This window comes from Dermochelys coriacea, chromosome 14 (genome assembly GCF_009764565.3).
Source record: "Dermochelys coriacea isolate rDerCor1 chromosome 14, rDerCor1.pri.v4, whole genome shotgun sequence".
In the NCBI taxonomy this organism is placed as follows: domain Eukaryota; kingdom Metazoa; phylum Chordata; order Testudines; family Dermochelyidae; genus Dermochelys; species Dermochelys coriacea.
The window spans coordinates 28,582,554-28,725,278 of record NC_050081.1 but is presented as its reverse complement, the minus strand read 5'-3'; the positions used below and the strand labels follow the sequence as shown (position 1 = coordinate 28,725,278).

At 47.3% G+C, this 142,725-nt stretch overlaps 4 protein-coding genes and 2 long non-coding RNA genes across 25 annotated transcripts in view; 2 read left to right on the top strand and 4 right to left on the bottom strand.

Moving 5' to 3' along the window:
• LOC119842767 (zinc finger protein 436-like) overlaps positions 1 to 6,303 on the bottom strand; it is a 14,257-nt gene extending 7,954 nt beyond the window's left edge. The window contains exons 1-3 of the mRNA XM_038371312.2: positions 6,170 to 6,303; positions 5,458 to 6,050; positions 4,700 to 4,773 (exon numbers count right to left, since the gene is read on the bottom strand). Coding sequence (XP_038227240.1) covers positions 4,700 to 4,773 — 74 coding nt within the window. The 5' untranslated portion in view covers positions 5,458 to 6,050; positions 6,170 to 6,303. The remainder of the gene's footprint in view (positions 1 to 4,699; positions 4,774 to 5,457; positions 6,051 to 6,169) is intronic.
• Positions 6,304 to 35,247: 28,944 nt separating this feature from the next.
• Positions 35,248 to 45,122, bottom strand: LOC119843017 (zinc finger protein 3-like). 6 transcript variants are annotated; one of them, XM_043496972.1, is made up of 4 exons: positions 44,882 to 45,095; positions 43,528 to 43,724; positions 38,620 to 38,733; positions 35,609 to 38,306 (listed from the first exon to the last, which is right to left on the bottom strand). In XM_043496972.1, the coding sequence occupies exons 2-4, from the start codon at positions 43,664 to 43,666 to the stop codon at positions 37,360 to 37,362; spliced, it is 1,200 nt and encodes a 399-aa protein (XP_043352907.1). In that variant the 5' UTR covers positions 43,667 to 43,724; positions 44,882 to 45,095; the 3' UTR covers positions 35,609 to 37,359. The 6 variants fall into 6 exon arrangements, with proteins under 6 accessions (XP_043352911.1, XP_043352912.1, XP_043352907.1 ...); XM_043496974.1 differs by having other exon boundaries at positions 35,609 to 38,303; positions 44,882 to 45,093; XM_043496973.1 differs by lacking the exon at positions 44,882 to 45,095 and adding an exon at positions 44,521 to 44,616.
• Positions 45,123 to 57,919: 12,797 nt separating this feature from the next.
• LOC122455416 (zinc finger protein 471-like) lies at positions 57,920 to 75,449 on the bottom strand. 2 transcript variants are annotated; one of them, XM_043497094.1, is made up of 3 exons: positions 75,313 to 75,449; positions 59,310 to 59,423; positions 57,920 to 59,000 (listed from the first exon to the last, which is right to left on the bottom strand). In XM_043497094.1, the coding sequence occupies exon 3, from the start codon at positions 58,987 to 58,989 to the stop codon at positions 58,255 to 58,257; it is 735 nt and encodes a 244-aa protein (XP_043353029.1). In that variant the 5' UTR covers positions 58,990 to 59,000; positions 59,310 to 59,423; positions 75,313 to 75,449; the 3' UTR covers positions 57,920 to 58,254. The 2 variants fall into 2 exon arrangements, with proteins under 2 accessions (XP_043353029.1, XP_043353028.1); XM_043497093.1 differs by having other exon boundaries at positions 57,920 to 58,997.
• Positions 66,443 to 104,077, bottom strand: LOC122455419 (zinc finger protein 436-like). Of its 13 annotated transcripts, XM_043496929.1 has the most exons (5): positions 96,433 to 96,701; positions 90,188 to 90,276; positions 88,752 to 88,865; positions 87,358 to 88,572; positions 66,443 to 70,251 (listed from the first exon to the last, which is right to left on the bottom strand). In XM_043496929.1, exons 3-5 carry the CDS (start codon positions 88,828 to 88,830, stop codon positions 69,302 to 69,304), a joined length of 2,244 nt encoding a protein of 747 aa, XP_043352864.1. In that variant the 5' UTR covers positions 88,831 to 88,865; positions 90,188 to 90,276; positions 96,433 to 96,701; the 3' UTR covers positions 66,443 to 69,301. The 13 variants fall into 13 exon arrangements, with proteins under 13 accessions (XP_043352864.1, XP_043352862.1, XP_043352861.1 ...); XM_043496927.1 differs by lacking the exons at positions 66,443 to 70,251; positions 90,188 to 90,276; positions 96,433 to 96,701 and adding exons at positions 103,092 to 103,299; positions 103,887 to 104,077 and having other exon boundaries at positions 85,609 to 88,569; XM_043496926.1 differs by lacking the exons at positions 66,443 to 70,251; positions 96,433 to 96,701 and adding an exon at positions 103,887 to 104,075 and having other exon boundaries at positions 85,609 to 88,569.
• LOC122456659 lies at positions 77,281 to 79,429 on the top strand. Its single transcript, XR_006275648.1, has 2 exons — positions 77,281 to 77,481; positions 78,752 to 79,429. It is a non-coding gene; the product is annotated as an uncharacterized LOC122456659 (long non-coding RNA).
• LOC122456653 lies at positions 98,178 to 107,568 on the top strand. Of its 2 annotated transcripts, none has more exons than XR_006275641.1 (4): positions 98,178 to 98,295; positions 105,055 to 105,179; positions 105,526 to 105,548; positions 107,263 to 107,568. It is a non-coding gene; the product is annotated as an uncharacterized LOC122456653 (long non-coding RNA). The 2 variants fall into 2 exon arrangements; XR_006275640.1 differs by having other exon boundaries at positions 98,184 to 98,361.
• The last annotated feature ends 35,157 nt before the right edge of the window (positions 107,569 to 142,725 follow it).

Here is a 142,725-nt window from a genome sequence, read left to right as displayed (position 1 = left end):
CAATTGAGGAGGTTTCAGAAGGGGCTTCAGTCCCTTTTACAGCGAGATTCATCCCAGGTTCTTTCCCAGACAGTTCTAGATTCTGCCATTCTGGGGGGATGTTTATGCTAAAATATTAAAAACAAGACCCTAAAGTTAGGCTCTGAAATTCATAGTCAGTTTTCTCCATCAGTGGCCTGAGTTTAAAATTGCTGAGCCTGCAACATGGGTGTTCAGTTCTGAGTGTTGATAATGAAGCTACTTATTCAGGTGCCTAAGTATGGCTATAACTATCTAATTATGCTCCTGTATTTAAAGACCCTGGCCTTCATCATTTTATTATAGCGCAGAACAGGGCTGGCCCACATTTTGACACCCGAAGTCTCAATTCTGCCTTCTTCCTGTTCTACTCCTCTCATGGTACTGCTCTGCTATCTACCCCAATAAAGGAGAACTAACAACTTAAAATGCCTTGTTCAAAAATTTTAAGTAACACTTAACTTTCAAACGCCTGAACAGCAGATGTAACATTTCTTGCCTGCCTAGTAAACACTGGCATTTTTATCTGTTTGAATAATCAAAGTGGTGCTTTCCATGCCTTCTTGGTTGCAAAGATTTGAATTACTTCCTGCTGAAGGTCCACAGTCTGGGCCAGCTCATGCTCTATTGAGATGGTTGCAAGGCCAACCAGCCTCTCCTATGTCATTCTGGAGCGTAGATGTGTTTTTATTAACTTCGGCTTGGAGAAGCTGCATTCTCCACTGGCAACTGTTACAAGAAATATTAGAAGTATGTGCAGAGCCACAAAAGCATTTGGAAAGAGGGTGGTCATCTTTTTGTGCACATATATTCCAGAACAGCCTTTGGAGTTGATCCTGCTGAAATGTATCTTGAAAGGGCTTTCAGTTCATCACCTAAATCACTTGCATCAATATCGTGCACGTCATCATGTGTCAACACTGTCTCTAGTGCCCTGCATTGCTGGTATTGGTCTTCTTATAGAATCATAGAATCATAGAATATCAGGGTTGGAAGGGACCCCAGAAGGTCATCTAGTCCAACCCCCTGCTCAAAGCAGGACCAAGTCCCAGTTAAATCATCCTAGCCAGGGCTTTGTCAAGCCTGACCTTAAAAACCTCTAAGGAAGGAGATTCTACCACCTCCCTAGGTAACGCATTCCAGTGTTTCACCACCCTCTTAGTGAAAAAGTTTTTCCTAATATCCAATCTAAACCTCCCCCATTGCAACTTGAGACCATTACTCCTCGTTCTGTCATCTGCTACCATTGAGAACAGTCTAGAGCCATCCTCTTTGAAACCCCCTTTCAGGTAGTTGAAAGCAGCTATCAAATCCCCCCTCATTCTTCTCTTCTGCAGACTAAACAATCCCAGCTCCCTCAGCCTCTCCTCATAAGTCATGTGCTCTAGACCCCTAATCATTTTTGTTGCCCTTCGCTGTACTCTTTCCAATTTATCCACATCCTTCTTGTAGTGTGGGGCCCAAAACTGGACACAGTACTCCAGATGAGGCCTCACCAGTGTCGAATAGAGGGGAACGATCACGTCCCTCGATCTGCTCGCTATGCCCCTACTTATACATCCCAAAATGCCATTGGCCTTCTTGGCAACAAGGGCACACTGCTGACTCATATCCAGCTTCTCGTCCACTGTCACCCCTAGGTCCTTTTCCGCAGAACTGCTGCCGAGCCATTCGGTCCCTAGTCTGTAGCGGTGCATTGGATTCTTCCATCCTAAGTGCAGGACCCTGCACTTATCCTTATTGAACCTCATTAGATTTCTTTTGGCCCAATCTTCCAATTTGTCTAGGTCCTTCTGTATCCTATCCCTCCCCTCCAGCGTATCTACCACTCCTCCCAGTTTAGTATCATCCGGAAATTTGCTGAGAGTGCAATCCACACCATCCTCCAGATCATTTATGAAGATATTGAACAAAACGGGCCCCAGGACCGACCCCTGGGGCACTCCACTTGACACCGGCTGCCAACTAGACATGGAGCCATTGATCACCACCCGTTGAGCCCGACAATCTAGCCAGCTTTCTACCCACCTTATAGTGCATTCATCCAGCCCATACTTCCTTAACTTGCTGACAAGAATGCTGTGGGAGACCGTGTCAAAAGCTTTGCTAAAGTCAAGAAACAATACATCCACTGCTTTCCCTTCATCCACAGAACCAGTAATCTCATCATAAAAGGCGATTAGATTAGTCAGGTTTCATTGATTAGTCAGGATTCTTCAGGTATAGTGAGGAGTTTTGGAATATCGTACAACATCCCAAATATACTGCTGTGTTCCTTGAGCTGCATGAAACATTCTTCAACTGACTGTATTGCACAATCTAGCACCTGGTTAAAGAACTCAACTTTGAATTGTTGTTTGGGGTCTCATGGGATTATCCTGTGCCTTGTAATCAAAATGTCTTCTTCGGTGACTCTTGTATTCTTGAATGGGTGGGAAAATAGCTTCAGTGTGAAGTTCCACTGCCAACTTCTGTGCACTCTTCAGAACATTTTGAAATCCCTCATCTGTCTGGTAAGACTGTAGGTATGACTTTGCTTTGTCCAGTTATTCCATTGCTCCAGATATATCAAGGTCAAAACCTTGGAGTCTCTTGCTAACAATATTTATTTCAAACAGTATGTCATGCCACAACATTAAGCCACACAGAAATTGGAAGTTATGTATGTTTCTGGTGATTCCATTTCCCTCTGCCACTGTTCTCCCACAAACAGTTCCTGTCATAGCATTATCCTTCATAAATGGCAACTATGGCATCACCTATCTTCCCAATTTGGTGTTTGATAGGCTTTATCGCCTCTACTCGACTTTCCCATCATGTGGCACTCAGTGGTTTCAGTGTCAGAGAGGATGTTCCCAGATGTTGCTTCAAAATTTGCCATCAATGAGTTTATGCAGAGAAAAATACATAGATGCTTTCAATTACGTTAAAAAATTCAGCAGCTTCACTAGAAGCTGATGCTGCATCACTGACCACCAAGTTCAATGAATGAAAACTACATAGAACAAAAAAAGCTTGAGGGTTTAACTCTCGGATCTGTGTCTGCACTCCTCTGTTCTTTCCTCTCATGTTGGCACCATTATCGTAGTAGCTCTGACCTCTCATGTCAGCTATCGCAATTGCCATATCTTCCAGTTTTTTAAGAAGCACATTTGTCATACCAGCTCCTGTAGCATCATTAATCACAATACATTCTAGAAAATGCTCTCTGACAGTCACCATTGCAGGGACATTTTCACTAGGTTCTGTTGTTGTTACAAAACGCACCATTAAAGTCATTTGTTCCATATGGCTGATGTCCGGTGTGCAGCCCAGAATAACAGAGTAATATCTTGCTGACTTCAGATCTGCCACAATCTTCTGTTTGGCTTTTGTTGCCAGTAACTGTATGATCTCATTTTGAATTGTTTTTCCACGGTAGTGGTATATGTATATTTCTGGGGTGGTGACTCTTCTTAGATGCTCCTGGAGTACAGCATCAAACTCAGCCGTCAGCTCCACAATTTTAAGGAAGTTTCCATTGTTTGCACATACAGCTGATCTGAACTGCCAGCAGTGCTAGGTTTTGGGTAGCAAGCATTCTCACAATGGCAATGAGCCTTTTCAGAACATTTTGCCAGAAAAGAGATTCTGATGCAATCTTCTCTTGATGCTGACAATCTATGGTGGCCTTTAACCTTAGTCTCATCTCAAGCTCTTTGCAGCTATGGAATGCTCTCTGGTGATTTGCTGCCTTCTCATGGCATGCCAGATCTCCAGCCAGATTTTTCCAGTCCTTTGTTCCTGTAGAACCCAATGTGGCTGGAACATTAAACTGGCAGAGTTTGCAACAAAAACAGTGTGCAGCATTCTGGAATTTTGAGTACATAAGCCACGGCCTCTCCACTTTGTCACCATTGGGGATTTCACACCAGTAATGTGTTGGATGGAAACTTCTATTTTCATTGTCTTTGGGGAACATGAAGTTTTTCACTTGCTGTGACCCATGCAGTACAAGGAAGTCCCTCAGGCTACTGCTCAAGTGGGTCCACAGTCCTGGATCATCTAGACTTAAGGAACTAAACTCAGCAGCAGCTGTTTCTTGCGCCTCCACCACATTCTTCTCTGATCTACACTTTTCTTCAGGAATGTGCATGGTTACATCCATATGAGATGGAGATATGGCTGCTGCAGTAACTGCCAGGTCACCTGTACTCTGACTAACTGGAAGATCAGGCATCTCCTCACCACTCACGTCCTCACTGGGGCCAGGAAGCTCACCGTGAACATTTGTGGCTGTGTATCTCAGGAGGCCTCCTTCCTGCTTAGATAGAAAAGCTTCCTTTGCTTGCTTTCTTTTTCTGAATGCTGCCCCAGCGGGGCGTTTTCTTCTTTCACTCATAACTGCTGTTCTGTGCCAGTTATAGTGGCTCTCAACCCTCAATTGAAGGGGAAAAATAAGCAGGCTGGTAGCAAGGCCTGAGTAAAGGAACATAGCATCTTAAGGGCCTAACTGGCTCCCACTGCTTCAGTTGACTGCCTGTTCTCCTAAAGTGGGTTCAGGGAAGCAGCAGGAAACAGGAAGCTCCCTGAGAAGCTGGTGTTAATCAGTCCAGGCTCCTGGGGATGCTAGAGATGTACATAAGAGGCTTCTCCTCCTCTCTCTCCCTGCAGCTCCTGCTACTTTCTGTTATTCCCTCACCTTTTCTCCTGCCTGCTTGTGAGGTCTCTTGTGTCCTCCTTCCTCCAGCACAGCACTCCGCCATCTTTGTGCATCTAGGGCAGAGAGAATACATATGCACCAGCAGCAGATGCAATTTTCTACACTCTGGGTCCTAGTGGAGCCCCCTCCAGTCTGGTACCTGAGGCGCCGCCTCAGTCCACCTCATGGTAAAGCCAGACCTGGTGCAGATCCAGCCCCTCCCACCAGAACTAAATCCAGGGAGACTTTTTTAAGCCTTCATAAGGAGATTAAGCAAAATCAATGGGCGCACTCAGACGCTTAATTAAACGCATGGAATGAGTGTTTGCTGGATGAGGTCCGAAAATTCATCGATTCACGGAGTTTAAGCCTGAATTACACTCCAATTAAAGGTTTCAGAGTAGCAGCCGTGTTAGTCTGTATTCGCAAAAAGAAAAGGAGGACTTGTGGCACTTTAGAGACTAACAAATTTATTAGAGCATAAGCTTTCGTGAGCTTTCGTGATGCATCCGATGAAGTGAGCTGTAGCTCACGAAAGCTTATGCTCTAATAAATTTGTTAGTCTCTAAGGTGCCACAAGTCCTCCTTTTCTTTTTACTCCAATTAAACAGCCCCTTTGCCCCAGGCTAGGGCCAGCCATGGCGTTTAAACCACAGGGAACACACACAGGGGGAGCAGGGCCGGGGCGAGGAGGGGCCGCTGGTGCAGAGTCACTTTCCTGCCCGGCCCCAGCCCTTCCCCGGGTCTCCCCCCCTCACCTGCAGCCTCCGGCTCAGGGGCTGCCTCCAGCCCCCGGAGCAAGTCCCCCCGGCTGGGCCCCGAGCGGCGCTAGGGAAGGGCTCTCCCCGCACGGACCCCGCTGGGCAGCGGCAGCGGCTCAGCCCCGGCTCCCGGCTCCCGATGGAGGCAGCGGCGGCAGCGCCGGACCCGGGAAGTTCAGCCCCGGATCTGCGGAGCAGCAAGAGCCAGGAGCAACTTCCCCGCCCTTAGCAGCGAGCCACAGGGGTAACCCCTCCGCTGCCAGAGACCAGCCGCAAGCCTCGCCCTGCTCCCCGTCCGGAGCCCAGCGACACCCCGGCGTGGCCGAACCCGAGAGAGTCCGCGAGAAACGGGCCCCTGGCACTGCTGGGAGGCTCGTTATTGTAACATAAGAAAAGATACAGGAGACGTTTGAAGTAACAGAAAACACTTCACTTAACCTGTTGCTGGCTTGTCGTTCTGGGTCCCCTTGGCACCAACTGTTGAGCAGCTAAGCATGCCTGGGACATTGCTTCTTCTAAGGCTCACCACATAAGCATTCCTTCCAAAGAAGCCTGTGGGGAACTTTGGTTCCTACGATCATTACATCTCCCTTAAACAAACAAACAAAACAAAACAATTGGAAAGATACATACAAGTTAGCTAAATTTCAATTTTTTTTTACTTAACTTGTATCATCTTAATTTAGCAGTTTCTAATCTGAAACCTTACAGAGTCTAGAACAATGTGTCTCTTTATGTATCAGGTTTTCTTCGGGCTCTTCCTTTAGATGTAGTAGCAAGTGTATGAACGTCCCATGTTTGTTTGGGCTTTTTCTGTACTGGAACTGACTGCTTGAGACTCATAGATTAAGTAGAATTGTCTGGTATTGCTTGAATTTCTGAGATAGATGTTGACATTGTTTCTGTTTCTTCCATATTTTCTTTCTTCTCCTGCTTAAGTCTTTTAGTGCTCATTTAATCCTCTCTGTTTGTTCTAAAGATATCTCCTTCCTCTGTCTCAACAAGATAAGATCTTGGAGCAGGATACTGGTCAATCAGCTGTGTGGGTTTCCATGTTCCTTTTTAATTAATACAACAGTTTCTCCATTTTTCAGTGGTGGTAACGGCTTTGCATCTTTGTCAAAAAAATAATTCTGCTTTGCTTGTCTCAATTGTAGGCTAGTTTGTATGTCTCCTTTTATCAATTTGGGTTTCAACAGTTGTGATGAAGTTGGCAATCTGGTCCTTAGATATCTTCCCACAAGAAGTTGAGCAGGTGATCCTAAATCTCCCATAGCTATATTTTGATGGCTCAATAGACTAAGAGAGGGATCTGTGTGATCTAAGATAGATTTTTTATGAATCCTTTTTACAAATTGAACTGTTCTCTCAGCCATTCCATTGGACCGTGGGAACAACAGGCTTGATGTTTGGTGAATAAAGTCCCATTTCTTTGCAAAAGTTTTAAAATCTCTGAAGCTAAATTGTTGTCCATTGTCACTAATGAAATCTTCTGGTATGCCAGATCTTGTAAATACAGACATGCAGTGTCTAATGATAGATGTACTTGTGGTTTCCTGAAGCAAGCAACTTCTAAGCATTTTGAAAAATAATCAACCTGAATAAGATCATCTGCCCCTTGAAATGCAAACAGTTCCATGTCAAATTTCTGCGAAGGTCTCTTTGGGACCTCGTGGTAACACTGGTTCCTTTTGAGTTTTGTTTGTGAAGGTTTGACATGTGTTCCCAGGCTGTACCATGTCCTCAATTTGACTGTGCATGCCTGGCCAAGAGACAGCATCTCAAGCTCTCCTTTTATGTAGCTCTGCTCCTAGATGACTCTCAATAGCAATAGCCTAGATCTCTTTTCGGAGACTTTCTGGTATGATGATTCTGTCACTTTTAAAGTCAAATCCATCTTGCACATGTAGTTCATCTCTATATGATCAATATGCATGGGTATCATCTGGTATTTCAGGTCCCTTGTCTGACCATCCTTGCAAAATAGTTTGTCTTAAGGTTGCAGGACAACATCATTTGCAATAGTGGCTTGAAATTCCTTCAATTTCTGTACTGAAATAGAATCACAGAATCATAGGACTAGAAAGGATCTCAAGAGGTCATCTAGTCCAGTCCCCTGCACTCATGGCAGGTCTAGGTATTATACTAGGTAAATAAGACATCATGAGGAGTATTGTGACATCAGCTTCCACTGAACTTACTCTTCACCATGACACATGTATGTGCTGGATAAAGCATCAGTAATGGCTAACTCTTTCCCTAGTCTGTATTTAACCTCCCTTTGACATTCTGCAGTGTTAGCAGTCATCCCTGAATCTTTGGTGGAGCATTGTACATATTTTTTTTTCTGAAAATGGCCTCAAGGGGCTTGTTGTTTGTTTCCCCAGCAACCCCCCCCCCCCGATAAATGGATGAAATCAAGTACATCCAGATAATATTGTCAACATTTTTTCTCTCTTTGAGCGTAGTTCAGTTGTGTAGTTGTCAGAGCATTAGAGGCATAAGCCACAGGAAAACAGTTTTGCAGCAATTCAGCCCTGAATCTGATAGAATTTGCATCCACTGACACAGTAACAGTTTCTTTGACATTAAAGTTGTTTAGCACGAGTGCCCTGGTAAGCAATTCTTTCTAGTGTTCATGTACCACCTTATGCATTGACATCCAGGGGAAGTCTACATCTCTTCCCAACAGCTGACTTAAAGGAGTTGTTACCATTGACAAGCGTGAGGTAAATTTCTCAAGGTGAATAACCATTCCAAGCAATCTTTGCAATTCAACCCTGCAGCTTGGTGGGACTATATCAGTTATTGCAGTCATTTTTATGTTGTCCGTTTTCAGACCTTCTTCTGTCAAGTGATGCCCCACTTGGAAGCTGTTGGAGGGGACTGGCCCCAGAGCTGGGGCTTTAATGGCCACAATCTTTTAAAAATATATTTTCTGCTGCAGAGATGGTTTAAAAACCAAATGGAAAGACACTTCTCTGGAGACCCTACACAGTTGCCACAAACTGGCCTCCACCCCCTGGCTACTGAAGCCAAGTGGGCTGAGAAGCTACTAGGGCTATTGTTCCAGTCAAGGCACTACCAATGGGAACTCTGATTGGAGGATCACTCAGCTCCACTGATTGGTCCAACTACACTATTTAAGCCAGGAGAAGTTTGTCTGAACAATGAGGTTGTTTTCTGTTGGACCCTGTGTGTCGCTGCCTCCTGCACCTAACATGGTTCCTGCTGTGCTCCTGCCTCACCCCTGCCATTACTCCTGTTCCCAATGTGTTCAATCCTTGCCTCTCCTCCTACCCTTATGCCTCATCTGTGATGCTCCGTGACCAGTCCTGGCTCTGACCCTGACTCTGGCTTGATTCTTAGGCCTGGCATTTGGCATCTGACCCCACCACAGACCCTAACCTTCGATTCCTGACTCTGGCTTGACTCCTGGCAACTGGCAGTTGACTCTGGTGCTGACCCTTGTCTTCGTTCCCCAGCTTGGATTCCTGCTCCTCCCAGTAGGCTTGACTGCCTATATCCTGGTCCATAGCACCAATTCAGCAAAGGATGATTTACACCGCTGCAGATGTGACCCATTGGCTCCAGTGGAGCAAAGCTGATTTAGAGCATCTGGGGATCTGGCCTAATTGACGCTATCGGAACAATGTTGATTCTCACCCAGTTGTGGATCCAGTCCATCAACTCCAAAGGAGCAAGGTCACTTCTTGCCAGTTGTGACTCTCATCCACTGACATCAATGGAACTGCAGCTGACTGACACCAGCTGAGGTTCCAGCTCAGTTCATTCAGTTTCAAAGCAGGAAGAGCAAGGGGAAAGTTTGGCTGAATTTAATTAATCATTGCATTTATCTTAAACCACAGTAGAATCCAAATGTTCCCATGAGGATTGGGGCTCCATTGAGCTGGACCCTGGAGATCAATGAGAATTGGGCTAAGCAGTGGTCAACTCCATGACTGCTGAGGATGATTTTTGTTTTGTTTGCAGATAGGGAAACTTCCTGAGTGGGTGAGGTCAGCAGCAGCCAGGGACTGAATCAGGATTCCTGCATTTTTAATCATGAGCTGTTACTGCTTGTGTTAAAGCAGAGCTTCTGAACCAGTGTGTCTTAACGCTCTGGTACTCTAAAAAAGCAATACAGGGTGGAGGGGGGAAAGAGGTGGTCCTTACTACTTTTAAGGACTGCCCCACTTCTGTCCTCTTTCAGAGCGGGGGAATGTTTAGGCCCCTTATTTCTCCCAAAGTCACCAGTAAACATTGTGCATCCAATCAGGGAGTGCCTGCAAACTGTGTGGCCCGCCTGGCCTGGCATGGTGCACAAAAATCCAGCCAGAGCAAGGGAGTGCCAGCACATTGAAATAGCACTAGTAGCCAGCCTAGAAATGTACCAATCATAGACACTAAGGCAGGGAGAGTCTTCAAATTCCTAGTCTAGGCAGGTTTCAGAGTAGCAGCCGTGTTAGTCTGTATTCGCAAAAAGAAAAGGAGTACTTGTGGCACCTTAGAGACTAACAAATGTATTTGAGCATAAGCTTTCGTGAGCTACAGCTCACGTAGCTCATGAAAGCTTATGCTCAAATAAATTTGTTAGTCTCTAAGGTGCCACAAGTACTCCTTTTCTAGTCTAGGCAATGTGTGTGCACAACTGACCAGCACCAGCAGGGAGCATCCACAAATTTCCAATATGGAGAGAGAATACTTGCAAACTACTGGTAATGTCGGGGAGCATGTTCAGCAATCTAACCAAGGAAAAAACATCTGCAACATCCAGCCCCCTCCCTACTGTTTCCCCAGAATCCAATAATTGTCCACTCTACACACTACCTTACCTGTCAAGTCAAAACATCCGTGAGGTAGAGCAGTATTGTTACCTCATTTTACATATGGGAATCTGAGGCACAGAATAGACTGAGGGATGTGCCCAAGTTCACACAGGAAGTCTGTGGCTGAGCCAAAAATTTGGCCCAGGTCATAGAATATCAGGGTTGGAAGGGACCTCAGGAGATCATCTAGTCCAACCCCCTGCTCAAAGCAGGACCAATCCCCAATTTTTGCCCCAGATCCCTAAGTGGCCCCCTCAAGGATTGAACTCATGACCCTGGGTTTAGCATGCCAATGCTCAAGCCACTGAGCTATCCCTCCCCCCCCCTTGAGTCCTAGCCACTACACCACACTTTCCTCCTTTAAAGTACCTTTCTTTGATTGGGAGTGAAATCTAGGTTCTGGCAACATGCCAAATCCTACCCAGTAGCGCACCAGAGAGTAGATGATCAGGGCATGTTCACCATGTGGACACAATGCACATCATCCTCACTTCCTGCAGAAGTTCTGTAAGATGGATCCAGCTTCCATGAAAGTTCTGCCTCCTGCACTTAGAGAGGCTTCATGTTAGTGGACAGGTTCATTGCTCCAGTGAATGCATCTCATGGGAAAGGATCCCACAGCTGGGTATTATTTGTGTTTTGCTGACATTCCAGCCCATGCTGTTGGCCTGCCTGTTTCCCTATGTGCCTTCTACTGCTCTGGGATCATCTGGACCAGTGTCACCTCCCTGTTTAAATGCTGACATGCAGCCAGGGCCATCCCTTTGTGATTGCAGCTCCTGGAAAGTTCTCAAGCCCAGAGTCACATGCTCATTATAACCGCCACATGTAGGTCTTGGACTTCCTTGCCTTCTGGGGAGAGGAGCATGCCCAGTCCATCTGAACAGGAGTCACCAGAATGCCAAAGTCTACAAGTGTCTGGCAGAGCAAATGTGAAGTGTCACTCCCTGGATGCAGAGCAGCACAGCACTGAGCCAAAGCAATGGAGCTTCAGCCGCCATACAAGACCAGGACCTCTGGCAATGCTTCCAGTGCATGCCCTATATGAGAAGCTGGGCAGAACTTTTGCTATGGATGTTACCATTAAAAGTTGGCCTGGGATTCTGGGCAGTTTGGAGTTGACCACAGATGTCACCCAAGTGACCTCCAGAGACTGACAAGTAGCAGGTGCCTCCAAACAGCCAAGATCCTTTTGGCATGATAAGTCCTGAGGGGTTTGGGAGCCCCTGAAACCCAGGCAGAGACTCAGCTTGAGACTGCTGCATAGGGCAGCTCTGCCAGTCGGTGTTCGGTGCAGCATTGCAATGCAACTGTCTCGGGGGATTTAAATGGATTTATTCTAGATACCCACTGGGTTCTGCCCAGGGCTGGTTTAACTTTTTGTGGGCCCAGTGCCAAAGGTATTTGTGGGGCCTCCTGGGGAATGAAGGGGCCAGGGGCAAGAACACAGTGGGCAGGGTGGATTTAATTTAAATCACTAGTCAAGAAGACTCAATTTAATTATGGTTTTCTACATAAAAGTGCATTCTTGTTGGTTGTTATAACCTTAATACATATTCTTCACAACTCAGAGATAGATGTAGGTTTCATTTTTAGAAGGTACACACTATACATTTTTAAACAGTGATTTATTTTGAAAACTTTTCAGATGAGTTTTACAGCTATATCAGAAAATGAATGATTGTTTGATTATTTCATTTACCAAAGATAATTGAAGCAGATAGTTCACGTCCCAATGATTTCATAAATATCTCCAGTTCAACAGGTTAATCATTAATATTTGGAGGATTTTCTTGCCATGCTGTATTAGGAAGAGAACATCACCAGACAGACATTTAAATTGTTTTATTTAATTAAAACAACAACATTAAGTATTCTGGATTTTTTTCTTCAACAGCAAACATAATATTTTAACAAAAAAGCATATGTCCCTCGCTTCTCCCATTTATCTCCAGACTTCTTCTCCTTGTCCAGATCTATTCTGCCTCCAACAATCTTCTATTCATTGAACTTTTTGAAACTTTTCACTTTTAAAGAGAGGTAAGGAATTGACTCTGTGTACACAAATTTGCATAGGGACGATAGAGTTGAGGTTTGTTTTTTCTCACCTCTATATATCATTTATTTAAAAATATTTTTTCTGTTAACAAGCATGTTACCTCTGGAGACACAAATCCACAGTTTGAGAACTGTAAAACTAAGCAACTCTGATGGTATCTTTTAGACTGAGCACTGAGTCACATTGGGTAGATAGAAAGATTAACCTAAATAATCTATACAGAAGCCTGTGGAATCCCATAAGATTAGGTTCCTAATCCATGAACTATTAGCACTCATTTACAAAACTTTTCTTAAACATTACATGACTATATTGTCTCATACTATAGAATTAGAATTTATAATCCTATTCCATGATGAGATATAATGTATCTTAATTAAAACTATTTGTAGATAGGTTTTTCCCTCAAAAATCCAACTTTAAAAAAAACAGATTTTTTTAAAAGTCATTGATTTTTATCCACCCTGACAGTGGGGCAGAAGGACTGGTCCCAGCTGGAGAGAGGCACGAGTCAGGGACAAGATGAACATAGTGGGGCATGGGGGGAGGATTAGTCCCTGCTGACTGGAGCAAGGCAGGGGCTGGGTGCAAAAGCACAGCGGAGCAGGAGCTAGGGTTGGTCCCTGGAGCAAGGGAGGGGCTAGGGGTAAACTGCAAGTGCAGCAGGGCTGTGGAGGGGGTAAATAGGATCCCCCCCACTCCCGCCCACATAGAGTGAGTACCTACCTTCTCCCTGGTTCTAGCCCATTCTCTTAGTCTCTCTCTGCACTGAGCTGAGAGTGGGGGTGCACTGAGCATAGGGCTGGGGGTGCAGGGTCTGGGAGAGTGTTAGGGTGCAGGAGCAGGCTGGGGGTTGGGGTGCAAAGTCTGACCAGAAGCTAGGGTGAAAGAGGGGGCTCAGGGTTGGGGCAGGAGATTGGGATGTGGAGCGCTTACCTGGGGCAGAAGTCAGGGCATGGGGTTTGGGGGAGCTGGGTATGTGTAGGGGGTGCAGGAGTCAGGGCATGGGGTTTGGGAGGGTATGTGTAGGGGTGCAGGAGTCAGGGCTGGGGGTGTGTGAGGGGGGTGCAGGAGTCAGGGCAGAGGGCTGGGGGTGTGGGCTGGAGTCGTGAGGGTGCTTCCAGCCCCCTGTCCTGAATGGCTCACGGCAGGGGGCTGGAGGGGGTATGCCCTGTTTCCACTCCCTTCCCCAAGGCTCCACCCCCGCCTCCTCTCTGCCTCCTCCCCCTCCCTCGCACCAACGAACAGCTGTTTGGCGGCAGGGGAAGCGCTGGGAGGGGAGGGGCAGGAATGTGGCACGTTGTGGGGAAGAGGTGGGGGAGGGGGAGTTTGTCTGCCGGTGGAGCCTGCCCTGCTGCAGCAGGAGCCAGCAGGATCAAGCTTCTGCCCGCTTACCCTGCAGGAGAGAGGGGTGGGTGGAGAAGAGCGGGCTGGGCCAGGGCCCTAGTGGTGCCATGGTAAATGCAGTACTGGCTCTGCCATGTTGGGAACGTGAGCTATGAGCCTCTATACACCTGCTCAGTTTCCCCCACCCCCAATGAGCTCAAAATAGCACCCACACCACAGACTTTAAGGTCTAAAGGATTTCTTTCCATGAAGTATCAAGTCGCACAGCCAACAACTACACATGTCCCTACCCCTCTTCCTGTGTTATGTGATGCTCTTACCTGGCATGAACACTAAAAGACAATGCAGCCTTCTTGGGACCACACATGAAGGCGGTGTTTCCCTTCCACTCCTGCACCAGCTGTGGGAACACCATCCTGGTCAACAGCAGCATTGCATATCTTCCCAGCTTGCCCACTGCCTTTTGGACCAAGAACTTTATCTGTCTTTGGGGGACACATGCACTTACTCCAATGTAAGGACAGCCTGCAAAGATACACATGCCCTTACTAACCTGCTCTCTGCTGCTCACCACCCACCTGGCACAGGGCCAGCCCACAACATTTTGGCACCTGAGGCGGGGAGCTCAAATGATGACCCCTTGCCCCCTTGCTTGGGCCAAAACTTTGAAAGGTCTCAATTCTGCCTTCTTCCTGTTCTACTCCTCTCATGGTACTGCTCTGCTACCTACTCCAATAAAGGAGAACTAACAACTTAAAATGCCTTGTTCAAAAATTTTAAGCAACACTTAACTTTCAAATGCCTGAACAGCAGATGTAACGTTTCTTCCCTGCATAGTAAACACTGGCATTTTTATCTGTTTGAATAATCAAAGTGGTGCTTTCCGTGCCTTCTTGGTTGCAAAGATTTGAACTACTTCCTGCTGAAGGTCCACAGTCTGGGCCAGCTCATGCTCTGTTGAGGTGGTTGCAAGGCCAACCAGCCTCTCCTATGTCATTCTGGAGCGTAGATGTGTTTTTATTAACTTCGGCTTGGAGAAGCTGCATTCTCCACTGGCAACTGTTACAGGAAATGTTAGAAGTATGTGCAGAGCCACAAAAGCATTTGGAAAGAGGGTAGTCATCTTATTTGTGCACATATATTCCAGAACAGCCTTTGGAGTTGATCCTGCTGAAATATATCTTGAAAGGGCTTTCAGTTCATCACCTAAATCACTCACATCAATATCGCGCACGTCATCATGTGTCAACACTGTCTCTAGTGCCCTGCATTGCTGGTGTAGGTCTTCTTCAGGTATAGTGAGGAGTTTTGGAATATCATACAACATCCCAAATATACTGCTGTGTTCCTTGAGCTGCATGAAACGTTCTTCAACTGACTGTATTGCACAATCTAGCACCTGGTTAAAGAATTCAACTTTGAATTGTTGTTTAGGGTCTCTTATGGGATTATCCTGTGCCTTGTAATCAAAATGTCTTCTTTGGTGACTCTTGTATTCTTGAATGGGTGGGAAAATAGCTTCAGTGTGAAGTTCCACTGCCAACTTCTGTGCACCCTTCAGAACATTTTGAAATCCCTCATCTGTCTAGTAAGACTGTAGGTATGACTTTGCTTTGTCCAGTTATTCCATTGCTCCAGATATATCAAGGTCAAAACCTTGGAGTCTCTTACTTACATTATTTATTTCAAATAGTATGTCATGCCACAACACTAAGCCACACAGAAATTGGAAGTTATGTATGTTTCTGGTGATTCCATTTCCCTCTGCCACTGTTCTCCCACAAACAGTTCCTGTCATAGCATTATCCTTCATAAATGGCAACTATGGCATCATCTATCTTCCCAATTTGGTGTTTAATAGGCTTTATCACCTCACTCCACTTTCCCATCATGTGGCACTCAGTGGTTTCAGTGTCAGGGAGGATGTTCCCAGATGTTGCTTCAAAATTTGCCATCGATGAGTTTATGTAGAGAAAAATACATAGATGCTTTCAATTACATTAAAAAATTCAGCAGCCTTACTAGAAGCTGATGCTGCATCACTGATCGCCAAGTTCAATGAGTGAGAACTGCATGGGACAAAAAAGGCTCAAGGGTTTAACTCTCGGATCTGTGTCTGCACTTCTCTGTTCTTTCCTCTCATGTTGGCACCATTATCGTAGCCCTGACCTCTCATGTCAGCAATCGCAATTCCCATATCTTCCAGCTTTTTAAGAAGCACATTTGTCATACCAGCTCCTGTAGTATCATCAATGTCAATACATTCTAGAAAATGCTCTCTGACAGTCACCATTGCAGGGACATTTTCACTAGGTTCTGTTGTTGTTACAAAACGCACCATTAAAGTCATTTGTTCCATATGGCTGATGTCCGGTGTGCAGCCCAGAATAACAGAGTAATATCTTGCTGACTTCAGATCTGCCACAATCTTCTGTTTGACTTTTGTTGCCAGTAACTGTATGATCTCATTTTGAATTGTTTTTCCAAGGTAGTGGTTTGTGTATATTTCTGGGGTGGTGACTCTTCTTAGATGCTCCTGGAGTACAGCATCAAACTCAGCCATCAGCTCCACAATTTTAAGGAAGTTTCCATTGTTTGGCACATACAGCTGATCTGAACTGCCACGCAGTGCTAGGTTTTGGGTAGCAAGCATTCTCACAATGGCATTGAGCCTTTTCAGAGCATTTTGTCAGTAAAGAGACTCTGATGTTATTTTCTCTTGATGCTGAACATCTATGGTGGCCTTTAACCTTAGTCTCATCTCAAGCTCTTTGCACCTATGGAATGCTTTCTGGTGATTTGCTGCTTTCTCATGGCATGCCAGATTTCTAGCCAGATTTTTCCAGTCCTTTGTTCCTGTAGAACCCAATGTGGCTGGAACATTAGACTGGCAGAGTTTGCAACAAAAACAGTGTGCAGCATTCTGGTTTTTGAGTACATAAGCCACGGCCTCTCCACTTTGTCACCATTGGGGATTTCACACCAGAAATGTGTTGGATGGAAACTTCTATTTTCATTGTCTTTGGGGAACATGAAGTTTTTCACTTGCTGTGACCCATGCAGTACAACGAAGTCCCTCAGGCTACTGCTCAAGTGGATCCACAGTCCTGGATCATCTGGACTTAAGGAACTAAACTCAGCAGCAGCTGTTTCTTGCACCTCCACCACATTCTTCTCTGATCTACACTTTTCTTCAGGAATGTGCATGGTTACATCCATATGAGATGGAGATATGGATGCTGCAATAGCTGCCGGGTCACCTGCACTCTGACTAACTGGAAGATCAGGCATCTCCTCACCACTCACGTCCTCACTGGGGCCAGGAAGTCTCACCGTGAACATTTGTGGCTATGTATCTCAGGAGACCTCCTTTCTGCTTAGATAGAAAAGCTTCCTTTGCTTGCTTTCTTTTTCTGAATGCTGCCCCAGAGGGGTGTTTTCTTCTTTCACTCATGACTGCTGTTCTGTGCCAGTTATAGTGGCTCTCAACCCTCAATTGAAGGGGAAAAATAAGCAGGCTGGTAGCAGGGCCTGAGTTAGGGAACATATCAGCATCTTAAGGGCCTAACTGGCTCCTACTACTTCAGTTGACTGCCTGTTCTCCTCAAGTGGTTCAGGGAAGCAGCAGGAAACACGAAGTTCCCTGAGAAGCTGGTGTTAATCAGTCCAGGCTCCTGGGGATGCTAGAGATGTACATAAGAGGTTCCTCCTCCTCTCTCTCCCTGCATCTCCTGCTGCTTTCTGTTATTCCTTCTCACCTTTTCTCCTGCCTGCTTGTGAGGTCTCTTGTGTCCTCCTTCCTCCAGCACAGCACTCCACCATCTCTGTGCATCTAGAGCAGAGAGAATACATATGCACCAGCAGCAGACACAATTTTCTACACTCTGGGTCCTAGTGGCATCCCTCCACAGTCTGGTACCTGAGGCGGCTGCCTTAGTTTGCCTCATGGTAAGGCCAGCCCTGACCTGGCATTTTTACTGGTATCCTATGCCAGGGGAAATAAGGTGGAAAACATATGACCAACTCCAAGTGCAGCTCAGATTGGGAAAAGTGAATGGGAATGGCATTCCAAAATTAAGAAAAGAGTAACATTTTATCATTGTTGGTATGGAGACTAGTTCTGGGACAAGTCTCTTTTCCCATAGTGCCTGCAACACAGCAGCTCTCATGGATCGGCTCCTCATTGGTCACTTACACTTGGCAAACCTTCAAGGTAAGTGAAATAGGACTAGGGAACACATTTGCTGACCTCCTGACTACTTCTGAGCATAAGGCCATGCCAATAAAAGTGGGAGGTGGTTTTCTGCAGCAAGCAGAGGTGCTCTCAAGGGAGTAAATGGACAAACGAAAGGACATGCAGGAGAGAATGCTGGACAGGAGGCAAACAGCTTTTTACGAACAGCAAACAGCTATGAATGACTGTCAAGATCACTCAGCAGTGTTTTCTCCATGCTGTCTGACAGCAGTTTGAAATTGTACTGATGCACAAAAAACAGATCAATTATTGTATGTTGAGAGAGGAATCATGGGAGTTTATTACTTTGACCCCAATTCCCAGAATTCCAGTAGGTTCCAGTACCTCGCTGGAGCATTATGCCTATCGGCCAGGAGGGTATATGACAAGTTTGAGGTGTAGATGGGTGAATTTCGGGGGACAATTGAGCTTTGGAGGGATAAGGGTGATCAGTTAAGACATGTTCCAAATATGTTTTACACTGGTTCAGAGTGGGGTTACTGCTGGTATGTGGGACAGCCTGAGGCCTGCTTCAGCTGTTCATATGAGCACTTCAGTTACAGGTGCTCAAGCCAGTGCTGTCTGCGCTGTGAGTCCCCAGAGCACAGGATGGAGGAGTGCTGGTAACGGATCCATTGTAATTTGTGTGGGAGGCAGGGACACATGTACCGCAATTGTCCAGAGGTGTGGCATATGTGAGAGAAGGCACACTGGTGACAACATAGAGCATGCATGAAGATGGAGAGTGGTCAGGAACCAAGGGAACAGGAATGGTCAAGCAGACACCGGCCTCAGATGTTAAAGGAGTGGAGGGTTTATGCCCCATGAATAGGGAAAGCAGTGGACCCAGCGGTAGGATAGTGAGCCTAGAGGAACTAGTGCAGAATAGTGAGGAAAGCAGTGGGGTAGGTAGAGAAGGACGGTCAGGTGAGGATGGTGGCTATGTGCTGGCTGGGGTAACAGGGCCCAAACAGTCCCCGTGTGACCAGGAACAGGGTGATGGATTCCAACTGCTTTGTGAGATGCCTGACCTCTCCATGAACAGGCAGGAGGAGAGCGGAGCCACTGTGGAGACTTCTGTGAAGGTTTCCCAAAGGAAGAGGCAGGAAAGAAAGTGTTCTGTAGTTGTTAATGTTCCACCGGCTGCACTGGGGTTTTGGGACTGCACATTGCCAGCTGGGACTGAGGAAGGCAGTATGGCACTTCCCCAGGGCAACCCTTTTGCAGTGTTGGGCCAAGAAGAGACAGAAGAGGAAGGGTTGAAAGGGGAATCTGCAGCATAGGAGGTGGTCTGCTCAAAGCAGAATGAGTGTCTATGGAGAAATGCACTTGGGCAGATCAGAGGAGGAGGGAGAGCTCATCACATCCTTGTTTGTCTCCTACAGTTTTGGATGGCAATGAACAGGGTCAGGTGTCACTTTTCCCTTTTGACTCACTACTTGACCCAGGGGGAAGGGAATGAGTGAGACAGAGCAGCACCCTGGGATGGGGCAGTGGGTGCGATAGGCAGTAAAGAGCGAGTTTTGGGGAGGAAAGTATCTCCCCAAAGCTGACTGAGGTCAGTATAAGGGAAGTGGCATCTGTGAAAGTGGCCATGTGGAGGGATTCAGAGGCCCATGAGGAGATGCTTGATGTTTAGTACCTTAAGCAGCTGCACCTGGACATAGTGGGCATACAGGAAATGCCTATTAATGACAATAGGGAAGCTCATTAGGCAGAGTGTGACTGCAGGAAGGGCCCATCCTCCTGTTTCTCTAGGCCAGATGTAGAACTGATCAATGAAATTGTTTTTAATTGTTCACTTTATTAATATAACTTCATAAGCAAGGTTTTATGAATGAAACAACATTCATCCATAAAACCGGCTACCCCAATAATAACTGGCTAATTGAGGTTCACTTTCAATCCAATTGCTGCTTAAATCACTGAAACTTGCAGTTTCAACATTGTAACTTCTGCTCACTGTTTGTCATTCATTATACTTGTCCATGTTGTAACTCAAACTCCACTTTAACTTATCCCAAACTCCATTTTAAAATGCTCACTCCATTTTGTAAAAGCTTGCTGTAACCTTCATTTTTGCAAAACCCTGCTGTAATCTTATTAGTTTAGTTTAGATATGTGAATGAGGTATGTATGGATGATGGAATCAACCTCCAGCCCCAACCTGTCCTGATGAAATAAAGTGTAAACACCAACGGCTGAAGATGCAGGCAACAGCCCTGACAGAGCAAGAATAGTCCATCCAAAAAAGAAAAGAACAAAAGTACAATTGAAGAAACATCAAAGCCAGGTCCTAGGCTGAAAGTCATATCTGCAATTGATGGGTGATCAACCACACCGAACCCAGAGGAAGCATGACACAGCAAGACCTATAGACTCTGGATTCAAACTAAAGCCTACAAAAAGGATGGGTGAGATGGAAGACTTTGGAGGGTAACATTCTGCTGTCAACATGGAAGGGAATTGGTGCATGCCCAACAGAGACCCAGCTCTTCCTTGTGCCTGGCTTTCCTGGCCAATTAGCCACCACAAGCTACGAACCGAAGCCACGAACTCAAGCTACATTCAGGACTGATAACTATCTAGCAGCTGCAGAACATTTGGGGTGTGTGTGAGAGAGCAGTGTGAGGGCCCTACTGTCAATCAAACCCTAACCCTGCCCCTTGACCCCCTTAAACCCTGCCTACTTGTCACTGGAAGTCCCACCCCATGGGGGCATTATTTCCGGGGTCAAGGTGGCCACATGACCACCCTAACCCCACCCCTTGACCCCTTAAAACCCTCCCCTTGACCCCTTAAACCCTGCCCTCCTGTTACCAGAAGTCCCGCCCCATGGGGGTATTACTTCTGGGGTCAAGTCGGTCACATGACCAGAAGCAAGCTGTATCAGGTGACCCGTCTAACAACTCCTCCCACTGCCCACTACCAATCAGGAGGTGTTTTGTCCAGACAGGACCGCCCCGAGAGGAGATTTGACCAATCAGGGTGAGTTCCAGGGTGGTGTGTCTTGACCGGAAGTGGGTCATGTGACTCCTCTAAGAACTCCTCCCATCACCCGCTACCAACCAGAATTGGGTTCGTCCCAATAGGACCACCCCGAGAGGAGATTTGACGAATCAGGTGAGTTCCAGGGCGGAGTGACTTTGTATCTTTAAACCATGAGAAACCGTGACCTATTTTTTGTCATCTAAAAAATGAAAATTGGCTAAAAGAGCCGAATGGCTCAGTGTGTGATCTTTTTCACGTTCTAATTTTTTTTTTAAAACTGGTAGTGTTTTGCTTTAGATAAAACATTTCTATATTTTTTTCTGAATTGGTCATTGTGGGTTTTTTTTGTTTTTGTTTTTGTTTTGTTTTTTTAAAAAAAAAAAACCATCAAACATCAATTGTCTTTAAAACCCTCACCTGGGGTGCTTTATTGGGTAACATGACTATGAAAATCGTTGCAAGATACACATGTCTGGGCTTGTTGAGATATTTTGAGCAAGGCTAGGCATGCCCAAGAATTTAAATTTATTTTTTACAAAATTCATCACCATGCAGTCACTTTGCACTAAGTCGTTAGAATACAATTTTAAAATCTGGTCAAAAGATAAACCCTTGCTATGATGATGTAAGAAAAACAAGCAGTGATAGCCACAGGTGATGGAGTGGGGGTCTTGTAATTGTCTGTTGTGAAACAATGTCTGTGGCATTTTTGTTTAAAAATTTCATAATGCTTTTAGGAAACAACACATGGTTTCTCGATCCACCAGATACAAGGCAAGCCAGTGTTCACCAGGTTGGTTGTGTGGATGCGTGTTGACCACCAAACCTAGAGGTCTCTGAGACAGCTTGCCGCCAGGGAGCCAATCGCAAGGAAACATATCTAAGAAATTCTTTTTTGTGTAAGGGTCCATTGATAAGACATGTGAGAGCTGCATGGTGTCCATGTTCACATGTAGTCAAACAGAACGTTTCTTCTCTGATTTATCTCTATGACCTTGTTAAAAACCCCATACACGATCATATTCATGGTAACAGTTAAAGCCTTCCCAAAACATATTTCTGCTCTCAGGTTCCCGTTTTTAATGAGGGAATAGTGATTGGCACATTCCTGGTTGGGAGACAGGTCAAAAGCAAACAAGGTGTAACGCTGTGCAAACTCCTTACGGTCATAGAATCATAGAATCATAGAATATCAGGGTTGGAAGGGACCCCAGAAGGTCATCTAGTCCAACCCCCTGCTCAAAGCAGGACCAAGTCCCAGTTAAATCATCCCAGCCAGGGCTTTGTCAAGCCTGACCTTAAAAACCTCTAAGGAAGGAGATTCTACCACCTCCCTAGGTAACGCATTCCAGTGTTTCACCACCCTCTTAGTGAAAAAGTTTTTCCTAATATCCAATCTAAACCTCCCCCATTGCAACTTGAGACCATTACTCCTCGTTCTGTCATCTGCTACCATTGAGAACAGTCTAGAGCCATCCTCTTTGAAACCCCCTTTCAGGTAGTTGAAAGCAGCTATCAAATCCCCCCTCATTCTTCTCTTCTGCAGACTAAACAATCCCAGCTCCCTCAGCCTCTCCTCATAAGTCATGTGCTCTAGACCCCTAATCATTTTCGTTGCCCTTCGTTGTACTCTTTCCAATTTATCCACATCCTTCCTGTAGTGTGGGGCCCAAAACTGGACACAGTACTCCAGATGAGGCCTCACCAGTGTCGAATAGAGGGGAACGATCACGTCCCTCGATCTGCTCGCTATGCCCCTACTTATACATCCCAAAATGCCATTGGCCTTCTTGGCAACAAGGGCACACTGCTGACTCATATCCAGCTTCTCGTCCACTGTCACCCCTAGGTCCTTTTCCGCAGAACTGCTGCCGAGCCATTCGGTCCCTAGTCTGTAGCGGTGCATTGGATTCTTCCATCCTAAGTGCGGTCGATTAACAGAGAATGATCTTTCATGTGTTTACCAGCTGTCTGTACCAGATTCATGTTCTCTCATGCAGCATCCTGCCCTGAAGTCTGGTTGCAGAGGCTTGATTGGTATCTGTTCACCATCCACATACAAGGCCACAAAATTAATATTGTAATGCTTAAAATGAAAGGGATTTTTAGCATAACTTCTGCTAAAAACATCATTATCCACAAACCCTAGGACAAGCATTTGGGGTATCTGTCCCAAAAACAGGTTCTCCTGGTTACTGACCCTGCTGCCTGCGGGGATGCTAAACACTTTCATTTCCACATGGTCCACAGGGTATTTAGCATTAGCGGTAAGCAGGGCCTCCGCGTGCCCCAGACGAACGCTTGGGGCCACCCGTACTTTCTTCAAAAAAAGGGATGCTGATAGAATGTGCAGTTTAAAGCCTTCAGCTGCACTGCCCATTAAACAGAAAGAATCTTTACTACGCGTCAGTTTAATTTTCACATCCAATCTGTTCAACAATAGTTTTTCTTGAAAAAACAGGTTGCTGTGTAGGTGACCCAGCAGTTCTACCATCCTGCTTTGGGCCGTCAGCTTTGCACGCCTCACAAACCCTAGATTCCTGCCATCCAACTCCATTTCTTCCTGTTGTCTGGCAGTGTCTTTGTAAAAGAGGCTGGCGGAAAATTGCATGGAAAGGGTGTTGTCGCTGTAATTGAGCACCGATTCTATAAAGGCCCTGTAAGGGTAACAGTTGTTGCTTTGGCTTACAAGGCTATCTCCCAGCGTGACATCCAGCTGACTAAAAATAGAGGCCATGGGGTAATTCACCAGGCCCACCACAGCGTCTGCGGCGAGTTCAGTTCCGTCTCCTTTTACAATCTTGCAACACAGGTACAGCAGTGTGTTGTTTAAATCCATATAATCTATGCCATTCCCTGCTATAAAAAAGTCATGGGGGCAGCCTCTGTAACAGCCAATAGAGGCGGCACCTCCATGTAGATGCTTTTCTTGATGCCGGTCTGTGTAGGGGCTATTTGGAACAAGTCTAGTTGGGATTTGGTGCACTCTTCAGATCTGCAGTGAACAAAAACCATGTTGATTAAAATATATCTTTTACCAGGCAGAGAGCGTCTCCACTTTTGCCCAGGCTTCCTCTTGTACTTTCGCTTATAGCCGGCCCTGCACTTCAAAGCCCTTCTTTTAAAGGGTTTCGGGAGACCTGTGCGTTGCGGGTATGATGCATTTCTCTTTCTCCTCCTCCTTTTAATGTACATCAGCCCCGATCCTTCCTGTGAAGCTGTATTCCCCACCTTCTCCGGAACAGCATGGGAGACATGGCCTACTAGTCTTTAGCTATGTTTTTAGCAGCAGTTTTTACGTGGGGTTTAATAATCTCTAGCCCCCTCCTCAAAAGCAGTATGGCTTTTCGAAAGAGGCTACGGAATATTCCACCCACGCCTGCCCCGTACATCATGGGGGCCCCATGATATCCAGGAAGGGCATATCCTGCCTGGGCTTTGTAATAGTTCCTGTAGATGGTGGGGTCGCCGTAATCTTTTAGGATTGCCATAATAGTGTTTTGCTTTTTAAAAACCTCGCTCTCTCCGGGGACGCAGGTGTAGCTTGATGTTCACCTTGCCAAAGCGAAATGAGATGCTTCTGTTCTGATCTGTCTTTATTTCAATGGTAATGGTGTCAATGTGGTGTTTACTGATAGGGACGTAATGAGGTTTATCAGAGGTGATGGTGACAAACTCGTTCCTTCCTTGGACGGGGACACAATGTAATGGGAACAGAAAAGTCCCCAACAAACTGGTGTTCTACGATATCCATGTACAGATACAAGGAATTAAAACCCCCTGTAATGTCTGCCGAGAAGGGGAATTTTTGGACCCTGTGTTTGGGGCCCAAGGCCAGAATGTTAGCTAGCTCCCAGCTGGTAGAAAACATATAAGTAAAATCAGCGTATTTAAGTCTAATTTTTCTACCCACAGGGTCATAGTTCATGACCATCTCAGGCAGTCCGGGATGACGAACCACAGTACTGTTCATATGATCCAGTAATTCGGGTATGAACGAGTAATAACCTCATCGTAGGATGAAACTCCACGCCATATCTCCAAAGATGATTTCAAAAGGGGTGCCTTTGCTGATAGTGTTCCAGCTGTGCGGATATTGTATTTCCACTAACCCCACCTCCCAGGCACCCAGGAAATCCGAGGGCTTAATTATCCGCATTGTAAAGTTCGAGCTGGTGTTTTGGGAAAAACTGCAGAGCTGGTGTTGCTGGGCAAAGTAATGTAAAACCCGCCGTCGCTCATTATTTCTCTCTCTCTGTCTTTGCAGGAGAAATATCTTTTTTGTTTGTTTGTTTTTTGGTTGTTGTTTTTTTGTTTGTTTGTGTCTAAATGTCACAGAGTTGAGAAGCTTCCACCCAGCTGTTAAACTTATCAGGCCACCCCAACCATTTCATCAACAATTTTTTTTTTTTCTTCCTTTTCCTTTCTCCGCTAGAACTTTTTCAATCCTGTAAATCCTGTCTCGTTTGGGGTTTATTTTTTGTAATTCTTCAGGGTAAAAAGATCCAGTTACTGTCTCATCCTTGTAATCTTTTAATCAGTATACAGGTCTCTGGCCCGTGGTTAAGGCTTCATCCACTATGAATATCTCATCGGTAAATGTCTGTTTGTCTGTTTTTCAAAAGCTCCTTTGGTTTTAGATAGTCTCACGTGGTTGCCTTTTCTAAAAAGGGCAACAACTGGTTTTATTTTAAAACCATCTCCATAAACCATTTTCCATACCTTCAGAGAATTTGAAGGGTTAACATCAGCGGGTCTGGTACGTATAGTTCTGTGAAAGCTCTGGTTGTAACTCTTTATAAAGTCAGGTAACACATCGATGTAGCAAAAGGTGTTATGGACTGTAAAATATCTCCACATCCTAGTTTTTAAAGTTCTGTTAAATCGCTCCACAACTCCTGCTTTGACTTCATTATTAGTAACAAAATGGTGAACACCATGCCGCTTTAACAATCTGCTTAAGGGTTTGTTTAAAAATTCTTTCCCCCGATCGGTTTGTAATTTTTGAGGCACATGCCCTTCGCTAAAAATAGCTTTAAAGGCCTTGGATACCTGACCACTTGTTTTGTCTCTTAGGCCTAAGGCCCAGGCATATTTGGATAGAACGTCTATCACTCTTAAGATGTACTTAAAACTGCTGTTGTGTTTGGAGAACCAGTGCATATCCACCAAATCTGTCTGCTATTGCGCATCCACTTCTGAAACAATGGTCTTGTTTCTTTTAAAACATATTCAAGCTGGTTTGTGTAAAGTGTAAGCATCCTGGTCTGAAAGCCAAGCTGTTACCTGTCTTCTATTTAAAGTTTTACTATGCTTTTTGGCCACTTGAAAAAGAGGGTTCACCCCGCCAAAGCTCCCAACTTCTCCGGGGGTGTAATATATTTTCTTTAACAGAGCTGTCTGTGGAGACATGACTGTTAATGGTACCGTCTTTTACTAACACAAGTATGGAGCGGGACACATTCAGATTAACACATTTAAATAAGTTTTATTAATCACCTGGTTTAACACAACCTTTAACAGCTGCCTGTAAAAATGGATGCCATGACTCCTAACATGAGGGAGTCTGTGCTGGTTCATTCTTCCACTTTGTCCTTTTCCTCTTGAGATCTGTGTCTCAGACATGAGCAAAAACAGCTGATGCATGATAAATTTACTCCCACAGGGCTACCGATGTGTAAGCTCTCAAAGGCCTCTAGAAAGGCATCATCAAGCTGTTGAGAGATTTTCAGAAAAGAAACAGTGTAAGCACCCTACTGCTTTTTTTTTTATTTACACAATCCCGGGTTGGTTCCTAACCCCATTACACCCCCCAATCCCTGACTGTCACTTCTTAATCATTTATTTACCTGAGCCACGTCTTTTACGTTCACGTTTTCTGCTGATAACTCCCCCAAGCCATGATCGCCTTCCACCTCTAGGGGGGTGGACAACAAAAGGCCATCATGCTCATCAGAGTGCCTCATGAGGGTTTGGGTTTCGGGGTCGGTTTCCAACGTATCTATCAATGATTGAGTCAAAGGCTCCTCCTTGGAACTCTTGCTGATGTAGCGCTTTCTCTACACAAGTCCAAAGGTGCTCAGGGCTAAAAAAAAGTCCGAAGTTCTCACAGGAGTGGTGAAGGAGTCCATGTTTCCACAATTTCTAAAACATGCGTTCTTGGTAAAAGACAGCCTCTTCTGCCCAGTGCTGGGACTTATGGGGTGATGGTGCTGCGCTCTGATTGGCAGAGGAGTCACATGACCCTCTTCTGGGAGGTTCACCCTGTCCCAGAACCTGCCCTATTCTGGTCAAATCTTCTGGGGCAGTCCTATGCTGCCAAAAACCCTCCCGATTGGTAGAGAGCTGTGGGAAGAGTTCTTAGAGGGGTCACATGACCCACTTCTGGACAGGTCACCCCACACTGGAACTTGCCCTGATTGGTCAAATCTCCTCTCAGGGCTGTCCTATTGGGACAAAACCCATCCTGGTTGGTAGAGGGTGATGGGAGAAGTTCTTAGAGGGGTCACATTACACACTTCGAGACAGGACACCCCACCCCGGAACTCCCCCCAGTTGGTCAAATCTCCTCTCGGGGTGGTCCTGTCGGGACGAAACCCCTCCTGATTGGTAAAGGGCAGTGAGAAGAGTTGTTAGAGGAGTCACATGACACACCTTGCTTCCGGTCATGTGGCCGCCTTGACCCCAGAAATAATACCCCCATGGGGTGGGACTTCTGGTGACAGGTGGGCAAGATTAAGGGGTCAAGGGGAGGGTTTTAAGGGGCCAAGGGGTGGGGTTACAGCGGTCATGTGGCCACCTTGATCCTGAAAGTAATACCCCATGGGGTGGGACTTCCGGTGACAGGCGGGCAGGGTTTAAGGGGGTCAAGTGCTGGGTTTAAGGGGTCAAGGGGTGCAGTTAGGGTTTGATTGACAGTATGGCCCTTATACTACTTGTGTGTGTGTATATATACATAGGTATTAGATATTAGTTATTGGCTAGAAATCAAATTGTGATATAATAAATGTGACATCTTGTCTTTTCTCTTGAAATGATTCTGTGTAGTTTTGTCTGCATAACACAGAGAAGTATGACAGGGTTTGAGTTTTGTTCCTCATATTCATAGTCCAAGTTCAGAAGCTGGTGGAATTCCGGCTGAGGTGGATTGGAGGATTTTGAATTACATGGCACTGGCTGCAGCTACATTTGCATCGATGGTCTCCAACTGAGATGGAGTCAAATGTTAGTGAGCCAAGTACATGACTGTGATCAGTAAACATAAATTCTAAAATTATTAGAAAAATAAATTCCCTTTCTTAATAAAAGAGAGAGAGAGAAAATGTAACCATGTTTGTTAAAATTAAATAAATATCTTTTTAGTGGGGTGAAAAACAATTGACTAGAGTAGATAATGGCAGTAATACAAAGTATGTCTGTTAGAAAAAGTAAACAGATTTTATTCATTTTTTATTTATCTCTAATAAAGAAAGTATCAAATGTGTGTTTCTAATATCTGTGTTAAGGCTCCAAAACTGATATCTCAAGGCTTGGAATTGGGAATATTTTGCTGCATTATCTCCTGATTATTCTAAATTTACATATAAACTTAAACATGGCTTTAACTGGTGTTCATATAAATATATTTTTTCTTTCTTTATATAGGAATTAGATACAGTGCTCCTGTCAGCTAATTCCTAAGTTATTATCTGCAAAACAACTAGAGTTTTCAGGTGCTTAAGTAGCCTCTGGAATCACAGTTAAAATTGCCCTCCTCCACCAAAATCTGAAATGATGCCCCTGAAGCAGTCCCCTCATGTTTCCTGTGCATCCGACCTTGTGTTTAAATTTACAGTGTGCCTTTTAGAAGCTAAAGAAAAGACAGCATTCTCCACCCCGGATGGGTTATTCCAGTACACCGTCCTCCCTTTTGGGCTACATGGGGCCCCAGCCACATTCCAATGCCTCATGGATAAGCTGCTGCACCCCCATACTAGTTATGCAGCTGTCATCATCCATATGCCAGACTGGGGAATCCACTTGGAGAAAGTTGAGGCAGTACTGCGCACCTTAAGGCAGGCTGGTCTCACTGCTAATCCTGCTAAATGCGCCATAGGGCTAGCAGAGGCTAGGTACCTGGGATATATTGTGGGAAGGGGCATAGTAAAGCTCCAAACGAATAAGCTAGAGGCAATTCAAAACTGGCCCCGGCCGACCCGAAAGAACCAGGTCCGTGCGTTCCTAGGCATAGTAGGCTACTACCGATGGTTTATTCCCCACTTCACTACTAGGGCAAGTCCCCAATGGACCTGGTGAAGGCCCGAGGTCCAGACATGGTAAAGTGAACCAACACAGAAGAGGGGGCATTTACAGATCTTCGGACGGCCCTCTGTAATGACCCCGTACTCATAGCCCCAGACTTTAACAGGGAATTTATTTTACAAACAGACGCTTCCGAGGTGGGGTTGGGAGCAGTTCTGTCGCAAATGGTGGGAGAAGAGGAACACCCGATCCTCTACCTAATGCCTCAACCTGAAGCAAATACTCACCAGCAACCACACAACACACAACAGAACCACTAACCCAGGAACCTAGCCTTGCAACAAAGCCCGTTGCCAACTGTGTCTACATATCTATTCAGGGGACACCATCATAGGGCCTAATCACATCAGCCTATCACACTATCAGAGGCTCATTCACCTGCACATCTACCAATGTAATATATGCCATTATGTGCCAGCAATGCCCCTCTGCCATGTACATTGGTCAAACTGGACAGTCTCTACGTAAAAGAATAAATGGACACAAATCAGACATCAAGAATTATAACATTCAAAAACCATTTGGAGAACACGTCAATCTCTCCGGTCACTCGATTACAGACCTAAGAGTGGCTATTTTTTTAAAAAAAAACCCTTCAAAAACAGACTCCAATGAGAGACTGCTGAATTGGAATTAATTTGCAAACTGAATACAATTAACTTAGGCTTGAATAGAGACTGGAAGTGGATGGGTCATTATACAAAGTAAAACTATTTCCCCATGTTATTCCCCCCCCCCCACTGTTCTTCAACTTGTCAACTGCTGGAAATGGCCCACCTTGATTATTACTACAAAAGGTTTTCTTCCCCCCCTTCCCCCCTCCCGCTCTCCTGCTGGTAATAGCTCATCTTAAGTGATCACTCTCCTTACAGTGTGTACGGTAACACCCATTGTTTCATATTCTCTGTGTATATAAATCTCCCCACTGTATTTTCCACTGAATGTATCCAATGAAGTGAGCTGTAGCTCACAAAAACTTATGCTCAAATAAATTTGTTAGTCTCTAAGGTGCCACAAGTACTCCTTTTCCTTTTGGACTACACATGTATCTTTGTGTGTGATGGTGTTTGTGTGTGAGAAACACCTTAGATCTCTCTCTCCCTCTAATAACAATACATTGTGTGTGAATGATAAGAAAATTTCCTCCCAACTCCTAGCATTACTTCATTCTTCATATGTGTATACTATAATTGCTATAATACTTTTCTACCCTGACTTTGATTGGGTTGAATATATCTAACTACAGAAGTTATTCTATGGGAATACCTCATATTACAAACTGTCTTCATTTGCAATTGCTACTGTTTTGCCTTTGTTTATCTTAAATACTAAGAGCATTGAGCTTTGTATTTTCTTATCTGTATATTAACTTTGCCAGTGTTTATACTTTATGTTGTAGGTGATTTCTCTTTGACAATCTTTATAGAGAGAAACTCTTCCCAACACAGATTAAGTGAATGACATGAGCACCTCATTTCATCTGACTTTGACACCAGTCAGCCTAAGTTCAGCCTACCTGGAAAGATACTGAAACAAATTATTAAACAATCAACTTGTAAGCACCTAACAGATATACGAGTCATAGGGAGTAACCAGCATGGATTTTTCAAGAACAAATCATGCCAAACCAACCTAATTTGACAGGGTTACTGGCCTAATGGATAGGAGTGGAGGAGTGGACGTGATATAGTTTTATTTTAGTAAGGCCTGTGACAGTCCCACATGATAGTCTCATAAATAAACTAGGGAAATATGGTCTAGATGAAATTAATATAATTTGGGTGTACATCTGGTGAAAGACAGTACTAAAAGTATTTATCGATGGTTCACTGTCAAACTGGTAGGGCATATCTAATGGGGTCCCACAGGGGTCAGTCCTGTGTCCAGTATTAGTCAATATTTTCATTAATGACTTGGATAATGGAGTGAAGAGTATTCTTATAAAATCTGCAGATGACACCAAGTTAGGAGGGGTTGCAAGCACTTTGGAGGACAGGATTAGAATTCAAAATGACCATGACAAACTGGAGATCTGGTCTGAATTCAACAAGATGAAATTTAGTAAAGCGAAGGGCAAAATATTTCAGTTAGGAAGGAAAAATCAAATGCACATCTACATAATGTGGAATAATCGGCTAAGCAGTAGTACTGCTAAGAAGGATCTGGGGGTTACAACAGATCACAAATTGAATATGTTTGAACAACTTGATGTAGTTGCAAAAAAGACTAATATCACTCTGGGTGTATTAACAGGAGTGCGGTAGGTAAGACATGGGAGGTAAGTGTCTACTCAACACTAGTGAGGCCTCTATTGGGGTATTTTGTCTAATTCTGGACACCACTCTTAAGGAAAGATGTGGACAAAGTGGAGAGAGCCCAGAGGAGAGCAACAAAAATTATAAAAGGTTTAGAAAACCTGACCTATGCGGAAAGGTTAAAAAAAACTGGGCATTTTTAGACTTGAGAAAAGTGAGGAAGGACCTGATAAGAGTATTCAAATATGTTAAGGGCTGTTATAAAAGAGGACTGCAATCAATTGTTCTCCATGCCCACTGAAGGTAGGACAAGAAGTAATGGGCTTAATCTACAGCAAGGGAGATGTAGGTTAGATGTTAGGGGAAAAAATTCTAACAAGAAGGGTAGTTCTTCACAAGAACAGATTACCAAGGGATGTTGTGACATTCCCAGCACTGGAGGTTTTTAAGAATACATTAGACTAAGGCCTGGTCTACACAGCTAAGTTAGGCTGACCCAAGGCAGCTTATCCCAAACTAGTTGTGCATGTGTACTAGTTGTACATTTAAATTTGGCTCCCACCAATATAATGCCCCATTACGCTGACTTAATAACACCACCTCCCTGATCAAAGGTTGATGTAGTTAGACTGAAGCAGTGTGAGCGTAGAAACTGTGTTATTTACGTTGACCATTAATATCCTCCAGCAGCTGTCCCACAATGCACCACATGGACCACTCTAGTTCCCATTATCAACTCTGCTGGGCAGGGGTCACACAGACCAAAGCCAAATCTCCCATTTAAAGCTCTGCAAATTTTTGAAATTCCTTTTCCTGACTGCCTACCTTGGCAAATACATGAAGCAACTCTTCATGGTTCAGTGCAACTGCCCAGTTGTCCATGCCAGAAGGGGGGTTGGAGCTAGGCTGTTCTCATTAGTGGCAGATGACAGAATAAGAAGCAGTGGTCTCAAGTTGCAGTGGGGGAGGTCTAGGTTGGATATTAGGAAACACTATTTCACTAGGAAGGTGGTGAAGCACCGGAATGGGTTACTTAGGGAGGTGGTGGAATCTCCATCCTTAGAGCTTTTTAAGGCCTGACTTGAAAAAGCCTTGGCTGAGATGATTTAGTTGGTGTTGGCCCTGCTTTGAGCAGGGAATTAGACTGGATGACCTCCTGAGCAGGGGATTGGACTAGATGACCTCCTGAGGTGCTTCCAACCCTAATATTCTATGCCAGCTACACACTTCAGACACACTCCTGCATGGAGAGAGGAGGGATTGGATCCCCTGGACCTGTGGGGAGAAGAGGCTGTGCAGGCAAAACTCCAATCCAGCTATAGAAACATGGATATCTATGAGCAGATTGCTTGGGGGATGCAGGAGAAGGGATAGGACAGAGACCAGCAGCAGTGCAGCATGAAAGCCAAGGAACTGTGGCAGGCAAACCGATCCAGTGCCAAGCCACAGATCTGCTGCTTTTAAAAAGAGCTGCATGCCATACTTGGTGGAGATCCTGCTCTCATCCCCAACAGCGCTGTGAATACTTCCAAGGAGCCTGAGTCACAGGCCCCTGCCATGAACAGTGAGGAAGATCAGGTGGATGATGAAGAGGACAAGTGACAGCAGGAATCCAGCCGTGCAGCAAGCCAGGACCCGTCTTTTACACCACAGCAGTTTGGCAATACTGCCAAATGAGCACGGGGTAAGCCCGATGCTGGGGAAGAACCTTGGGTAAGTGTGTAGTTTAATTTTAAATTACAGGGATGCCTCCCACCCCCTCAAGTAACAGGACACATTTTTGACATAATTAATTTACTGGTGTTAGAAGAGATAGTATTAAACCAAGAGAGGAAGAGTTGCTATCTATTTTTCATTCCTCTCTAGAGTTGGGGGTAGGGTCCACATGGAACAGTTTATGTGCACAGGGATGTTCTGTGAATCCTCCTGAAAGATCTCAATAAAACTTTCATGGAGGTATTCTGCAACCCTGTGCCAAATGTTTCACTGCCGGCACAAGGAGCCAAGACAAACTGCACAAATGATGTATTAACTGCGGTGACTTTATGCCAACATAACTTGCGCTGACTTAAGTTTGTAGTGTAGACATGGCCCAAGTCTGTACCAAGAGTCTATCTCAGCTGGACTTGCTGAGCAGAGTTCATGGTGTGAAGCAGGAAGGTTGGAGCCCCATTGCTTCAGTCTATGGAGGCAGAGAAGCTGCAAGGTTTACTCTGGAGGCAGAGGGAGACCCTTGGGCATCTGGCACACTGAAGGGGTTCCTCCAAGAGACTGTTCCAACCCTGAGGACAGCACCAGTCCCAGTACAGATATCTTTCCACTAGGCCACACAGTTGCTATGTGGATCCATGACAGTAGGTAATCTGCCTTTCTTAGAGGCAGTAGCTAGGTTGAATGCTTCTATCAAGCTAGCTGTGTCGACAGTGGGAGTTAGATTGACATAACTATATTGTACAGAGTGCAATTTTTTTTCTCAGCCCAGAGCAACATAGCTAGGTTGACCTAAGTTTTAAGTGTAGACCATGCCTAGCTGTTTGAGTGCCAGGCAGGTGTAGGTAGCTCCTGTTCACTACAATGCAAAGGCACTGGGTTAATGTGTTATGAGTGTACTATGGCATCACTCATAGTTAAGATTGCATTGGTATGAACCATAACTCTCTAGCTCTTGGTTTTCAGAGATCTGAACTAGAAATATTTTAACTCTTCACTTCCTGGTTTCAAAAGCTTAAGTTTTGCTAAACTCAATATCATGGAAAGGCATGAGATACCACTGGGCAGCTCTAAGTCTGCATTAACACAGAGGTTTTTGTCAGCGAATTCTCTAGTATTTTAACAGACAGAAATCTTCTTTGTATGAATTAGACCATTTAGACAAAAACAAAGAGGAGTCCTTGTGGCACCTTAGAGACAAACAAATTTATTTGGGCACTTAAGGTGCCACAAGGAATCCTCATTGTTTTTGCTGACATAGACTAACATGGCTACCACTCTGAAACCTGTCACCATTTAGACAGTTGTAATTATCATGTAAGTGTGCAGTTCAGGTAATGATAAGAGCTACCCCTCACATAGTGCAGTTCATCAGTAGATCTCAAGGAGGGAAACATCATTATCCCCATTGTACACACGGGGAAACTGAGGCACAGAGTGGCGAGGTGACATAGCCAAAGTCATGCCATAGGCCTGTGGCAGACCTGGGAATAGAGCCAAGGGTTTTTGAGTCCCTCCCTTTCCACTAGGCCACACAGTTCCTATGTGAATCCTAAGTGCCCCAGTCTTCTTTGTACTTTGATATCATGGAATGGGGCTAACAGCTGTGCTTTGAAATGTCTGCCGTGTGCAGTTGCTAGCAGGGCCGATGAGAGAAATCTCAGACATGGTCTGTGTCCCAAGAACTTGACAGTTTTATTACATGGTAATAACAGTAATGTTAAGCCCGTGAGAGAAGATTGGTGTGCCTGTCTCTTCTCCCACCCCTACAATCCCCTGCTACATACAGTCCTCCCTCTTGCACCACCATTTCCATCCCACCCTCCCCTTTCCATCCCTTTCCCCCCTACCCAGTGCTGGAGAGCCTGTGATATGCATTGAACAGGCCCATTCTCAAGTTCAACTCTTCACCCAGTCTCAGTGTGTGCTCTTGTTACATGCCCCCCAGCAGGCCTATCTCAGCTCCTGACCCAAAAGGGCTTTCCCAGATGCCAGCTCACATGGGTAGCTTGGAGACTGGCTCCGACATCCCTAGATGGACAATCTCCCCCCAGATCCTGGCTCATGTATGGATAGAAAATAGGGGCTCCCCCTTGAAAGGCAGCCCCCCAGATCTTGGCACACACATACGGGCAGGAAAAGGGGCTCAGACACCTCAGAGGTATAAGGAGCCCCTGAACCTGATACAAACATGGGAGGGAGAATGTGGGACTGACAGATGCCTCCACCCCTATTCCCTGCCTCCTGTCCTGCCACCCTCCTCCACCTCACCCTTCCCAGGGTTCAACCTCTCCCATTCCAGTCCCCCTAATCCTCATCCCCTCACCCTGACCTGAGCCCCCAAAACACTCTCCCCTACCATCTTCTAATTATCCCTCCTCCCCTTACTGCAGCCCCAAACCCCTTTCTCCCTATTCCCCTCACTCTTCCACCCCCTAATACTTCCTTCCCCTCCCAGCAATGACATGTGTAATTTATTTTCTTCTCAAAAATAGCATAAGTGCCTTCTGAATCTCCTGCTGCACTCAGAGAACAATTCCCCAAAATAAAATAAAAGACCCTCTTTGATAGAGGCCGATTGTCACCAGATGCCTCTGATGTTTCCCTACAGATTTCAACCCACAGCTGGGTTTGAATTTACACTGGAGCACTCGCCAGAACATTTTGCATTGAGCCACATAGCTGCTGAAAGTTGCAGCTGGCTACCAACCGCCGTGGCCTCTCAGACAGTACATGCACAGTGAGATCCGTTTGGTGTGGGAGCGCTACATGCACACCTAACTTGAGAGCTAAACTGCTTTCAGTTTTATTCCCCCAGAGGGGTGGTCCAGTCCATGCATTCTCTGGGAGTAGCCCTAGAGTGACTGAGACTCTTGTGCCAGAATCAGTTCCTCAGTTTCATCCCTAGCTCTGTGCAAAGAAAATTGGTAGAATCCATGAACTTTAAGAAAAACTGCTTTTGGGGAGTGTAACTCAGGAACCGATTGTTCAATGACCCCAACTTTGGATCAGTAACCCCCCCCCCCCCGTCCCGAGAAGGCACATCACATTTCATGGCAATCCAAGTAACTGTGCAGATTTTAGATCACTTACAAGAGTCAAACTATAGACAGAAAGCTGCTTTAATCTTAATTATAATGCAGACCTGGTGGTCTGCTATAAAACTGCATTAATCACTGTAATATCTGATCACTTTCCAGTACCATATTAATCACATAACTTAATATCTTTCATGTGCTGTTTGTTCTCTTATCCTCTCTCCAGGATGAGGTATGTGCTCAGTTTTTTTTTGTCTAGATACACGGCATTCTGCATTTAAGTTAGAGAATGTAGGTCAATGAAATGTGCCTGGCATCTGGCATGGAAGGCAGTAATGTTTGAGACGGTCCTTAGCTGCTTGGAGAGCTCATTCCACAGTCTCAGACCAGACAACAAGAGAGACCTGTGTCATGAACATACGAGCTTTACCTTTATTGTTGAGAGTTCCGTTGTGCCAGAGGGGTGAAGTTTTCGACCCCAGTCTCGATCCCAGAGCTTAAGGCAGTCTTTTAGATCTCTACAAGAAGCTCCATGGATAAGGACCAAGACCTTGGACTTGATTCAATATTCTATGTGAAGCCACTGTTGGGAGCAAGGACAGGTGTGATGGGCTCACTGTAGCTTGTGTAGCTGAGGAGATGCACTGCATTGCTTCTGTACCAGTTGGAGTTTCCTAAGTGCAGTTCTGTAGCATTGCGGTACTCCATGCAAGAAGTGGCAAAGGTGTAAATAACTGAGGCTGGGTCTTTGTCCACTAGGAGGGGCTGGAGTCTGCTTGCCAACCAGGAACTATAGAAAGCATTGCTCATGGATGATGCTACGTGAGAGCTCAGCATCAGTGATGAATCCAAGAGCACTCCTAGACTGTTAAATGAATTGGCCAATTGTGGGAAGGAGCTGATCAGTGGATGTTCAGAGCTTCTCAGGAAGTAATAATCAAATTCCCATCACAATGTGGAAGTCTTATTTCAGCCTTTTCCTCTGCATGCATCAGTCCCAGAAAGGTGATTACATTCTTTGCTTTAACTATTCCATGTCCCCAGTATACGGCCCCTCCGGCCTGGCCTAACTTGCTGACGTTCATGGGAATCAGCAAAGGTGTTAGTCTCTTCACTTATCCCTAGTCAGGACACACTACGGTTTGCATCTTCTGTGGATTCTCTGATGCCTAATAAAGGCTGAGCTGTACCGGAAGTTTTTCCCGCACTCGGGGCATTCATAGGGTTTTTCTCCCGTGTGGATTCTCTGGTGTTCATTACAGGTGACTCTATCCCGGAAGCTTTTCCCACAGGTCAGGCATTTGTAGGGTTTTTCTCCTGTGTTGAGTCTCTGGTGCCTAACAAGTTGCGTGAGCTGACGGAAACTTTTCCCGCACTTGGGGCATTTATGTGGTTTCTCTCCCGTGTGGATTCTCTGGTGTTTATTAAAGGTTGACCGATCCCTGAAACTTTTCCCACAGGTCAGGCATTTATAGGGTCTCTCTCCCGTGTGAATTCTCTGGTGTGTAGTGAAGGTGGATCTATCACTGAAACTTTTTCCACACTCATGGCATTTATAGGGTCTCTCTCCCATGTGGATTACCTGGTGTGCAGTGAGGGTTGAGCTACAACTGAAGCTTTTCCCACACTCGAGACATTTGTAAGGCTTCCCTCCCGTGTGGACTCTCTGATGTTTGGTGAGGTTTGAGCGCTGGCTGAAGCTTTTCTCGCAGTCAGGACACTTATAAGGTTTTTCTCCTGTGTGGATTCTCTGGTGAATAATAAGGAATGATTTCCAAGGGAAACTTTTCCCACAGTTGCCGCACATGTGAGGTCTCTCTCCTGTGGGGACTCTCTGCTGAACAGATTCTTTGATGTTTCCAACTCCTCTAATACTCTGCATGGATTTATCCTGTCTTTCCTTTTGGTGGTTTCCCTGCTGTCTCTCTGACCAGCGCTGACTCTTACAGGCTTCTCCCCACTCAGGTCTCTGGGAAACATCTCCTTCGGCTCTTCCCAATGCCATCCCGTGTGGCTCCAGTTGTTCAGAACCTTCCTGCTGATGGTTCTCCTCCTTGTTCTCGTTCACCATCTCCTCACCTGCTGGGACAGAGAGAGAATCCAGACAGGAGTCAGTCCCTGTGCCGGGGGAAAGGGAACCTCAGAAAACGGAATGAGAAAGGGGGGAACAAACCAGAATAAGTGGTGGGGAGATGGAAATATCAGTATCTGACTCTCCTCCCCAAACCTTTCCTGACTGGAGGCAGAGAGAGGAGATCAATTCTGCCTTCATTCCATTACAATATGGATGTGGAGAGGGACTAAAAGGCTGGATACGATTGGTGAAAACCCACGAGTGATGTCTGTCACAAGAATATAGAAATTGGTTTCTAAGTCAGTTCAGTCAATTCCTTACCCATATGGGCATTTTTCGGGATCTCCCTTTCCTTGTAACCCTGGAGATCAGGGACCCACGGCTCCTCCCCTAGTTCCAGGCGGGAGATCACATCAGGTTTGGAAATTGGACATCCTGTTTGGTGAGCAAGGAAACAAGTGTTGATCTTGTTCATTAAGGTCAGTGCTGTTACTACTTGCAGATCCAGGATATGAGTAGTCTACCCACAGGGGCTCCTTCCTCTCCCCACCCCCACCCTAAAGGGATTGGGCTATAAATTGTAAAGGACACCATGAGACACTGTCTGGAGCAAAGGTTCATCCACTCTGCCTAGGGAAGGGGCCTTACTTATTCCTTTAGGGAGCTAAGAAAATTTGCTGCACTCTCTAGGTATCAGGGCTACAATTAATGCTCTTTCGCTGCCAATTATTCCCTGCAACACATATGCCCATATTCCTCCAGAACACAAGCCAGAACAGGAAGATATTACAGGGGGCTTGTCTATCTGGTCAGTAAGCCAGAGTGTGACTGTAGCACATCAGCTGTCATGCACTAACTGTCTGTGTGGACTCTGCTATCATGCACTGAAAGTTCTGTAATGTGCTTTGAGGTACTGCTCTCAGTCACTTAGTGTGCAGAAGCAGGGTCCGCACACCGATTTAGAGCACAGTAAGGTGCTGTGCTGTAGATTTGCACCTTGACTTCCTGATGTGACCCAGTGACCGCTTGGTGTCAACTGGCAGAGGGCACAGAGTGTACCTAGGGTTTTACAGGGATATTCGGGGTCAGAAATGTGCATAATTGCTCATAAGAGGGCAGCAGGTGAGGTCTCCACTGAAAATCAGTTACCCACTAGTCACTTTAACCCTTGTGAGATGTATGTGCAGATAGTATTTAAGAAGTTGTGAGTCTATACTGGCAACTATGTGTAATTTATGGTCTTGAGTTAGAGCAGGTCACCAGGAGGTGACATGTCTTGGACAGGTTTCTTTCAGGCAGGAGGTTACAGACACTTTTCTCCCTCTGTGGTTATACATGCATTGTCTGCCTTGCAATGGAGGCCTATCTGCAGACTGAGCCAGGTACCAGTCGAAAGGCTGCATAATCTTGGAGAGCAGAGGGGTGGCCTGTTTATGGGCAAAGACACAGAATGGTTAGCATATAACTGGGGGCACAAGGAAACACACAGGATCCTTCACCAAGGAGCCAAACTAACCGCGTGTTTGTCCTAAGGAAGGAGGGTCACAGCCAACGTTCCCTCTAATTTTTTCCATCCATGTGCGGAATACATTTTATTATGTGCACCAAGATATGTGCGGATGTGCGTCACCAATAGAAAAAAACCCTAGATATAATATATATATTTTTAAAGGTTACCATAGGAATAATTACTCCAGCCAGGGCAGGTTAGGCATTTTAGAACTCACTACTCAAATAATTAAATTTAAGTGTAAGAGAGAGAGAAAAATTATGAAATGCATAGACCAGTCAAAACCCTAAAATAACCCACTTTGAAAGAATACAATTACAGAGAATATATGTGCATTGCAGGAAGTACCAAGATGTAACAACAACAATAATACAATATGTGTTGGGAGGTGAGTGTGAAAGACAGAGAGAGAGAGAGAGAGCGTGTGTGTGTGTGTGAGACAGATATTGTGTGTGAGAGAGAGTGTGAGACAGACACACAGAAACTGTCTGAGCTAGCTGCTGGGGAAATCTCAGAAACAGTGCAGGCTGAGCCAGGCTATGTCCCTTCTCCCCTGCTCTGCAGAGATGGGGTACAGGGGAAGGGGAACACCCAAACATAAGCACCCTCCTTCCCTCCCACACAGCTAGCAGGAGGATCCCAGGAGCAGCTGCAGGACAGAGCAACCTGGGGGAGGGGCACCTGAACACATGCTGCTGGCTGTGCTTGCTCTGCAAATCAGCTGGGCAGCGTTTGAATCTCTCCTGGGCGACTGCGCAAGTGTGCAGCTTACAGGGAACACAGGTCACAGCCAGCCGGGCTGTAGGATGCTGAAAGGATTTTGAGTGAGCTTCACTCTACAAGACATGAGAGTACCTAATTCCTAAAGGCTGTGGCTTTCAAAGGGACCCAAGAGAGTTAAACATCCAACCGCACTGACTGCAGTGTCTGGGCCCCTTACAAATTTCCAGTCTTAATCCCTCTGGTCCCCATTCTCCCCCTGTGAAATGGAGATAGCCACCCACTTTCCATCTGTCTTCTCTTTCTAGATGGAAGTCGCTTGGGAGCAGGGGCTCTCTCTTCCTGTGTGAATGTCGGTTCCCAGAGTGACAGGAAGGGGGGTCCAGTAGTTAGGGATTTGGCCTCAAACTCAGGAGATCTGGTTCAGTTCCTTGCTTTGCCGGACTTCCTGGGTGACCCTGTGAGCGTCTAGACTAGACTATCTGTGCCTCAGTCCCTATGGATATAACACGTGTAATAGCAGCTCCCTCTTCCACAGGGGCAAAGGGATAAATATGTTAAATACTGAGAGGTGCTCAGACACGGTGGTAATGGGGACCTATATAAGTACCATTATGGCACAATCGGCCCTGATGTCCATTGGAGAGGGCAGGTGCTGTGGTAATTAAAAATCTGTCTCCTAAACCAGCCATAGTGGCGTAAGGTTTACATGAATTCCTGCTTCCGAAGCGTCTCTCCCTGCTTGTGTGTAATCCATCACCAGCTTTCTCCATCCCTGCGCTAGCTGTTGCAGGGCCCCAGGAACACGGAGGGTGAGACTAAGGGACCTCTCAGTACCAACTGGTGAGGACACACAGGGTGCATAGGATTGTACAAGGATCCCCAGGGGCAGAGATCTGCACAACAGTTCACTGGCAGGTGGGTGTATGAGGTCTCTAGCAAAGGCCAGTAGCCTACTGTTCATCATCAGCGTGAAACGTGTCTACGGATAATAGAGAAATTACATATCTTTATTGAAAAATTATGTTTGTAGAGTCTTGGAGTTAAGGCAGCTCACCAGGGAGGAGACATACCTCAGAAATATTCCTTTCAGATAGAAGCTAACTGTCACCCATTTCCCTGTCTGGCCATTTATGTACCATATGCCTCATCTTGTGTGCCTCACACCGTATGGCTGTTCGCGTACTGAGCCAGGTGAGAAATGGAGAGATTGTGAAGTCTACAAGAGGGGAAATCCACAGGTAGAAAAAACAGCCGGGAATGTCCTGTTTATGACTAAAGACAACAGACTGATATGGCTTATCTTGGAGTGCACAGAGATGCTCTGAATCCTTCAGCTAGGAGGCAAACTGTCACATGCTTGTCTCATGAGAAAAGGGTCACAGCCTGCCTGGCTGTAAAGTGCTGCAAGGAATTTAGGTGAGCTGTACTTTATTGGACAAGAGAGAATCGTGTTAATTAATTAAGTCCCGGCTCTAGAAGGCATGTTTTGATTTGATTTTCTATGGAACCATTTGTTTCCAATATTTTTACTTGATTTGACTTGGAAGCATCACAGCCATGCATTAACTGTCTAGAAAACCACCACCAACTCTTGCCTCCCCACACACTCATGTCCCTCCCCAACAAAGAGCAGAACAGAAAGTCATTACTTAAGACTGTGAGCTCTTTGGATTGAAGATTGTCTCTGTGATGGGTGCACCAGGCCCTTCCAGGCCCCCTGCTAGAGGCCCCATAGTCCTGCCACACCCCACCCCAGGAAAGGACCAGCAAAGGTGGGTCCTGCAGGCCTGCCTACAGAGGCCACAGAGAAGCAGCCAGTCAGAGCCCACCAGGCTCAGATAAAAGGAGCTGCAGGAGCTGAGCAGGGCAGTACTTGGCTGGGACCAGATGGGTGAAGACAGGGGCTCTGCTATGGCCAGAGGACCTTGACAGGCTGCGTTTACTGGAACTAGAGAGAGAGGCTGAAACTGTAACCTTTTTCTACAGTAATTAGGGAGGTAAAGGGCCCAGGTGGGCAGAGGCCCAGGGAAAACAGGGAGCAGTATGTGGCTGCTATTTATAGGGTCCCTGGGTTGCCACCTGGAGTAGTGGGCAGCCTGGGTTCCCCCACCAGCCACTGGCAAAGTCGCCTAATCCAGGAGCAGGGGACAAGACTCTTTGAGAAGCCTCAGAGAAGGGCGGGATTGCAACGGCCCAGATGGGGCTGAAGACATTCCCCCACCATCTAGGAGACCTGCTCTGCCCACACAGCATCCTGAACCAAAACCCAACTTTCCCCTCTCTTCTACTGTAGAGAGCTACCCCACAGAATACATTCAGACCATAAATCACATCCTCCACCCTCATTCTGCCCCAGAACCCAGCCCCTCTCCTTGCAAGGAACCATCATTTCAGAAGGCTCAGTCATGTCCAGGAAAAAACACCAAGAACAGCACCCTCCTTCCACAAATTCAGCATGCTGGCATAGGAGGTGGCCCTGAAGGCATTAACAGCAACTGGACCCAGCCCCGTGACTCTGGTCCATGCCCTTCCTGGCTGGTGGAAGAGAATTGAGAAGATCCAGGGCCTCCCGCTAACACAGCTGGCTGGGGCAGACCACAGGCAAGACAGAGAGGAAGCACATTTGAAAATCTGCTGGGGAGTTAGGCAGGACTGAGGCATGAGACTCGTGTTCATCTGTCAGATGGCAGAGGGGTCAGAGGCACCAAAGGATGGAACATTCCCTAGGAAGGGGGGGAGGGATACAGGGAACCTGTTCCTCTTGAAAACCTCAGTTGTGGGAAGAGTAGCATGATTGTTATGTTCCTGAATTTCCTGTCCTAACAGGGTGTGTGTGGAGGTCACAGTCTTTCACAGACAGGAGCTTGGGACTATTGGGGCAGATCCCCCTGAGATCTGAGGGACCGATGAAGAACCCTTCACAGAATCTGACCCCAATGCTTCTGAGACACACATACACACCAATTTTTAATGCCTGAGGAGACAGGAATCCTTACCCAGTGAGGTCACGGTCTCATAATTCTCCCGCATGACGTCCCTGTAGAGGGCTCTCTGACCCGGGTCCAGCAGAGCCCATTCCCCCTTGGTGAAATACAAAGCCACTTCCTCAAAGGTCACCAGCTCCACTGTAGCCATGTCCCTTCCCTGTTACTCAGGAGTGTGGGATAACCTGGACTGGGACCTATTCCGCAGCCTGTCAGAGCGAGAAGGGAAATTGGGGCCATTTCCAAAGGTGCTTCAATGCATTTCACACCCTGATTCCTACCAGGCTCTTTCCCTGCAGACTGACGCTCCACACTCTGCAGGGCTGGGGAATTGCTTGAGCCTATTGTGTGTGGATTTCAGCAGGTGCCTAAGTGCCTCACAAGAGCCACAATAGCACCTGACCTACCAGCCTCCCGGAGAGGGTATCCCAGCTGTAGTTCCTGAACAGAGATAGGTGCTGCCCTGCAGTCTGAACCCTATCTCTGAAAGAGGGGTGGGCTTTGGATACATCCCTGCCATCAGCATCTCCATGGGCTAGCTCAAGCAGCTGCTCACCTAGCAAAAGGGCCTTTGTGGATCCCACTCCTAGGTCCCTATCTCTACCCAGTCACTGTACAGGGAGCCTGGGCACCTCCTCAGTTGTGTGCATTCCATTGTTACTCCAGTGACTGGTTACATGCCAGGAGGCCTTTGTGATGCTCAGCATCGCAACACCCCCACCCCTTTGTGCATCTGGGCACAGGAAGTTACTGAGAAGATCTCTTGATTGCTCTTGGCCCCCACAATTTCGATGCATCCGATGAAGCGAGCTGAGGCTCACGAAAGCTTATGCTCAAATAATTTTGTTAGTCTCTAAGGTGCCACAAGTCCTCCTTTTCTTTTTGTGAATCAAGAGAGCTACTTTGGGGGATCCCCCTGACACTGTCCCCAGGGCAGCACATTCCCCCAGCAGTGCAGGGACTAGGCAAAGGCAGGAACTTGTTTTTCCTCTTCCTGCTCCTCACCTTGTCCCAGGAAAGTCAGTCTGCCCGGGGTGCTGCGTCTGCAGTGAATGGAGCTGGGCAAGGCTGGGAACCTCCCTCCCCCCTATTACTCCGGCTGCCCCTGCCAGTCTCTGCCGCCATCTCCCTCCCCTCTGCCCGGGAGACTCGGTCCCTGGCCCGGGGCGGTCGCTCTCCGGGCGCTGGCTCGGCTCCTGCAGGCGCTCAGGGGGGCAGAGTCTGGGGGGGGAGCAGGGAGGGCAGCAGCTCCGGGACTCGCAGCCCCCCGCCCCCCCGGGAGCAGAGCTGGGGGGAGGAGGGGCCGTTGGTGCAGAGTCACTTTCCTGCCCGGCCCCAGCCCTTCCCCCGGGTCTCCCCCCCTCACCTGCAGCCTCCGGCTCAGGGGCTGGTGTCGGCAGAGCCCGGGGCTGCTCCCAGCCCCCGGAGCAAGTCCCCCCGGCCGGGCCCCGAGGGGCGCTTGGGAAGGGCTCTCCCCGCACGGACCCCGCTGGGCAGCGGCAGCGGCTCAGCCCCGGCTCCCAATGGAGGCGGCGGCGGCGTCTGAGCCGGGAAGCTCAGCCCCGGAAATGGCGGGCAGAGAAACATAGAAGCCACCAGCCCTCCCTTAGCAAAGGCCGGGGCCCTCTGGTGGCCACAGCTACGAAACCCCTCCCTGGTTCCCCGGTGCAGATCAGGGAAAGATGAATGAAGCCAGATTCCTTCTCTCCTGCCTGGACAGATGGAAACCTCCGGCGCCAGAGGCTAACCGAGCCCCAGAGGAATCACACATTCCTAGACTTTGAGGTCGGAAGGGACCATTATGATCGTCTAGTCCGACCTCCTGCACAACGCAGGCCCCAGAATCTCGCCCGCCCATCCTGTAACAACCCCCTGACCCAGGTCTGAGCTACCGCAGTCCTCAACTCCTGGTTTAAAGACTTCAAGGCGCAGAGAATCCTCCAGCAAGTGACCCGTGCCCCACGCTGCAGAGGAAGGCGAAAAACCCCCAGGGCCTCTGCCCATCTGCCCCTGCTGCAGGACCGGGACCAGGACCCACCAGCCCTGCAGCTATGTATATTGTGGTCCCAGAGGGAACAAGCCACAGCCCTAAAGTTACCCCCTGTGTCTCCTGGAGTCTCCTCATCCCCACCTGCTGTGTCGGGGGAGGGGAGACGCTGCTGCATGTCCAGGCTGCCCCTGAGGAGAACGGGGGTGCCAGGCAGGGCACTGGCATGGGGCGGGGGGTGCTCTCACAGCAGCTGGGGATGGACTCACCCAGGCTGTCATGATGGGTGGATGAGAAGTGATGGGCCAAGGCCGTGAGGGCTGGTAAGGAGGTGGAGACAGCCCTGGGAGCTGCCAGTGTAGTGTGGTAAACTGCTCCTTGTAGGGTAGCAGTTACAGATATGTTAGATTGTAAGAAACTACTATTGCAGTACACTGCTACCTGATGTAGCAGGTAGCAGTTTCTTGCACTGTAGTATATATCAAATTAAACTGGCCCCAGGGCTGCGGTGTAATGGACACAATGGCTTTGTTTTAGATCTCTGCTGCAGGGGCTGATTACAAACCAAATGGTCAGAGATCCATCTGGTGTAAATCTGCCCAGCTTTGCCAAGTCCACTGGAGTGATGGTCTGTTTATACCATCTGGGATCTAGTGCCTCTGACTCGGAGTGACATGGCTTTATATACCCTCAGGATCTGAGCCATTGGCTCCTATTAAGAGTGGCTAATGTATACCAGTTGGGAATCTGACCTCATTGGTTCTAGTGTAGCAACATCAATTTACACCAGGTGGGGATCTGCCCTCATTGATTCACATGGGGAGACACCAGTTTATAGTAGACAGGAATCATAGAAGATTAGGGTTGGAAGAGACCTCGGGAGGTCATCTAGTCCAACCCCCTGCTCAAAGCAGGACCAACACCAACTAAATCATCCCAGCCAGGGCTTTGTCAAGCCGGGCCTTAAAGACCTCTAAGGATGGAGATTCCACCACCTCCCTCGGTAACCCATTCCAGTGCTTCACCACCCTCCTAATGAAATAGTGTTTCCTAATATCCAACCTAGACCTCCCCCACTGCAACTTGAGACCATTGCTTCTTGTTCTGTCTTCTGTCACTACTGAGAATAGCCAAGCTCCATCCACTTTGGAATCCCCCTTTAGGTAGTTGAAGGCTGCTATCAAATTCCCCTCACTCTTCTCTTCTACAGACTAAACAAGCCCAGTTCCCTCAGCCTCTCCTTGTAAATCATGTGCCCCAGCCCCCTGATCATTTTCGTTGCCCTCTGCTGGACTCTCTCCAAATTTGTCCACATTCTTTCTGCAGTGGGGGGCCCAAAACTGGATGCAGTACAACAGATGTGGCCTCACCAGTGCCAAATAGAAGGGAATAATCACTTCCCTTGATTTGCTGACAATGCTTCTACTAATGCAACTCAATATGCTATTAGCCTTCTTGGCAACAAGGGAATACTGTTGACTCATATCCAGCTTCTCGTCCACTTCAATCCCCAGGTCCTTTTCTACAGAACTGCCGCTTAGCCAATCGGTCCCCAGCCTGTAGCAGTGTATGGGATTCTTCCGTCCTAAGTGCAGGACCCTGCACTTCTCCTTGTTGAACCTCATCAGATTTCTTTTGTCTCACTCCTCCAATTTGTCTAGGTCACTCTGGACCCTATCCCTACCCTCCAGTGTATCTACCTCTCCCCGCAGTTTAGTGTAATCTGCGAACTTGCTGAGGGTGCAATCCATCCCATCATCCAGATAATTAATAAAGATGTTGAACAAAACTGGCCCCAGGACCGACCCTTGGGGCACTCCACTTGATACTGGCTGCCAACTAGACTTTGAGCCATTGATCACTACCTGTTGAGCCCGACAAACTAGCCAGCTTTCTATCCACTTTATAGTCCATTCATCCAATCCATACTTTTTTAACTTGCTGGCGAGGATACTGTGGGAGACCGTATCAAAAGCTTTGCTGAAGTCAAGATACATCAAGATCTGCGAGTGATGGCTTTAATGGATCTACACCAATTTACACCAGCTGAGGATCCAGTCCAACAAATTTTGGGGCAAGTCAGGAGGAGTGATGAGAAATTAACAAAGGGGGAAATGAGGCTCATTGTTATTCATTACTGTTATCCTTTATACTGCGGTAGTGTCCAAATAGCCCAGCAGTATCAGGGCCCCATTGTGCTGAGCTTTTGAACTGAATGAGAGTTTGGCTGATTAGGGGTCATCTCGAAAGGATCTTGAGGGTGTTTGTGTTGTTTGTGGGTTGGGTATTTTTCTGGTCAGGTTGTCAGCAGGGATTGAAGCAGGATCCCTGTATTATAAAGCATGAGTGTCTACTGCTTGGGCTATGTATTCTCTATTGACCTCTCGTAACACACACAAATTCTATAGTTTATCATAGTTATCATGGATATGCTTTTGTTCTTGTAGTACGTGTAAGAGGGAGGAGGTTTGTAAACATTTTTGATTTTGAATAAGGGGTCGCCAACCTGAAAAGTTGAGAAACTTTGGCCTATAGGATTCCACAATGCCATCTAGAGCAGTGGTGGGTAAACTACGGCCCGTGGGCCACATCCGGCCCACCAGCTGATATAATCCAGCCCTCGAACTCCCGCTGGGGAGTAGGGTCTGGGGCTTGCCCCGTTCTTGCGCTCCAGCCGGGGAGTGGGGTCAGAAGCCACTCTGCGCACCGCAGCTCCTGGAAGCAGTGGCATGTCTCCCCTCCGGCTCCATACATGCAGCTGGGGTGCTCCGTGTGCTGCCCTGTCCGCAGGTGCCACCCCTGCAGCTCCCATTGGCTGGGAACTGCAGCAAATGGGAGCTGCACGGGCGGCGCCTGTGGATGGGGCCGCGTGCAGAGCCGCCTGGCCATGCCAAAGCCGGAGGGGGGACATTCCGCTGCTTCTGGGAGCTGCTTGAGGTAAGTGCTACCCAGAGCCTGCACCCCTGATCCCCACCATGCCCCTGACCCAGCCCTGATCCCCCTCCTGCCCTCTGAACCCCTCAGTCCCAGCCCGGAGCACCCTCCTCCACCCCAAACCCCTCATCCCCAGCCCCAGCCCAGAACCTGCAGCCCCAGCCGAAGCCCTCACCCCCCCATACCCCAACTCTCTGCCCCAGCCTGGAGCCCCCTCCCGCACCCTGAACTCCTCTTTTCTGGCCCCACCCAAGAGCCCTCAATCTCTCCTGAACCCCAACCCAAATTTTGTGAGCATTCATGGCCCACCATACAATTTCCATACCCACATGTGGCCCTCAGGCCAAAAAGTTTGCCCACCCCAATCTAGAGTCTGTATTTACATCTGCCTTGGTGCATAAACCATTCCTCTGCCAGAAGGAGCAGCACACCCAAAGGAACCATGCACAAAAGTGAGGAGGTAGCAGAGGGGGAAATGCTCCAGCGAAATGTGTTAGTGGGCTAAAATCACTTCCACACAGAGGTCTGGGGAAGGACAGACAAGTTCTCCCATAATGGACCAGAAACCAATTTCTAGAGTGGCTCTAGCTGGTGAGCTTCTACGGACCATGGGATACCCAGAAATCCTCATGTCAGAGCTGTGTAGCTGCTGTGCCTGTGTGGCAATGTGGACTCTCAGACGTGGGCATGGTGGGCATGGCTCAAACATGCTCACGTGGCAAGAGCCAGGCCATGGGCAGATACTACAGTGTAGACATAGCCTCAGTCATCTCGTTAAACCTTCTAGATCTATGAATTCATGGTAACTACAGGGAATACAAAGCGGAACCACAGAATAACTGGGAGGTCACACACTTCGTAGCTTGTGTTGGCCGAATTCATTGCACAAACCAAGGGCTCCTTGCATCACTCTATTCCCCCCCCCCCCACACACACAAGCTCCTGGTGTGCCACCCTCCAGAGTATCTGCAACTCCTCCAATCTCCAGAGGCTATGTCCACCTGCTTCCTTCATACTGGTCTACCCCAGAACCCCCTCACCTGGAGATCTCTGTGTCCCCCTTTCCCCATGGTCCTCAATTCCCATCCCACGTCAGCAGCTCTGTGCATCCGCATTTCCTCTTTCCTCCATTTGCCCCATTCCAGGATCCTCCATTCTCCCCACATGACAGGAGCTCTGTCTTGTCACCCCGTCCCTCCTTCCCCCTCCATACCAAGGACTCTGTGTTCCCCTTCCCCCAATCTTCCCCTGGCAGAGGTTGCATGTGCTCTTCATTCCCCCATCTCTTTATACAAACATCCCCATCTCTTCCCCCCGACCCCACATACCATTATCTCTGTGTGCACCATTCCCCTTCCCAACCTTCCCTACTAGACTAGGGGCTATGTATGCCCTGCTCCCCTTTTCTCCAAAGCCAGGGATCCCAAATCTCCCACCAGGGGTTCTGTGTCTCCCCATACACTGACATCCCCCATATTCCCCTCCCATGTCGAGTTGTGTGCATGCCCCCCTTTGCCCCATGTCCCCCACCCCCTTTATTATTTTTCTTCTTTCTCTCTGGGAGGTGTCACTCAGGGTGTCAACATGTTAAACTCAATTGGGAAGATGAGCATAGGGTACTGTTAAACTGGAAGTGGGGCCATCAACCAGTTCTTTGACCTACAGACAATTACAGAAGTGTTTGAATTAGTGGCTGGGCTAAGCAGATGGCAGGGGCTCTATCCCCCTCCATTTTCCCCTTTTGGTTTTCTGGTTTTTCCCAAAATCAATAGAATTCTATCCACTGATACCTAGAATGTTCCCAGAAATTTTGGAATTGCTCACATGTGGTATTAAAAAGTTATGGTTATCACATTATATACCGACAGACAAACAGAGATGCCAATAAAATCTGCTAGATTATACAGTATAAATAAATCCTTAAAGTGATTTTCTGAAAGCCCCTTTTCACCCCCAGGAAGGCCAATTTTTATACACTTGTCCTCTCCTGATAAAGGTCTCTGAGAAACTCCAGTCCCTTCTATTCTTCCTCATTCAAAGCAATTAGTCACAAATAAACCCTTGGCCCAACTAGGTGTCCAGGTCAGGATGTTGCATTTTGAATCTAACCAAACCCATTACTGCTTCTGAAACTAGTCACTAAACACAATCAAGAATATATCAGAAGTCAGAGCGTACAAGAAAATGACTGTTCCAGGTGAATGGCAGCAAATTTCTATGATGTTCTATTCCATATAGGATTTTATTTACTGACAAAAAACAGAGTCTGCAGAGTTAAGATTGCCCTGAGTTACCTTGCGCCTTTCCACAATGTCCCTTTCAGCAAAACTCAAGTTTGGTGTGTGGTCTGTGAGTTTAATGAAAGTCACTGTTAGGTGGGCACAAGGGAGAAGGGTTGTAAAAAGGGGATGAAGCGTTGTAAAATATAGCAGATGTGTTCTTTCTATGGAGCAGGCTAGTGATTGAGTGTAGGTCAGGTGTAGGTAGCTCCTGTTCAGTACAGTGCGAAGGTGAGTGTGTGTGATGGGTATATTGGGGCATTGCACAAAGAGGGCAGAGTTAAGGTTGCATGGGCATATATGTTAACTGTGTATTTCCTGGTTTGAGTCTGAAATGCCTTAACTCTTCATGTCCTGATTTTCAGAGGTTTGAGTTTTGCTGAACTGGATGTCCTGGAAGGCACGAGATACCACTGGGTATCTTTAACTCTGCATTAACAAAGCTTTTAGTCAGTGGATTGCCTAGGGTGACCAGATGTCCCGATTTTATAGGGACAGTCCTGATATTTGGGGCTTTGTCTTATATAGGTGCCTATTACCCCCGACCCCCATCCCGATTTTTCATACTTGCTATCTGGTCACCCTGTGATTTCCTAAGGTTTTTTTTTTTTTTTTTTGACAAAAAGAGAACTGCTGTTGGCAGGAGTTAGTGGACAGTTAGGCAGGCGTAATTATCATGTAGGTGTGGCACTCAGACACTGTTGTGGATGGGTAATGATGATAATACCTAGCTTTACATCGCCCTTTTCATCAGTGTATCAAACAGCATAATCTCCATTGTGCACACAGGGAAACTGAGACAAAGAGACGTGAATTGATGTGGCCAAAGTCATCCCACTGGCCTGTGGCAGAACTGGGAATAGAGCCCAGGGTTTCTGAGTCCTGGTCCAGTGGTCTCTCCACTAGGCCATGCAGGTGCTACATGAATTCTAAGTGCTCCCATCCGCCATACATTTAAATATTGTGGAATGGGGAGAATGGTCATACTCTGAAATACTTGTAATGTGAAGTTGCTAGCAGAGCTGATACATGCTCCCAGAATGCCTATTCTCAGCTCCCCACCCAGAGGGCAGGGCTTCCCCAGATGCCAGCTCATAGGGGTAGCATTGCAGAGGAGATTGGCTCTGACCTCCCTGCAGAGATAAGACCCCCTCCAGATCCTAGCTTATGTAAGGTAGGCAGATAAAAGGGCTCAGACTCCCCCAGAGGGGACAGGGACCCCAAAATCCTGGCACACACACAGGGGTAGGGAGAGGGGCTCAGACACCCCGGAAGGGTAAGGATCCCTGGAACCTGGTACACACATGGGAATGGAGACAGTGGGACTGACAAGTCAAATGCCGCTACCCCTATTCCATGCATCCTGCTCTGCCACCATCCTTCACCTCACCCTTTCCAGCATTCAGCCTCTCCCTTCCTCTTCCACTCCACCTAATCCCCATCCTGTCACCCTAAGCCTCCCAAGCAAACTCCTCTACTATCCACCCCCAGTTATCTCTCCTCCCCTCACTGCAGCCCCAAACCCCTCTCCCTATTGTTCCCCTCTTCTGCCCCCTAAATCTCCTCCCCTCCCAGCAAGCATTCACATGTGTAATTTATTTTCTTTTCAAAAACAGCATAAGCGCCTTCTAAATTTTATGCTACATTCACATTGCAATTCTCTAAAATACTACTACCACAGTCTCTGAAAGAGGCAGATTGTAGGAAGATGCCTCCCTTGTTTCCATTCAGATTTCTGCCCAGGATGGGGTTGAATTTCAAGTGTCCATGTGTGATTCAGGACCAATAGCCAGAACATTGGCCCTTGAGCTCTGGTGATCTGTAGCTGACTAGCAAACCTCTTGACTTCCCAGGCAGCACATGCACAGTGTGATCGCTGTGGTGTGTGAGAGCAAGTCACACCCTCCTTAAGAGCTAAACTCATGCCATTTTCAATTTTGCTTCTCTCCAGAGGTGGTGTGGTCCATGCACTCTCTGGGGGTAACCCCAGAGTGACGGAGACTCTTGTGCCAGAATTAGAACCCTGGTTTGATCCCTAGCTCTAGCAAAAAAAAAAAAATTGGTAGAATCCATGAATCTTCAGCGAAGTTGATTGGTTGGTTTGTTTGGAGAGGGTGGGGGCAGTATTTTGGAAACCCTTTGGTCAAATGACCCCAAGTTTGGATCAGTAACCCCACCCTGTCTCCTGAGGAGGCATGCCACATTTCAAGGCAATCCAATTAACGCTGCAGATTTTAGAGCACTTAGAAGAGTCAAGGTTTAAACAGAAACTTGGGTTTAACCTTAACTATATAGAAGATGTGGCGGTCTGTTCCAGTACTGCATTCACCACTGTAGTATCTGAGCACCTTCCAGCAGTGCATTAATCACATAACTTAGCATCTGCCATGTGCCATTTGTTTTCCTATCCTCTCTATAGGATGACTAAACAAACCCATTTTTTTTTCAATCTTTCCTCATAGGTCATGTTTTCTAGACCTGTAATCATTTTTGTTCATAGATATAAAGGTCAGAAGAGACCATTATGATCATCTAGTTTGACCTCCTGCACAACGCAGACCACAGAATCTCACCCACCCACTTCTGCAATAAACCTCTCACCAATCTCTGAGCTGCTGAAGTCCTCAAATTATAGTTTAAAGACTTCAAGGAGCAGAGAATTCTCCAGCAAGTGACCCGGGCCCCATGCTACAGAGGAAGGCAAAAAACCTCCAGGACCTCTTCCAATCTGCCCTGGAGGAAAATTCCTTCCCGACCCCAAATATGACTATCAGCTGAACCCTGAGCATATGGGCAAGATTCACCAGCCAGATACCCAGGAAATAATTCTCTGTCGTAACTCAGATCCCACCCCATCTAACATCCCATCACAGGCCATTGGGCCTATTTACTATGAATATTTAAAGATCAATTAATTGCCAAATTGCGTTATCCCATCATACCATCTCCTCCATAAACTTATCGAGCTTAATCTTGAAGCCAGATAGGTCTTTTGCCCCCACTGCTTCCCTTGGAAGGCTATTCCAAAACTTCACTCCTCTGATGGTTAGAAACCTACATCTAATTTCAAGCCTAAACTTCCTGATGACAAGCTTATATCCGTTTGTTCTTGTGTCCACATTGGTACTGAACTTAAATAATTCCTCTCCCTCTCCGGTATTTATCCCTCCGATATATTTATAGAGAGCACTCATATCTCCCCATAACCTTCTTTTGGTTAGGCTAAACAAGCCAAGCTCCTTGAGTCTCCTTTCATAAGACAGGCTTTCCATTCCTCGGATCATCCTAGTAGCCCTTCTCTGTACCTGTTCCAGTTTGAATTCATCCTTCTTAAACATGGGAGGGCAGAACTGCACACGGTATTCCAGATGAGGTCTCACCAGTGCCTTGTATAACGGTACTAACACCTCCTTATGTCTACTGAAAATACCTCACCTAATGCATCCCAAGACCACATTAGCTTTTTTCACAGCCATATCACATGGGCGGCTCATAGTCATTCTGTGATCAACCAATACTCCAAGGTCCTTCTCCTCCTCCGTTACTTCTAATTGATGCGTCCCCAGCTTATAACTAAAATTCTTGTTATTAATTCCTAAATGCATGACCTTACACTTCTCACTATTAAATTTCATCCTATTACTATTACTCCAGTTTACAAGGTCATCCAGATCTTCCTGTATGATATCGCAGTCTCTCTCTAAACTGGCAATACCTCCCAGCTTTGTAACATCCACAAACTTTATTAGCATACTCCCACTTTTTGTGCTGAGGTCAGTAATAAAAAGATTAAATAAGATTGGTCCCAAAACCGAACCCTGAGGAACTCCACTGGTAACCTCCCTCCATCCTGACAGTTCACCTTTCAGTATGACCCACTGTAATCTCTCTGTTAACCAATTCCTTATCCACCTTTCAATTTTCATATTGATCCGCATCTTTTCCAATTTAACTAGTATTCCCCATGTGGCACAGTATCAAACATCTTACTAAAATCTAGGTAAATTAGATCCACTGTGTTTCCTTTATCTAAAAAATCTGTTACTTTCTCAAAGAAGGAGATCAGGTTGGTTTGGCACGATGTACCTTTTGTAAAACCAAGTTGTATTTTGACCTATTTACCATTGACCTCAATGTCTTTAACTACTTTCTCCTTCAAAATTTTTTCCAAGACCTTGCATATTACAGATGTCAAACTAACAGGCCTGTAGTTACCTGGATCACGTTTTTTCCCTTTCTTAAAAATAGGAACTATGTTAGCAATTCTCCAATCATATGGTAGAACCCCTGAGTTTACAGATTCATTAAAAATTCTTGCTAACGGGCTTGCAATTTCATGTGCCAATTCCTTTAATATTCTTGGATGAAGGTTATTTGGGCCCCCCGATTTAGTCCCATTAAGCTGTTCAAGTTTCGCTTCTACCTCAGATATGGTAATATCTACCTCTATATCCTCATTCCCATTTGTCATGCTAACATTATCCCTAAGATCCTCATTAGGCTTATTAAAGACTGAGGCAAAGTATTAGTTTAGATATTGGTCCTTGTCTAGATTATCCTTAACCTCCACTCCATCCTCAGTGTTTAGCAGTCCCACTTCTTCTTTCTTTGTTTTCTTCTTATTTATATGGCTATAGAACCTTTTACTATTGGTTTTAATTCCCTTTGCAAGGTCCAACTCTACTTGACTTTTAGCCTGTCTCACTTTATCCCTACATGTTCTGACCTCAATAAGATAGCTTTCCTTGCTGATCTCTCCCATCTTCCACTCCCTGTATACTTTCTGCTTTTTCTTAATCACCTCTCTGAGATGTTTGCTCATCCAGCTTGGTCTACAATTCCTGCCTATGAATTTTTTCCCCTTTCTTGGGATGCAGGCTTCCGATAGCTTCTGCAGCTTTGATTTAAAGTAATCCCAGGCCTCTTCTGCCTTTAGATCCATAAATTCTTCAGTCCAATCCATGTCCCTAACTAATTTCCTTAATTTTTGAAAGTCAGCCCTTTTGAAATCAAAAACCCTAGTCGCAGATTTATTTTTGTTTATCCTTCCATTCAGTTTGAACTGAATTAGCTCATGATCACTTGAACCAAGATTGTCCCCTTCATTTCTTCTATGAGGTCCTTGCTACTCACCAAAACCAAATCGAAAATGGCATCCCCTCTAGTCGGTTCAGCAACTACGTGAAGAAGGAATCCATCAGCTATCACATCTAGGAAAATCTGAGCCTTATTATTATTACTAGCACTCGTCCTCCAGTCTATATCTGGGAAGTTAAAGTCTCCCATGATCACGCAGTTTCCATTAGTATTTACTTCATTAAAAACATTAAAGAGCGCTCTATCCATATCCAAATTAGATCCCGGCGGTCTATAGCATACCCCAAGCACTATCACTAGTAGTTTTCTTCCCCAACGTGATTTTTGCCTAGACGGACTCTGTCTTATCCATTCCATCGTTTCTTATTTCTTTACATTCTACCTCATCATTGATATACAATGCTACTCCACCACCTGTACCTTTATTTGTCTTTCCTAAACAGCACATACCCTTCAATACTGTAGTCCAGTCATGACTACTATTCCACCATGTTTCTATTATCCCTATAATATCTGGTTTTACTTCCTGTACCAGTAGCTCTAGTTCCCCCATTTTGTTACCTAGGCTCCTCGCATTGGTGTACAAACATCTTAATTTTTGCTGTTTGGCCTCACTAACATTCTGTACCCAATTAAGCACGGTCATTCTACAGCCAGTATGACCTATTAGACTGGTAGCCACACTGCCCTTCCTCCTTATGTCCATTCTCCTACCCACGGTTGTATCCTTTCTTACTTTGTTTTCTTCCCTCTCAATGCTAAAATCCAGCGTGGAGATTACCTGGACATTTCCCAACCATCTCCCCCAATTCCTAGTTTAAAGCTCTCTTTATCAGTTGTGCCAGCCTCCATCCTAGAAGTCTATTTCCTTCCCTACTCAGATGAAGTCCATCCCGAAAGAACTGTCTTCTGTCCATGAATGCCTCCCAGTGGCCATACATCCCAAAGCCCTCCTTTTAGCACACTGCCTAAGCCATCTGTTGATAGTCATAATCTTGTCACACCTTTGTTGCCCTTCTCTAGGAACAGGGAGAATCCCACTAAAGATCACCTGAGCCTCGATTTCCTTAAGCGTCTTCCCCAGCCTAGTATAGTCTCCCTTGATACGTTCCAGTGAGAATCTACCGGTATAATTTGTTCCCACATGAGGAATAATGAGGGGATTCTTTCCCGCTCCTTTTAGGATCCTTTTCAACCTCAGGTCTACATCCCGTATCTTAGCACCTGGAAGACAGCACACTCTTCTATTCTCTGGATCAGCTCTGGTTACAGGCCTGTCTATTCTTCTCAGTAAAGAGTCCCCAATCACATAGACCTGCCTTTTCCTGGTGACTATGCTATTCTCCAGTCTATCTCCTGTTCCCTCTAGCTGCAAGTTCTTTCTATTCTCTGGACTTTATCCAATTTTTCCACATCCTTCTTGAAATGTGGTGCCCAGAACTGGATACAATACTCCAACTGAATCCTAATCAGTGCGGAGTAGAGAGGAAGAATTATTTCTCGTGTCTTGCTTACAACACTCCTGCTAATACATCCCAGAATGATGTTAGCTTTTTTTTTTTTGCAACGGTGAAACACTGTAAACTCATATTTAGCTTGTGATCCACTATGATCCCCAGATCTCTTTCCGCAGTACTCCTTCCTAGGCAGTCATTTCCCATTTTGTATGTGTGCAACTGATTGTTCCTTCCTAAGTGGAGTACTTTGCATTTCTCCTTAATGAATTTCATCCTATTTACTTCAGACCCTTTCTCCAGTTTGTCCAGATCATTTTTAATTTTAATCCTATCCTCCAGAGCACTTGAAGCCCCTCCCAGCTTGGTATCGTCCGCAAACTTTATAAGTACACTCTCTGTGCTATTATCTAAATCATTGATGAAGATATTGAACAGAACTGGATGCAGAAATGATCCCTGCAGGACCCCTCTCATTATGTCCTTCCAGCATGACTGTGAAACACTGATAACTACTCTCTGGGAATGGTTTTCCAACCAGTTATGCTCCCACCTTATAGTAGCTCCATCTAGGTTGTATTTCATCGGATGCATCCGATGAAGTGAGCTGTAGCTCACGAAAGCTTATGCTCTAATAAATTTGTTAGTCTCTAAGGTGCCACAAGTACTCCTTTTCTTTTTGCGAATACAGACTAACACGGCTGCTACTCTGAATCCCAGCATAGGAAACTTGCTCTGCATGACTCTGTTTTGGAAAGATTATTTCATTCATTGCTTTAATAACTAATGCATGTCCCCAGTACATCGCCCCTCTAGCCTGGCTGACCCTCTGGGGTTAATTGGAATCAGCAAAGATATTATTCACTTTGTCCATCCCACTCCTAGGGTTTTGTCTTCTGTGGATTCTCTGATGCCTAATAAAAGTTGAGCTGTGCCAGAAGCTTTTCCCACACTCTGGGCATTCATAAGGTTTTTCTCCTGTGTGGATTCACTGGTGTTCATTAAAGGTGGATCTATCCCGGAAGCTTTTCCCACAGGTCAGGCATTTATGGGGTCTCTCTCCTGTGTCGAGTCTCTTGTGTCTAATGAGTTGTGTGAGCTGATGGAAATTTTTCCCGCACTTGGGGCATTTATGTGGTTTCTCTCCCATGTGAATTCTCTGGTGTTTATTAAAGGTTGACCGATCCCTGAAACTTTCCCCACAGGTCAGGCATTTATAGGGTCTCTCTCCCATGCGGATTCTCTGGTGTGTACTGAAGGTGGATCTATCACCGAAACTTTTTCCACACTTGAGACATTTGTAAGGCTTCCCTCCTGTGTGGACTCTGATGTTTAGTGAGGTCTGAGCCCTGGCTGAACCTTTTCTCACAATCAGGACACTTATAAGGTTTTTCTCCTGTGTGGATTCTCTCATGCATGATAAGGGCAGACCTCCAAAGGAATTTTTCCCACAGTCACTGCACGTGTTGGGTCTCTCTCCAGTGGAAATTCTCTGCTGAGCAGTGTCTTTGATTTTCTCGACTCCTCTGATCAAATGAGTGGATTTATCCTCTCTCTCTTCTTGGTCGTTTCCATGATACCTCTCTGGCCTGCAGTGATTCTCAGGGGCTTTTTTACACTCAGGACTTTGGAAAACATCTCCATCAGTGCTTCCTGATACCATCCGATGTAGTTGCTCGGGACCTTCCTGCTGAGGGTTCGCCTCCTCACTCTCACTCACCATCCCATCACCTGCTGGGACAGAGAGAGAATCCACAGAGGAGTCACTCCCTGTGCCGGGGGGAAGGGAACCTCAGAGAGGGGAACAGAAAAGGGGGAAGAAACCCAAATAACTCCTGACGAGATTGTAGAATCAGTACTGGCTCCCCGTCAAAACTTCCCGAGAGGAGAGAAAGGAGGCAATCATTTCTGTCTCCTCACCCCATTTCAATAGTGATGTGGAGAGGGGCCAACAGGTCAGACAGGACTGGTGAAAACCCTTGAGTGACGTCTGTCATGAGGATACAGAAATTGGTTTGTGAGTCAGTTTAGCTGATTCCTCACCTGTGTGGGCATCTCTCAGGATCTCCCTTTCCTCAGAGCCCTGGGGATCAGGGACACACGGCTCCTCCCATCCTTCCAGTCAGAAGATCATGTCAGGTTGGGAATTCAGGAATTCTGTTTGGGGAGACAAGGAAACAAGTGTTGATCTTGTTCATTGAGGTCAGTGCTGTTACTACTTCCAGAGCCAGCATCTGTGTGACAAAACCCAGAGGGGATCCTTCTCCCATCCCCCACCCTACTGGGCTATAAATCATACAAGATCCCATGATGAACTAGTGTGGCACTCTGCCTAGGGCTTCATCCACTCCTGCTATACTAGGATACAACTCTGTCGCTGCCAATTATTCCCTCCCCTCCTATTCCCACCCTGCCCCCAACACCTATATCCATATCCCTCCAGAACACAAGCCAGAGATATTACAGAGGGCTTGTCTACATGGTCAGTTAATGCCTGGCAAGCCAGAGGGTGAATGCACAATACATTAGCTTTTGGGTATTGACTGGCCGTGTGGACCCTGCTACCATGCATTGAAGGTGCAATGCAGAAAATCACTACACACCTGCCTACAGTGCAGAGCAAAGAGCCTCCACTCATGGGGCAACTAGCAGAAGGGCCACTCATGGGGCCACTAGAAGTAGGGCCCCATCCCCATACTGATCAATGGTCATTCAACCCTTCCCCATCACCCAGGAGACCTGCTCTACTATCGCAGACTCCTGAATCACGGTGCAGTGTGTGGACCAAAGACCATCCCTCCTCTCTTTTCTACGGTAGCAACCTACCCCACAGAGTTCTCCTGGACCATAAAGTACCTCATGAACCCTCTCTCAGCCCCAGCCCCTCACATTGCAAGGAACCAGCACTTCACAGAGATCAGCCACAGCCAGGAAAGGACACTGAAGAGAGTCTAGAACATCTGGAGTGTCCTGCTAACACAGCTGGCCAAGGTGGAACATGGGCAAGATGGAGAGGAAGCACCTTTGGCCACTAGTGATTTAGGCAGAGCCAAGCATGAGACATTTGTTCTGTGATCAGTTTCTCTTTATCAGTTAAGACAAGGTCTGATAAAAAAAATCCCCTATATTGGTTACAACACTATTTTGGTTAGGAAATTGCCATCTATTATGTTTAGAAATTCCCAGGGATTTAGCAGTGCTTAATTTTTGCCAGGGCTGAGCCTTGGCACCTCTGATGGCAGTTCATAGCTCCAGCACCTCTGGGTTTGCTGCATCACTTATTAATGTAAAAATATTGCCTGAGCCCTGGCACCTCTTTCATTACAAATTAAACACTGTGTTTTAGTACTGGCAGCATGGGACCTACAGAATATATCACTCAAACTGAAATTCCTCATGATCACACAGGTTTTTTTCCCCTACACATTGTAGATAGGTGTGTAACCCTTCTGCCAACACACCAGCAGAGGACAGGTATATATTTCAGGGGATTCTCTTCAATTTTGTCTCAAACTCCCACCCAGTAATCTAGGAACCTCTAATTACTCGGGTCCCTTTGCCAGGCAAATCTGTTCCTATTTGCAAGCACGGAGATTTAAACAAATAAAATTCAAAAAAGAACTAGATAAATTCATGGAGGATAGTGTGACATTGCACTTCATATGATTTTATGAAAATATGCTAATAAGTGTGAATATAACTGGAATATGCTTAATGCAAAAGGTCTCTGATAAGGTATCATTACAAAGCTTATAATATACCGAGTGTGGTCATCCTATTTGTATGAATGTATCATTCTTGTATCTGAAACTAGAAATATGAAGGAGTCTAGTCTGTCAAAGAAGCTTACTGGAACATCTCTGAGGGTGAGATTATCTTGATTTATCTTTAGTGATTTATATTTAATGATAAATCTCACTAGAAATATGAAATATAACTCTGGGGTCCTTTCCTATTGTACTTATGCAAAGTGTGGGCCATTAATGGTGGTTTAGAATCTTGATAGCTCCCATCAACTAGGACAATTGACTGTAGATGGCTCTGTTTACTTGCAAGCCTTCCTGTGAGTCAAGCTGGGAAGAATGAAGGTTTGGGGTTTCACAGGACAGGCGACCATGTCACCTGGTACTGAAGTCCATCTTAAATCTGGTACTTTTCCATTTAGAAAGAGGTGTGGGGACCTAGAGAGACAAAAGATTCCAACCTTGTGCCAAAGCTATAAAAGGGGGTGGAACAGAACAAAGTGGGCTGCAGTCATGAGAAATCCCCTAGCTACCACCTGAGCTGGAACAAGGACTGTACTAGGGGAAAGGATTGGGCCCAGACTAGAAAGGAGTCTAGTCTGTGAAAAAAAGCTTACTGGAACATCTCTGAGGGTGAGATTTATCTGTAATCAGTTTCTTACTGTATTAGCCTTAGACTTGCATGTTTTTGTTTTATTTTGCTTGGTAATTTACTTTGTTCTGTCTGTTATTACTTGGGACCACTTAAATCCAACTTTTTATACTTAATAAAATCACTTTTTGCTTATTAATTGACTCAGAGTAAGTAATTAATTCCTGGGGGAGCAAATAGCTGTGCATATCTCTCTGTCAGTGTTATAGAGGGCGGACAATCTATGAGATTACCCTGTATATGCTTTCTACAGAGTAAAACAGATTTATTTAGGGTTTGGATCCCATTGGGAACTGGGTATCTGGGTGCTAGTGATAGGAGCACTTCTTAAGCTGTTTTCAGTTAAGTCTGCAGCTTGTGGGGGACATGGTTCAGACCTGGGTCTGTGTTTGTAGCAGGCAAGCGTGTCTGCCTCAACAAGACAGGGTACTGAAGTCCCAAGCTGCCAGGGAAAACTGGTTCAGAGGTAGTCTCAGCACATCTGGTGGCAGTCCCAGGGGGTTTTCTATGACCCAACCCATCACAGATAGGTCCATCAATGGCTATTAGCCAGGATGGGCAGGGATGGTGTCTCTAACCTCTGTTTGCCAGAAGCTGGAAATGGGAGACAGGGAATGGATCACTTGATGATTACCTGTTCTGTTCATTCCCTCTGGGGTCCCTGGCATTGGCCACTGTTGAAAGAGAGGATACTGGGCTACAAAGACCTTTGGTCTGACCCAGTATGGCCATTCTTATGGTCTTAACTTTATGGGGGGGGGGCAGGGAAGGGCCAGGTTAACACAGTTAAATTCTGGACCAGGATTAAAATTTCTTCTTTCTACACCAGTCTTTAAAAACTGGTAAGACACCCCAATGGACTTACATGCCCAAACTGTATTCCAATTTCCCTTTATTCTATTTACTCAAGATAACACATTTCTTGGTAATCTTTTATATTTATTAGAAATTAGCACCTTTTAGCTTAAGCTTACTAGAAACTCTTAATTTTAATGAAGTCTTGCCCAAATGAATTGCTCAGCATACACAAGTGCAAACAAACAAAAATTGTAAAAAATAGTTCTCACGTACATCATTTGTAAATTATGAAGGAAGTTTAGGTTGCAAGGAATAGCATTATCACACAAACCCCTCATTTCCAGCAGGATTTGACAATGTATGTCCTTCCTCAACACACACATCTGTAGCACCATCATCCCCCCTTGCCCCATCTCTGTTACCATGAAAACAGATTTAGGGTACTCCCAGAATAAGCTCACCTATTGTCCCCTCCCGAGTTCCTCAAGAGTTCCCTAAAAACAATTCAATATTAACCAATCTGTTTTCCTAAGGTATGGGTCTCCAGAGGAGCTAGGACATACATGGAAGACACAGATACAGCTTTCCGATACATGATCGACTCAAGTCGTATTCAGAGTAGTAGCCGTGTTAGTCTGTATTCGCAAAAAGAAAAAGGAGTACTTGCGGCACTTTAGAGACTAAGAAATTTATTTGAGCATAAGCTTTTGTGAGCTACAGCTCACTTCATCGGATGCATCCGATGAAAGGTCACAAAAGCTTATGCTCAAATAAATTTCTTAGTCTCTAAGGTGCCACAAGTACTCCTTTTCTTTTTACAAGTAGTATTCTTTTCCAAAACAAGGCACCTTTTTATTGGTGCAAATAATAAGAATCCCTAATACAATAACAAACTAACAATCCCCTTACTGATGTTATAAACACAAATCCCTAATAACAAGTAAAAGAGCACCCCAAACCATATTGCCTTATTGTTTGAAATTATTCTAAGTGGTTGCACCCTGTTACAGATGGCCAGTCTGTCACAGGTTGCTAACAGCAATTTTTAAATGGTTTAAGTCTCATACATTTCTTTCATTATCAACACACACACACTCATACATCTTTCTTAACCCAGAAATATACATGTACTCACTAACACTATATTATGCTGTACTATATTCTACTATAATTATAATTGACAGGTTTACTCTGTCTGCTGACACAGGACTCCTTCTGGTGCCACTGCTGCTGCTGCCTTCTTGCTTGCTTCTTCAGGACTCCTCTTGTCCACTCTTCTCTCCGCGGCTCTATCTGCACTGGCTGCTACCCACTACATCGACTTTTATATTGTCCTGTCAAAACATTCTAGATGCCTTTTTTCCTCCCAGTATACTACACTCCCATTTGTTTGAATGACCTGGCATTTTTTGTGATCTTTACTGCACATGCTCAATATCAACATTCCAAACATTCCACAAATGCTCACTGCCATTATTTACCTCAGAATTATGGTCTGCTGACCTTTCCCCTACTTTTGGTTGCACATACTCCATAAATATCATGTGACCTGCAGCTTCCAATAGTGGAGTGACCCTTGCTTATTCAAAATGGGGGTCAGGAATACAAAATGAAGTCCGAGTAATTTCTCTGCTATCATCCCCTCCTTCTCAAAACAATTAAGCATATATTCAAGGCAAAGAGCGTACTATTTTATAGATATGCCACATTTAGCATATTGGATTTAACAAATAAAATAAAAACAACAATGAAGCATTAGGGAAACCTATATTTTAAGTCTTTGAGAGGCAGTATCTACAAATAAAATGTCCTTAAGATTCAATGTATTTTATATGCTTTAGCAGTACATATTTTGCATTAACAACTTACTTGACACATTTAGCAAAATACAAAAAATAAATAAAAATAATGAAACAGACACAAACATCCACATTCACACACTCACCTAGCCTTTTGAAGGTAACATGAAAAAACAGGGCATGAGGATAAGAGTTGCCCAGGATTTTAGGAGACATTTTCATGACTGTTTGAAATTTTTATTCAGTGAAAATTTTGTATCCATTCTTTGTTAGTTGTCATGCTTTAACAAGGGTAAATGCATATAATACATAAGCTCTCTGCAACCTCATCAGGCATTACTTTCCGACTCTTATTTTTCTAGTCACTTTTTCATAGAAGGGCAGAAATACTAAATATATACATTGGAGCCCCACAGAATAGCAGTGACTAAACACCTAAAAGCAAGATGGGGAGCAAACACATTGAGAGAATTTTGCTGTGACACTGCTGCAAAATGCCAAAGCCAGACCCTTTGGACTAATAAAAAAAGCCCTGTGATATAATGAAAATGTATCAACATCTTTACATTTGTACCAATATTTTATAGAGCTATCTGCAAAACAATTACTTTCCCGCCCATTTTATTTATCACCACACTGAAGCGGCCTCACAGAATTAATTGCCCTGTGCAGATATAAATCTTTACATTGTATAGAGCCTTTAAAACTGTAACTGTTAGCACCACCCCAATCCCCTCTCATACAACATTATGATTTTGTCTTACCGAAAGAGGAAGAGTCTGATGAAATGAAAATGACAATACAATGTTTAAAGAGAGACTATCCCAACTTGGAAAAAAATAGCATTAGCTTGTTTTTAAAATTTTGCCTAAATGAATTGCCCAGTATGAAGAAACACCAACCAGACAAAAACTTCTCTAAATCTCTTTACAAATACAGGACATAGGACTTTTAATAAGCTCATCATTTTGTGAATTGTGAAGAAAGTTTTAAATTCTGGGATACTGTATTAAAAAACACAACCCACCCACTCCCACATTTACAAGGGGATTTTACAGTCAATACATACAATTTTAAAAGACAAGAACAGAGATAAAATTTCCAGCCTGGCACTGTCATCTAAAGGCATGCCCCTTCATGCCTACCCCACAACCCACCTCTTCTTTACCTGACTTTTCTTTTTTCTTCAACTACCATCTTCTGCTAACCACATGATTTTTAATCACATCAAATAAAATTTTAAAATACAAACTATCCTAACTTTTAAAAGTTTAACATGAAAAAAACAGGGTATAGGGGTAAGAGAGCTGGCCCAGATTTTAGGGGAAATTTGACAATTGTTTGAAATACTTTTTAGTGAAAATATGCATTCTTTGTTAATTGTCAGGCTTTAGCATGGGCATTTGTCACACAGAAGCTCTCCCCAGCTTCATGAAGCTTTATTCCCCCTATTGCTTTGCCAATCTTTCTAATCTCTTTGTCCTGGCCTATCAGAAATAGTAACAATAAATAAATAAAATAACAGTAACAAAATCATTGGGAGGATTACATACTTGGTGTTACTTTATGGTGGTATTTGTGCAGAGCAACAATTCCTTTGTTGTTGTTTTTTTATCATCATCATCACAATGAAGAAGTCCTAAAGAGTCAAGTTTTCCCGTCTTATATAACATTTTACATTTTACTTTTACACAATGTGTCACCTCGGGCTAGTCTATACTAGAAGTGCTGCTGCAACAAAAATGATTAGGGGTCTAGAGCACATGACTTATGAGGAGAGGCTGAGGGAGCTGGGATTGTTTAGTCTGCAGAAGAGAAGAATGAGGGGGGATTTGATAGCTGCTTTCAACTACCTGAAAGGGGGTTTCAAAGAGGATGGCTCTAGACTGTTCTCAATGGTAGCAGATGACAGAACGAGGAGTAATGGTCTCAAGTTGCAATGGGGGAGGTTTAGATTGGATATTAGGAAAAACTTTTTCACTAAGAGGGTGGTGAAACACTGGAATGCGTTACCTAGGGAGGTGGTAGAATCTCCTTCCTTAGAGGTTTTTAAGGTCAGGCTTGACAAAGCCCTGGCTAGGATGATTTAACTGGGACTTGGTCCTGCTTTGAGCAGGGGGTTGGACTAGATGACCTTCTGGGGTCCCTTCCAACCCTGATATTCTATGATTCTATGATTCTATGCACCAATATAGCTGCACTGCTGTAGCGCATCTGGTAAATACATGCTTATGTCGATGGGAGAGAGCTCTTCCATTGGCATAATAAAACCACCTCCACAAGAGGAAGTAGACACCGGCACTTAGGATGGTGTAACTTATGTTGCTCAGAGGGGTGGCTTATTCACACACCTGAGTGACATAAGTTACACTGACAGAACTGGTAGTGTGTACAAGCCCCTAGATATTTTACAATGTCAAATAATACAAGACAGCAGATGACAGAAGTGAGAAATTACAGAAAACTGTGTTATGGTGAGTACAACTGTAATGCAGAGAGACAAAGGGGAAATTAAAAGGCATAGTTGAAGTAGAAGAAGGTGTAATTGAAGAGGAGATTTGAAGCAAATGGGAGCCAGCTGGTTCAGGGTATACCACTTCCCATAAGCCCTCCCCCCCATACAAGCACCTAGGGCCCTTTTCAGTGGAACGGGTATGTATGCCTTTTGTTTTTAAATGAATGGTAACTTTCCAACAAGTATAAAAATACAAAACAAAGCATTCAAACGTCCTCACCCTCACTCATTCTCTTTTTACAACTGTCTCCGTCCCACTATGCACTGATCAGAAGTTTCTCCTTACCTTGGAGGAGACCAGGCCTTTTAAAGCATTGTCCCCAAAACTATTGGCTAAGAAAGTACTGTGCAACCATCATATAAAAGAGGACACACCATTCAAAAAGGGCTGTGAGTTAAAGATGGAGGTTTCTCACAGTCCCTTGAATTAAGCCTCGCCAGCACTGGCACTCAAACAGCTCATGAAGAGACACCAGACAGAGGAAACTGTGGGAACAGAAGGAACCAATATACCCTTGGCACAACCAGTGCGTGCCACTCTGGAAGCACGTCACGGGAGCAGGGCAACAGGGAGAGCAGCTGATGAAGGTTATCAAGACAGTGCAGAGGGGGAGCATGAGGCCAGACCGCTGACCCAGCTTTAGTTTAACACTCCAGATCCCAACCAGGAGACCCCCAATTCAAACAGAGTGGGATGGGTTGGAGAGGGCTGATAATAGGACCTGGCCATGCTAGCTCAGTGGACTCACATGTTCAGCTTCCAGCTGAAAGGTCGATGGAGTGAGACCATCCCAAGGCAATTAAGAAAAAAAAAAAAAAAAAAGCTGTGACCTGAAGAGGTCTCTTGACACACAAAGGAAAGGTTTTTAAAGCACAGTATAAAAACTAATATGATGCCTTATCTGCGTTTCTTATTTAAATCTCTCAGAAGCTGAGTGATGGTTCTTTAGAGGCCTGGGAGAATATGGCCACCGAAAGCCATGAAGGAACAAACAGTTTGGGCCTGGCCTGCTTTTGCTCTAGCCCAAAACCGGATGCTCTGCAGGCAAGGGTGCAGGAACAATTTTTATAGTGAGGGTGTTGAGAGCCATTGAATCAAACTGTAAGCCCTGTATATAATGGAAACCACTTCAAGCCAAGGGGTGAGGCAGCACCCCAGAACCCCTATGTCCATAGGATACCAAAAGAGAAGGGGATGCTGATTCTATAGACATGTACTATCTAACTCTGAGAAAGAAATCTGGCATGGAGGCTGTGCTAACTCATAACCAGTCAAACTTTTACTTTTGATTGTACAAGTTGCCATAAGCAGAATCATCACACATTGTCTGAAAGAGAAGCAGTCTGAGAACTGCTGAGATTGCGTCATAGATGCCCCAGGCCAAAGCAGCCATGACGATGAGCTGGACTGCACATGATGTGAACCAAAAACTCCAAAATATTTGTCCCTGTTTAACCCAGGAATATTGTGCTCAAGTAGTAGAGTAGGTGAGCAACATGACAGATGCTAGAGACCCAGATAAAGTGTTAGATGAAATAATCAGACCCTCAGGTAAATGCTTAATGCAGAATCTTGAACTTCTTCCTTCAGCAAATTACAAAACCCTGTTTAGGAAAAAAAACAAAAACTGTTTGTAAAATACCTAAGTTAGAGGGTACTTTGGGAACAAAACTGCTGATGCAAAAATAAAATAAAAGTGTGGTGGGGACGGGGGTTGTAAATACAATGTCAGTTGCAAATGCCTATGTGAAGCATGTTTTTCATGGGACACTCCATTGGAGTCCCTGTGTCACATGAAGAGATCGGCACTGAGCTACTCGGCTCCTCATGCAAATCCTTCGAAAACACAGCCCCATGCATACAGCATCTGAGGCACTGGTTTGCCCCTAGCAGACCAGGAAGCAACTTGAAGATAAGAACCGAGACCTGAACTTGATTCAATATTCTACGGGAAGCCAGAGTAGAGACTGAGGACAGGCCTGAGTTGTCCACGTGTAACCTTTGTCAAGAGAAGTGCTGCAGTGTTCTGTACTAGCTGGAGTTTCCTAAGTGCTGACGCTTTCGTGCCCAGGTCCATAGCACTGCTGTAGTCCAGCCAACAGATGACAAAGGTATGAACAACTACTGAGGCCAGCTTATTGTCCACCAGGATGGGACAGAGTTTCCTAGCCAACTAGAGATGAGAGAAAGCATTACTCACAGGGGAAGCTATGTGAGAGCTTAGTGCCAACAAGGAATCCAAGAGTCCTCCCACACTATGCGGGGAACTGGTCAATTGTGGGTAAATGATTTAGATGTAGGAGCTGATCACAGGATATTCAGAGCTTTCTGAGATGTAATAATCAAATCCCATCACAACATGGAAATCTTATCTCAGCCTCCTGCTCTGTACAACTCTGTCCCAGGAAGGTGGTTCCATTCTCTGCTTTGATAACCATTACATGTCCTCTTTACACGACCACTCCAGCCTGGCCTGACTCGCTGAGACTGTGGGAACCAGCAGAGGTATCATTCACTTGGCCCATCCCTAGTTAGAACACTTCTGCGGTTTCTCCCCTGTGTGAATTCTCTGATGTGAAAAAAGGTAGGTGCTCCGAGTGAAGGTTTTCCCACACTCGGTGCACTTATAGGGCCGCTCTCCTGTGTGGGTTCTCTGGTGTATAATAAGGTCTGAACGCAGACAAAAGCCTTTCCCACACTCAGGGCATTTGTAGGGCCTCTCTCCCGTGTGGGTTCTCTGGTGTTTTCTAAAATGAGATCGATCACTGAAGGTTTTTGCACAGATCAGGCATACATAAGGTCTCTCTCCCGTGTGGGTTCTGTGGTGTGTAACCAGGTATGAGCGCCTCCTGAAGCTTTTCCCACACTCAGGACACTTGTAGGGCATCTCTCCTGTGTGAATTCGCTGGTGTGTATTAAAATGTGACTTGTCACTGAAGCTTTTCCCACAGTCGGGGCATTTGTAGGGTCGCTCTCCCGTGTGGGTTCTCTGGTGTATAACTAGGTAAGAGTTCCGACTGAAGCTTTTCTCGCACTGTGGGCATTTGTAGGGCTTCTCTCCCGTGTGGATCCTCTGGTGAGTCTTAAATTGCGATCTATCACCAAAGCATCTCTCGCAGGTCAGGCATTTGTAGGGTCTCTCCCCAGTGTGGGTTCTCTGGTGAATGACAAGGTGTGAGCTCTGACTGAAGCTCTTCCCACACTCGGGGCATTTGTAGGGTCTCTCTCCTGTGTGGGTTCTCTGATGGGAAGTAAGGAGGTGATACTGAGGGAAGCTTTTCCCACAGTCAGTGCATATGTAGGATTTCTGCCCCAAGTGGATTCTCTGGTGAAGATTGAGATCTGAGCTCTTGCTGAAGCTCTTCTCACAGTCCGGGCACTTATAGGGGTTTTCTCCCATGTGGATTTTCTGGTGAATAATAAGAACGGATCTCCAACGGAAGCTTTTCCCACACTCACTACAGATGAAAGGTCCCTCTCCAGCAGGGATTTTCGGTTGAACAATATCTCTGATTTCCTCTACCCTTCTGCTCCTCTGAATCGATTTACCCCATCTACCCCCTGGCTGGTTTCTCTGCTGCCTCTCTGGCCTGTGCTGCCTCTCTCGGGCTTCTCCCTGCTCAGGACTCTGGGAAACATGCCCTTCGGCTCTTTCCGATACCATCGTGTATGGTTCCACTGGATCAGGACCTTCCTGCTGAAGATTCTCCTCGTTGTTCCCACTCACCGTCCTGTTACCTGCTGGGACAGAGAGAGAATCCAGACAGGAATCACTCCCTGTGTTGGGGAGACAGAGAACAGCAGAAAGAGGTATGGCACAAGGGGGAATATACCCCAATGATTACTGGGGACCAATAAAATAGGAACTTAATCACCTCACAAACCCTTCCCCAGAGGGGAGAGAGCTGGTGACCAATTCCATCTCCTTGTCCCATCTGAATATCGATAAGGGCAACGGCTATAGGGTTATACAGAACTGGTAAAACTGCCCAAGGATAAAAATATTGGTTTCTGAGTCAATTTAGTTGCCACCTCACCTGTGTGAATGTTTCTCAGGATCTCTTTTTCCTCGTAACCTGTAAGATCAGGGACCCATGGCTTCTCCTCACATTCCAGCCGGGAGATCATGTCAGATTTGGAAATTGGAAATCCTGCTTGGGGGGGCAAGGAAACAAGTGTTGATCTTGTTCATTAGGGTAAGAGCTGTTACTACTTCGAGATCCATGTTCTAAGTAGCAAAACCCAGAAAGGCTCCTTCCTCTCCCTCCCACAACTCTGAAGGGACTTGGCTGTACATTGTAAAAGATCCCATGAGGCACTGTTCTGGAGCAAGAGTTCAACCACTCTGCCTAGGGAATGGCCCTAACTTATTCCCATGAGAAGTTGAGCATAGTTGCTATGCTCTTTAGGTATCTATGGTACAATCAAGTCTCCATTGCTGTCAGTTATAACCCCTCCATCCCTCCCCCTCACACAAACACATATATACCTCCACAACACAAACCAGAGCCGGAAAAAATTAAGGGCTAATAAAAAAAATCCACACCCCTGAATGACTTAGTTAAGCCAACCTAAGTCTCCGTGCAGACAGCATTAGGTCGAAGGAAGAATTCTGTCGATCCAGCAACCGTCTCTCAGAGAGGTAGATTAACTATAGCAATGGGAGATCGCCTCCCATTGCTGTAGTACATGTCTACACTGAAGCACTATAGCAGTACACCTGCAGCTGTGCTGCTGTAGCGTTTTAAGTGTAGACACAGCCTTAGGGAACCAAAAGGGATACATTGAGGAAATGGAAGGAGGGGCATGTCTCCAAGGAAGCATACATGGAAATAGCACAAGCATGTGGGGACAAACTCAGGAAAGCCAAGGCAAAGAATGAGTTACAGCTGGCAAGGAATGTTAGAGACAACCAAGAAAGGACTCTATAAATATGTCAGGCAAAAAAGAAAGATCAAGGACAACGTGGGTCCACTGCTCAATGGAGAAAGCGAGCTGGTAACGGAAGATGATAGGAAGGCAGAGCTGCTCAATGCCTACTTTGCTTCAGTTTTCTCACAAAAAATAACAAGGATGATTAGCGAAGTTACCACAGACAATAAAGGGGAAGGGCTGCAGATCAGGATAAGTAAAGAACACATCAGAGATCATCTGCCAATTAGAATGAATTCAAATCAGCAGGGCTGGATGCTATTCATCACAGGCTGCTGAATGAATTAGCTGAAGAAATCTCAGAGTCACTGGCAATAACATCTGCAAACTCATGGATGACAGGAGAGGTCCCAGATGACTGGAGCAGGGCTAAAGTAGTGCCCATCTTTAACGGCAGGTCTATAATATGGCAGGGATCCGAGATCAATCCACCGGCAGTCAATTTAGTGGGTCTAGTAAAGACCCGCCAAATCGAGTGCAGATTGCTCTCCAGTCAACCCCTGATGAGAAGAGTAAGATAAGTCGACCCGTTGACCCCCCCTGTGGTGTAGACCCAGCGATAACTTGACCTAAGGTACGTCAACTCCAGCTACATTATTCATGTAGCTGGAGTTGCATAGCGTAGGTCGACTTACCGCAGAAGCGTAGACATAGCCGGAAAAGGGGAAAAAAGAGGAGCCAGGGAACTATAGACCAGTCGCCTGACTTCGATACCTGGGAAGTTACTAGAGCAATGTATAAAACATTCAATTTGCAAATACCTGGAGCATGAAGGGGTGATCACTAGCAGCCAGCATGGATTTACCAAGAAGAAATGATTCCAAATCAGCTTGATTTCCTTCTGTGACAAGATAACTAGTTTGGTGGATGGGAGAATGTGGTGGACATAATATACCTGGACTTCAGCAAGGCTTTTGACACAGTCCCACATGACAGGTTTCAGGTTTCAAGACAATCTGATAAGTAGGCTGAAGAAACGTGAGCTTGGTGGCACTACCATTAAGTGGATACATAATTGGTTAAACAACCACAAACAAAAAGTAACTATTAATGGAATGATGTCAGATTGGAGGGAGGTCTCAAGTGGGGTTCAACAGGGATCTGTTCCAGGCCCGGTGTTGTTTCACATCTTTATTAATGGCCTGGCTGTAGGTATAGACAGCATACTGATCAAATGGGCAGATGATACAACGTGGGGAGGGGGAGAGTTGCCAACACTTTGGAGGACAGAGCTAAATTACAGAGGGATCTTAATAAATTGGAGAACTGGGCTATAGACAACAAAATGAAATTCAACAAAGACAAATGTAAGGTGCTACACTTAGGGAAGAGAACCCAAATGCACAAATACAGAATGAGGGATAACTGGCTTGGCAGCAGCACTGCTGAGAAGGATCTGGGAATTGTGGTGGATCACAACCTCAACACAAGTCAGCAGTGTGATGCTGTTGCAAAAAAAGCAAAGCAATTTTAGGTTGCATTAACAGAGGCATAGTGCAAGTCATGGGAGGCGATAGTACAGCTCTATTCAACACTGGTTAGACCTCAGCTGGAGTACTCTGTCCAGTTTAGGTCACCAATGTATAAAAAGGATGTGGAGAAACTAGAAAGGATCCAGAGGTGAGCGATCAAAGGGATGGAATGCAAACCATATGAGCAAAGGCTGAAGGAACTGGGTATATTTAGTTTGGAAAAGAGAAGATGAAGGAGGGACATGGCAGTGGTCTTCAAATACTTGAAAGATTGCCATAAAAAAAGATGGAGAAAAGTTGTTCTCTCTTGTCACAAAGGGCAGGACAAGAGGTGGTGGGGTCAAACTACAGCATAGCAGATTAAGGGTATATCTACTCTTACAGAGTTTTTGCACTGCAAGTTTCACTGGTGATAGGGAACCGTTGAAAGTAAAGCGCTGGTTTGTGTACTCACTCAATTCCTCAGGCATCAGAGAGTGTTTACACTACCAGCACTTCCATCGCCAATGAAAGCACTATCCCACAGTGCAGTTCTCTCGATAGGTCTCGTAGGAAGGGGGGGTAAGCAGAGGGCATTCTGGGTCCCTGCCCAGTGCCCTGTGCTGCCCTGCTTCATGTCCCAGTAGCCCCATTACTTCTTTGTTTCTTTCATGGCATTTTTTTAAAACCCCCCTGCTGTCTGGCTGTTGCCCCTGCCATATCTACAAGCAAAGGGAAAGGGAGCTTCAAACTTCCCGGGGCTTATAGAGGGAGGGGTGGATGTCCGTTTACTTGGCGTCAGAGCAGCGGAGATGCTGGCCAGAGTGGTCACTTTTGGAACCGTGGGATATCCTTTGGAGGCCAAAAAATATTTACACTGGTAGAATGTGTCTTTATTTTCACAACAGCACAAAAAGAACAGCGGTAAGAGTTATATGCCTCTCGTGAAGATGGTTTTCTTTTTGTGGTGAAACTTCTGAGTTTCACCGCAAAAGGTCATTAACAAGTGTAGATACTCCTGTGGTTTAAATGGTAAGTGTAGACACAGCCTTAGACTAAATCTCAGGAAAAAATTCCTAACTGTACGAACAGAAGGAAAATGGAACCGATACCTCGGGAGGTTGTGGAAGCTCCTCCACTGGAGGTTTTCAAAAGGAGGCTGGATAGCCATCTGTCTTGGATGGTTTAGACACAACAAATCCTGCATCTTGCCAGGGGGTTAGACTAGATGACCCTGGCAGTCCCTTCTAACCCTATAGTTTAGACTGTGAGCTCTTTGGGGGGGAGGAGGGGGACGACTCTCTCCCTGTGTATCTGTGCAGTACCTAGCTCAAGGGGGCAGTGACCCCTGACTGGGGCCTTTAGGTGCTGCCCAAATATGAGTCGCCTAGAAATAAAGAGAGGAAATGCCACCTAGGGCCTGGAGAGAAAATCACTAGGCACCTGTCCTCAGTCCGGCACAGACAGCAAAAAGCTTCCTCTCGTGGGTTCATGATGGAAGAGCACTAGGGCACATCCAATGGCTGGTCAATAGTCATTCAGCCCTTCCATCACCCGTGACACCTGTTCTGCCCCTGCAGAGTCCTGAGTCCGAGTGCAGTGTGAAACACAAAGACCAGCCTTCCTCTCTCTTTCCCCCCAATGCACACTAAATTCGTCTGGACCTTGCTCAGCCCCATGACACAGATCCATGCCCTTCCTGGCTGGTGGCAGAATGTTGAGAACATTTGGGGCCTCCCACTAACAAAACTGGCTGAGGCAGACCACAGACAAGATGGAGAAATGCATCTGAAAATTGCCCGCTGGGGACCTGGGCAGAGCCGAGTCATGAGACACTTGTCTATCTCAGAGGTTTCATAGGACGTTAGCTCTGGGAACAGGAGGAGACAGTGAGTTTGTCCCACTTGCAAACCTTGGTTATGGGAAGGCTAGCATCATTGTTACGTCCCTGCATCTTCTTTCCTGGGATATGGAGGGGCCAGTCTCACACACAGGTGATCTGGGACTATCATGTGAAATCTGGGGGACCAGTGAAGAACCATGCACAGAAACGGACCAAGATGCTCCAGAGGCACACAGTCCTCCCCCGCAGCCCCACAACACACACACACACACACACACACTTTCTAATACTCAAGGGGACAGGAATCCTTACCCAGCGAGGTCACAGTCTCATAATTCTCCTGCATGACGCCCCAGTAAAATGCTCTCTGACTCAGGTCCAGCAGAGCCCACTCTTCCTCCGTGAAATACACAGCCACTTCCTCAAAGGTCACTAGTTCTACTGCAGACATTTCTCTTCCCTTCCCTCTGGGGGATGGGACAATCTGGACTTGGATGTTACTCTGCAGCCTGCCAGGGTGAGAAGGACAATTAGTCCCCCCAGGTTCTTTCTATGCATACACATTCTAGACTCTGCCATGTGGGGAAACAGTTCCACAAAGATTTTCAAAATCAGCAACATCAAGTTAGTCCCAAAATCAGTGCTTAATTTGCGTCAGGGCTGAGCCCCAGCACTTCTAGCCTTGGCAGTTCATAGTCCTGGCACCTCTGGCCTTGCTGCATCAGTTATAAATGTAAAAATATTGCTTGAGCCCCAGCACCTCTTACATTACAAATTAAGCACTGTCCAAAATCCACATTCATTTCTCTCAGTAAGTCTTCTGAGATTCCAAAATGCTCAGCCAGCAACATTGGAATTCAGTTCTGAATATCTTTTATTCAGGTGCCCGAACATGGATTTAGAAATCTACCTTTAGGCTCTTGTATTTCAAGACACTGGCTTGGTCACTTTATTCCAGTGCAGGTGCTACCTCTCCCACCATGACTAATCTGATTGAGACATTGTTAAAACCTCTGGGTAACAGAGATTTAGGTGAAGTCATTGGGACTACTCACATGGCCAAAGACAAGCATATAAGTAAGTGCTTACCAGATCAGATCTGAAGTTAGTACACAAATCATATCAAAAAGAAAAAAAATCAGTGTGTATGCACAATGGAGATTTACCAACCCTTATAACAAAGCAATTTCAAAACAGGTCTTTCCATATTATAGAGATGAGAGTGTCAGTCAAATGAAATGAGAATGTCAGTCAGAAATTCAGTCAAATGTAGTTTCTAGCCAAAAGTTTTTAACATGCAAGGGCTGTTGAAAATTTGATCAAGCTTTTTTATGCATGGTGCTTCTTTCCCATCCTGCCCCATCTCAAAAACCGGCTGAGTGTCTTTTCCTCAATGTTTCTACAATAAATTCACCCCAGACAGAAATTTTCAACCCTAAAGACAAGCATAAAATTTGCCAGACTGAATCAGACCCAAGGTCCATCTAGTAATTCTGAGCCTGTTATAAGCAAAGGAACTGGTCCCTTCAAGCTGAAGTTGTGCAGCCAAAGAGCACAATCCCAGGAGCCACTTTGGGGAATCCCCCTAACACTGTCCTAAGGGCAGCGCATCCCCGCAGCAGCAGAGGCAGGAACTGGCTTTTCCTCTCCCTGCCCCGCACCTTGTCCCAGGAAAGTTAATCTGCCCAGGGGTGCTGCAGGGAACGGGGCTGGGCTGGGCTGGGCACCTCCCTCCCCACTGATTGCTCCTGCTGCCCCTGCCCCTCCCCACCACTCGGGCTGGGAGACTCGGTCCCGGGGCCTTCACTCTCGCGGCGCTGGCTGGGCTCCTGCAGGCGCTCAGGGGGGCAGAGCCTGGGTGGAGGGGGCCAGTCAGGGAGGGCAGCAGCAGCTCCGGGACTCGCAGACCCCCGGCCCGGGGGCAGAGCTGGGGCGAGGAGGGGCCGTTGGGGCAGAGTCACTTTCCTGCCCCCCCCTCACCTGCAGGCTCCGGCTCAGGGGCCGGTGTCGGCAGAGCCCGGGGCTGCTCCCAGCCCCCGGAGCAAGTCCCCCCGGCCGGGCCCCGAGGGGCGCTAGGGAAGGGCTCTCCCCGCACGGACCCCGCTGGGCAGCAGCAGCGGCGGCGGCGGCTCCGCCCGGGCTCCCGCCTCGCAATGGAGGCGGCGGCAGCGTCTGACCCGGGAAGCTCAGCCCCGGATCTGCGGGCCGAGAGCAGCGGGCTGGAGCCAGGCGAATGCTCAGTAACAGCTGCTGAAGCCGCTGCCCTCACTCTGCCCATACTGCAGCGGCCGTCACAGGGAGTAAAAAGCGGGTGGGGGTGCAGGGTGCTCAGGGGAAGGCGAGGTGTGACGACACAAATCTCAACCCTCCCCTTTTGCAGAGAGAGAGGCCAAATCAGGGGCAGGGCGCAGGATCCGGGGTCCAGCACAGGATCCAAGCGCTGCTGGGGCGGGCCCTGGGATGCGGGCAGAGTGGGTGAAAGTTATTGCACACGGGGCGAGCTAGCTGCAGCAGGGGCTGCCAAACGGGCGTGTGCTCCTTGCTGGCTGGAGCATTTCAGCTCCTCCTTCCCAAACCTGGGTGATAAAGGCGCAGAGTCACCCAGTGCCTAGACAAGGCAGCTCTTCTCTGTCTGAAACGGCCGGTGTATTGACAGGTTTCAGAGCAGCGGCCCCGTTAGTCTGTAGCCGCAAAAAGAAAAGGAGAACTTGTGGCACTTCAGAGACTAACAGCTTATGCTCGAATAAATTTGTTAGTTTCTAAGGTGCCACAAGTTCTCCTTTTCTTTTGGCTGGTGTATTGGTGCTTAAAAAAATTCTTTGGCAATTTCTGTGACTGTAACAGGCAGACACCTCCAGCCTCATAGTAGTTCATTTGTTTGACTTATTGGAGTTCTGATTGCCAGGACTGGCCTCCCTTTCCTGTAATCCACTCTCAGTGTAGCTTCACTCCTTTTAATTATTTAATGTTTACAATTATTTTTGACTCATTGTTTTCACCGTTCCAACATTTACTTTGGTTCACATTTTGTGCGGATGAATGGAATTTGCTACTTTAATGTTTATAATAGCAAATACTAATGAGTAATATAATTAAGATTAATTTTTAATATTAAATTGTGCAAATAGTTTAAGCAATCGCATCTCACAGTGAGTTCTAGTACAACACCTCCTGTGTTTTACTGTGATTTTGTAATATGCAGTTTTTCTCCATAGTAAAAGTTTATTATTTGTGATCATATGACTAAGGTTGACTGAGTTCTTGGATTGTCATCAGTATACAGGAGTTGCCATTTTCTTTGATCCAGTGAGGATTGCCTTTTTCGGCTGTAATTTTGCCTCTCTTTGCAGCACCCTTGTGCATTTTTCACATTTCACCACTTGTGTGTAGAACTAACTTCCCAATATATTCAGTAAGGGCACTGCACTATCCTGTATGAAATTCCTTTCAAAGGCAAATTTGCTCTGTAATTTTTATTAAACATAGATATACGCTATCAACAACCCTAAGAATTCAAAACTGTACTACTTGTGCACCAAAATTTATGAACTTTTTAAAAATAAATATATTTGGGGTTCTTTTTATCTGCCTTTTTGTTTCTGAGCCTTTAGGGTGCACTTGTTTCATATTTGCAAGCTTTTTTTGCTGCAGACATGAAGGGCTAGAAACTTTTTTGTTGTTTTTGTTAAGGAAAGCTGAGTTGCTCAACCAATTCCTTGATTCCAGTGTTGTCCCTGTTCTCCTTCCCTAGGCAGTATGTTGTGACCCACCTTCCACGTGCCTGCACAAAGGTTGTGGGTTGTGCAGGGGGCTGTGCTCCCCAGAGCATCCCTGTCCACTCCAGAGGAGGCATCAGGGTTCTCCAAAATCTGCTCTGGCTGCAGGACACGGCGCCATGCAGGAGAGTCAACGGCAGATGCAGTCACAGACATGGTGGCTGTCACAGCTACTGGTGGTGGAACTGAACTACCCCTGCTGCTAGCCCCTGCATTTAGCATCTGCTCCAGGATCAATCAGTCCTGTTCCACATTCCTACACTCTTCATCCAGGGACTTCTCCCTGCTCCCATTGTGTCCCGCTTCTTCTTCACCCTCTTGAACTCCAGGCACTCTTTGCTCCTGCATACCACAACCCTGAAAAGGTCCTCTATGTTCCTCAGTGTGGGCCAGTTTTAGGATCCAGTGTCCTGGGTGGGAGGCTTGGCCAAGCAGAAAGTGCCTGTCGGTGGAATGAAACAGATAGCATATTAATTGTATTGCTGCGAGGAAAAAAAAAAAAGAATCCCCCCACTTTGCTTTCTCCATCTACACATGGCTGCGGGTTGCGGGTTTAATCCTTTATGAATTCTCCTGTGCAGACCCTCCTACTTCTAGCATCAAGAGAGCCCCACCCATACACCATGATAAGGAACATTCATTTTATTTAAAAGGAAAAAAAGTGTTGAAAAAAAGCCACCCCTGGCTGAGGGAGGGCACAGTTACCAACTTGCTCTAACTTTGTTTCTGGCTGGGGAAGCCATAGAAGATATGCATGGGTGGCAAGTATAATAGGCCAGGGGAGGCTAAGCCTCCCCAACCCAGGCTGTGTGGCCCCTCCCATGCTCCGCCCTGAGGCCCTACCCTCACTCTCCCTCTCCCCAGAGGCTGTCGGGAGCTCAGCTTGGGCTGGTGCCCTGGAGCTTGGGGCTTGGGACAGCTGGTGACCTGGCCCCAGGGGGGCTTGGGCCGGCCAACAGCCCAGGGGTTGGGCCAGTGCTCAGGCTGGCTGGGGCATTGGTGCAGCTGGGGTGAGTGGACAGGCGCTCCTCTGGCTGTAGTGGGCTTGGGGCTCCAATAGGTGAGGGGTGTGGAAGGGGCAGGATTTCAGCTGGGGCCAGGAGGCTAGCACTCTCAAAAGGGGGGTTTCACGTGCCGCCCATGAAGATATACATCTTTTGGAAATATTAGAATGGAAGAAGGATGTAGTTTTCCAGGTAAGTGGTGGGACCCCATTATCTTATGCAAAGGAGATATTTAGGTAACTGAACAGCATGTGAGCAAATGGAGTGGTTCTACTGGAGGGGGCTGGGGAGAGAAAGTTCTCTCTACCCAGACATCTGAACAATTGTTTGGAATTCCTGCTGGGGGGGGGGGCGGGGAATCAAGATGTTGAAGTAGGATTCAGAGTCTTGCAAAAAGAAAAGGAGGACTCGCGGTACCTTAGAGACTAACAAATTTATTAGAGCATAAGCTTTCGTGAGCTACAGCTCACTTCATCGGATGATGCATCCGATGAAGTGAGCTGTAGCTCACGAAAGCTTATGCTCTAATAAATTTGTTAGTCTATAAGGTGCTGCAAGTCCTCCTTTTCTTTTTGCGAATACAGACTAACACGGCTGCTACCCTGAGAGTCTTGCAAGTGGCAGAGTGGATTCCCCTCCCCCTCATCTTCCCACAGGGCCTAGAAGTCCAGGAAGAGGCAGGAAGTAGGAAGAGGCAGCCAGCTAAGAATGTCTGCTGCATGAAATGTCCTCTAAAGTCACCTGGCAGAAGTGGAGGAAAATCAGAACAATAAAATAACAGGCTGAGTGTATAACAAGCAATGAGGACCACAAAGAACTTCACCACTCTCTGAAACCCAATGGATTTATAAACCTGCGCTGTTTGGGACTGTGCAGTTTGCTAGCCAAAGTCTAAGTGTAACATGACAATAGCGTTCTTGAGTTACCACCAACTGCACTTGCAAAGACAGGCACTCATACCTCTGGGCCTATAAGCCTATACTTGTTTTGCTAGCTATACTTGCAAACAGAGCTTGTCAGAGACATTAGGGTGTTGTGGCTACATTTTTTTTCTCCCTTTGGCAAAGTCAAAAGCCCTTGAGTTAGGAAATGCCAGAATGAACGCTGCCCATGCAACCTTAATTTCTGCCCATGCATTATGATGCAGCTTTAATTACACACAGAAGAAACCATCTGTGAACAGTTTGGTATAAATGACTTGGCAAGCATCACATAGGAACTCAGTGGCAGAAGCAGGACTAGAAACCAAACCTCCCAGGTAGTAGTCAACTGCCCTAACCACAAGCTCATCCTTTCTCTCATTGAAGGCCCCCCCAACCTTCCAACTTCTGCAACAAAAAAGGCAGTAGACCCACAGACAACAGCCTCCTTTACTACACAGTGGATTCATCTCCTGAGCAGTCCCAGCCTGTGCACTGACTGAGGCAGGGATCTTGGGAAAAAAATAATACTGGTTCATGTAATTAAAGACCGTATCATAGTACATAAGCACAAGGGGGGCAAATTAAGATGGCTTGCGCAACATTTATTCTGGAATTTCCTCCCTTGAGAGTCCTTGACTTTGCAACCTTTAAGGATTAAACTTGTATTTCCTAATTTTTAATTATTTAGTTTATTGATGAGAGCAGCCTTAACTAATGCAAAATGAGGGTTTTTTTGTTTGTAAATATTCTTTTTTAATAGAAACAATCTTTTATATATGTGCCATTTAAATAATAAAACACATTTATTAGGTTCAATGCCTCTTTTATTGCTACTCTTATCTTTGTGCATATTTCACCACTTCAGTGTCTTGTTGACCAATACCTGGGAAGTCATTAAATTAAATTGTATTCATATGAAACATGTTTTAAACTTCAAATTTATTGCAACTTCTACATGACTTAAAAATGTATACTGGAAAATGGAATAGGGACGTAGATCTCTAATTTCCTGGGTTGGTTTGTTTTGGAAAGGTAAATATTCAGAAAGCCAGAGATCGCCCACAGTTTGTAAGAAGCAGCTAGCCAATCTCCATAAGCAGGAGCTGTAATTTTGTACCTTATTTTTATGTGCCACCCAGTCCCCACCCAAAGGAGCCCTGCTGCTTTCACTGCAGTGCCTGCTGGGAACCTGTTTTGTATCAATGACAGGGGGAATCAGAGGGAAACCAATTAGTAAAGGCAGCCATTGCCAGGACAGCCAGGGTCATAGTGACCCTCCCCAAATGAGCAAAGGGGCTGGATGGGGGGGTACTGAGTGGCTGATTGTCTCTGCTGTCACAGTGGATCTGCTCTGGCAGGGGACAGCAAATGAGCGCAGAGTGGGAAAAGGCTGGCTTTTCCAGTGTGCTAGTTTTCCCAAATTTCCTGAAAAATCCACCCCATCCAAACACAGCCTGGGGATCCCTACACATGCACATCCATCCATGGTGGACTTTTGGTTCCAATTCCCCACATGGCAGGTTTACCAGAAAGGATTTCTGAACAGAGCTGAGATGTGGAGGTACCGACCCGCTAAACCAGCCAGTTCCGACACAATCATAATTATGGTCTTAAACTCTATGGGTCTTGCTATTGCGAAATTGTAATCCTGCGATAGCATCTAGTGGCCTCATCAAAGGCTCAGAGCCCCGTGGCACTGGGCCCTGCAGCTCAGGGAGAGATGGGCTGACTAGGAGATGTCATCTCAAAATAATCTGAGGGGGGTTTGTTCTTGTTTGTTGGAGTGGAGGGAAACTTCCCCTTGGGTCATCAGCAGGGATGGAACAGAGGATTTCTGCATTTTAAAGCATGCGCTCCTCAATTAAGTGGCTGTGACCCCCAGGTGGGTCATGAACAGGGATCCCAGGAATCCATTTGCCACGGAAAAATGCAGAATTTGCATTTTTACAGAGAATCTTTCACTTTTACATTTTGTGAAAAAATAAAAACATATACAGTAGAACCCCATTTATCTGAGCCTCCATTATCCAGCTCTCCAGATTAGCTGAACCACCAGTGCACACATAGGAATATGGAAAATTGATACTTCAGCTCTGCATCCTATGGCTGACAGTCTGAGCCCCTGTTGATGATCTGAATTTTTGATTATCCGATCTGGCCCCAGTCCCAGTTAAATCAGATAAATGGAGTTCCACTGTATATCAATAAAACATTGGGTTCAACTGATACCTATACATATTGGGACTAGGAAAATGAAAGTTCAGCCTTTCATTTTAATCACAGAAAAATGTGGAGTTTTATGTTTTTTTGTTGGAGAATTTTGTTTTTTTAATCACAGAAAACTAGGAGCCCTGGTCAGGAGGCCTGACAGTGAGATCTCTGTGGCAGAGAACTGAGTCCCTAGGGGAAGGGTTAGGAAGCAATTTGGGGACTAAGGAGACAGGGTAGTGGATGCATCTCCTGTTTCCATCCCTGTGCATAGGCAGGCTCCGAAGGGGCAGGACTTTCTTTGGGAGCAGTGAGGATGTAGTTCCCTCCCATAGTAATCTGGGCAGAAATGAGTTGGCTCCTGGTCCTATTTTACAACCCCCCCATCCCAGATCTCCAATCCCACATCACAGCAACAGGGATGCAGATTAGTTTTATGTTCCAGCTAAACCAGGCAGTTAATACTTCTGCAATATCTAAATGTTGCCTTTAGGAATTATTGCATGAATGGGGACAGTCCCCACCCCTTGGCACTCTTGTTTTAGGCTAGCTGCAAACTCAGGCAGACAAATCTGCATCACTCCCACCCCCTTCACATTTTCAAGGATTTCTTTGCATTCATGAGAGCTGGTGGGCATACTGTTTATTTTAAAGGAAAGTTAAGATTCTGGAGCAAATTTATGTTTTTAGCAGGGGTTGGAATTTAAGGAGCCACTTGGGGGATCCCCGACACTGTCCCTAGGGCGGCACATTCCCCCAGCAGCATGGGGAACAGGCAGAGGCAGGAACTGGCTTTTCCTCTCTCTGCTCCTCACCTTGTCCCAGGAAAGTCAATCTGCCTGGGGTGCTGCAGGGAACGGGTCTGGTCAGGGCTGGGAGCCAGGAACCTCCCTCCCCACTGATTGCTCCTGCTGCCCCTGCCAGTCTCTCCCCATGTCTCCTTCCTGCCCCCTCTCCCCTCCCCTCGGGCTGGGAGACTTGGTCCCTGGCCCGGGCCCGAGGCAGTCTCTCTCCCGGAGCTGGTTCGGCTCCTCAGGGGAGCAGAGCCGGGGGCGGGTCAGGGAGGGCAGCAGCTCTGGGACTTACAAACCCCTGACCCCCCGAGAACAAAGCTGGGGCAAAGAGGGGCCATTGGTGCAGAGTCACTTTCCTGCCCCACCCCAGCCCTTCCCCCCTCACCTGGAGTCTGCGGCCCCCAGAGAAAGTCCCCCTCCAGCTGGGCACGAAGGGGCGTTAATGTAGGTTTCTCCCCAGCTATCATAGCCCTTCCCTGCAAAAGTTATCGGGACTGCAACCCCTGCCCCCAACTCACTCACAGACTGGAGACAGGTCCCCAAAACTCTTCAAGTGCTGTGACACAAACTCACCTGATGCCCAGGTGCCCCAGAGCAGCATGAAGTGGGACCACAAATAACATGGGGACAGATGGGAACCTACTCTCTGCAAACTCCAAAGGTGCCAACCCTAAACACCATGGCCCTTGTTGCTTCTTTACAAAATGGGGTTTACTGAGCCATTGGAGTTTGAGTTAACAGCAAATCAGCCACCGCACACTTCCCCCTGGATCTTCCAGATTCCATCTTGTTCCTGAACAGAGAGGACCCTGCAGAACAAAGATACCCAAGCCTGTTGCCATCTAGGGCTCCGAGCAGTCCCCTGGGCCATTGGGTCTCTTCTGCTGTGAGGTATCCTCTGGGGCCATCCTGGGTCCCCACAGAAACACCCCAGACTCCTGGTGTCTCCTTATTTCCATCTGCTGGATCCAGAGAGGGGAGGCCAGTGTTGATGTGGCCATCATATCTAGACTCACCTGTAAGTACCCACTGGGGCCTGGCTTTATGGGAGTGGTGAGCTTCCCAGCTTTGTGGGAGCTGAGCCCCCCAGGCACTGAGGAGCACCTGCCCGAGTGTGAGCAGCCTGGTGAGGGGGGTTGAGATGTTGCTGGAACTGGCTGAATACAGCCAGGGAATTTGCATTTAGAACTCTAGGATGTTTGACAATCAGTTGTAGGGTGGAATTCATGCCTGGGACAGGGGCCAATCAATGGTCTGAAAACACAGCTTTTGTGGGACTTACTTAATGCAGAGCCCTTCTGGGGGCGCCTGGGGTGGGGCGGTTGTTATGAATTGTATTACGGGAGCACCTCAAGGCGCTGAGAACCAATCTCCATTGTACTGCGATGCGCAGACTCTGAGAGGGTCCCTGCCCTAGATAGTTCACAGTCTAAATAGAGCAGGCAGGATTATTACCCCCATTGTATGTCACGCAGGGAAACTAAGGCACATACAGATTAGGTGACTGGCCTGAGGTGATACGGGGAGGCTGAGAGAGCAGACCCAGCCCAATGCCACAACCACCCTTCTTGCTACAGACTCCAGCTCTGTGATTCCGCAGCTCAATTGCTTAGAAGGGGAGTGCGCCAGAAATGACTGAACCCATAACCGTCACTCTGGCCCTGTTACACATGGGTTTACCAGTTCTTTTCCTGGGCCCACCAGGGGCATGTGTCTTCCGGGCTCCAGGCAGCCTCCTTGTGGTCAGGCTCCCCTAAGCCCCTGTGCCCTTATATTTTGGGTATCCCCTTTGATAATCCTGGGTCCCGGTAGTGTCCCTACCGCCAGCACCCCCGCCCAGGTGTTTGTTACAGAACGTATGAACGGCAGGTGTATTCCTACATTGATGCACGTGAGCTGAGTGTTTCATTGTTTCCACATTTTTTATTGGGTACCTTTTTTATTTTAAAAAACCCCTAATAACCCTGGGAGTTATTTTTTGCTATCATTTGCTACTTACATAACAAGCGGCCAGATCTACAACAGCATTCAGCTTGTATGTAGACCATCCCATGCACTGAGCTAGTCAGAAAATCTGGCCCTGCTTGTGGGTGCTGTGGCCCATAAAACTTCATGGGATGAAGTCTCCTAACTCTGCTCCTTTCTAAGCTCCCACTCCTCTGTCCCTATTGGAAGTAACCTTGGGGTCTTCTCTCTGGATCCCTGTTACAGCAGATAGCGGCTCTAAGTTACACAGAGATGGGGTTAGATCCTCGGAGATTAGCCCTTGCTAGGCACTGGAGAATCAGCATATCACGTTTGATTTCAGCTGCAGACATCAGTGCTTAGATTAGTGCATAGACTTTGTGCTGGCCCTCTGTGCAGAGAGGAATTATAGCTAGGGCCTCCAAAGGAGCTAGGCACTCATATGCATTGACTTGACCCTGCAGGCCATGAACATGCAAGCCTAGGCACCTGAAATTCATTGATGTCAATGGGTGCTGGGTGCCTAGAGGCTTTTGAAAATCCTATTAGGTGCCTAAATACCTTTAGAAATCTGGCCCTATGTGCTGAAGTTTCCTCCTCAGTCCAAAGGTTACATGCACCAGCCCAGCCCTGCTAAATAATACTCAGCCCATAAGGGCATATCTGCACGATGCTGTAGGCAGTGAGAAGCCTCCAGCACAGAAGAGCTAACGCCTAGTCCCCACCATCCGGACATGAGAGCAATGCAATGCATTCTCCTAGCCCCCACAGTCCGAGCAATGATTGGAGAGCTCAGCACAGACCAACACAGGTCTCAGAGGCACCATACGGGTTGAGCTTCCAACCCCCATGAGGATCTGAGAAGTGTTCCAGGAACTGTGTCAGCTGGCTGGGAGTGTGGCCCAGAGGCTGTATGTTGTTTTTGTCTTGGGGGATGGGGTGGAGTGATAGCCCTAGTGATACGGCCAAGGGGAACCCCTTTCTTAGTGCCAAAATCCAACACCCACAGGAGCTTATTGACTGTGAAAGCTTGCCCTGCTCAAACCCTCTGGCATGCAAAGATGTGTGAAGGAAAAGGGCCTCAAATTCTACACATCAAAAAAGAGTTCAGGCCTCATGTATCCCTTGTCCAAGGACTCACACACAAAACACTATACGTCAGCATCGACAGCAAAACTGCCACCTTTCGGCCTGGTCTCTCTCTCCCCACGGGTCACAGTGACAAGGGCTCTTTACTACTTTTTGAAAAAAACAACAAAATCCCACTAACTTATTATTGAACTTCAGAAAACTAACTTATGCAAAAGGCTGGGATGGAAAAATATTAACCAAAGTGATTCCTGAGTTGACTCTGTTACCGATAACAAAAAGTCAATAAGGAGGCATCAAAGGCAAATTCACTTGCACAAACTCGAGGGTGAACTCTCAGAAGAAGGTGAAGGAGAGAACGGTGTCTCGGCAGACGACTCATGCACCATATGCCCTCTGTCCAAAAGGGCTCACACATACACCTGTGAAAACAGAGCCCTGGCACATGCAGATGTTTCACCCACCATGTGCCCTCTGTCTGGATTGCTCACGCAGGCAGCTGTGTATGCTGGCCACAAGATCATCTATCCTTGCAGGGAGCCAGGTCCCTTCTGATACCCAGAGCAGCTCAGCTGGATCTAGGTTGGGCACCTGTAGCGCTTCTCCCCGGTATGGGTCCTGTGGTGTCGGATGAGGTCCGAGCTGCGGTAGAAGCTCTTCCCGCACTGGGCGCAGGCATAGGGGCGCTCGCCAGTGTGGATGCGCTGGTGGGTGACAAGGTTGGAGCTCTGGCTGAAGCTCTTGCCACAGTCGGGGCAGGTGTAGGGCCGCTCGCCCGTGTGCACACGATGGTGGGTGATGAGGGTGGAGCTCTCGGTGAAGCTCTTGCCGCAGTCGGGGCAGGTGTAGGGGCGCTCGCCAGTATGGGTGCGCTGGTGGCAGATGAGGGTGGAGCTATCCACGAAGCTCTTGCTGCACTGGGGGCACTGGTAGGGACGCTCCCCGGTGTGGACGCGCTGGTGCCGCATGAGGGAGGAGCTGTCATTGAAGCTCTTCCCGCACTGTGTGCACTTGTAGTGCTTCTCGCCTGTGTGGATGCGCCGATGCCGCAGCAGGGTGGAGTTCTCGCTGAAGCTCTTCCCGCAGTCGCCACAGATGTAGGGCTTCTCACCGGTGTGGATGCGCCGGTGCCGGAGCAGGGCCGAGCTCCAGATGAAGTTCTTTCCGCAGTCCCGGCAGGCGTAGGGCATGTCACCCATGTGGACCCGTTGGTGCTGCACGAAATAGGAACTGTCACTGAAGCTCTTGCCACACTCCCCGCAGACGTAGGGCCGCTCACCCGTGTGGGTCTTCTGGTGCCGCACGTGGGTCGAGCGGATGCTGAAGCACTTCCCGCACTCCTCACACCGGTAGGGCTTCTCGCCTGTATGGGTGCGCTGGTGCTTGATGAGGGTGGAGCCGTGGCTGAAGCACTTCCCGCAGTCGGGGCACTCGTACGGCTTCTCGCCGGTGTGGATACGCCGGTGTGCAATCAGCGCCGAGTTCTGGTTGAAGCTGTTCCCACACTCGGGGCACTTGTAGGGTCTCTCCCCAGTGTGGATCCGCCGGTGGATGATGAGGGCTGAACTGCTGCTAAAGCTTTTCCCACAGTCCTCGCACCGGTAGGGCCGCTCCCCGACGTCTTTGAGCTGATTGACACCTCTGCCCGGGTAGGAGGATCTGCTCTTCCCTGTCCCTCGCGGGTTTCCCTGCTCAGGACTCTGGGAAACATCCCCTTTGGCTGTTCCCGATACCGCCCCATGTGGTTCCACTGGTTCAGGACCTTTCTGCTGAGGGGTCTCCTCCTCGCTCTCACTCCCCGTACTGTCACCTGTTGGGACAAAGAATCCAGACAGGAGTCACTCCCTGTGCCAGGAGGAAAGGGAACCTCAGAGACGGAGGAAGAAACCCAAATAACTACGGGAGAGAGAGAAAAATCAAGTGACAGTTCCTTGGCCACAAACCATCCTTCCCACTGCAATGTTTTCCTGGCTGATGTAACCAATTCCTCACCTGTGCGGACATCCCTCAGAAGCTTCGGTTCCTCAGAGTCCTGCAGATTTGGGGCCCACAGCTCTTTCCTCTGCTCCATTCAGGAGATCACATTGGGCTCAGGGATTGGAAATCCTGCTTGGGGGAAAAGAGAACAGGCAGGATCAGGGCTTGCGACATAGACAGAGAATATTTATTATAGAGACGTGATTTTAACCCTATCTCTGTGCTGGGAAGTTGGGAGAAAAGGTCCATGGACACGCTCTGGGAAAGTCAGATGTCTGCTGAGGGATGTCTTGTGTCACTATCACAGATTCAAAGGTTCCGAAGCCAGAAGGGACCACTGTGATCATCTAGTCTGACCTCTTGTATAACACAGGCCAGAGAACTGCCCCAAATAATTCCTATAGCAGAGCTGTTGGAAAAACACCCAATCCTCGTTTTAAAATTCCCAGTGATGGAGAATGCACCATGAACCTTGGTAAATTGTTCCAATGCTTAATTACTCACTGTTAAAACGTACGCCTTATATCTAGTCTGAATTTGTCTAGCTTCAGCTTCCAGCCAATGGATTATGTTAGACCCTGCTCTGCTAGAATGAAGAGCTCATTATTAAAAATTTGCTAGGTACTTCTAGACTGTGATCAAGCCACCCTTTCACCTTCTCTTCTCTGAGCTCCTTGAGTCTATCACAATAAGGCAGGTTTTTTAATAATTAAGTCATTCTTGTGGTTCTTCTCTGAGCCCTCTTCAATTTATCAACATCCTTCTTGAATTGTGGGCACCAGAACAGGGGACACACATAATATTCTCTAATATAATACAATATTAAAATTTACATATGCCTATAATATAAAAGTGCAAATGAGAGGTCAAAATGAAACTGCTTGACTTTCTCTCATTGAAATGGACATTTTCTGGTAAGACATTTTGATTTTGATGTAATGGCATTTTTTGACTTAAAACTGTTCAGTTGCAAATTTTTTTGACCAGCTCTAACCACTGGTGTGTCCTTGAATCTCCTCTCCCAGGGGAAGGGGAGTGAAAGGTACAGTCACTCTTTTAATACACGTGCATGCACGCACACGCACACACTTTGAGGCTGATCCCTATGAAACCTTAGGGAGTGGAAAAGTACTCCGAGTAGAACCCAAGCCAGCTGCTTCTAATACCTGAGGGGACAGAAACCCTTCCCCGTGACATCCCTGTAAAGGGCTGTCTGACCTGGGTCCATCAGAGCCCACTGCCACTCGTTGAAATACACACATACCTCCTCAAAGGTCACTGGCTCCTGGAACAGCAAGAATCCCCCACTCAGTGAGCCACAGTCCCACCTGCTCAGTCACTGGTGCCCTGAGTGCCCCATATTAAATACATTCCTTTCTCAGCACCTTCTGTTCTTTCAGATTAAATTGTTCCCCCCGTCCCCCAGCAGCAGCCCCTGACCCATCCCCTACCTGAGCCAGATGCTCTGCAGCCATTTCCCGTCCCTGACCTCCGGGCAGGTGGTTTGATCTGGAGTGAAACCGGGATTTTATCCTGCAGCCTGTCAGGGTGAGAAGGGAGGTTTCAGAAGTGGCTTTCACCCATTTCTCACCCAGATTCCCCCCAGGGTCTTTCTGTGGATACAGGAATGAAGCTCACCGAACATTCAGTCTCCAGCCACCCAAGCACACCTATACAGGGGAGCGGCAGGCTATCACATTATAAGCTGGGCTGACAGCACCACCTATTATTAAGATTGCCCAGCACATCCTATTATAAGAAACTGTTTTCTGTGGCTTATAACTTTGCCAAACGTAAACTGTTTGGCCTGAACTTTTCCATGCCAGGTCTCTGCCTCAGGCTGAAATAGCTGGGAAAATTTCAGCCAAACAATCCAGCCATTTCTGAGATTGAGGCTAGGGAAAAATAAGTAGTTTTGCCCATGCTGAAAAATTTGGATGTCCTTTTCTTTGAAAAGCTCGAGCACTCCCCATGCTTCAGAGCAGGTGTTGTAATGCAGCGTGTGTGTTGGGGGGAGGGGGGTTTGCCATGCCCAGGAAACCCGCATTTGGCTAATGTATATGCCTTTGAAAAAATACCGTTTCCACATGGTCAGCAGAGGCTTCTTCGGTTTTAGCTGCTAAAATTACTGATGATTTTGTCCTCACTGAGCATATTCAAGCCCCTCCCTGCTCCTAGTGCTGGCCAGACTGTTTATGCATCATCCCCAGAGAGCAACTGAACAAGCCCTGTCTCCTCCCAGCTCCCGTATGCCTCACTAATCCCTGGAGCCCACTGCCATGTATGCCAGCAGCCTGCTGACCATCCCCACGGCAAGAAGAAACCCTTGTGCGCTGCTTCTAACCCAACCTACAGAACTCAGCACTGACACGAGGCATAACTGATCCCTCTGGGTACAAGTCGTGCACCCCTCCTCCTATCAGTGACAACTCTGCCAGTCTACTCCAGTTAACCCCTCCACCAGTCAGTGCAGCTGCATCTAATGCAACATTCAGGTGGGGTGCATGCTGGACTACAAATCCATGGAATACAACCCAATGTCTCTCGGTCTCCTTCACATCTCCTTTGTATGGCAGCAATGTTATTGAACCCACTCCAGCAGGTCGGGCCAGCTCAGAGGGCCAGAGTTAGGGCAAATGTAATCCAAAACAACCATTGCAAGCACACAGGGCCAGGGAAAGGTGAGGAGTAGCAAATTGTGACAGGGAGACCCCCATACACCAGAATTTGCTACCACTGGCCCCAGGGGATGGAGGTAGAAAAATTCTAACAGGGTAGCACAGAATGATACACCAGCTGTGTCAGATATTCATACCAGTAGCAAACTGGAACAGGCAGCAGTTTGTGACACTCCAACTGACTCTCCCTGCAACTGCTGCTCCAAACTATGGCGGGGCTGGGCACCAGAACTGAGAGCAGGGAGCCTGTCTCCCCTACACTCTCAGTGACCCCCTGTAGGCACCCCTGCAGCACCACGGAAGAAGCTGAATGATTAGAATGCAGTTGGTGCAAAGGCAGACCGGGGTGGGAGGGGGGAAGGAGCAGATTGGCACAAGGACTGGATGTGGAGGGAGAGAATCTGGGACTGCTCAAGGAGACTGGGAGACAGTTAGGGAAATGGGGGGATTGGGAGCCAGCTGGCTGTTGAGAAATGCTGAGGTCAGGAGAGGAGCTGGGAGGAGTGTGGGGAGACTGACATGGGCTGAACAGTCTCCCTAGGTCCTTGCACCCAGGCTTGGTCTAATTCTTGATGCTTCTTTCTGTATAGCAGCTGTAAAACACGGCCTTGCCTGTCCCACACACAGCTCAAACACCATGTCAGGCTCTCCATTACCGTAGCATCTTTGCACCCGGAGCAGGGGGACTGGAACCTGGGTTTCCCACATGAGAACACTAATCACTGGACTGCAGAGTCTCTCTCACCCTCTCGCTGTCCCAATTAATATTTAAATCATGATGCACGGTGGAGCAGCTGCAACAGGCGAGATGGAGAGCCCACTGGCCAGAATGCCCCATGGCCAGAGCACTCCCCTGAGAGGCAGGAAACCCTAATTAAAGTCTATGCTTCCCCACCAGGCAGAGACAGGCGACCCAGGCTCAGTTCTCTCACCTTGCCTGAGTGCTCCAATCCCTCAGCTAGAGAGTAAGAAGAGGCACCATTCCTCAATATTTTGAAAGACAGGTGAGGGCTCACAGCTGTGAATCCTGAGCAGAGGGAGGGGGAGGACTTAGGCACCTAGGTGTCCCCTAGAGGGACAGGGCTGAGGATTTACCCCTCTTCTCAGCATTTCCTATCGGCTAGCTCAGACTGGTTTCCCTGCTAGCAGAGCCTGTTCCTAGTTGCCTTACTCTCCCCATTCATTGTACAGGTACCTAACTCAGGCCTGTGCCTTCCACTAGGCAGCAGGGCATCTGCATGTCAGGCATGGCAACCCAGGTGGAAAGTGGTCTGAGAAACATGGGAGGCCTAAAGTAACCTGGGAACAGCAGCTTTGGGTAAGACAGCGCTCAAAAGTGTCGCTCAGAGACCCAGCTTCATTAAGCTGCTGGAATCCTGTGTCCAGTTCGGGGTCCACAATTCAATAAGGATGTTGATAAATTAGAGGAGGTTCAGAGCAGAGCAATGACAATGATTAAAGGATTAGAAAACCTGCCTTACGGTGATAAGCTAAATAGACTGAGCTCTTTGAGTCTAACAAAGAGAAGGTGAAGGGGTGATGTGATTACAGTCTATAAAGTATCTACATGGGGAACAAATAGAGTCATAGAAGATTAGGGTTGGAAGAGACCTCAGGAGGTCATCTAGTCCAACCCCCTGCTCAAGGCAGGACCAACCCCAGCTAAATCATCCCAGACAGGGCTTTGTCAAGCTGAGCCTTAAAAACCTCTAAGAATGGAGATTCCACCATCTCCCTAGATAACCCATTCCAGTGCTTCACCACCCTCCTAGTGAAATAGTTTTTCCTAATATCCAACCTAGACCTCCCCCACTGCAATTTGAGATTATTGCTCCTTGTTCTAATATCTGCCACCACTGAGAACCGCCTAGCTCCATCCTCTTTGGCACCCTCCTTGAAAGTTGAAGGCTGCTATCGAATCCCCCCTCAGTCTTCTCTTCTGTGGACTAAATAAGCCCAGTTTCCTCAGCCTCTCCTCACAAGTCATCTGCCCCAGCCCCCTAATCATGCCCTCCATTGGACACTCTCCAATTTGTCCACATCCTTTTTGTCATGGGGGACCCAAAACTGGACGCAGTACTTCAAATGTGGCCTCACTAGTGCCATCAAGGGGAATAATCACTTCCTTCGATCTGCTGGCAATGCTCTTACTAATGCAGCCTAATATGCCATTAGCCTTCTTGGCAACAAGGGTACACTGTTGACTCATATCCAGCTTCTCATCCACTGTAATCTCCAGGTCTTTTTCTTAGCCAGTCAGTCCCCAGCCTGTAGCTGTGCATGGGATTCTTCCATCCTAAGTGCAAGACTCTGCACTTGTCCTTGTTGAACTTCATCAGATTTCTTTTGGCCCAATCCTCCAATCTGTCTAGGTCACTCTGGACCTTATTTCTACCCTCCAATATACATACATCTCTCCCCACAACTTAGCATCATCCGCAAACTTCTTGAGGGTGTAATCCACCCCATCATACAGGTCATTAATGAAGATGTTGAACAAAACCGGCTCCAGGACCGACCCTTGGGGCACACCGATTGATACTGGCTGCCAACTAGACACCGAACCATTGATCTTTATCCGTTGAGCCTGATGATTTAGCCAGCTTTCTATCCACCCTATAGTCCATTCATCCAATTCATACTTCTTTAACTTGCTGGCAAGAATGCTGTGGGAGACTATCTCAAAAGCTTTGCTGAAGTCAAGGTATATCACAAATATTTAATAATGAGCAGAGAAAAGTCTAACATGAACCAATGGCTGGAAGTTGAAGCTAGAGACCCACAGACTGGAAATAAGGTGTACATTTTTAACAGTGAGTGTAATTAAGCACTGGAACAACTTACCAAGAGTTGTGGTGGATTCTCCATCCCTGACCATTTTTAAATCAAGACTGGGTATTTTTCTAAAAGATCTGCTCTAGGAATTAGTTGGGGGCAATTCTCTAGCCTATGCTGTGCAGGTAGGGTGACCAGATGTCCCAGTTTTATAGGGACAGTCCCGATTTTGTGGGCTATTACTCCCCATCCCCTGTCCTGATTTTTTACACTTGCTATCCGGTCACCTTATGTCCAGGAGGTCAGACTAGATCACCACAATGGTCCCTTCTGACCTTAAAACTTATGAAAAAAAACCCCACACCTTTTGCCAGGTCTGCAACTCCTCGAGACGCTTCACTCCCCCTGCATGCACACACACTTTAAGCACTGGTTCCAATGTGGTGTCTAGTCCCTTTATGGCTTTAGCCCTTGGAGACTCTAAGCAACGGATAATCTATTCCCTAGGTAATTGGTTCCCACAGATAATTACACTGACAGTTAAAAACTGCTTCTTAAAACAGGGGGATTGATGATGGTATCTATGCAGGGAGAAGCTGTCCAAGACTACAAAGCTCTGCTGTTGAGCAGACAAAAACAAAACAAGATCCAATGGCTGGACTTGGGAATCGGTAAATTCAAACAGGAAATGAGACGAGTGTGATCACAGTTAGGCATCAGAACAGAATGCCAGCTGGCCGGGCTGGATGTAGGGATCACCGGGTGAGGAGCCCTGGTTTGTGTGATGCAGGAGGACAGGACAGATGATCACAATGGTCCCTTCCGGCCTTAAAATCGGTGATAAGAAATATTTACTGTAACTATATCAAACCACTACAAACTGGTCACGGGTTAGAAAACACAAGTTCTTCCAAGTGAGAGTGGGGGTCGATCCTTCTGCATCTTGTTATCAACTCTGGTGATATTACTGCGAGTCTCACAATATTTAGAGTACATCATACGGCCTCAGCTCCCGGAGTCTTGTGCTCCCTTGTAAATCTCAGCTAGCTAGCTTGCTTTCTTGCTAGTTTCCAGCCCTTGTGGTTGAAGAGAAAACACAACCCTTTAAAGGCTTGAAAAGCAAAAGATTCGTATGCATTGGATTCTTTTTATTTCTCTCTTTTTTTCCTTTTTTTTTAAAAAACGATTTTTAAATCCATCTTTTTGGACTGTGGTACATGACTTTTTAGCATTTTGAGTCAACAATACTGTATTCCTTTGATATTTTGTAGTATTAACATTCTAGGTATGGAGTATGTACAAAAAACAGTCATCCTGCCACTATATTTCTAGAGGCTGAGCTGGCAAAGTCGATTGCTCAGAGCTTTGCCATTCCTGACTAATACAACCATAACAAACAGTCATGCCATGCCATGATGTTACTCCCTGCGACTAAGTCAAACCTTACTTCATCTCCAATCTGCTTCTCGCAAGGCCTCTTTCACTAAAGCCCAACAACAAAGAACACCTCGCAGACAAAAGCTCTCATCCCCAATGCAGGCACAGTGCACAGAGATCCAAGTGCAATACCCCACAGAGCTCATTGCAGAACGGTCACTTCGTTCTGCACAGACCCGGCCTAAACCCACCCACCCACCGACATTTTAACAGTAATAGACTCTGAGCCAAGAGCTAGAAAAAGAGCAGAATCCAAGGAGCTGCTTTGGGGGAATCCCCCTGACACTGTCCCCAAGGCAGCGCATCCCCCCAGCAGTGTGTGGACTAGGCAGAGGCAGGAACTGCCTTTTCCTCTCCCTGCTCCTCATCTTGTCCAGGAAAGTCAATCCGCCCGGGGCGCTGCAGGGACCGGGGCTGGGCAGCGCTGGGAGCCGGGAACCTCCCTCCCCACTGATTGCTCCGGCTGCCCCTGCCAGTCTCTGCCCCCCTCTCCCTCCTGCCCCCCTCGGGCCCTGGCCCGGCCCCGGCCGGTCGCTCTCCCGGCGCTGGCTCGGCTCCTGCAGGCGCCCAGGGGAGCAGCTCCGGGACTCGCAGACAGGAGGGGCCGTTTGTGCAGTTACTTCCCTGCCCATCTAGGGTGATTAGATACCAAGTGTGAAAAACGGAGACACTTGTTTGGGGAGGGGCGCGGGGGGAAGACAATGGACAGAGCTACCCATACAAGAGAAAACCCCTAATATCTTGGGACAGGCCAAATATTAGGAGGTCTGGTCACCCTATGCCCACCCCCAGGTCTCTCCCCTCACCTGCCCAGGCTCCGGCTCCGGCTCCGGCTCAGGAGCTGGTGGCGGCAGAGCCCGGGGCTGGTTCCAGCCCCCAGAGACAGTCCCCCCGCCTGGGCACAGAGGGACGTTAGGGAAGGGCTCTCTCTGCACACACCCCGCTGGGCGGCAGCGGCTCAGTCTGGCTTTTGGACACTACAGATGAAGCAGCAGCTGTGACCCAGGAAGCTCAACCCCGGATCTGCTCAGCATAGAGATCGCAGTCACCAGCATCTTCCCTTCCTTCCAGTAGCCAGAGAGCCCTCTGGTGGCCACAGCTCAGGAGCCCTGGGCCCAGACCTGCTGCATGGCAGGAATGCGGCCAGAGCCCTGCCTGCACCTGAGCAGTTACAAACCAATTTGGAAATTAGGAGGGAAACAAAAAAAAAAAAAAAAAGGATTCTTCTCTTTTCAGGTTGTGAAATTTTCCATCCGTAGCGTGACTGAAGATGGTTGTGTACCATGATCCAAATATGAGCTTTCTAAAAAGGATTGCTGTAACCGGCATTACATATGTACCTATATTTTAAAATTCCACCATGGGACAAAGACAATCAAGTTTTAGGTAAGGGTCCTGCTGACTTCCCATCCTGCATTACAGTTAAGCATGTGAATAAGCAAGTGCACCTGAGGTGGCAAAATTTGCAGATAATACAAAACTACTCAAGCTAGTTAAGTCCCCGACTGTGAAGAATTACAAAGGGATCTCACAAACTTGGGTGACTGGGCAGATGGCAGATGAAATTCAATATTGATAAATGCAAAGTAATACACATTGGAAAACATAATCCCAATTATACATATAAAATGATGGGGTCTAAATTAGCTGTTAACACTCAAGAAAGATGTTGGCGTCATTGTGGATGGTTCTCTGAAAATATCCACTCTGTGCAGCGGCAGTTAACAAAACAAACAGAATGTTGGGAATCATTAAGAAAGGGATAAATAAGACAGAAAATATCATATTGCCTCTATATAAATCCATGGTACACCCACATCTTGAATTCTGCATGCAGATGTGGTCACCCCATCTCAAAAAAAAAAATTGAATTGGAAAAGGTTCAGAAAAGGACAACAAAAGTGATTAGGGATATGGAATAGCTTCCGTTTGAGGAGAGATTAATAAAACTGGGCCTTTTCAGCTTGGAAAAGGGATGACTAGGGGGATATGATAGAGGTCTATAAAATCATGATTGGTGTGGGAAAAGTAAATAAGGAATACATGACACAAGAGCTAGGGAACAACAAATGAAATTATAGGCAATAGGTTTAAAAAACAAAAGGAAGTATTTCTTCACACAATGCAGAGTCAACCTATGGAACTCCTTGCCAGAGGATGTTGTGAAGCCAAGACTACAACAGGATTCAAAAAAGAACTAGATAAATTCATGGAGGATAGGTCCATCAATAGCTGGTAACCAGGATAGGCAGGCATGGTGTCCCTAGCCTCTGTTTGCCAGAAGCTGAGAATGGACCACTTGATTACCTGTTCTGTTCATTTCCTCTGAAGCACCTGGCATTGGTCACTGTCAGAAGACAGGATACTGAGCTGGATGGACCATTGGTCTGCCCAGTGTGATGGAGTGTGCATACCCCTCACTAGGTGAGAATGGGTTAATCCCACACTGTGGGTGGAGGAAGTTCTGACCCTCATACCATGGTGGCCATGCGCCAACTGTTGCTGGAGTATAAAAGGGAGCAGACTAGCTCAGTCTAGGCTGAATGCTGAGGAGGAAGGATGCTTGGTGAAGGCTCTAGCCCAGGAGTCAGTACAACTCTTGCCTGTGGGAGCTGGAGAGCCCAAGAACTGACCAGAGACTTGTTGTCTATGGCTTAGTCAAAGTCCCAGTGAGTTACCTTTGTTGAGGGCCTGGAGACCCCAATGTCATATGGACCATGACTTCAGGAAGCAGGGTAGGAAGTAGCCCAGGGAGGGGGAAGAGTGTTGTAACCTCCCACAAAGCAGAATCTGCCTGTTGTGATATGGATTTCCCACTGACTGGGTGGCAGAGACATTTGCTACTAGCAGGGCCCTGGGCCAGGAGCTGGTGGAGCAGAGAGGGCTCAGGTCCCATCCTTTCTCTCCCCCTCCCCCACCCCCCAGGACTGTCACTGCCCCTGGGTTGTGGTCCTTGGCCCCTAGACCACATAGCCCTGCACTTGAGGACCACTATATTGGCTCTGGCCATTAAGAAGCACTATCTTGAGTCCCAGGACTTTCTGGTAGATTAACTGTGGTGCCATCACACCCATGATCCACCACACCAGTATGGTCATTCTTATTTTCTTAAGTCTTTGCTTTTATGTCTTGTGTGTGGCTTATGGAAAGCCCCAGGACTGCTCACCATGCATGTAGAAATCTCTGGGTGGGGATCTGGTCTGTGTTATACAGGTAGTCAGTCTGGATGATCAGTGGTCCCTTTTGACCTTGGAATCTAAAACCACTAATTTACATTTGATTGCATGTTAAACAGATGTTTTCCCCAGTTGACAGCTGGGATTGATCCTTCTGCATCATGTTATCAACTGTTGTGATTTTATTGTGTCTCACCATATGTAGAGTTTGACTTGCACCCCCAGCTCCTGGAGTCACATGCAGCACATGCTGATGTGTTTGCTGAACTGGGCCTTATATAATGATTGATATTTATATTGCTGTTAATTGCAGTTAACTCAAGTGATTAATTCAAAAGAAATTAACCCAATTAAAAATTAGTTTTAATTGCACCATTAAACAATACCAATTTAAAATTTTGGGTGTTTTTTCTACATATAGATTTCAATTACAACACAGAATACAAAGTGTACAGTGCTCACTTTATATTTGATACAAGTATTTACATTGTAAAAATATTTTTCAATTCACCTAATACAAGTACTGTATTGCAATCACTTTATCATGAAAGTTGAACTTACAAATGTAGAATTACGTACAAAAAACCTGCACTCAAATAAAACAATCTAAAATTTTAGAGGCTGCAAGTCCACTCAGTCCTACTTGTTCAGCCAATTGCTCAGACAAACAAGTTTGTTTACATTTACGGGAGATGATGCAGCCTGCTTCTTATTTACGTCACCAGAAAATAAGAGGCATTCACATGGCACTTTTGTAGCTGGCATTGCAAGGTATTTACATGCCAGATAGGCTAAAAACATTTGTATGCCCCTTCATTCTTTAGCCACCATTTCAGAGGAGCTGTTTCCATGCTGATGCTTGTTTAAAAAAAAATGCTTTAATTAAATTTGTGGCTGAACTCCTTTGGGGAGAATTGTACATCTCCTGCTCTGTGGTTTTACCTGTGTTCTGCCATATAGAACATGTTATGGCAGTCTCAGCTAGTGACCCAGCACATGGTGTTCATTTTCAGAACACTTTCCAGTACTGGATTTAGCATGGCGCTGGGCCCACAGTCCAAAGAGGCCCCACCTGGCCTGTTCTTCTCCACAGCACCTGCCCCCCACCCCCCGCGCTCTCTTCTATGGGGGCAGAAGCTTGATGCTGCCAGCTCCTGCTTAAGGCTTAGTCCTCTCTTTTCAAAATGATTGCCCCTCACCTCCACCCTCAAGCTTTTCTGGTAGCCCTGTTGCCAGGTATCCTGTTTTAGACTGGAAACTCCAGTAGAAAATGGGACCTGAGTGTCCAGTTAGCAGTGCTGACTGGAAACTAAAAGTCCAGTTATAGGAGTAACCACATTAGCCTCTGCTCCTCCCACTCCCAACACCCACCCCAGAGGGCTGGAAGAGAACCTGTCCCCCTGCGGTGGGAGGAGGGGCAGCTCAGTGCAGAGAGACTAAGAATGGGCTAGAACCAGGTAAGTACCTTCCCTATGTGGGTAGGGGGTGGGATGTGGAAGAATCCTGTTTACCCCTCCGCAGCCCTGCTGTGCTTGCAGTTTACCCCTGGCACCCTCCCTTGCTCCAGGGACCAGACCTAGCTCCTGCCCCACTGGGCTTTTGCCCCCAGCCCCTTTTACAATCATTCCCAGGGGGCCCACAAATGTTTGGTGCTGGGCCCACAAAAAGTTAATCTAGCTCTGACACTTTCACTGCAGATTTGACGAAATGCAAAGAAGGTACCAATGTGAGATTTCAACAATAGCTACAGCACTCGACTCAAGGTTTAAGAATCTGAAGTGCCTGCCAAAATTTGAGGGGGATGAGGTGTGGAGCATGCTTTCAGAAGTCTAAGAGCAACACTCTGTGCAGCAACTACAGAACCCAAACCACCAAAAAAAGAAAATCAACCATCTGCCTGTGGCATCTGATTCAGATGATGAAAATGAACATGCATCAGTCCGCTCTGCTTTGGATAGTTATAAAGCAGAACCCTTCAGCATGGACCACTGTTCCAGAGAACATGCTTCCAAGCATGTATCTTTACAGTGCAAATATTTGTGGGAAAAAAAAAAATGAGCACTGTACTTCATATTCTGTGTAACTGAAATCAATATTTGAAAATTTAGAAAGCTACCATTTAAATATTTTGGGATTTCCATTTAACAGCAATTAAAATAGATTAATCATTTTTTCAATCAATTAAATGCAATTAATTGTTTGATAGCTCTAATTGCTGCAGTACCTAGAAGCCAGGGCCTCATGGTGCCATGGACTATACAAACACACTTAAGCCTACATCTAAAAAAACAAACAAACAAACAAAAAAAAAACAACTTAGGTTAACCTAGCTAAATCACTCGGACTCCTGAAAAATCTCACCCCCTGTGTGATGTAGTTAGGATGACCTACCCAACTGTACAGACAGTTTGTTTTATGGTAGACTTCATCCATCGACTTAGCTACCATCACTTAAGGGGGTGGATTAATTAGTGACAAACCCTTCTGTTTCTGCAGCATGGTGTTACAATAACACAGCTTCAATGCTGTAGCTGTGCCACTGAAGTGTCGGTAGTGTAGACAAGCCCTTCAGCTCTGATCTCACAATCACTTGCATGCTTTTCTTTACTACAGTGAAATCAAAGTTAAGACAAATGAATCATTGCGGCATTGTGGCCCTTTCAGAGCAGCACAAGAGAAGGATTTAAAAAACAAAACAAAACAAAAAAAACAACTTCCTGTCCCTTCACACCACCCCCTTCATCCCCACTGCCTATTTTTGTCTTGTTTCTTGCTCCTTCCTCTGAAATGCTCTGCATTAGCCACTCAGACAGGACACCAGGCAGGATGGGTCCATGGGTCTGATCTGGGGCAGTGAGGAGAGGGATAGGTGTGTGTAGGGGCAAATACCAGGCTAGATCGGCCACTGCTCTGATCCTCTTTTTTGTTTCCTAGGTACATTTTGTAGAGGTTGTGTTTCAGTCCCATTTCTATTCAGTTCACAAATCATGTCAGAGACTGGGAACAGAAACTAGCAAAACTGCACACTGGTCCCCACTCCTTCCTCTTGGGCCTCAAATTGTCCCTCAGTGCCAGGGACCAACTGCCCCTTAGCTACTCCTGTGGCTTTGTGTAAACATCAGCGCCCTGCACTGTTGTCCTGGTTCCCTTTCCAGCACACAGTGGGGAAGTGAGATTGGATTCCCCTCTTTGAGCTCACCTGGCTCTGATCTCACATGTTGACAGCCAGGAGCGGGGAGCCAAGAGCCCAAGGGGGCAGCTGGGCTTGTGGTGTGGAGCTGCACAGTGCTGAGAGCCTTGGCTCTCAGCCCCCGCATGTTGCCCCTCTTTGGTCAGTGGAAGTGTTCCTGGTGAGGACATGCACCACTGACAGAAGGAGGGCAATGTAGACATGAAAAACCACAGTAATTTGAGGTGGCTGTAAATCAACCTAACATAGGTCAATTTATGGCTATAGTGTAGACATGCCCTATGTTGCTCAGTGGATTTTTCACACCACTGAGGCTTGGTCAATCTAATTTTCTAGTGTAGACTCGCTCTGAGGTTGTCACCACTGCAATTAAAAACACATGGCTGGCCTGTGCAAATGTAACCCACACATCTCCTGGGTGTGATGATCTATCCCATCTAGTGGCACCAATACCACTGAGAGAGATTAAGGAGTTTGCTCTACAGCTTTCGCTAAGTGCCATATGGCTTTTAGCTCATGCAGTAGAGGCTCATGCACTAAGCTCCAGAGGTCCCAGTTTCGATCCTGCCCGCTGACGACCAGGGTCTGTCAGTGTTACACAAGCTAGCTCAGGCTAAGGGGCTGTTTAATTGCAGTGTAGACATTTGGGCTAGGTCTAGAGCCCAGGTTCTAGGACCTGCAAGGGGGGGGATTGCAGAACTGGAGCTGCAGCCCCTTAGTCCAAGCCCAAGTCAGTGGCACAGGCCAGCTGTGGGTGTCTAATTGCAGCATAGACATTCTCTAAGGGGCTGTCCCAAATTGCATTGCACATTCAGCTTTCCCTTTGAGGCCTCCCCATTACAGGACAGAAGTGATCCTGGGGTGGAGGTGCATATATAAGGTCTGCAGCAATGTTAGTTCTGTGAAACCCAGGGTGTGGCAGGGATTCGACTGTAATAAGAGTAAACCAGCAAAAATCTGTGTCAGCTGAGGGGGATGAGGACCCTAAGAGGTGCAAAGACCAAGGAGGGGGAGGTGTTTGGCAGGGTGGGAATAAACAAGAGCATGGCATGAAACTAACAATGGGAGAGTTTGTTATGCATGTTAGAGTAGCACTTACCTCCCTGTGCCAGGTACTGCCCAGATATAGTGAGAGAATCCCTGCCCAGCTGAGATCAGGGCCCCATTGCACCAGGCACTGCACAGATACACAGTGAGAAACAGTCCCTGCCCTGAGTCTGAATTTCCTAAGGAAGGATAATTATCTGGAACCAAACCCAGACCTCCTGAGTCCTAGCATTGGGTCTCCCTCTGAAGGTTCCTTTAGGCTGCATAGAAAGGGAAACATTCTGGCAGTGAGTTCAGTAGAGCTGATGATGTCCAACACTAAGGCTGCACTATTGGAACTGGTAGTGCACAGAATGGGCAAGTAATATTCTTCAATCTGTTTGTGGTATGCACTCCCCATCCTTCTTTTGGGGCATGGTGGAGTTGGATACCACCCCAGTTAGAGCCTTCCTGACAGGCTCTAGGCTGAAAGCAGCAGACCAGAGGCCAGAGACAATATGACAGCCTTTTGGGTCAGGGAAGTGCAGCCCAATGGCCAGAGTTAATTACAGCCACTCTTGGGGTTAGGGCAGTGCAGCCTAGGGGACAGAGTCAATATAATAGATACAGGGCAGCCAGAGTCAATTACAGTGGCCCTTGCATTCAGGGCAGTGCTGTCTAGTGGCCAGTACCTGGGGGGCCATCACCAGAGGAGCTTGTGACCACTAAACTCCACCAGGCCCCAACCCAGGGCCCTAACAGTGGTAGAGTGATCCACCACTGGGAAAGCAGGGAATCCCACCAAACCATGCTGACTTGACCTGGGTGAGAGATACCACTCACTCACCCTTCCTGGGTCACTTCCTACCATGCTTCCAGAAACTGCAGTCCAGTTAGCGTTGGGGTCTCCAGGTGCCTCAGCGCGGATGATTCCCTGGGGCTTCATTGGCCACAGACCTCCAGTCTGACTCTCAGAAATTCCAGCACCTACAGGCAAGGGCTGTGATGGCTCTTCAGCTGGAACCTCCACTAACAGTCTTTCCCCTCCAGCAGTCAGCCTAGAATGAGCTGGCTGCTCCCTTTTATACTGAGGCAGCAGTCGAAGCATGCCCAGCAAAGTCCGAGGGGCAGGACTTCCACTGTCCATAGTGTGGGGTTAACCTTTCTTGTCCAGTGCATGGTATGCACACCCCGTCACACCATCCCTGATGTCCTTTGCATGACACCTCCAGCTGGAGATCCCAGGGACCCGCTCTGCCTCCGATGCTCAGTGGGATTGATCTGGTCACTAATCAGACTTTCCTCCCCCTCCAGGAGTTTCAAGCAGTGTCTGGAGACTCTGAAGAGGGACCTAGAGATTGTGCTGAGCCTCCCATGCCATGGGGAGATGCAAGAGGCAGGTGACCCTATCACCCCATTAGCCACGTCCGGCTCCATGACTTCTGTGGGGGCAGCCCTACATACCCCAGGGCTGAATAGCCCACACCTGGGCTCTGTCTGGGTTAGGCACATGGCATCATGGGGCCATGAGGGTGTGTCTACATTGTACACTAAGGCAGGCCTCTAATGAAGGGCAGAGTGCAAGCCCCCATTCTACCCACATACAAATTGCTGACCAGGGTCAGCCAGCTCTCAGATCCTGGGTCCTAGCACCCTGCTAGGGGATGGATCAGATCCCAGTTCCCATTGGGGTCCAAGCCCTGTCATTTTGCAGTATGGATGCAGAGGTAAAAGTCACCTCCCTATTTCTTCTCACTATGCCCCTGTTGATAGATCCTAGGATCACATTGGCCCTTTGCTCCACAGCATCGCCCTGGGAGCTCACATTGCTTATCCACCATTGGTCCCTAGATCCTTTCCAGGTTCTTCCCCTGTAGCCCTTGGGCATCTGAACTCCCAGTTTTAAGCAGGTTGGGAAGCCCTGGTAACACCCTGGTTATTCAGCTGTGTCCTAGGACTTCTCTAGAGCTGTGTCCCCAATGCAGCACTAAGACCCCTGAGCAGGCACCTCTGACAACCCACTATCTGCCTTGCAGCACCTGCTCCCCTTCCTGCAGGATGGCAGCAGATGATCCTCCAGAAGCTGCAGGAGACGGAGGAGACGAATGGCACATGGCAGGAGGGGGAAGAGAGGAAAAAGGAGCCAGACCCAGGACAGCAGGTGAGATGGCAACACAGAGTCACAGCCCAGATCCAAGGGACAAACCCTTCTGGGGAGACTCCCAACGCCCTCTAGGGCTGCCAATGTCTGTTCAGAATTGTCCCCTGGATTCTAATGCAATGTGGAGGCCCCTCGCAGTCAGGGCTGGCCCCAATGCCCCAGAATAGCATTAGAGGGCCTGTGGTGCAGCGAGCAGGGCAGGGGGCGCTCTCCATGGCCAGGCTGACCCCATGCATTGGAAACCATTAGAAAGGCAGGGCCAGAGGGAAGGGAAGGATTTTACTTAACATGAGAAAAGGAAAACCTACAATGTAACCTGACTTTCTTCCTCTCTCATCTGGTGCAGGATGAAAATATCACCTTGAGCAGGTAAGGACTCTCCCTTTCTCAGACAGCACAATCCTTTAATACATGCAACCCCTAATAACCTTCATAAACCAGAGATCTGGCTATTTATTTTTGTTATTTATAAAGCACCTGTGGTATCTCTTTCTTCCTCTGGAGCATCTGGATATATAGAGAGGGAGAGATGATGTGATGTGAGCATGTGGACATAGCCTTGACTAGCTGAAAGCCCTTGATGCAGGTGCTCCTCCTGCCCTTTGAGGTCTCTTGAGCTGTGCGGATGCCAGGATGAGATAGGTGGTGCTGTCTCAGCATTCCATGATGGTGTAACTGGGCAGACAGAGCAATTTGCTATCACAAATTTGAGTGAGGTGGATCACTGTCAGTCCATTGCTACTTGTAATTTTCTGGGCAGCACCATTAGCTGCAGAGTCTGGAGACCTGCCCCTGGGAGTGAGGACTAGACTCTGCTTATTGACCAGTCTCGTTTTCATGGATCAGCCAAGGTGTTGGGATAACTTGGAAGAGCTACTGCTTTTGGGTGTCTGAGCCCAGTGAAAGCCCTCAGAGGAAGGCCTTGAGGTAATAGAGAAGCAGCTATAAAATAAGATCCTAAGCTATGAGTAGGGCCTTACCAAATTCACAGCCATGAAAAATGCATCATGGACCGTGAAATCTGGTCTCCCCCTGTGAAATCTGGTCTCATGTGCTTTTACCCTGTACTACACAGATTTCATGGGGGAGACCAGTGTTTCTCAAATTGGGAGTCCTGACCCAAAAGGGAGTTGCAGGGGGGTCACATTTAGGGGGGTTACAGAATTGCCACCCTTACTTCTGTGCTGCCTTCAGAGCTGGGAGGCTAGAGAGCAGCGGCTGTTGGCCGGGTGCCCAGTTCTGAAGGCAGCGCCCCACCAGTACCAGCACAGAAGTAAGGGCAGCAATACTATACTATGCCACCCTTACACCTGCGCTGCTGCCTTCAGAGCTGGGTGGCTGGAGAGTGGCAGCTGTTGACTGAGGGCCCAACTTTGCAGGCAGCAGCACAGAAGTAAGGGTGGCAACACCATACCAGGCCTTCCTTACTTCTACACTGCTGCTGGCAACGGCTCTTCCTTCAGAGCTGGGCTCCCTGCTAGCAGCCACTCCTCTCCAGCTGCCCAGCTCTGAAGGCGCCGCCGCCAACAGCAGCGCAGAAATAAAGTGGCAATACCATACCATGCCATCCTTAGAATCATAGAATAACAGAGTTGGAAGGGACCTCAGGAGGTCATCTAGTCCAACCCCCTGCTCAAAGCAGGGCCAATCCCAACTAAATCATCCGAGCCAGGACTTTTTCAAGCCTGACCTTAAAAACCTCGAAGGAAGGAGATTCTACCACCTCCCAAGGTAACCTATTCCAGTGCTTCACCACCCTCCTAGTGAAACAGTTTCTCCTAATATCCAACCTAAACCTCCCCCACTGCAACTTGAGACCATTCCTCCTCGTTCCGTCATCTGCTACCACTGAACAGGCAAAGTCTTCACTCTGCAGGCCAACTCTTCAAGTTGGTGACCTGAGGAAAAAAAATACAGAATCATAATCTAAATTCTATACTTTAACAGACGAAGCAAGAGTTGAATCAAACAGCTTTTCTTACACCACTGGATGTTGGAGATAGGTTATGGTTCTTAAGACACAGGCTGAATTTCCTCCTCAGCCTGGGACCAGTCTCCCCAGTTCAAAATCTTTATCTTCCAGACAATCTTCCAGATGTTGAGATGGGGAAGGAGAGAAGCCAGGTGATGTCATCAACCCTCATTTATACATTTTCTCCTTGCATGACATGATGGCTAAGTAGTCCCCATTGTGAATGTGCCCTATCTGAGGGAATCTCTGGGGGCATGGATTCTTCTTGATGGGCCATCAACATGTCTGGCTGGTCCTGATGTAAATCTGTTTTGTCAGTGTTAGTTACTCCTTTGTTGCCACTGAAAGGCTAGCTGTGGGAATTTCCCATTTGCCTCATTTCAGTAACACACACACAGCAATACTTCATAACTTCTGTGACAAAGCTCTGTCCTTGCCTCTGTGGGTCCCACGTTTCCTGGCGGATTTCGCTAGCCTCAGAGGCTCACTGTGACCCTCCATGAAACCCTTCTTTCTCTAGAGACAAGGGTCACAGTCTACTGAGCCATTTTCATCATAAGCCAGCAGGGGACATGAGGAGAAGTTATCCTTCCTTGCACAGTCTCTGTTGTCTCCCAGTCTCATTGATTAATCAGGGGGCAAAGGTGGGGGGGGGAAGAGCCTGGGCCCACCCTTTACTCTGGGCTCCAGCCCAGGGACATGAATAGTATCAACTATGGTAGCTGACTTTTAGAAACATGACATGTACAATTCCCTGGGCTACTTTCCCCACAGCAGCCCTCACTTCCCCAAGCTCCACTTCACCCTTACCTCAGGGCCTCCTTCCTTGTGCCTGATATGGTGTGTACTACTCAGCCTCTCCAACCGCACAACTTCTTCCCACAGCTCCTGACATGCACACCCACCTGACTAACTGGGAAGCTTTTAACTAGTTTCAGCCAGCCCCTGATTGGCTTCAAGTGTCCCAATCAACGTAGCCTTCTCCCTGCCTTCTGGAAAGTTCTTCATTAGCCCCAGGTGTCTTAATTGACATGGAGCAGCTGCCATTTCACTTATCCTGGTACCAGGGATTTGTTTAGCCTGGAGCGAATCTCTCTCTCTCTCTCCCACGACTCTCCCACAGCCTTCGAGCTTGGAGGGTGGTGGGAAGCTGCTACTCCTGCTGCTGCTGGGCTCTACGCTCTCCCTGCTGCTCCAGCTGCTCCCCTGGCTGGGCCAGAAACCCCCCGTTCTCTGCTACCTGGTTGCTGGACCCCCACTCTCGGGTGTTGCTACTGCTGCAACTGCAGCCCCGGTGGGGGGGCTGCTAGCCCACTCCCCAGAGAGGACTGAGGGACCCCAGCCACTGCTGTTGTGGATACCACCACCACCACCTGAGAGGGGTCCTTTCTGCCTGCCTGGATCACCACCTGGAGTTCCTGGAGCAGCTGCTGCTGCTGCTCCTGTAGAGTCTGCTGCCTGGAGCTGCTGAAGCCCGAGGAGGAGAAGAAGAGGACCATCTACCAGTGGGGGAGCACCTAGAGACTTTGCAGACCACCGTGGAGGGGGCCTAAGACTGAGTAATTTTCAAACTGTGCTCTTGTGGTGGGGGTCTTGACTATGTTTCCAGGGACACAGGGGGTGTGGCGTGGAGCTGCCCCCCGATCCATCTGTGTCCCCCCCAACCGCACCACTGCTGCCACCACCGCTGCCCCCTCCACCATCCCCACTGGCTGTATACCATCTGCCTCAGCTCCTGCCTCTGGACTCAGCTGCTTGCTTGGCTTGCCACGCCCTATTTCCACCCTTTGGGCCAGAAGCAGCAGCCAGCCTAAAAAAGACTTGTGCAAGCGCACGTGGGTGCACATGCCCCCCCCGGACTGCCCACCCCACAGCTTTGCCCTTTACTAACTGCCCCATTTGCCACTTGTAGCTTTGCCCCCCGTTTTGTCCAAGCCCCCCGTACTAGCTTCAGTTTATTTCCCTGCCCCGCCCATTTCCCTCTGCAGCCTTTGTTTGTTTGCTCCGCCCCAGCCTCTGAAGCTAGCCCCTTGGTTTCCCTGCTCTACCTTCAGACTGCTTAGCCCCTCGCTCTGTGTGCCCATGCCCCCTCCCATGCGCTTGTGCAATTCCCCATTTTAGTTGCAACCCTCTTCACTGCACCCCCAATGTTGTTGTATCCCCCCCTCCCCTAGTGCACCAAGAGGAGCCGGAATTCCACCTTGTGTCGGTGACTGACCCTAACCCCTGATTGCCCCCCGTCCAACCCACCCCTTTTGGCGCCCTCCTCCCCTGCCTGCAGCCTAGCGGGGAGGAGTGGTCAACCTGCTTCCCCTCTCCCCTCCTCCTTCTGGTGTCCCCCCTTCCCTCCTTGCTCATGATGGCGGGGGATGAGACGGGTGGGACCCCTCCAGCAGCCCGAGCTCCCCCTCCCCCACCTACCCCTCCATCACCTCCCCAAGCTTCTACCTTTGCTGCCGAACCATCTGCCACCGCCCCCGCTGGGGCACCAGCAGCGATGGGCACCGGGGTGACCTCCACTGCTGCCACGTCTCTCACCCCCTCAGATTCGGGGGGAGCCCCCCCAGCCGGCGGGAAGGGCCAGGGGAAGAAGAAAGGGAAGGGCCCTGCTAAGAAGACCAGGCCCTCCATGGCAGGGGCTGCCCCCAATGCCCCGACCCCACCGCCGGCTGGGGTGTCCCTCCCCTCTGTTCTCTCCATCAGCTCTGCGGGTGTCCCTCCCCGGGCCCCCAGGGCATATGCCCAGGTGGCAGAAGCCCCCCCGCTGGCCGCCTCGTCATCTCTCTCGCCCACCACCTCTACTACCATCAATAGCGGCCGGGGCCCCTTTCCCACCATGACCAGGAAGCACGGCATCCGTTGCCTCCTGGTGCCCGCCTCGCCCCACGTGGAGACCTATGTGAGGGCGTTGGCGAGGGTGGTGGGGCCCACGGCCATTGTGGTGGCCTCCAAAATGTATAGCAAGGTCGTCTTCTTCTTAACATCGGAGGCCGCCGCCCAGGAGGCGGTGAAGAAGGGCTGGCGGTGGGGGGCATTTTTGTCCCCTTAGATCTGCTAGAGGACCTGGGCGTCCGCCTGGTCCTGACCTCCGTCCCTCCCTTTCTCCCCAATGCCGCCCTGTTACCCGCCCTCTCTACCTTGGGGAAGCCCATCTCTGTCATCAGCCCTCTCCCGTTGGGCTGCAAAGACCCCGCCCTCCGTCATGTCCTCTCGTTCCACCGGCAAGTGCAGCTTCAACTGCCGCTGGCGGCGCGTGATGGAGAGGCGCTGGAGGGGTCTTTCCTAGTCCCCTACCAGGGGGCCCATTACCGGGTGCATTAGTCCACAGGGGAGGCCCGGTGCTACCTCTGCCGGGCGATGGGGCACGTCCGGAGGGACTGCCCCTTGGCCCGGCAAGGAGGGGCATCCAGGACCCCCGAACCCCGGCAGGGCACCGGCTCCGTCATCGCAGGCGCCCCTGGCTGCCCGGCGCCCAAAACCATCCCTCCTCCTTCCCAGTCCACCATTGCTCCCGCTCGGGCCCAAGGGGCACCTCCCCAACTATGCCCAGAAGAGCGGGAGAGCCCCGCCCTCGCTGCTTGCAATCTGGTGGGGCCTGTGGAGGAGGGTGCGGCAAGGACACCACCGGGCATGGGAGAGGGCCCGCCCCAAGGAGAATCTTCCCTCCCTTGTGCTGCTCCACCATTACCCCCTCGAGTCCCTGAGCCATCGCCTCTGCCCCCTGACACAACCCCTGCTAGCCAGCCCCCAGATGATGCCATGGAGGGCTGGGCCCTAGTCCAGGGGAAGCGGGGCAAGTGGAAGGCTCGAGCTCCGCTCCTCCCATCGAATGCGGGGGCCCCCCGGAAGACCAGGAAGGGGGGCACCGATGCCGAGCCTTCCGCTCTACCCACGGGTGTGTTCCATCCACCAGAGCCGGCTGGGGAAGATGTGGCAGCACTGGAAGGCAGTATCTCCCCACCACGGGAGTCCCTCTCCTCCATGACACCCAAGGCACCATCTGAAACCCCAGTGTGTCCCGAAGCAACTGTCGCGTTAGGTGCCGGCAGGGAGAATCCCAGGGTAGCGGAAAATGATTTCCCATCTATATATGAGGAGATCGAGGCCCTGGGTCTGACCCCAGTCACCCAGGGGGTGGACGATCCTATGCCAGCGGGCCTCGATCTGGGCGACTTCACTCCAGCCCCCCTTTCCCCATGTTCCTTCCCCCTAACCGTTGCTTCCGCTCCCACCTCCATCCTGGACTCCTCCATCAACCCGGCTGCAGAGGGCACCCCGCTGAGAGCCGCCGATCCTGATGAGGCGACGGCCAGTGCCACGCGGCTGGGACCTGAGCCACCAGGGGCACCCCTCGTTGGTGAGGAGTATTTGACCTCCTTCCCGGGAGAGGGCCCTACAGAAGATAGTCCACGTCCTGATGCTGTGGCTGCCAAATCCACCGTAGAGCTTGCGCCCGGCATCACTGAGAGCCCTCTCCCGACCCAGACTCTCACCTCTACCCCTGCCCCTGCCCTTATCCCGTCCACCTCCCGAGATGTTATTGCCGCCCCGGGACTGTCTCCTTCCCTTTTCCAACAGATGACTCCCAGGGAGCGGCCTTTGTGTTTACCCGTCCCGACCCACCGGCGGACCCCTCCCTCCGCCGCCCCCTATCGCCCCAGCATTCAGGTCAACCCATCAGGTTGCCCCGTCGGGGGTCCGCACCCTGTCTACCCGTCTCGGTGGGCCATGGGGCTGTACCAAGCGCCCCCTCAGGGAGTAACCAGACCGTAACCCCAGCCCCCCCATGCGCTGCGAGAGGAGTTGCGGGAGTTTCTAGAAGACGTCTTTGGCTCCCGCAACAAAGTCCAGCTTGCTCTCCAGCGATGGGGGGACTTTAATCAAATCCTCCAGGCCGCAAGGGCCCTCATGGGGGAGGGGAAAAGGACCGGGAGGCAGGGCGCGGCCTACCAGCGGGTCTGCCTCTTCCGTGACTCCTTACTCACCTACGGGGTGGGTCACGGACTGCTGCGTGGCCCGTCGGGAGCCGCAAGCATCCCTGCCAGCGAGGATCCCCCCCAGCCCTCCTCATGGCACCCTTTACCATCGCAACATTGAACATCCGCGGCTGTAGGATGTGTCTCCACAGGTCCCAGGTGCACTCCTTCCTTCGGGAGGGGAGGTACTCTGTGGTTTTCCTGCAGGAGACCCATACGGATCTGACCGCTGAAGACAGCCGGCGGCTGGAGTGGGGGGACAGGGTCTACTTTAGCCACCTCACAGTTCGTACGGCTGGAGTGGCGACCCTGTTCTCCCCCGACCTATGGCCCGAGGTGCTGGGGGTCGCCGAGGCTGTGCCGGGCCGCCTGCTGCACCTCCGGGTCCGCATGGAGGGGCTCGTAGTCAACCTCGTCAACATCTATGCCCCAGCAGCGAGCCCGGAGCGGCTGCAATTCTATCAGCAGGCGTCCGCCTTCCTCGGCACCTTGGATCCTCATGAGTGCCTGGTCCTGGGAGGGGACTTTAACATCACCCTTGAGGAGTGGGACCGCTCGGGGACCGAGCAGAGCCCGGCCGCCTCCGCCGTCCTCCAGGAGATAGTCGAACACGACTCCCTGGTGGACGTCTGGCGCAACCACCACCCGGATGATGCTTCCACATTCACCTTTGTCCGGGTGGAGGCCCATCGGTCGTGCCACTCCCAGTTGGACCGCATTTATTTATCATGCTTTCATCTTTCACGAGCCCACTACTCCAGCATCCGGCCAGCCCCATTTTCTGACCATCATATAGCCACCGTGACAGCCTCCTTCTGTGAGGAGAGGCCGGGGCCGGCCTATTGGCATTTTAACAACAGCTTGCTGGAGGATGTGGGCTTCATGGCGTCCTTCCAGGAGTTCTGGCTGGCCTGGCGAGGGCAGCAGCGTGCCTTTCCCTCGGCACGGCGGTGGTGGGACGTAGGGAAGGTGCGCACCCGGCTCTTCTGTCGTGACAACACCCGGGGCGCCAGCCGACGGAGGGATGCAGCGATAGAGCAGTTGGAACGGGAGGTCTTAGAGCTGGAGACGCGTCTGGACGCCAGCCCCAAGGATCCACCCCTCTGCGGAGTGTGCCGGGAGAAGCGGGAGGAGCTGGATGCCTTTGGGGTGCCTTTGTTCGATCCCGCATCCGTCTTCTTCGGGAGATGGATCGCGGCTCCCGCTTCTTCTACGCCCTGGAGAAAAAGAGGAGGGCTAAAAAACATGTCGTCTGCCTACTGGCAGAAGATGGCACCCCCCACACGGATCTGGTGGAGACGTGCGGGAGAGCAAGAGCCTTCTACGCAAGCCTTTTCTCTCCAGATCCGACCAATCCTAATGCTTGCAGAGTGCTCTGGGAGGAGCTCCCGATGGTCAGCGCGGGTGACCGAGACTGGCTAGAGCTGCCTCTCACTCTGGCCAAGTTCTCGGAGGCCCTCTGTCGCATGCCCACCAATAAATCTCCGGGCATGGACGGGCTGACCGTGGAGTTCTACCGCGTGTTCTGGGATGTCCTCGGCCCAGACCTATTCACCATCTGGGCCAAGTCTTTGCAGAGTGGGGTCCTCCCTCTTTCTTGCAGGCGAGTCATGCTGGCCTTATTGCTGAAGAAGGGGGATCTCCACGAATTACGAAATTGGCATCCCGTCTCGCTCCTCAGCATGGATTACAGTCGTGGCAAAAACAATCTCGCTGCGGCTAGGGTCCGTGTTGGTGGACGTGGTCCACCCAGACCAGACCTACACTGTCCCGGGCCGCAGCATCTTCGATAACCTATATCTGGTCCGGGACCTTTTGGAACTCAGGTGTAGGGATGGTCTGTCATTCGCCCTCCTGTCCTTAGATCAGGAGAATGCGTTCGACAGGGTGGATCATGGGTATCTCCTGAGCACTCTGCAAGCGTTTGGCTTCGGATCCCAGTTTGTGGGTTTTCTCTGGGCGCTGTACGCCTCCACGGAGTGTTCAGTCAGGCTCAACTGGACCCCGACTGAACCGGTCAGCTTTGGGCGATGAGTATCGCAGGGGTGCCCCCTCTCGGGTCAGCTGTACGTTCTGGCGATCGAGCCCTTTCCTCTGTCTCCTCCGAAGGAGGTTGACAGGGTTGGTGCTGCAGGAGCTGGAGCTGCGGCTGGTCCTGTCGGCGTACGCTGATGACGTGCTCCTTGAGGTCCAGGACCTGGGCGACTTGGCTCGGGTGGAGGCTTGCCAGGCCATCTATTCGGCAGCCTCCTCCGCGCGGGTCAACTGGGTCCAGAGCTCTGGCTTGGTGGTAGGGGACTGGCAGCAGGCGAGCTCCCTCCCACCCGCGCTTCAGGCCATCCGGTGGAGCACAGGTCCGCTGCTCTATCTGGGCGTTTACCTTTCTGCCACGCATCCCTCTCCGCCGGAGAACTGGCAGAATTTAGAGGGCGGGGTGATAGAGCGGCTCTGGAAATGGACAGGACTACTCCGGTGCCTCTCCTTTCGAGGGAGAGCGCTAGTGCTTAATCAACTAGTCTTGTCCATGCTCTGCTACCGGCTCAACACCCTGGTCCCGGCCCCGGGTTTCCTGGCCAACCTCCGGACATCGATTCTGGATTTCTTTTGGTCAGGACTGCACTGGGTCCCTGCAGGGGTTCTTCATCTACCTCTGGAGGAGGGAGGGCAGGGCCTAAAATGTCTGCTCACTCAGGTCCATGTCTTCCGCCTCCAGACCCTGCAGAGGCTCCTTTATGGTGCAGGTAGTCCGGCGTGGAGCATACTGGCACATGCCTTCCTGCGCCACTTCCGAGGGCTCCGCTATGACCGGCAGCTCCTTTATCTCCATCCGAGAGGTCTTCCGCGAGACCTCTCTGGGCTGCCGGTCTCCTCCAGACCTGGAAACTCTTTTCAATGACCAGGTCTGTGGTGGCCACCGAGGGGCAGATCTCCTCGTGGACCCCCTGCTACACAACCCCCAGCTCCGTGTGCAGGTGGCGGAGTCTCGCTCAGTGCGCCAGAGGTTGGTCCTGGCAGAAGTCACAAGAGTCGGAGACGTTCTGGACTAAGATCGGGGAGACTGGCTGGATTCCCTGATGATCGCTCAGCACATGGGGCTTTCCAGACCTTGTACTCCCCTGCGCATACTTCAGGAGGTGAAGGCCACTTTGCCGCCTGCTGGTCAGGTTTATCTCGACCGGGTCCTGCACGGGGCACGCGCCACCCACCCTCTATCCCAGGCCCACCGGACCTTTTAATTGGACCTCTGCCCCATGGACCCAACCGACCCTTTCACCCCTTCACTGGAAGCCGGCTTCACGAGATGCAGCCGGTCTGCTTTCAGACTGTACCAAGAAAACATCTCTACACGCTCGTGCTCCACACCCTTCACGCCCTCACCCTCCTGTCCCGCCTCAATACAAAATGGTGGGACCTCCTGCCACCTTTGGAGGGTAGGGAGCCCCGGTGGGCCAGCCTATATTCCACCTTAGTCCTGAGACCCGCCGGGGATGTGTGTTGGCAGCTCCTTCACGGAGCCATGAGCACGGGCGTGTACTTGGCGTCGTTCACCTCAATCCCATACACCTGCCCCTTTTGCGGCATGAGGAAAACCCTGGCACATATATACCTGGAGTGTGCCAGGCTGCAGCCCCTATTCCGGCTCCTCACCAATATTTTATTACGGTTTTGGTTGCACTTTTCCCCTCACCTTCTTATCTATGCACTCCCTATCCGTGGCCCCACAAAGTCATGGGAGCTCCTGGTCAACCTCCTCCTGGCCCTAGCTAAAATGGCCATCTATAAAACCAGGGTGACGAGGTTGTCTGATGGAGTCTCCTGTGACAGTGGGGCCTATTTCCGATCCTCGGTCCGTTCACGTATCCGGGCAGTGTTCCTCTGGGCGGCGTCCTCTGACTCCCTTGACGCCTTTGAGGAGCAGTGGGCACTGTCCGGTGTTTTCTGCTCGGTGTCCCCGTCCGGTTCCCTTCGTTTGATCCTTTGACCACACTCCTGTCCCAGTTATTTCATTATTTGTCCCCCGGAATTAATTGGAATCTAGGTCCTGTGGATCCCCGTTTTATCCTGGGGGAGATCCTTTAGTGGTGGACGGGCTTTGCCCGCCCACTTCTTGGATCCCAATAAGACTACTTTTCTATAGCCATCTGGCCTTGCCACGTCACAGTGGATAGAAAGCTCGCTAGATCGTCGGGCTCAATGGGTAGTGATCAGTGGCTCCATATCTAGTTAGCAGGCAGTATCAAGTGGAATGCCCCATGGGTCGGTCCTGGGGCCAGTTTTGTTCAATATCTTCATTAATGATCTGGGGGATGGCGTGGATTGCACCCTCAGCAAGTTTGCAGATGACACTAAACTAGGAGGTGTGGTAGATATGCTGGAGGGTAGGGCTAAGATACAGAGGGACCTAGACAAATTAGAGGATTGGGCCAAAAGAAATCTGATGAGGTTCAACAAGGACAAGTGCAGGGTCCTGCACTTAGGATGGAAGAATCCCATGCACTGCTACAGCCTAGGGACCAAATGGCTAGGCGGCAGTTCTGCAGAAAAGGACCTAGGGGTTACAGCGTACGAGAAGCTGGATATGAGTCAGCAGAGTGCCCTTGTTGCCAAGAAGGCTAATGACATTTTGGGCTATATTAGTAAGAGCATTGCTAGCAGATCGTGGGAAGTGATTATTCCCCTCTATCTGACATTGGTGAGGCCACACCTGAAGTATTGCATCCAGTTTTTCACCCCACACTAGAAGAAGGATGTGGACAAATTGGAGAGAGTCCAGCGGAGGGCAGTGAAAATGATTAGGGGGCTGGGGCACATGACTTATGAGGAGAGGCTGAGGGAATTGGGATTATATTTAGTCTGCAGAAGAGAAGAGTGGGGGAGATTTGATAGCAGCCTTCAACTATCTTAAGGGGGGTTCCAAAGAGGAGGGAGCTCGGCTGTTCTCAGTGGTGGCAGATGACAGAACAAGAAGGAATGGTCTCAAGTTTCAGTTGGCTAGGTCAAGGTTCGATATTAGGAAACAGTATTTCACTAGGAGGGTAGTGAAGCACTGGAATGGGTTACCCCATCCTTAGAGGTTTTTAAGGCGTGGCTTGACAAAGCCCTGGCTGGGATGATTTAGTTTGGGATTGGTCCTGCTTTGAGGAGCGGGTTGGACTAGGTGACCTTTGAGGTCTCTTCCAACCCTGATATTCTATGATTCTATGGGCATAAAAGGATCTGTGGCTCTGTCTGAAGCAACTCCTTTTTAAGTAATAGCCTTCCCAAACATGAATAAAAAAAGAGCAAGGACAAAAATTAAACAAACACAGACATTCCCTAAAAAAATACGAAAAGTTCCTACTTCTTGGTGGGTAAAAATTTAAAAACAGCTCCTAAAATACAACCAAAAAATATGACTTATGCAACCCATAACTTTTGTTAATGCTGGCTGAACATGAAGGAAAGAGTGTCCTTTCCACTGCCTCTCCTTAGGGAGGCTAGACGCCCCTAGGTCCCCTGATAGTGGCACGTTTGGACAGCAGTGATGGTAGAGGAGGGGTAGATTCACATAATGTAAAATTTGAAGGAGGGATATTTGGACAGAATTTATTGTTGCTGGTGCTAACATGCTAAATTAATAAATGGTTGCAAAGCTCATGCTTTTGAAAACCATAAGTACTCCCTCCAAAAAACATACATATAATCTGGTCTCTAAATATGACAAAAACCAAAAGTAAAAACTAAAAGTGCCAGCAAAAAAAAAAAAAGTATTGGTTTCAGTAAAAAGCCTTAACTCTATGCTGGGCCTCACTAAAGTTGTTTTATATGTGTTTGTGCAAATCTTAATATTAAAAAATATACAGACTGTAAAGAGGGGTGTGTTGTGGGAGAAATGATGTTGACATTAATGCAATCAGCGATTTTGTGTTTCTAGCCACTGCTAGCTGAAAGCCAAATACCACATAGCTTGGAATAATTTTGAGGACTCAGAAACAAGGCCAAATAACTGCACGTTTGCGGCACAGAATTTAGTCGTATGAAGTGGAAATCCACCAATTTCATGAAAAAACTCGCACAAATACAGACAGACATCATCTTCCTCCCTAAGTGCAAACAGTTGGACATCATACCAAATGGACTGAAGGTAAAAATCCATTGCAATTGACATGCTACAGTGACTATGGTGAGAGATTTTGCCACACAATCTCAAAGAAACTGAGGAACCACCTGATCAGTATCCTGTACAGCAAACAGGAGAAGATCAAGAATGCGCTCTCAAAACGAGACTCTCATAGAATCATAGACTTTAAGGTCAGAAGGGACAATTATGATCGTCTAGTCTCACCTCCTGCACAACACAGGCCACAGAATCTCACCCACCCACTCCTGTAACAAACCCCTGACCTATGTCTGAACTATTGAAGTCCTCAAATCATGTTTAAAGACTTCAAGGTGCAGAGAATCCTCCAGCAAGTGATCTGTGCCCCACACTGCAGAGGAAGGCGAAAACCCGCCAGGGCGTCTGCCAATCTGCCCTGAGGAAAATTCCTTCCCAACCCCAAAGATGGCTATCAGTTAAACCCTGAGCATGTGGGTAAGACTCACCAGCCAGACACCCAGGAAAGAATCCTATCTAGCATCTCATCACAGGCCATCAGGCATATTTACCGCTAATAGTCAAAGATCAATTAATTGCCAAAAATCTCATTATACCATCCCCTCCAAAAACTTATCAAGCTTAGTCTTGAAGCCAGATATGTCTTTTGCCTCACTGCTCCCCTTGGAAGGCTATTCCAGACCTTCACTCCTCTCATGGTTAGAAACCTTCATCTAATTTCAAGTCTAAACTTCCTGATGGCTAGTTTATATCCATTTGTTCTTGTGTCCACATTGGTACTGAGCTTAAATAATTTCTCTCCCTCCCTGGTATTTATCCCTCTGATATATTTATAGAGAGCAATCATATCTCCCCTCAGCCTTCTTTTGGTTAGGCTAAACAAGCCAAGCTTCTTGAGTCTCCTTTCATAAGACAGGTTTTCCATTCCTCAGATCATCCTAGTAGCCCTTCTCTGTACCTGTTCCAGTTTGAATTCATCCTTCTTAAACATGGGAGAGCAGAACTGCACACAATATTCCAGATGAGGTCTCACCAATGCCTTGTATAATGGTACTACCACCTCCTTATCTCTACTGGAAATACCTCACCTGATGCATCCCAAAACCTCATTAGCTTTTTTCACAGCCATATCACATTGGTGGCTCATAGTCATCCTGTGATTAACCAATACTCCAAGGTCCTTCTCCTCTGTTATTTCCAAGTGATGCGCCCTCAGTTTATAACAAAAATTCTTGTTATTAATTCCTAAATGCATGACCTTGCATACAAAACCAACCTTCCACACAAACTTCCATGTAGCTGGACTTTACAAAAACAAGACAAGACATTTACAATGCACACTTTACTTCTCTACAGAGGAAAAAGGACAGTAAACTATCTAAACTCATACATGTCACAGGGGACTACAACAGTGGTACCCTTAACTCACCCAACAATATTGTTAATCTATCCAACCACACACTTAGCCTGACAGAATAGTCTTTCCTATTTCAGAGCCTCTTTCTACCCCACCACCCTCATGCACATGATACAGTTCTGCAGTGATCTGGAAGCCTACTTTCACCGTCTCTGACTCAAAGAATATATTCAACACACCACTGAACAGAGCACTGACCTACAGGAACCCTCCTACCAACTCTACAAGAAGAAGAATTGTGTGTAGACTCCTCCTGATGGTTGAAATGACAAACTGGACTCCATAGAGTGCTTTTGCAGATTTGCACTGGCTGAAATTGTGAACAAACAGCATCAGTTGCCCATAATCTCAGCTGTACATAACGCAACGCCATCCACAGCCTCAGAAACAACTCTGACATTATAATCAAAGGGGCTGACAAAGAAGCTTCTGTAGTCCTCATGAAGAGGTTGGATTATGAACCGGAGGATGCCAGACAACTCTCCAACACCACATTTTACAGACCACTAGCCTCCAATCTCACTGAGGAGTACCAAAAGAAACAGCACCATCTGCTCAAGAAACTCCCTGCTACAGCACAGGAACAAATCTACACAGACACACTCCTAGAGCCCTGACCAGGGGTATTCTATCTGCTACCCAAGATCCATAAACCTGGAAATCCTGGACGCCCCATCATCTCAGGCATTGTCACTCTTACAGCAGGATTATCTGGCTATTTGGACTGTCTCCTCAGACCCTACACTACCAGCACTCCTAGCTATCTTCGAGACACCACCAAGTTCCTGAGGAAACTACAATGCATTGGTGATCTTCCTGAAAATACCATTCTGGCCACCTGGATGTAGAAGCCCTCTACACCAACATTCCACACAAGGATGGACTACAAGCTGTCAGGAACAGTGTCCCTGATGAGGCCATGTGCCACCTGGTGGCTGAGCTTTGTGACTTTGTCCTCACCCACAACCATTTCAGATGTGGGGACAACTTATACCTTCAAGTCAGCGGCACTGCTGTGGGTACCCACATGGCCCCACGGTATGCCAACATTTTTATGGCTGACTTAGAACAACGCTTCCTCAGCTCTTGTCCCCTAGCGCCCCTCCTCTACCTACACTACATTGATGACATCTTCATCATATGGATCCACGGGAAGGAGGCCCTTGAAGAATTCCACCTGGATTTCAACAACTTCCACCCCACCATCAACCTCAGCCTGGACCAGTCCACACAAGAGATCTACTTCCTGGACACTACAGTGTAAATAAGTGATGGTCACATAACCACCACCCTATACCGGAAACCTACTGACCGCTATGCTTACCTGCATGCCTCCAGCTTTCATCCAGACCACACCACACAATCCGTTGTCTACAGCCAAGCCCTAAGATACAACTGCATTTGCTCCAATCCCTGAGACAGAGACAAACACCTACAAGATCTCTATAAAGTACTCTTAAAACTTCAATACCCACCTGGGGAAATGAGGAAACAGATTGACAGAATGAGACGGGTACCCAGAAGTCACCTACTACAGGACAGGCCCAACAAGGAAAATAACAGAGCACCACTGGCCATAACGTACAGCCCCCAGCTAAAACTTCTCCAGCGCATCATCAACAATCTACAACCTATCCTGGAAAACAATCCCCCACTTACAGGCCTTGGGAGGCAGGCCGATCCTCGTTTACAGATAGCCCCCCAACCTGTAGCAAATATTACACCACAGAAACACTAACCCAGGAACCAATCCCTGTAACAAACCCTGTTGCCTTCTCTGTCTTCAAATCCTCGGCTGTTACAGGAGCAGGATCTTGATCCCCTGGAGGGTCCTTCTGCCTCTCAGCTCAGCCATCGCCAGTTCATGCTGCCTCTGTCTCTCCTGTTCTGCTTCATGCCTTCCCTTTCTCTTATGATCCTCTGACTCCTTCAATCTCAGCTCCAATTCCATCCATCTCAGATCCACCAACGGAGAACCCGGTGGAGACCCCCTGCTGGTCAGGAACACGGGTCTCTGGGACACCCAGCTGCTCCCAGCCTCTCTTGCGGCCCCAGCTGGGTCAGGAACCGGTGTGGGCCCTGGGGCTGCCTGGCTGCTCCCAGCTTCTCTCATGGCCCCAGCTGAGTCAGGAACTGGCTCCTTAGAGTGATCCTCCTCTTCCAGCTGAGCAATCAGCTGTGCTTTACTGAGCTTTCCAATGCATAGCCCTCTCTCTCTGCACAGTTCTACAATGTCCTTCATAAGGAGAGTGGTTATAGGCCATCACCACGCTGTTCCCAGCTGTTCCCAAGTGGTCACGGACTTACAGGCCTGTGCTCTCTCAGCTCCCCACGATCCCTGGGAGGAACTTCAATGAGACAGCCCTTCTCGGTGGTTCACTCTCTCTCTGGGTTAAGCTGTAGGCTCCTCCACCTCCAGGAACTGCACCTCTTGGAGCCTTCAGCACGCCCATCTCTCACTAATCCCCCTTCGTTTTACTGCTCGCCAGTCACTTACTGCAGTATGCTCTGTCCACGGGGGTGCAGTTTATCCCACTTCTGCCACCAGATGTCACAGAGTCACCAGGGCAATGCTATGGAACTACTCCCTGCGATTCCAGTCAGGACTCTGGGGGAGCCTCCTCTCTCTGAGCAGACTGTCTCCAGGGCAAGATGCTCACACAGCTTCCACCTTCCTAGGTCTGACCTCGGCGCATTCAGCATCCCCTGCCCCACCGTGTGCCTCCCGCAGCGAGTCTTCCTGGGCCAGGCTCCTGGGGAAGCCAGAGGGCCCTGCACCCTGCTCCAGAGTCAGACATGACTCGCAGCCAGACGGTAAAACAGAAGATTAATTAGTCGACAGGAACACGGTGTAGGGCAGAACTTGTTAGCACAGAAATCAGTGACTTTCAGCCAAGTCCATCTTGGGGGGAGGGGAGCCCAGGGCCAGGCAGGGCAACCAGATGTCCCGATACTGAGCAGTTTGTCCTGCGTCCCAACCAACATAGCTTCTGGCGTGGCAGCATTTTTTTTTTTTTTTTTTGCTTAGGCTGCAGTGACAGGCCAGCGGAGGCTGGCACGTCCGGGTCTGTGGTGGCACTTCGGCGGCTGGCAACTCAGTTGCTGACGGGCTTCGGCGGCACTTCGGCGGCAGGTACTTCTTTCTTCGTCGGCAAAATTTATTTCCCCCCGCTGAACATGGCAGGTGAGTGTAACAATTGAAAAGGCGCTCTCCCTGCGGTGGTGCTGATATTTTGGATTTAGCATCTGGTCACCCTAGAGCCAGGGCTTTGGTCCTCTTCCTGCCCCCCAAGCCATCTGAGACTGACTTGCTTCCAGCTGCCTGGCCCTTGCCCTGCCTGTTGCTCCGCCTCCAGCCTTTGTCTCACTTCCCAGGCCAAAGTCACCTGGTTGCATTCCCCTCCTGGATCTCAGGTTATGAAGGGGTGCCCATAGCATCCCTGCAGGCAGCTGGAGCAGCCTCTGCAAAAGTCACACACAGAATTCATACAAAACAGTAAGACTCACGTAGACTCACATACAACATAACAAGGGAAAATCCCCACTTCGTCACAATACTCCCTTCAATAGGTCTGACCATTAGTTATCCCTGGAAGAATAATGACTCCTCCTCCTTTCAGAGCAAATGCAAGCCCCCTGCCAAAGAGAAGGCTGATGGGTGCATTTTCCCCTCTTTCTGCAAGGCATCTGCCCACCAGCAGGGCCCACTCCCAGGCCAATGCTCAAGTGTCTGCAGTTAATTCAACATCTACTGCATCAAAGACAACTGCCTCTGCTAATTCTACCCGTGGCACCTGCTCCTTCCAGGCCTAACCAGGAGGCAAGGGGATCATTACCTCCTGTGGCAGCTGCCTTACCCCACGTGTCATTATATGCGCAAGCTTTGGTGGCATTCATTGGGCCTTCCCTTTCCCCTCCCTCTGGGGATCCTTCCTCCTGCATCTAGGCACATGGACCATGTGGTTCAGGAGGTGGTGCATTGGGGCTCAATGGATGTTGATGTGGAAGGGGGAGAGGAGTTGTCCCTCCCTGGCAGTTGGAGAGGGAATGACACTGAGTGACTTACTCAGATAGATCACAAGTCTGCGGACTCCATTAAGTCCGTGGACTTCTTGAGTCCCACTTTCTCATGGGACAAACTGTGCCAGCTCCCGGAGCCTATGTCTGGCACCGGGAGAGGGGGCAGCTTGCTCTCGATGTGAGGGGGCATTTCCATCTTATCTTCTATTCCTGAGAGGGCCTTGTTATGGGAGGACAAAGGAGCAGCATTCTAAACAGCACCTGTGGGCCTAGAGCTCCCAGAGCACTTGACTCAACTTCAGGGTGGAGCATCGGTTGCTATGTGGTGCTTCTGGTGTATTGGACACCTCTGTCTGTGAGGATCTTCAACCCCCTCCCACACTGAGGATACCATCTGTGCCTCACTGAACATCCATGGTTGTAGGGTGAGTCTCCGCAGGTGCCAGGTCCTCTCCTACCTTCAGGCAGGGCGGTACTCCGTCATTTTCCTGAAGGAGATACACCGATCGAGCTGCTGAAGCCAGCTGTAGAGGGGGAACAGGGTGTATTTTAGCTAACTCACGGCATCATTTGGTGGGGTGATGACACTGTTCTCCCTGGCCCTGGAGAAATACTTGTTGAGGGTTGCCAAGGTTGTGCCAGGCTCCTTGATGCATCTCCAGTCCATGTGGAAGGGCCACTTTTTTAAACCTGTCAATCTTTAGGAGCTGATACTGGGCCCAGAGGAGGTGTGCTTTTATCCGTGTGCGACTGCCATCCTCAGTATGTTGGATTCTCATGAGTGCTTGGTCATGGGTGGGAATTTTAACACCACCCTTAAGCAAAGAACCACGTTGGGAAGCAGAGATGCCGCCAACATTCTCAGGCGGATATTGAACATCACTCCCTGGTGGACATGTGGTAAGACTAACACTCAGATGATGCCACCTCCTTCACCTTTTTCTGGGGTGAGGTGGTTCAGTCACATCCCTCTGGACTGGACATAATCTACCTTTCACATTTTCATATCTTGTGGGCCCATTTCTCACACATTCAGCCAGACCCCTTCTTGGGCCAACATTTAGTTCTTGTGAAGGCCTCTGACAAACAGAGGCTAGGGACACCATTCCTTACCCATCCTGGCTAATAGCCATTAATGGATTTAACCTCCATGAATGTATCCAGTTCTCTTTTAAACCCTGTTATAGTCCTAGCCTTCACAACCTCCTCAGGCAAGGAGTTCCACAGGTTGATTGTGCGCTGAGTGAAGAAGAACTTCATTTTATTTGTTTTAAACCTGCTACCCATTAATTTAATTTGGTGGCCCCTAGTTCTTATATTATGGGAACAAGTAAATAACTTTTCCTTATTCACTTTCTCCACACCACTCATGATTTTATATACCTCTATCATATCCTCCCTTAGTCTCCTCTTTTCCAAGCTGAAAAGTCCTAGCCTCTTTAATCTCTCCTAATATGGTACCCATTCCAAATCCCTAGTCATTTTAGTTGCCCTTTTCTGAACCTTTTCTAATGCCAGTATCTCTTTTTTGAGATGAGGGGACCACATCTATACGCAGTATTCAAGATGTGGGCATACCATGGATTTATATAAGGGCAATAAGATATTCTCCGTCTTATTCTCTATCCCTTTTTTAATGATTCCTAACATCCCGTTTGCTTTTTTGACTGCCGCTGCACACTGTGTGGACATCCTTATAGAACTATCCACAATGACTCCAAGATCTTTCTCGTGATTAGTTGTAGCTAAATTAGCCCCCATCATATTGTATGTATAGTTGGGGTTATTTTTTTTATGCATTACTTTACATTTATCCACATTAAATTTCATTTCCCATTTTGTTGCCCAATCACTTTGTGAGATCTTTTTGAAGTTCTTCACAGTCTGCTTTGGTCTTAACTGTCTTCAGCAGTTTAGTATCATCTGCAAACTTCGCCACCTCACGGCTTACCCCTTTCTCCAGATCATTTATGAATAGGTTGAATAGGACTGGTCCTAGGACTGACCCTTGGCGAACACCACTAGTTACCCCTCTCCATTTTGAAAATTTACCGTTTAGTCCTACTCTTTGTTCCCTGTCTTTTAACCAGTTCTCCTTCCATGAAAGGATCTTCCCTCTTATCCCATAACAACTTAATTTACATAAGAGCCTTTGGTGAGGGACCTTGTCAAAGGCTTTCTGGAAATCTAAGTACACTATGTCCGCTGGATCCCCCTTGTCCACATGTTTGTTGAACCTCTCAAAGAACTCTAATAGATTAGTAAGCCATGGTCTCCCTTTACAGAAACCATGTTGACTTTTGCGCAACAATGTATGTTCTTCTATGTGTCTGACATAGTCCCTGGTTATCATGGGAGACTTCAATCACCCTGATATCTGCTGGGAGAGCAATACAGCGGTGCGCAGACAATCCAGGAAGTTTTTGGAAAGTGTAGGGGACAATTTCCTGGTACAAGTGCTGGAGGAACCAACTAGGGACAGAGCTCTTCTTGACCTGCTGCTCACAAACTGGGAAGAATTAGTAGGGGAAGCAAAAGTGGATGGGAACCTGGGAGGCAGTGACCATGAGATGGTCGAGTTCAGGATCCTGACACAGGGAAGAAAGGAGAGCAGCAGAATACAGACCCTGGACTTCAGAAAAGCAGACTTTGACTCCCTCAGGGAACTGATGGGCAGGATTCCATGGGAGAATAACATGAGGGGGAAAGGAGTCCAGGAGAGCTGGCTGTATTTTAAAGAATCCTTATTGAGGTTACAGGGACAAACCTTCCTGATGTGTAGAAAGAATAGTAAATATGGCAGGCGACCAGCTTGGCTTAACAGTGAAATCCTTGCTGATCTTAAACACAAAAAAGAAGCTTACAAGAAGTGGAAGATTGGACAAATGACCAGGGAAGAGTATAAAAATATTGCTCAGACATGCAGAAGTGAAATCAGGAAGGCCAAATCACATCTGGAGTTGCAGCTAGCAAGAGATGTTAAGAGTAACAAGAAGGGTTTCTTCAGGTATGTTAGCAACAAGAAGAAAGTCAAGGGAAGTGTGGGCCCCTTCCTGAATGAGGGAGGCAACCTAGTGACAGAGGATGTGGAAAAAGCTAATGTACTCAGTGCTTTTTTTGCCTCTGTCTTCATGAACAAGGTCAGCTCCCAGACTACTGCACTGGGCAGCACAGCATGGAGAGGAGGTGACCATTCCTCTGTGCAGAAAGAAGTGGTTCAGGACTATTTAGAAAAGCTGGAAGAGCACAAGTCCATGGGGCCGGATGCGCTGCATCTGATAGTGCTAAAGGAGTTGGCGGATGTTATTGCAGAGCCATTGGCCATTATCTTTGAAAACTCATGGCAATCGGGGGAGGTCCCGGACAATTGGAAAAAGGCTAATGTAGTGCCCATCTTTACAAAAGGGAAGAAGGATCCTGGGAACTACAGGCCAGTCAGCCTCACCTCAGTCCCTGGAAAAATCATGGAGCAGGTGCTCAAGGAATCAATTCTGAAGCACTTAGAGGAGAGGAAAGTGATCAGGAACAGTCAGCAAGGATTCACCAAGGGCAAGTCATGCCTGATTAATCTAATTGCCTTCTATGACAAGATAACTGGCTCTGTGGATGAGGGGAAAGCAGTGGTTGTGTTGTTCCTTGACTTTAGCAAAGCTTTTGACAGGGTCTCCCACAGTATTCTTGCCAGCAAGTTAAAGAAGTATGGGCTGGATGAATAGACTATAAAGTGGATAGAAAGTTGGCTAGATTGTTGGGCTCAACGGGTAGTGATCATTTGCTCCATGTCTAGTTGGCAGCCGGTATCAAGTGGAGTGCCCCAAGGATCGGTCCTCGGGCTGGTTATGTTCAATATCTTCATTAATGATCTGGAGGATGGTGTGGATTGCACCCTCAGCAAGTTTGCAGATCACGCTAAACTGGGAGGAGAGGTAGATACGCTGGAGGGTAGGGATCGGATACAGAGGGAACAAGACAAATTGGAGGATTGGGCCAAAAGAAATCTGTTGAAGTTCAACAAGGACAAGTGCAGAGTCCTGCACTTGGGATGGAAGAATCCCATGCACTGCTACAGACTAGGGACCGAATAGCTCGGCAGCAGTTCTGCAGAAAAAGACCTAGGGGTTACAGTGGAGGAGAAGCTGGATATGAGTCAACAGTGTGCCCTTGTTGCCAAGAAGGCCAATGGCATTTTGGGATGTATAAGTAGGGGCATTGCCAGCAGATCGAGGGACATGATCATTCCCTAACTCTATTCGACATTGCTGAAGCCTCATGTGGAGTACTGTGTCCAGTTTTGGGACCCACACTACAAGAAGGATGTGGAAAAATTGGAAAGAGTCCAGCAGAGAGCAACAAAAATGATTAGGGGACTGGAACACATGACTTATCAGGAGAGGCTGAGGGAATTGGCTTTGTGCTGGAGGAGAAGCTGAGCGCTGATAAGGGGGCAGGGCTTTTCTGACTAGGTAGCCAACCAGTCAGGCAGCGGCACAGGAGCTAGCAAACAGAGCTGTAAACAGGGGAATTTGTATTGTGGTGCTCGTTTGAGGTTTGTTTTTGCTGTGGGGGGGTGGTCTTTTGGTGTGGCTTGTGTTTCTCAGATTAACAGGATTTATAGATAGATTCATAGATACTAAGGTCAGAAGGGACCACTCTGATCATCTAGTCCGACCTCCTGCACAGCGCAGGCCACAGAATGTCACCCACCACTCCTATGAAAAACCTCACCCATGTCTGAGCTATTGAAGTCCTCAAATCATGGTTCAAAACTTCAAGGAGCAGAGAAGCCTCCCTCCAGTCAACCATGCCCCATGCTACAGAGGAAGGCAAAAAAAACCTCCAGGGCCTCTCCAGTCTGCCCTGGAGGAAAACTCCCTCCCGACCCCAAACATGGCAATCAGCCAAACCCTGAGCACATGGGCAAGATTCACCAGCCAGATACCCAGGAAAGAGTTTTCTATAGTAAATCAGATCCCATCCATCTAATATCCCATCTCAGGGGATTTGGCCTATTTACCCTGAATATTTAAAGATCAATTACTTACCAAAATCCCATTATCCCATCATACCATCTCCTCCATAAACTTATCGAGTAGAATCTTAAAACCGGATAGATCTTTTGCCCCCACTGCTTCCCTTGGAAGGTTATTCCAAAACTTCACTCCTCTGATGGTTAAAAACCTTCGTCTGATTTCAAGTCTAAACTTCCTGGTGGCCAGTTTATACCCATTTGTTCTTGTGTCCACATTGGTGCTGAGCTTAAATAATTCCTCTCCCTCTCCTATATTTATCCCTCTGATATATTTATAGAGAGCAATCATATCTCCCCTCAACCTTCTTTTGGTTAGGCTAAACAAGCCAAGCTCCTTGAGTCTCCTTTCATAAGACAGGCTTTCCATTCCTCGGATCATCCTAGTAGCCCTTCTCTGTACCTGCTCCAGTTTGAATTCATCCTTTTTAAACATGGGAGACCAGAACTGCACACAGTATTCTAGGTGAGGTCTCACCAGTGCCTTGTATAACGGTACTAAAACCTCCTTATCCCTACTGGAAATGCCTCTCCTGATGCATCCCAAAACCGCATTAGTTTTTTTCACAGCCATATCACATTGGCAACTCATAGTCATCCTATGATCAACCAATACTCCAAGGTCCTTCTCCTCTTCCGTTACTTCTAATTGATGCATCCCCAATTTATAACTAAAATCTTGTTATTAATCCCTAAATGCATAACCTTACACTTCTCACTATTAAATTTCATCCTATTACTATTACTCCAGTTTACAAGGTCATCCAGATCCTCCTGTATAATATCCCGATCCTTCTCCGAATTGGCAATACCTCCCAGCTTTGTATCATCTGCAAACTTTATTAGCACACTCCCACTTTTTGTGCCAAGGTCAGTAACAAAAAGATTAAATAAGATTGGTCCCAAAACCGATCCCTGAGGAACTCCACTGGTAACCTCCCTCCAACCTGACAGTTCGCCTTTCAGTAGGACCCGTTGCAGTCTCCTCTTTAACCAATTCCTTATCCACCTTCTGATATTCATATTGATCCCCATCTTCTCCAATTTAACTAATAATTGCCCATGTGGCACGGTATCAAATGCCTTACTGAAATCTAGGTAAATTAGATCTACTGCATTTCCTTTATCTAAAAAATCTGTTACTTTTTCAAAAAAGGAGATTAGGTTGGTTTGGCACGATCTACCTTTTGTAAAACCATGTTGTATTTTGTCCCATTTACCATTGACTTCAATGTCCTTAACTAATTTCTCCTTCAAAATTTTTTCCATGACCTTGCATACTACAGATGTCAAACTAACTGGCCTGTAGTTACCTGGATCACTTTTTTTTCCTTTCTTAAAAATAGGAACTATATTAGCAATTCTCCAATCATTCGGTACTATTCCTGAGTTTACAGATTCATTAAAAATTCTTGCTAATGGGCTTGCAATTTCAGGTGCCAATTCCTTTAATATTCTTGGATGAAGATTATCTGGGCCCCCCGATTTAGTCCCATTAAGCTGTTTCAGTTTCGCTTCTACCTCTGATATGGTAATATCTACCTCTATATCCTCCTTCCCATTTGTCATGCTACCATTATCCCCAAGATCCTCTTTAACCTTATTAAAGACTGAGGCAAAGTATTTGTTTAGATATTGGGCCATGCCTAGATTATCTTTAACCTCCGCTCCATCCTCCGTGTTAAGCGGCCCCACTTCTTCCTTCTTAGTTTTCTTCTTATTTATATGGCTATAGAACCTTTTACTATTGGTTTTAATTCCCTTTGCAAGGTCCAACTCTACTCGACTTTTAGCCTCTCTGACTTTATCCCTACATCTTCTGACCTCAATTAGGTAGCTTTCCTTGCTGATCCCTCCCATCTTCCACTCCCTGTATGCTTTCTGCTTCTTCATAATCACCTCTCTAAGATGCTTGCTCATCCAGCTTGGTCTACAACTCCTTCCTATGAATTTTTTCCCCTTTCTTGGGATACAGGCTTCTGATAGCTTCTGCAGTTTTGATTTAAAGTAATCCCAGGCCTCAACTACCTTTAGATCCATAAGTTCTTCAGTCCAATCCACTTCCCTAACTAATTGCCTTAATTTTTGAAAGTCAGCCCTTTTGAAATCAAAAACCCTAGTTGCAGATTTATTTTTGTTAATCCTTCCATTTAGTTTGAACTGAATTAGCTCATGATCACTTGAGCCAAGATTGTCCCCTACAACCATTTCTTCTATGAGGTCCTCGCTACTCACCAAAATTAAATCTAAAATGGCATCCCCTCTAGTCTAGATTTAGGTGGGAAGGCTATGACAGATACGGAGGCAACTGTGGGAGTGACTCTTGTAGTGGAAGAGACAATGAGGATGACTGGATGTGGAAGCTGTGGTATGTACATGATCCTGGAGGGGGGACCTGGTAAGAGTTTTTTCTGTATGAAATGCCATCTGATAGAGCTGATGGAGAAAAAGATCCGAGGTTTGGAGATGCAGGTGGAAGGTCTGGTTGTGTTTAGGAAGGGGTTTGAGCAGATGATGGAGCAAAGATATGAGGTATCTGAAGGGAAAAGCTCAGACTTACAGATGGAAGCAGAGCTGGGAAATTTTGAGGGGAGACTGGGTGAGGAAAGTGGTCAGTGGAAGCATGTGACTAAAAGAACCAGGCAGAGGAAAAGACGGGCTAGTGAAGGAGAAATAGAGCTTAGGAACAGGTTTTCAGAGTTGGAAAATGAAGAAGGGACTCAGCAGGTAGTTGCTGAAGGTGGAAGGGCAAGGAAGAAGAGAAGAGAGGCTAGTCCTATAGGAAAAGGGGAAGAGTCAAGGGAGACTAGACCAAATGTGAGCCCCAGGAGGATACAGGATGGGTTGAAGAGAATTATAAGGGAAAATAGGAATGGAGAGAACTTGCAGCCAGAGGAAACAGGGGAGAGACTGGAGAATAGCACCATCACCAGGAAAAGGCAGGTCTATGTGATCGGGGACTCTTTATTGAGAAGAATAGACAGGCCTGTAACTAGAGCTGATCCAGAAAATAGAAGGGTGTGCTGACTTCCAGGTGCTAAGATACAGGATGTAGACCTGAGGTTGAAAAGGATCCTAAAGGGAGCGGGAAAGAATCCCCTAATTATCCTTCATGTGGGAACAAATGATACGGTTAGATTCTTGCTGGAAAGTATAAAGTATTGCTGGAAGACTATGCTAGGCTGGGGAAGATGCTTAAGGAAATCGAGGCTCAGGTGATCTTTAGTGGGATTCTGCCTGTTCCTAGAGAAGGGCAACAAAGGTGTGACAAGATTATGACTGTCAACAGATGGCTTAGGCAGTGGTGCTATAAGGAGGGCTTTGGGATGTATGGCCACTGGAAGGCATTCATGGACAGAGGACAGTTCTCTCGGGATGGACTTCATCTGAGTAGGGAAGGAAATAGACTTCTAGGATGGAGGCTGGCACAACTGATTAAGAGAGCTTTAAACTAGGATTTTGGGAGAGACGGTTGGGAGATGTCCAGGTAATCTCCATGCCAGATTTTAGCATTGAGAGGGAAGAAGATGAAGTAAGAAAGGATACAGCCATGGGTAGGAGAATGGATATAAGGAGCGAGGGCAGTGTGGATACCAGTCTAATAGTTTATACTGGCTGTAGAATGACTGTGCCTAATAGGGTACAAAATGTGAGCGAGGCCAAACAGCAAAAATTAAGATGTTTGTACACCAATGCGAGGAGCCTAGGTAACAAAATGGAGGAACTAGAGCTACTGGTGCAGGAAGTAAAACCAGATATTATAGGGATAACAGAAACATGGTGGAATAGTAGTCATGACTGGACTACGGTATTGAAGTGTATGTGCTGTTTAGGAAAGACAGTTATAAAGCTAAAGGTGGTGGAGTAGCATTGTATATCAATGATGAGGTAGAATGTAAAGAAATAAGAAGCGCTGGAATGGATAAGACAGAGTCCATCTGGGCAAAAATTACACTGGGGAAGATAACTAGTAGAGCATCTCCTACAATAGTGCTTGGGGTGAGCTATAGACCTCCGGGATCTAATTTGGATATGGATAGAGCCTTTTTAATGTTTTTAATAAAGTAAATACTAATGGAAACTGCGTGATCATGGGAGATTTTATCGTCCCAGATATAGACTGGAGGACCAGTGCTAGTAATAATAATAAGGCTCAGATTTTCCTAGATGCAATAGCTGATGGATTCCTTCATCAAGTAGTTGCTGAACCGACTAGAGGGGATGCCATTTTAGATTTAATTTTGGTGAGTAGCGAGGACCTCCTAGTAGAGATGGTTGTAGGGGATAATCTTGGTTCAAGTGATCATGAGCTAATTCAGTTCAAACCGAATGAAAGGATTAACAAAAATAAATCTGCAACTAGGGTTTTTGATTTCAAAAGGGCTGACTTTCAAAAATTAAGGAAATTAGTTAGGGAAGTGGATTGGATTGAAGAATTTATGGATCTAAAGGTAGAGGAGGCCTGGGATTACTTTAAATCAAAGCTGCAGAAGCTATCGGAAGCCTGTATCCCAAGAAAGGGGAAAAAATTCATAGGCAGGAGTTGTAGACCAAGCTGGATGAGCAAGCATCTTAGAGAGGTGATTAAGAAGAAGCAGCACGCATACAGGGAGTGGAAGATGGGAGGGATCAGCAAGGAAAGCTACCTTATTGAGGTCAGAACATGTAGGGATAAAGTGAGACAGGCTAAAAGTCGAGTAGAGTTGGACCTTGCAAAGGGAATTAAAACCAATAGTAAAAGGTTCTATAGCCATATAAATAAGAAGAAAACTAAGAAAGAAGAAGTGGGGCCGCTAAACACTGAGGATGGAGTGGACGTTAATGATGATCTAGGCATGGTCCAATATCTAAACAAATACTTTGCTTCAGTCTTTAATAAGGCTAAAGAGGATCTTAGGGATAATGGTAGCATGACAAATGGGAATGAGGATATGGAGGTAGATATTACCATATCTGAGGTAGAAGTGAAACTCAAACAGCTTAATGGGACTAAATCGGGGGGCCCAGATAATCTTCATCCAAGAATATTAAAGGAAATGGCACCTGAAATTGCAAGTCCATTAGTAAGAATTTTTAATGAATCTGTAAACTCAGGAGTTGTACTGAATGATTGGAGAATTGCTAATATAGTTCCTATGTTTAAGAAAGGAAAAAAAAGTGATCCGGGTAACTACAGGCCAGTTAGTTTGACATCTGTAGTATGCAAGGTCATGGAAAAAATTTTGAAGGAGAAATTAGTTAAGGACATTGAAGTCAATGGTAAATGGGACAAAATACAACATGGTACAAAAGGTAGATCGTTCCAAACCAACCTGATCTCCTTCTTTGAGAAAGTAACAGATTTTTTAGATAAAGGAAATGCAGTGGATCTAATTTACCTAGATTTCAGTAAGGCGTTTGATACCGTGCCACATGGGGAATTATTAGTTAAATTGGAAAAGATGGGGATCAATATGAACATCAAAAGGTGGATAAGGAATTGGTTAAAGGGGAGACTACAACAGGTCCTACTGAAAGGCGAACTGTCAGGCTGGAGGGAGGTTACCAGTGGAGTTCCTCAGGGATCAGTTTTGGGACCAATCTTATTCAATTTTTTTATTACTGACCTTGGCACAAAAAGTGGGAGTGTGCTAATAAAGTTTGCCAATGATACAAACTGGGAGGTATTGCCTATTCAGAGAAGGATCGGGATATTATACAGGAGGATCTGGATGACCTTGTAAACTGGAGTAATACTAATAGGATGAAATTTAATAGTGAGAAGTGTAAGGTTATGCATTTAGGGATTAATAACAAGAATTTTAGTTATAAGCTGGGGACGCATCAATTAGAAGTAACAGAGGAGGAAAATGACCTTGGAGTATTGGTTGGTCATAGGATGACTATAAGCCACCAAAGTGATATGGCCGTGAAAAAAACTAATGCGGTCTTAGGATGCATCAGGCGAGTTATTTCCAGTAGAGATAAGGAGGTGTGAGTACCATTATACAAGGCACTAGTGAGACCTCACCTGGAATACTGTGTGCAGTTCTGGTCTCCCATGTTTAAAAAGGATGAATTCAAACTGAAACAGGTATAGAGAAGGACTACTAGGATGATCCGAGGAATGGAAAGACTGTCTTATGAAAGGAGACTCAAGGAGCTTGGCTTGTTTAGCCTAACTAAAAGAAGGTTGAGGGGAGATATGATTGCTCTCTATAAATAAATCAGAGGGATAAATACAGGAGAAGGAGAGGAATTATTTAAGCTCAGCACCAATGTGGACACAAGAACAAATGGGTATAAACTGGCCACCAGGAAGTTTAGACTTGAAATTAGATGAAGGTTTCTAACTATCAAAGGAGTGAAGTTTTGGAATAGCCTTCCAAGGGAAGCAATGGGGGCAAAAGGTCTATCTGGCTTTAAGATTCTACTCGATAAGTTTATGGAGGAGATGGTATGATGGGATAATGGGATTTTGGTAAGTAATTGATCTTTAAATATTCAGGGTAAATAGGCCAAATCCCCTGAGATGGGATATTAAATGGATGGGATCTGAGCTACCCAGGAAAGAGTTTTCTGTAGTATCTGGCTGGTGAATCTTGCCCATATGCTCAGGGTTTAGCTGATCGCCATATTTGGGGTCGGGAAGGAATTTTCCTCCAGGGCAGATTGGAAGAGGCCCTGGAGGTTTTTCGCCTTCCTCTGTAGCATGGGGCACGGGTCACTTGAGGGAGGATTCTCTGCTCCTTGAAGTCTTTAAACCACGATTTGAGGACTTCAATAGCTCAGTCATAGGTGAGGTTTTTTGTAGGAGTGGATGGGTGAGATTTTGTGGCCTGCGTTATGCAGGAGATCGGACTAGATGATCAGAATGGTCCCTTCTGACCTTAGTATCTATGAATCTATGAAAAATTCTAGGGTACAGATGTGGGGACCTGCATGAAAGACCCCTTAAGCTTATTTTTACCAGCTTAGGTTAATACTTCCCCAAGGCACAAATTTGTTGCCCTTGGACGGTATGCTGCCACTACCAAGTGATTTAACAAAGAATCAGGGAAAGGACCACTTGGAGTTCCTATTACCCCAAAATATCCTCCCAAGCCCTTACACCCCCTTTCCTGGAGGATTGAGAATACTATCCTAACCAATTGGTTACAAAGTGATCACAGACCCAAACCCCTGGGTCTTAGGACAATAGAGAAATCAGTCAGGTTCTTAAAAGAAGGATATTATTTTAAAAAAAGGTAAAAATCCCCTTTGTAAAATCAGGGTGGAAAATAACTTTACAGGGTAACAAAAGATTGAAAAACACAGCAGAACTTCCTCTAGGCTTAGTTTCAAAGTTACAAAAAACAGGAATAAACCTCCCTCCAGCAAAGGAAAAATTCAGAAGCAGAACAAAAGATAATCTAACACGCCTTGCCTGGCTTTTACTTACAATTTTTGAAATATGAGAGACTTTTAGGATGGTTTATAGGAGAAGGAGTTTTCTGACCGGATGCTTCTCTGCTTCCCAAGAGAACACACAACAAAGCCTTCACCCCCCCCCCCCCCCACCACAAGATTTGCAAGTATCTTCTTTCCCCATCGGTCCTTTTGGTCAGGTGCCAACCAGGTAATTTGAGCTTCTTAACCTCTTCAGGTAAGGAGGAATTCTAGGCTACCCTTAGCTATATGATTATGACATGGACTCTTGCTGAAAAAGTAATATAATGAAGACATTATAATTTATAGCTTTTTAAATGTCTTTTGAAGAGTCTTCAGTTTGTACTAGCGCTAGTTGGAATAGATGGCCTCTGCAGTGTGTATAGGAGAGATTAAGGTTACATTTTTCTCTGAACAAATCTTGTACTCCACCATGTCTTCTAGAGAAGTTTGCAGCTCCATCAAAAGCACAAGCAGCCATCTGTTTGGGGTCCAGTTGACAAGCATTTAACTCTTCTAAGATGTGGGTTGTCACAGATGAAGCCAATCTGTCTTCTATAACTTGAACAGCTAGAAATGCATCTCCTGGCCTACCATTGTCATCAAGATAACATTCACAATGAGTTAATACTTGATGCCCATTTGCATCGATGCATTCATCAGCCATGTATGCAAAATTTTTTTGTGGTGAGAGAGTTCTTCACTTTTTTTCAACTGTTGAATCTTTCACTGTTGCACCACATGCTTCTAGCCAGTCAGTTGAGTTTCTTGGAGAAAGATAGTGAGCATTTGCTGGTCTTGTTCGGAACCAGTGTTCAACTTCAGGATGAACAAGTGAAAATGCACTTAACATTGGCCTCCAGTTTGTAGTGTGTGGTATCTCTTGCTTAAATAGAAAGTATGATGCCACAGCCATGTGTGTTTGTATGAACTGTGTTGTGTCTCCAGCATTCTTAACAGCCTCATTAACACTCACCAGTGTTGTCCTTGGTCAGTGGAGACTTCCACATGAGTTCATCTCCCAGGTGGAGGGACAAGAAAGCATCTTGCTCATTCCTCCAGCTGCTCACTATTCACTCTGGCCACTGTTGTTCCTTGTACCACCATTCACTCCATCACTCTATTGCCAATGGCCCTGCGCAGTCACCTTCTGCTGCCACCTGTCACTGTGACCTCTGTGAGTTGGTCTCTTGAGGTTCCACCCAGCTCTCAATGATTTCAGCTGAGCTCTCAGTGGGGGAACCTCACTGCTAGTGCAGACTGGGCCATCTCTTCCACAAAAACACTGTCCCACAGCAGGTCTTAGACCTGATTATCAGTGATTTCAACTGTAGTGGTCACTTAACAAAACAAAAGACTATCTATGGAGCCTAATCTGCTCTGTCTTTAAACAGTGGAGAGGGGCAGGTCAAATAGTACTTGTGACTCAGGCAGACCATCAAGCAAAAGACCTGTCCCCATCCTCTCTCTTGATGCCCTCAATTGGCACAGGCTAAGTACAGTTCTACTGCCCTTTACTCATACAATAAGAATAACAATATTTCATTACCCTCCCTCCCCCACATTCAAGGGATTTGTAATCCAACTCCAGCCAAAATCTATCACTTGGGCAACACAGCTCTGTTTGCTGGATATCTAGGTAGATTAGGTGTGAATGTAAATACAGTCTGGTCCTGAAGCCTTTCCACCCAGCCCCAGTTCATCACCTGCTGTCAGGGAGAGCTCATTTAGACTTTGCCTTAAATTATTAGGTTGGCCAACATCACCGAAATGAATGCACTGACATTGTCATAAAAACCAACAGCTATATAAGGAAGCTAGTCTATGGGGCTACACATACAGATGTAGAGAGCTTTGAGTTAAACCAGCCTTCGGAGACTGCAGTAGGGAAAGCGCTGCAGTCTGTCCACACTGACGGCTTCAAGTGCACCTGCGTGGCCATTTGTGGCACTTGCAGTGGCATTGGGAGCGGTGTATTATGGGCAGGTATCCCAGTATGCAAGTGACTGCAACGTGCTTTTCGAATGGGGGTGGTAGTGGAGTGTGACAGGGAGTGTGTTGTGTGTATGTGGGGAGAGAGGGTGGGTTTTTGGGAGACTGAGAGCATGTCAGCATGCTGTCTTGTAAGTTCAGACAGCAGCAGACGCCCCCCCACAGCATTCCATACTAATGGTTGCTTTGTCTCAGAGCAGATAAGCAGCCAGCTGTCAGAAATGGAGCTTTCAAAGAGCATATCCGCATTCCTGCAACAATTCAAAAACAATGACAAGAATGGCCACTTGATTTAAGGGGATTATGGGACATTTCCGGATCAGAGCGCAGTAATGCAACATCTTGTCCACACGGACGCCCAGGCGTTTCAGCTAAGACGCAGCAAGCGTTAATCTTCTCGCCGAGGTGGAGTACCAGGAGCGCTCTAGCCGTGAGTCAGAGCACTCTACGTGCCTTGTCAGTGTGGACGGGTAGTGGGCTAGGGTGCCCGGGGCTGCTGTAATGCGCTCTAACTTGCAAGTGTAGCCAAGCCCTGTGTTTATACTTTTCAAATCTATTATACTTTTTCAGATACATGTATTTTATCATACACTGTATATGCTTTTAAAGTGTGTATTAATGTTTCAATTTCAATTCAAATTTCCAAACAATCAGGCAATACTGCACGTAACTAGTTCACAAAACTGGCGGGGGGAGGCGTTTGGGGAAATTCAGGGGGTGTGTGGGGAAATCCCTGCCCGGTTCCCACCTGCACAACATGCTCCCGGGGCCCGAGGGGGCAAATCGGAGCGGCCAAGTCTGTGCAGGGGCCACACTGACTGCATGGGGGGGGGGAAGTCGCACAGCTGGAGGCAGGGCCAGGAGAGGGGCCAAAGGGCAACATCAGGGCAGGGGGTAGGCAGCAGGGTTAAGAACAGGATACAGGCTCTGCCAGCCAGTGGCAGAGGGGAAACCCCGCGATAGGGAGCGGCAGAGGGGATAGAAGTGACCCCAGACGTCGGGGAGCCATCTGCAGCCTTTGCAAAAATAGAATGTTGGGGCAGAGGGGCTTTTTTCCCACTTCCAGGATGGGGCAACCCAGTGTCAGCTTCCCGGGGCTGTGATCTGAATGACACAGTGTCACCCAATGCCTGGACAAGGCACCTTGTCTCCATCTCATATGATGGATTTTTAGGAGACTAGATTCAGTGAAATATTTTAAATACAGTCCCTTCCAAACATTATAACTGTCAGGCATATTTTTAAGGTTTACAAGAATCCCTTATCAGTTTCTGTGTCTGCGTAAAACCTCATAGGAGTTCACAAATGTGTCCTAGCTGCTGTTCTATTGCCTTAATTCCTCTGTCTTTTTCTTGTAATGTTGTTTCGTTCCTTTAAGTCATCCTTTTTAAACAGTTACTTTTATTACTCTGAGCAGTTCATCATATAGCTTAATTTACATTGTGCAAAGGACTGTTGTTATCGTCATTGTGTGTATTTTTAATAGCAAGAGATCACTGAAAGTATTCTGTTGCTGGTAGTTTCAGCAATTCCGTCTCACAGTGTTTCTAGTATAGCACTTCTTGTTTGTATGGCAACACTGGCTTTTAATTCTAAATTTTTGTTGTTGTTGTTTTGTTTTCTGTGCAAGTTTATTTTTTCAGACCACATGATATCAAGGCTGACAGATTTCATGGGTTTGTATCAAAACTCCTTCAGTTTCCTTTAATCCTCCAATGGGGATTGCCTTTGTCAACTGTTGTTTTGCCTCTCTATCCTAATACTCTTTACCCTAGTGCCTTTTCACATGTCATCATGTAGACCTTGGTTCCGAAATATTCACTACAGACCTAGATGCTTTTGAAAAGCCTTTTGTAATAGAAAACTTATTAAAAATGCTTTTTTTCTGTAAGTATTTCCCCATCCTGCAAACTCTGTAATGCACACTTTACTCTTCTATTAGTTTATTTATTACATCTATAAATGTTGGCTTTTCTACTCATTTGTTTATACTTCTAATTGCATATTTTAATTTCCTAGCTTTGTATGTAAGCTACATCAATTGTTATGATACAATTCAGTGCTGTTCTTCATTCTGACAACATTCTTACTGTTCTGTGCTGCCAAAATTCAGGATTTTTAAATTGAATTATCCTTTTTTTGCATTGGTTGGGTCTGGGGCATAGTGCTGACTGCCGCAGATTTGGCTTCTCCCCCATGTTTTTACAGGGGAATAGCTAATGCATGTTAATTAGTCCATGACTGTAAAACACACATTTTCTTAGCACTGAGAACACAGACTATAATGCTGACTCAGATGCGAAATTAAACATTATTATTAATATCTTGACAACTCTGATATTGCTTCTTTGCAAGTATTTACGTCTGAATGTCTGCAGCACTCCATTTGTATGGATATTATGGAAAAGCAGTTAAACATTTTAAATTAGACTAATTAGCATAGTTTTTTTATCCTCATTTCCCCTTATTCCCTTCCCTTATTAAGGGCTTGTCTACATGGTGTGACGCTACAGGTGAGAAGTTAAAGCACACAAGTTACAGCACCTTAAATCTGAGAGATTTCAATGTTCAGTCTTCAGAGTAGCAGCCGTGTTAGTCTGTATTCGCAAAAAGAAAAGGAGTACTTGTGGCACCTTAGAGACTAACAAATTTATTTGAGCATAAGCTTTTGTGAGCTACAGCTACTTCATCGGATGCATTCGCTCCAGTCCATGCTGGAGCTCTTTTGCGATTCTGGGACTCCATGGTCACCTGTGCTGATGAGCTCTGCGTGGTCACCTGTCCTAATGTTCATTCTGTTCAGTTTAAAATGTAGCAGTGGGTTAAAAAGTAAATATATTGAAAGACTGAAAGCTGACTTGCTTATACTATATAAGTATGTTCATGGGGAGAAAGGCATGGATCCCCAAGGGCTCTTCATTCTAGTGGATAAAGGCTTAGTGTGAACAAATAACTGGCAGCTGAAGCCAGACAAATTCCGATTAAAGGATAGGCACAAATATTTGATAGCGAAGATGATTAGCCACTAAAACAAGTGACAAAAGGAAGTGGTCGATTCTCCATCTCTTAGCCCTGGTCTACACTACGAGTTTTGGTCGAATTTAGCAGCGTTAGGTCAATTTAACCCTACACCCATCCACACGACTAAGCCTGTTTTGTCGACTTAAAGGGCTCTTAAAATCTATTTCTGTACTCCTCCCTGGCAAGGGGAGTAGAGCTAAAATTGACCTCGCTGGGTCAAATTTGGGGTAGTATGGATGCAATTCGAAGGTATTGGCCTCCGGGAGCTATCCCAGAGTGCTCCATTGTGACCACTCTGTACAGCACTCTCAACTCAGATGCACTGGCCAGGTAGACAGGAAAAGCCCTGGGAACTTTTGAATTTCATTTCTTGTTTGGCCAGTGTGGCGAGCTAGTCAACACAGGTGACCATGGAGTCCCAGAATCGCAAAAGAGCTCCAGCATGGACTGAACAGGAGATACTGGATCTGATTGCTGTATGGGGAGAAGAATCCGTGTAGGCAGAACTCAGTTCCAAAAGACTAAATGCCAATATATTTGCCAAAATCTCCAAGGGCATAATGGACAGAGGCTACAACAGGGACACACAGCAGTGCCCCATGAAAGTTAAGGAGCTGAGGCAAGCCTACCAATACATAAAGGATGCAAATGTCAAAGGTCAGAGCCCCATTCATGCTGCTTCTATGATGAGCTGCATGCAATTCTAGGAAGCGCCCCTACCACTACCCCGCCACTGTCCATGGACACCGGCAAGGGGGGAGTCTCACGCAAAAGAGATGAGGATTTTGTGGGTGAGGACGATGAGGAGGAGGTTGAGGATAGCTCACACCAGGCACGCAGAGAATCCCTTCACCCTGGCAGCCAAGAACTGTTCATCACCCTGGAGCCAATACCCTCCCAACCCTCCCAGGGCGGGCTCCCAGACCCATGAAGCTGGAGGGGGGGGGTTGGGTTGTGCTGCACATTCACCCTAAAACCGCAGCCCCTGCTTTTAAATGGCCAACCCAACGGGCTTTGCTTGGTATGGGAAAGGAGGGTGCTGCTGTTTGAAACCATTCCCACATGTTACGAAAGTTGAAGAAGCTGAAACTCTTTGCCTTACCATGGCTGCCTGCAAGCTGAATTCTGTTGCTCAGCCGAGTGTGTGTGATGTCTCACACCAAACCAGCAGGCACTCAATATAAGAGGCAAAATGCAACCTTGTACCAAAAGCACATGTGCTATGTAATGTGAATCGCGTGATTCAGTGTGAGAGAGTCTTCCCCTTGTTCTCTAAAATGTATCTTTTTAAATACTACTCTCTCTTTTTTTTCCTCCCACAGCTGCAAATATTTCTACGCTCCCGCTATCATCTCCGTCCCAAAGGCTAGTGCAATTTGGAAGGCAAAAAAACCGCACTCACGATGAAATGTTCTCAGAGCTCATGCAGTCGTCCCGCACTGAAAGAGCTCAACAGAATGTGTGAAGGCAAACAATGGCAGAGACCAGGAAAGCATTAAATGAATACGATGAGAAGAGGGAGGAGTGCGATGAAAGGAGGCAAGATGCAATGCTGAGTCTAATGGGGGAGCAAACTTACATGCTCAGGCATCTGGTGGAGCTGCAGGAAAGGCAGCAG

What these genes read in the sequence shown, in the direction of transcription:
- LOC119843017 (XM_043496972.1), bottom strand. Translation starts at nt 43,666, where the DNA reads ATGGCTACAGTGGAGCTGGTGACCTTTGAGGAAGTGGCTTTGTATTTC. An exon ending in TGAGACCGTGACCTCACTGG is followed by an intron (nt 38,734 to 43,527) that starts GTAAGGATTCCT and finishes CTCACCAAACAG; the next exon opens with GATGTCCAATTTCCAAACCT. An exon ending in CCCGAAAAATGCCCATATGG is followed by an intron (nt 38,307 to 38,619) that starts GTAAGGAATTGA and finishes TCTCTGTCCCAG; the next exon opens with CAGGTGAGGAGATGGTGAAC.
- LOC122455416 (XM_043497094.1), bottom strand. Translation starts at nt 58,989, where the DNA reads ATGGTGAGTGAGAGTGAGGAGGCGAACCCTCAGCAGGAAGGTCCCGAG.
- LOC122455419 (XM_043496929.1), bottom strand. Translation starts at nt 88,830, where the DNA reads ATGGAGCAGAGGAAAGAGCTGTGGGCCCCAAATCTGCAGGACTCTGAG. An exon ending in TCTGAGGGATGTCCGCACAG is followed by an intron (nt 88,573 to 88,751) that starts GTGAGGAATTGG and finishes TCTTTGTCCCAA; the next exon opens with CAGGTGACAGTACGGGGAGT. An exon ending in GACCCATACCGGGGAGAAGC is followed by an intron (nt 70,252 to 87,357) that starts GCTACAGGTGCC and finishes TCCCTGCTGGAG; the next exon opens with AGGGACCTTTCATCTGTAGT.